The sequence below is a fragment of the Gossypium raimondii genome, chromosome 7, assembly GCF_025698545.1.
Source record: "Gossypium raimondii isolate GPD5lz chromosome 7, ASM2569854v1, whole genome shotgun sequence".
Classification (NCBI taxonomy): Eukaryota; Viridiplantae; Streptophyta; class Magnoliopsida; order Malvales; family Malvaceae; genus Gossypium; species Gossypium raimondii.
In genome coordinates, this window is record NC_068571.1 from 3,925,622 (window position 1) to 4,047,755 (window position 122,134).

The 122,134-nt window shown below is 33.0% G+C and overlaps 10 protein-coding genes, 1 non-coding gene and 1 pseudogene across 12 annotated transcripts; 5 read left to right on the forward strand and 7 right to left on the reverse strand.

The window, feature by feature from the left end:
- Window positions 1–14,345: 14,345 nt before the first annotated feature.
- On the reverse strand, window positions 14,346–15,407 carry LOC105771653 (zinc finger protein 6). The gene has a single exon (XM_012593072.2). It carries the CDS (start codon window positions 15,096–15,098, stop codon window positions 14,484–14,486), a length of 615 nt encoding a protein of 204 aa, XP_012448526.1. The 5' UTR covers window positions 15,099–15,407; the 3' UTR covers window positions 14,346–14,483.
- A 25,376-nt stretch (window positions 15,408–40,783) lies between these two features.
- Window positions 40,784–43,356, reverse strand: LOC105766486 (probable WRKY transcription factor 4). Its single transcript, XM_012585972.2, is given in 5 exon segments — window positions 40,784–41,195; window positions 41,198–41,334; window positions 41,780–41,935; window positions 42,024–42,652; window positions 42,723–43,356. Coding segments are annotated over 5 exon segments (1,467 nt in total). The 5' UTR covers window positions 43,119–43,356; the 3' UTR covers window positions 40,784–41,046.
- A 4,666-nt stretch (window positions 43,357–48,022) lies between these two features.
- Window positions 48,023–51,734, reverse strand: LOC105766481 (uncharacterized). 2 transcript variants are annotated; one of them, XM_052633266.1, is made up of 10 exons: window positions 51,355–51,734; window positions 50,890–51,174; window positions 50,366–50,449; window positions 49,842–50,285; window positions 49,644–49,779; window positions 49,407–49,569; window positions 49,198–49,326; window positions 48,924–49,118; window positions 48,389–48,511; window positions 48,023–48,303 (listed from the first exon to the last, which is right to left on the reverse strand). In XM_052633266.1, the coding sequence occupies exons 2-10, from the start codon at window positions 51,164–51,166 to the stop codon at window positions 48,193–48,195; spliced, it is 1,662 nt and encodes a 553-aa protein (XP_052489226.1). In that variant the 5' UTR covers window positions 51,167–51,174; window positions 51,355–51,734; the 3' UTR covers window positions 48,023–48,192. The 2 variants fall into 2 exon arrangements, with proteins under 2 accessions (XP_052489226.1, XP_012441413.1); XM_012585959.2 differs by lacking the exon at window positions 51,355–51,734 and having other exon boundaries at window positions 50,890–51,327.
- Window positions 51,735–55,508: 3,774 nt separating this feature from the next.
- Window positions 55,509–55,925, reverse strand: LOC105765015 (uncharacterized). The gene has a single exon (XM_012583889.1). It carries the CDS (start codon window positions 55,923–55,925, stop codon window positions 55,509–55,511), a length of 417 nt encoding a protein of 138 aa, XP_012439343.1.
- A 2,613-nt stretch (window positions 55,926–58,538) lies between these two features.
- On the forward strand, window positions 58,539–63,404 carry LOC105766471 (SNF1-related protein kinase catalytic subunit alpha KIN10). Its single transcript, XM_012585951.2, has 11 exons — window positions 58,539–58,792; window positions 58,887–59,083; window positions 59,903–60,087; window positions 60,168–60,350; window positions 60,491–60,622; window positions 61,153–61,338; window positions 61,858–61,947; window positions 62,020–62,103; window positions 62,327–62,458; window positions 62,703–62,945; window positions 63,032–63,404. Exons 1-11 carry the CDS (start codon window positions 58,554–58,556, stop codon window positions 63,143–63,145), a joined length of 1,785 nt encoding a protein of 594 aa, XP_012441405.1. The 5' UTR covers window positions 58,539–58,553; the 3' UTR covers window positions 63,146–63,404.
- A 1,426-nt stretch (window positions 63,405–64,830) lies between these two features.
- Window positions 64,831–67,711, forward strand: LOC105766463 (vesicle transport v-SNARE 13). Its single transcript, XM_012585941.2, has 6 exons — window positions 64,831–64,992; window positions 65,088–65,222; window positions 66,530–66,588; window positions 66,685–66,873; window positions 66,978–67,148; window positions 67,401–67,711. The coding sequence occupies exons 2-6, from the start codon at window positions 65,129–65,131 to the stop codon at window positions 67,551–67,553; spliced, it is 666 nt and encodes a 221-aa protein (XP_012441395.1). The 5' UTR covers window positions 64,831–64,992; window positions 65,088–65,128; the 3' UTR covers window positions 67,554–67,711.
- Window positions 67,712–67,820: 109 nt separating this feature from the next.
- Window positions 67,821–70,021, forward strand: LOC105766458 (pentatricopeptide repeat-containing protein At5g15340, mitochondrial). Its single transcript, XM_012585933.2, has one exon. It carries the CDS (start codon window positions 67,969–67,971, stop codon window positions 69,853–69,855), a length of 1,887 nt encoding a protein of 628 aa, XP_012441387.1. The 5' UTR covers window positions 67,821–67,968; the 3' UTR covers window positions 69,856–70,021.
- A 515-nt stretch (window positions 70,022–70,536) lies between these two features.
- Window positions 70,537–70,609, forward strand: TRNAA-UGC (transfer RNA alanine (anticodon UGC)). Its single transcript has one exon. It is a non-coding gene; the product is annotated as a tRNA-Ala (tRNA).
- LOC105766450 (uncharacterized) lies at window positions 70,606–73,105 on the reverse strand. The gene is made up of 5 exons (XM_012585924.2): window positions 72,856–73,105; window positions 72,670–72,756; window positions 71,305–71,454; window positions 71,014–71,211; window positions 70,606–70,909 (listed from the first exon to the last, which is right to left on the reverse strand). Exons 1-5 carry the CDS (start codon window positions 73,060–73,062, stop codon window positions 70,787–70,789), a joined length of 765 nt encoding a protein of 254 aa, XP_012441378.1. The 5' UTR covers window positions 73,063–73,105; the 3' UTR covers window positions 70,606–70,786.
- A 9,019-nt stretch (window positions 73,106–82,124) lies between these two features.
- Window positions 82,125–84,549, forward strand: LOC105766427 (hypothetical protein). The gene is made up of 2 exons (XM_012585899.2): window positions 82,125–83,263; window positions 84,183–84,549. The coding sequence occupies exons 1-2, from the start codon at window positions 82,205–82,207 to the stop codon at window positions 84,276–84,278; spliced, it is 1,155 nt and encodes a 384-aa protein (XP_012441353.1). The 5' UTR covers window positions 82,125–82,204; the 3' UTR covers window positions 84,279–84,549.
- A 3,931-nt stretch (window positions 84,550–88,480) lies between these two features.
- Window positions 88,481–90,867, reverse strand: LOC105766416 (SPX domain-containing protein 4). The gene is made up of 3 exons (XM_012585880.2): window positions 90,448–90,867; window positions 89,245–89,410; window positions 88,481–89,164 (listed from the first exon to the last, which is right to left on the reverse strand). Exons 1-3 carry the CDS (start codon window positions 90,754–90,756, stop codon window positions 88,677–88,679), a joined length of 963 nt encoding a protein of 320 aa, XP_012441334.1. The 5' UTR covers window positions 90,757–90,867; the 3' UTR covers window positions 88,481–88,676.
- Window positions 90,868–93,803: 2,936 nt separating this feature from the next.
- Window positions 93,804–98,120, reverse strand: LOC105766408 (cystathionine gamma-synthase 1, chloroplastic-like; annotated as a pseudogene).
- Between the last annotated feature and the right edge of the window lie 24,014 nt (window positions 98,121–122,134).

Genomic DNA, 122,134 nt, shown 5'->3' on the forward strand with positions numbered 1-122,134 from the left:
AAAAAAATTAGAGTCAAAATTTTAAAGAGTCAAAAAGTTCTTTCACAATTATTCATAGTGATTTAAAAATAAGAATTACAAAATTAGCAATTAATAAAAATAATGAAATAAATTTTAATTATAATGACATTAATGATTAAAAACGGATGATAAAAATTTTCTATTTGTGATGGTTAATAGCAAAAAGGAATTCTTTTTAAGGAAAAGAAAAAAGAAAGAAAAAGAAAAGCATTCAAACAATAGGTAAAAAGATCAACAAGAAAGTACAAATTGAACGAACTTCCGATTATTGACCTGATCATGGCTCGGGTTGTCTAGCTTGGGTCGAAGGTCCGCCCAAAAAATAGTAGGAATTGAATAAAAATATAAATTCGAAAAATGTGTTTGAATAAAAAATGAGGCCTATTTTCTAAACGGATCGAGCCTCGGGTAAAAGTTTTTGGCTAGGGCCCGACCCAAATAAATTAATTATTTTTTAATAAAAATTATCTTGTTGTTCCTAGTGTTTTGGTGTCATTATTTTTCTCATTGTTTTTGTTCTTATTTTTGCTATTGTTTTTTGTATCGCCAATTTACCAACAAAAGCTTAATTTTTATAAAATCAGCACGCCACGTCGGTACGTGACGTGACGCGATTTGTCTTGAAAATGGCCCATTCGGTAAATAATAAAATCCCGGGCCCATTTCGGTAAATTAAAAAAAAAAGGCTTTTATTGGTAAATTGGCCGAGATTTTTCTTATCTTTTCATTGTTTAATTGAGTTTATTTTATATCTATAAACTTATATTTTACATTGTTTTTGCATATATTAAAATATTTTATTAAATTCAGGTTCATTACAACGTCATTTTTAATTACATGACTACTAAATGAGTATTTTTTAATTTAAAATGTGATATCAACAAAATTGACAAAAAAATTTAACAATGTCAACAATTGGACTTGATTTTCAAATCGAAAAGTAGAGGACTAAATTCTTGAAAATAAAAGTATAAAGACTAAATTGCAAATTTGTGAAGAGTATATAGACTTATGGCATATTTTAACATTTATACTACAAAACATTTATTATTAATATATTTATAATTGTAATAAATATTTATTGTTAAAATAAAATTGAAATATTAAATAATTTATTAAAATAATAAATTATATTAGATGATTAAATATAAATAATTAAATATGTATGTTTAATGATATTGAAAAATATAATATTTTATATTAATATATTAATATTTTAAATATTTTTAAAAATAAAAATAAAATTTATTATCAATATAATAATATTAAGCTTAGTTTAAGTTAATTTTATATAAAAATTTTGAAAATTTTAAAAATAATTTAATATTTAACTTCGTTGTATAATAAAATATATGTTTATTACTTTATTATATAATGAAATTTTTTATTTGTATTATTATTATTTTTAATTTTCAGATAAAATAATTGTTCTATCAATTAAGTTAACAAAGTATTTGGATAGAATATGGTGGTGGTTCACTCTATGTATGGTATGGAAAGCAACTAAGGATGGAGGTTTAAGATGATGTTTCAGTAAATTGATGGGTACCGAAACTATCAATATGTGTTTTATTATGTTCAATGAGGTACCTGAACTACCAATACGTGTTTTATTATGGTACTTGGTGTTAACACCATTAGTGAATTGCTAAACCAGCCTATAAAAATTTAACATGTAAAATTTTTCCCGAATCATCAAATTCACAAGGATAATATAACATTATATGAAAACTAAACTAAAAATATGGTTAATAAAAAAAAGTAAATACTAAACTAACATGAAAGTACATAATAAAAATAGTATTTTAAATGGAAAACTCTTTGGAGAAGATGACATTTTTTGGTTATTTAAGTTTAATATTTACTTTTTTATTAATCATATGTTTATTTATTTATTTATTTATTTTGTTTTATTTAGTTTTTTACATAATGTTATATTATCCGTATGGACTTGATGATTTGGAAAAAAAATTACATGTTGAATTTTCATTGGCTAGTTTAACAAGTCACTAACAATGTAAAATATATATTGATAGTTCAGGTACCATATTGAACATTTTATGAAAGTAAAGATATCAATTATTAAAATTGTAATTCAGGAAGGACCAAATTGAATAAAAGAATGTTATCCAAATCCTTGGGCATTCAGACAGGTATGGTCTAATATTGGTAACCAATAAATTATACAAGAAAAAGTTGGTGTTTTTCAAGGGTTGAATACAGAAGCCACTTCAATTATAATATAATCACTAGGTGGAGCCCTAATTGTGCAAAGCTAAGCTGGCACTAATTTTGTAGTGCACCACTAACTTCCATACCTTTTCATCTTAACCACTTTATTATTACTTGCCCACTTTAAACATCATTTCATGGATTTTTACTTTTATCATATTTGCCAATTTAACTACTAATTTTTTCAGTGTTTGAGTCAGTTTGATTGGTATGATATTGTTGCCAGTACAAGATGACATGGGTTCGAGTGTACTGAAGTGCATTATCCTCCTATTTATGGGTTGAAGAGGAACGATTGGTAGTTCTAGACATTGTATCAAAATGAACATATATGATATAGTTCGGATTTTATAAAAAGATTCACTCACTTTTTGAAAAATATTTATTTATTCAATATTTTTAATTAAAAACAATAAATATCTAATTAATTTTCTAATATAAGCGCATGCTAAACATAATGTTAAATTAATATATGTAAGTTTAGTTTTAAAAATTGCCATGAATGATAATTAATTTTCTTTTTGTCCTTGCGGTTGAGTCTTAACTCGATTGGTATAGGTATTGTTGTCAATACAGGAGGGACATGGGTTCGAGTGTGTTGAAGCACATTATCCTCCTATTTATGAGTTGGGGAGGTACTATGGGTAGTTCTAGACGTTATGTCAAAAAGAATAATTATGATCAGAACCTAAAATGAGATTTTAAAAAAAAATCATTTTATCCTCTATTTCACTTTTTATTTTTTATTTATGTAAATTCATGTTAAACATTTTAAACTTAATTTTAATTCAATTATATATTTTAACTTTGACATGAATTCATTTTTCCCTATTTTTGTTGTTATATTTTAATTCATTTTCCATTAAAATCTTCAAAATTATGATAATTAATTTTAAATAAAATAATGAATTCATGGGAATGTTAATATATAATTGAATTAAATATAATTTTAAAATACTTAATTTTACTCAAAGTCATAGAATTTAATTTTATTGTACTTAAGTATTATTTTAAAGTAATTAATTTTTGTTATTTTGTAATAAAAAGTGAATGAAATAAATAGAAAATACAAAAATATATTATAACAAGGTTATAATGAATTTTTATTTATAAATTTTGTATATCAATTTAGTACCTAAAGTATTGATGAGTTATAATTTTTGGTCCAATTTCTAACCAATGGGTTCGATAACTTTGATGATTTGAGGTTACATTTCGTTTTGCGCATTTGAGGTGGGTTGTGTTCAATTGTTCGAGTTCAATCATTCAAGTATGTTTCGATTGTTTTCAAACTCGGATTTCAATTATTCTCTTTTGATTTTGTTCTGGTTTGAGAGAACCTAAAAAAAAAAGTCGTAGCAGCAAAGATGGAGTGAACATGAGAGGGTGAAAAAGAAATTTAACCAAAAAACTAATTAAGAAATATATTTTAAAATAATATAATTTTTTTTCATTTAAAAAAGATTTTAGTTTTTGAAAATATAAAAAAAAACCACGTGGCATTATTTGATTGGCTGTCATTTTTTTTAAACGCTTGTTGAAAACATATCAATACACTTTAAGTACCAAATTGAGACAAAAAAAGGGCTAAATCATGAATTAACCCATTTTTAAATTATAAGATAAATGTAATTGAGAAAGGTGGCTATTACCTTGATTTTTCTAATTAATGTTAGAAAAAAAACTCATGTAATTTAGTCCAAATTGGTGAAGAAAAAGTGGAAAAAGTTGGGGGCAAAGGCATTTATTTAAAATTGTCATAATGCTACAACTTCATTTTCCTAATTCCCTCCTTCTGCTTCTTCATTCCCTATTTAGATTCTAACTCGTTAATCATTATCCATTTACCTTTTTTTTTTTGACGCAAAACAACAAAGGGCCAGCTCACGTTTTCTCTATTTTTTTTTTCATAATAATTTATTGGCTTAAAGGTGTAAAAAGTCTTCAATTTAAAAAATAATAATAATTAAGTCTCTATCTTTTTTTTACTCAATTAGGTACTTGACCTGCCAAAATGCATTAAAAAGGCCCTTGAATTTTTTCAGAAACAGTAATTAAATCCCTGTTTCTTTTTTCACTTAATTGGGTACTTTAATAGTTGACCGTTAAAGATAATTGCCCCTAATTTTTTTAGTTAAAGCCACCATGTGTCACAATCACGGCGTGACATGTGGCACAAAATTATAAAAATAAAAATCAATAAAGTTATAAAAATTATTAAATTTTAATAAAAATATTTAAAATTAGAAAAAAAATAGAATTTCTTTTCATAAAAATCGTAAAAAATAAAATATATAGAAATATATAAAAAAATTATAAAATTTTATAAAGTTGTAAGAAAATTATAAAAAATATAAAGAAATATAAAATTTGTAAAAAAATTATAAAATTACCATACCAAAAGAATCATTTTATAATTTTTCTATAACTTTTATTGATTTTTATTTTTATTATTTTTCGCCATATGTCACGCTGTGTTGCGACACGTGATGACTTTAATTGAAAAAACCGGGGGTCGTTAACTTTAACCGTTGACAACTAAAGTTAATGGTTAAGGGTCTTTTTATGCATTTTATAATTTTTTATGATTTTTATAAAATTTTATATTTTTATGATTTTTATATTTTTATAGTTTTCAATAAAATTTTAATATTTTTATTAAAAATTAAAAATTTTTATAATTTTTATAACTTTTACTGATTTTTAATTTTTATATTTTTTTTTGCATGTCACACCGTGGTTGTGACATGAGGTGACTTTAACTGAAAATAATTAGAAGCAATTAACTTTAGTGGTCAATTGTGAAATTACCCAATTGAGTGCAAAAAAAAAGGACTTAATTGCTTTTTTTGAAAAACCTTGAGAGCCTTTTTGATGCATTTTGACAGTTTAAATACTCAATTGAGTGCAAAAAAAAAAACAGGACTTAATTGTTTTTTTTAAGTTTGAGAGCCTTTTTGATGCATTTTGAAAGTTCAAGTACCCAATTGAGTATAAAAAAGTAAGGACTTAATTACTTTTTTTTGAAGAAGTTTGAGGGCTTTTTACGCCCTTAAGCCTAATTTATTTTGTCCTTCAACTTTACAATAAAAAATATTTTAGTTATTCATTTAAATTTTCACCTCTTTTTTACCCTCGAACTTGTGTTCTTTATTAAATTACACCAAAATAGATAAAAAAAATTTGACAAGCGTTAACTTTATTGATGTGGCATCTAATTAATTTCTTTTTTTTCAATTAAAATCCAAAAATATGAAAATTATTTTATTTTATTTTATTGTAAAAATAAATATATTATAATTTTAAAAAATAAAAAATAAATTCAAATTATTGTTTTTATTTCATTTGGTAATTCAATGAAATTTTAAGGAAACTTGAAAGACGATTATGACGTAAGTAAAATAAATAAATATTATGTAAAAGTTTACATAAAAGATAATGAAGTTTTAGTTAAATTTGTATAGTTGAGGATTTTTACATTGGGTTTAAATTTTTATAGATTTTATATAAAATATTTAAAGAGGTAAAATAAACTCTTCTTATTTTTTAAAAATATTTAAAATATTTTTAAATTAAATTGATGCTAGATTATTTGGTAGAATAAATTTATATTAGTATTTAAAAGTATTTAAAATAATTTTCTAATCACAGTAAAAAAAGTGATAATATAAAGGTAAAATGAGAAATAAAAGGAAGGAAGAAAGGAAACAAGAATCTTTTTCATGTTTATTTTTTAATTTTATAGTATTAAAAATTAGACATAATGATAAATTTAACCCTCGACATTTATATTTTTTATCAATTTGGTCATTATATTTTTAGCTAAATTTGATCCTTAAGCTTTCAAATTTTTTTTTTAAAGAAAATGATGATTAAAATATTAATTTTTTATGTTGTTAGCGTGACGGCTCGCACGACAGTTTATACGCACACCATGTTAACTTAACATCATTTGTTTTATATGTCATATCAATAAATAATTAAAAATAAAAATTAAAAAATAAAAAAGTTCATAAAAATTCAAAAAAAATTAGCATGAAGTACAAGTGGATTGTTATGTAGGCTGTTGTATTTAAAAAATTGATACAATGCTTAGAACTATATATAACTTACCCCAACTCTTAAATAGGAAGATAAACACAATTGAGCATGCTTGAACTCACGTCCTTCGACACTTACAATAATATCAATACCAACCGAATTAAGACTCAATCAGTAATTTATTGATAAAGATATATGAATATGGAATGGAAAGAAAACAAAACATAGAATTGAGTTCCTCCGGAATTAATGAAGGGAAACCAAGTGAATATGATTGGTTTAAGCTAGCACAAAGAAGACCCTACTTATTTGGAATCTTAGACAACAACCCTATGTCCCCACCTTGCCTCCTCCCTCAACCAATCCTATATTATCATTAGCGCTGATTTCTCTGCTAAACTGGCGTCTTGTGTGTGGGGTTTGCAGCCAATCTCATAAAAATCTATCACCAGTACTTATTCCATCATATTATGTGCTGAAGGCTGGTTGCATCATGAATGAAGATAGCACCTAGCAAGCAAGGTAGACAATTTTTTTTAACATTTAATATTATTGTCGTTTACAATTGAACTATTAAATTGACTAAATTGCTTTTATAAATGGAGTAATTTGTTCTTTTAATCCTAAAAAATGCAATGATATTTTGGAAATTATCCAACTTTATGAGGGAGGTTTAGGTCAGCATTATATGTTGATAAATGGCAAGGTTATGAGTGACTAAAACATTGGAGAAAGATTGTTATTTGGGTTGTCCATAATGATTGGTACATTATTATGGGAAAAATAAGATTGGCACGTTAATAATAATGTGACCTATATGTATATATATATATGATAAACCAAGTAGATCAAAATGATTATTTAAGTGATAATATCATAATTAACTAGAAGTAAAAAGTTGATTGAATTTTAGTTCGATTAGCATGAGTATTGTTATTAATGTAGGAGGACGTGGGTTCGAGTGCGCTAAAGAGCATTATTCTTTTATTTATGGGTTGGGGAGAAACTTTGAGTAGTTCTAAATATTGTGTTAAAAAGAAAAGATATGGACTTCGAAATCTAGAGCACCTGGAAGAGAGGGAATTTCAATTTGGGTGTGCATGAAATGGTGATTTGGGCAACGGAGGCCCATAGCTATGGCAGTGTTCCTTTTTCAGCTTTCAAGAACTGCATTTTGAATAATATTTGATAATACTTTTTAGGTTTTTGTTTTTTATAAAAGTTTTATCATTACAAATAAAATACATGTATTGGATAAAACTCATATATGACATACTGAGACTAAAGATTCACACATTGTAATTGTGCATGGTAACCCTCGAATCTAGGTGCTTAAAGACAAAAGGGTAAAGTTTAGTCAACAAAATTTTGGCATCCACTCTATTCTACTTTACTTCATCAATTTTAAAGCTAGCTATTAAATAGTTGGATGCAATACATATTATCATCCATCTCAAAGTTAACAATAGTTGGAGAGTGGCCTTGTTAGCTTGTCTTGTTGTTATGGTAATGCTATAGAATGCAGAAAGGTCATCTTCCATCTGTTTAGCTTTTTGATGACTTGAAGTGAATCCCCTCCAACCAAGTGTTATCCTGTGTAGGCCCATATTTGCAGCAAAATCCTATGCATGTGCTGCTGCTCCCGCCCTGCAACACTATCTCCACCTTTTATCACACCACATCCCTCAACAAAATCCTCACGCCTCCTAACGACTAAACTTTTCAAAAAATGTCATCTTCTAATGGCTAATTAAAGTGGTAACTTGTTAGGTAAGATGATGGTATAGTTCCATCCAACGATTTTGTATCCCAATCTTATAGCAGAGTCTTGGTCCAAGTGCTAGTGATTCTCTTGTTATTTTCATTTCAATGAAACCATAATAAACATGACTGTGAAAGTTGTCAAGTTTAGGGGTGAGCATTCGATCGAATCGAATCGAATCGAATCGAATCGAAAATTTTCGAGTTAATCGAGTTTTCGAATCTCATTTTATCATCTTAACTTTATTTGAAGTTTTCTCGAATCAAGTCGAGTGAGATGAAATTCGAATCGAATCGAATCGAATCGAATATATTTGTTCGAGTTAAATTTTAAAAAATAATTTTGGGTCCTTGTAACCACTGTCACCCATCGTAATAAAATTTGTCCACCTTAATCAAATTTTTTATTTCCGTTACCTCATAATTTATTTATTAATTTTTTATATATTGGTTAGCTTCTGTGTTTGCTTAGTTGTTTCAATTATCTTGATTCTTGTCACTATGTATTTTGGAATTAAAAATATATTAAATGTAAAAATATGATTTTTTAATAAAAGTTATTTTAAAATAAAATGTGAAATTGATACCAATATAAAATTTTAACACGAATATTTTATGGCATAATTAATAATTCAATTTTAATATAAATATTCAATATGACTAAACAATTCAATAATATAAATAATATAAATAATATAAAATGTGAAATTTAATTTAATAATATAAATAGTAGATATAAATAAAATTATTACTATTTATGTTTAGTGAATTTTTTTTGGATAATTTTGATTTTTTATTTGAGGGTAAAGGGTGAGAAGTAAAAGTTTAGGGGGAAAATAAAAAGTTTTGAAGAATAAGAGCGTGTTTGGTTGGGTGTATTGGATTAGCCACTACACCCCTAATCCGTGGCCCCACCTGTTACCGTGTTTGGTTGGCAGTATTGCCCTAATACGGGCGAATCCCATTTCGCACGGATTCCCCATTTTCCCTTAGCAGCGCCGATTTGGGACTCCCTTCCAAAAGAAAGGATTACCTAATCGGTCCTCTTTTACCCTCCCAAGCCTCTCCCGATCTCCACCCACCCTCTCCCTCCTAGCATCGACATCGACAGAAGCTGCCAGCGAAAGCTCCAGCCCATCCCGACTTCCATCTTCACATATTTCTCTGCTAAACGGTCTCAGCCGGTCATCATTTCTCATCTTTCCTCGCATATTTCTCTGCTGAACGGTCTCAGACTTCCATCTTCGCATATTTCGCATATTTCTTCGCATCTTTCCTCTCTGCATGCATTAGTAGGTGTTGTTGCATTTTTTTTTTATAAATTCGATTGCGATTGTTTCATCAGTTTCTTGGTAAATCGGAATAGGGTTTCTTGCTGGTTATGATTTTTTTTTTCATTATTTGTTTGCCTGCATTATTTGCTAGTTATGGTTTCGTTTCAACTAACCGGTTTCCCTTTTCTCATTACAGGTTCTTTGTTCTTTGGTTTCTTCATCGCAGTCGTCCCGGTTTGCTCATTACAGGTTAGTTTTACATTTGTATTCATGGTTTTGGGATATGTTTTCCCCGATTGCAGGTTTGGATTGATGTAGCAGATTTTGTTGTTTCTGTTTTGTATGGTTCTGTTTTGGATGAACACTTTGTTAGAAGTGATAATATAATTATGAAACATGCCTCAGCAATTAGATGTCCCCTTTTGCTGCCATCTAAATCTCAAATAAATAAATGTTGTTGCAAGATCGATATTTCTATTTTCTCACTTAATCGCCACGGTCATCAATTACTCTCATCGAATATATTCTTGCCTGTACATTGAGTCATACATAGCTTGTAGGTATCCTTCAATGTACAACTGCAGAAATTGAAACCTTATCAGTGACCATTAAAGCAAAAGTAAAACAAATAGATTAATAACTTCAGAAGAAATCAGCATCTATTGAGCAGTGAGGCAAAGCAATAACAATTTGAATTCCTACAGACGTAATCACATAAAGACGCTGCTTAATAGCACATGTGTGTTTATCAGGTTCTCTGGACATGGTTCCGTATCTGACACTCGTTACTAGGTATCCATATCCTCACCATTATTAGTCAATACTGCTTTCATTACTGTAATAGGAGACTTGAACAGAACAGTATGATATAGAATTAAGGGTACAAAATTTGAGTATGACACTCGTTACTAGTTATCCTTAGTAATACTTATGCAAATATATGCAAAATGAGACATTGAAACCATCCCATTGAAACCACTTGCTTCTACCCCTTCAAAAGCAGTCGATATTTGAATAAAGAAAAAAAATAACATTAGAGCCTGCTGTTTTTAGCTGCAGAGTTGGCACAGATATACCAACAATTAGGTAAGTGCAAAGAAAGTAGAAAGAAAATCACATAATTGACTTAAATTTTTCTATCTCTTGATTGTTTCTTCATTTACATGTGGTTTCACTCTGATTTTCCTTATGTTTTGAGATGATATTGTCTATTGATTTTAAATTTCTCTGCTAAAATATTCGTATTGATAGTGAGCAATGGAAATTGTCTGCTGTTTTCAATTCAGACAGTTTTTTGATATTGTTGCAATGGCAATCGTCTGCAGTTTTCAATGAAACTGTATATATAAAATTAATAATATCTTTATACCATCCTATTTTATGTATATATAAATTGTAATAAATTATTTTTGTTCTACATACATATCTTCAAATCAGTAGGAGTATTGCCTCCGAGGTGGTAGTTCAGCAGAAGTCAGAAGAACATCAAAAGATGGAAGAGAAAGCTTCAAGTTTATATTCAGCCTTATGGTCAATTGAAGGTTTAACCGATGATCAGCGGTATGATGCTTTGAGTAAAATTCCCGATCATCCAACTCAAATGATCGTTTTCTTTAGTTTACCTTCATTGCTGATTGGAATGGGTCAAGATTTCTTTCTCACCATTAAATATCAATGTTCAAACTTTTTGATGTTGTAAAACTATATAACATATGGATTATGATGTACAATTTCATTTTCATCTAACATTTTCTTAATATAAGTTAATTATGTTTATGCGAATATAATTCTCAAGTTATATATTGATTTTAGTAAATTCATATAAGAACATTTTATTATTAAGAATTTTATGAAATTATATATCACTATTAAATTATATTTAATATTAATTATTTTAAATTGTATAAATTCATATAAGAAAATTTATTATCACAAATTTTATGAAATTATATATTATTATTAAATTATATGTAATAATTATTATTTTAAATTATACAAATTCATAAAATATAATTTATTAGTTATAATTATTTTAAATTTTATTAAATCATATATCTTAATTAAAATATATTTAATATTAATTATTTCAAATTTTCTTTTATAGTATCATATATTATGATTTGAGTAAATTCATATAAGAATATTAATTATTAAGAATTTTATTAAATTATATATTTTAATTATAATATATTTAATAATTATTATTTTAATTTATATTTTACAAGATCATATATTATGATTTGAGTAAATTCATATAAGAATATTAATTATTAATAATTTTATTAAATTATATATTTTAATTATAATATATTTAATAATAATTATTTTAAATATGATTAAATTATTTATTATTGATATTAATAATCTTATTAAAATTTAAATAACAATAACAATAATAATTTACCAAAACAAATTTCGCTAATTATTAAGAATTTTATTAAATTATATATTTTAATTAAAATATATTTAATAATAATTATGTTTAAATATGATTAAATTATTTATTATTGATAATAATAATCTTATTAAAATTTAAATAACAATAACAATAATCACTTACCAAAACAAATTTATGCTAAGGGTATTCTAGTTATTTTAGTTTTTTCTATTATGCTATTACACCTCTATTCCATTCAACCAAACACAAGATTACTATTACGCCTCTATTCCATTACATTCAACCAAACAGTTGATTTGCTATTACACCTCTATTCCATTACACCTCTAATCCAATACAGCGAACCAAACGTGGTGTAAATGTTTGAGGGAAAGTAAATAGGGGGAGTAAAATTTTGGAGGGAAAATATTAAAAAAAATTGGAGGGGGGAGGGTTTGGGGTAGATGGGAGGTAGGATGGGAAGGGAATAAAAGTTTTAGGGGAAAAGTGGGAGGGAGTAAAAATTTTGGAAGAAAATAAAATGTTTTGAGGGTTTTTGGGAGTAAAATTTTGAGAAAAAATAAATGGGAGAGTAAAATTTTGGTGGGAAATGGATTTTGGGTAGATTGAGGGGTTGGGAGGGGAGGGGAGTAAAAGTTTTGGGGGGAAAGTGAGAAGGAGTAAAAGTTTTGAGGGAAAAGTAAAAAGGTTTGGGAGTTTTGGGTAAAAATGTAAATATTATAGTTTGATATTCAAATTATTCGAATTATTCGAGTTATTCGAATTTGAAAACTCAACTCGACTCGAACTCAAAATTCGAAAAAAAAAATTCAAGTTGATTCGAATAACTTGATTAACTCGAATAACTCGATTCGTTTAACTCGAAATTCGAATTTTTTTTCAATTTTTTCGAATCGAATCGAGTTTTGTTCACCCCTAGTCAAGTTAATATCCAACCAATATATTTAGATTCGAATATGGGGGCTTGTTTGTAACCCCCCAACCTTATTTCCCAAAATCTTGAAAAGGTCCCATTTTAACACTAACAACTTTGCAAGAGCCTATTGGGCCAGACTGATATACTGGCTAATGTTTTATCTAGAATGGTTAATAGTGCAATTGAGCCTAGACATGTTAAGGGAATTAAAATTAGTGAAAACTGTCCTGTGTTGTCACACTTGTTTTTTTGCAAATGATTCACTCTTCTTTTTGCCTGCTGGCCCTAACAATGCTAGTGTTTTAAAGTCCATTCTTGACAGGTATTGTGGAGGTTCTGGACAGAGTGTGAATTTGGCTAAATCAAGTGTTATATTCAATGCAAATACTTCTGAATTGAATAGGAATGGGATGGTACAAGGAATTGTTGAAGCAAAGAATGCTGGGTCATACTTAGGGGTTCCAAGTTTTTGGGGGAAAGACTAAGGGTATGGCAATGAGCTTTATTAAGGAGAGAATTTTGAGCAAACTAAAACCATGGAAGAAGAACCTGTTGTCATAAGGAGGAAGGTATGTTTTGATTAGAGTTGTTGCTTGCGCATGCCTTAATTACTGATGCTGTGTTTTAAACTACCAAAGAAGCTTTGCAACGAAATTAATGCTGCAATTGCTAGTTTTTGGTAGAGGTAGAAACATGATGAGCGAAAATTTCATTGTGTGAGTTAGCTCTGTTTAACCAAGTTGAAAGGTGTAGGGGGCATGGGTTTTAGAGATTTGGATTGATGAATGTTGCTTTACTAGCTAAACAAAGTCGGAGGATTTTGATAAATCCAAAGGCCGTATGGGCTAGGTATTTTCCTAAAGGATCTAGCATGGATGCAAGGAAAGGGGGAAGGCCTTTTTGGGCATGGGCAAGTATTTTAGAGGGAAGGAATTTTATTAAAGATAAGGTGCAATGGCAAGTCATTGATGGTTCTAAAGTTAGATTATGGGATGATAATTGGGTTAATGGAGAGAGGTGTTATAGAAGGGGCAATGCCAAAAAGTAGATCTGTTCATGGGTCTGGTCATTCGAAAAGTGAAAAGGTTTAGATAAAAATATAGACTTGAAAAATGAGATTAGGTAAAAAGATAAGGTCTGTTTAGAAAACAGGCTAGACTTAGGAGTAAAGCTTTTTTTACCAGAGCTTGGCCCAACCTGAATTTGCTATTTTTTTAAATGTTTTATTATTATTTTCTTGTTGTTTTCTCACTGTTATGTTACTACTATTTTGTTGTTATTATTTGGATCTTGTATAAATCTTATTTTATTGTTAATTTTGTTACTATTTTAGAGGCATTTGTTTATTAAGTTGCACCACCTATTTTAGTATTATTTAAGTATATATAAATTTTAAAAATTTATTTTCAATTTGTTAGAAAACATTTATTTTAATGTTTTAGTATTTTGGATGTATTATATTTTTTCAAAAAATTATATATAAAAATTAATACTGAGTAGACCGAGTTCGGATTTTAGCATTTTATCCAGATCAAACTTGAACAAAATTTTAGACCTATTTTTAGCTCGATGTTTCTTAGGTATAGGATAAACATAATCTTAGGTGGAAGATTCAACCCTAATTAAGATTAGGAGAATTAAGGAAATTAACTGAGAATTGAAAAAAGTTTAATACTCCATACATACATACATACATACATAATTGCTTCACTCAAGAAATTAAAACGTTGAATATCAATAAAAATTAGAAAATTAAACAAAAAAAGAGAAAAGAACTTTACATTTTCAACCCAAGAACTTCAATTCTATAAATTTTAAGCTTGATCGAGTCCATACAATTTTATGGCACAGACGATCCTAGACGAAGATGTAAATCAAGACCTAATCCATTATCAATCTTAGGTCCACCATCATCTCCAGTGAACCGCCTCACTACCGAAAAAACTCCGGCATGATTCCCGATGTCACCTGACATGGCGGCTGCCATGCTCTCCCTTCCTTCTCCTGTATATAAACGCCGTCCATGCCCAGAACCAGTCCCACAATGGTGCGTGCTACCTTGCAACATATACGATGGGGCTGGTCCTCCTCCTCCTCCTCCATGTGACATGTAAAAAGCAGAATGATACAGTGGCGGCGGTGCAGCGGCTGGTAACACCGCCGCAGCAAGGAGGTGTGGCGGAGGTGTAAAAGGCGATATCATGGAATTCCGAGTAGCAGCAGCCTGCATTTGAGCACGCTTTAGTAACTGCCTTTCCTTCTTGTGAGCATTTTGGTGACCTCCTAGGGCTTGAGAGTTTGCGAACTCCCTGCAACAGTATTGACACTCGTATTTACGGTCAAGCTCCGGCGATCCTCCGGCTGCTGGTGCTTTGTTTGATCCTTTGCCAGCTCTTTCCCCGATATTGAACCCAAACAACTTCAAGGGTTTTGAGTGAAAATCAATATCAGCCATGGCAGATTGTAGAATAGCAAATCAAGAAATTGCTATCTGTGTTTCATGAGCTAATAATATTGTTATATAAGGTAATTTACTTGAGAGTGAGTGAAGACAGGCAAGAAAAAGGAGAGTTGGTTGTGAAATTGATCCTCAAGAAATAACAAATAAGCAAGTTTTGGCCATGGAAAATGCCCTGAGAGCAAGAAAACTATTCTTATAATTTTTTAACCCCCCCCCCCTCATGCAATCTCTTTAAAAAAGAGTATGTTTTAAGCTTCAAAAGTAGAGGATAGAAGGGAAGTTTTTGGGTTTTGAGTATTGAGATTCGAGATTTTTAAGTCATGTGCGGTGATCATATATCGGTTTTAGTTCAATTAATCAAGTTGATCAGTTTTAGTTTAGATTGTATTAGTTCATTTGTGTTGTAATAATCAGATTATCCGCTTATACTATAATAGTTTAACGAAGTATTGTTTTTTACACATATTTTAACCATTCACATGATGGGGTAAAGAAATAGAAATTTTTTACTTATTTAGAATTCATCATATTTTTTTTACTTAATTTTACTTATCCTTTCAATTTCAAGTTTAAATTGCACTAATTAATTTTAGTTTATATTTAATTATTTTAAAACATATAAATTTTCATTATATTATTAACACTTTCAAAACATTAAAAAAGCCCCATCTTAATACATCCATCAATAATTTCTTGAGAAAGAATTATATTATTATAATTATTATTTCCCACATGGAAAACTCCATGATGCACGTGTAATCACTATGTTCTTCGACCTTAATTTCTTAATCTAACATCACAATCAATATCATACATACTTTAAATGTGTTAGGTTAGAATTAATGATAATAGAAGAATAAATTAATAAAATCAGCTATTATTTTTAAAAGATAAATAAAAAAATCAGTGGTATTTAACATTTACTTTGTTATATAGAATATAGAACTCGATCGAATATCTGACCTCATATTTGACCTCTTGTCATCATTCTACTCGTCACATACTATTTTTAAAGGAAATAACGTGTCACCATACATGATATCTAATTATGACTTGTATATCACGGCAGTAAATCAGGTCTTATAAATATAAAAAGAGGCATCGGATGAGATAATGAAGATGAAGGCATGTAGAGTGAGGGGAGGGACATGGTGATAATTAAGAAGATGATAGCGTGATTGACGTAGAAATCCAAGGTTATTTTAATGAAGGCAAGATCTTTACGAATCTTACTAACCACCACAATTTGGGGGAAGTTTAAACTAAAACCTTCTTTCTCTTTCCAAATCCATCATCACCTTAATTTCCACCACTTTAAGTCATCAACGCCTTAAATTATTGGACTTGTCTCACCCTCACCATCGTAATTTCCATACTTACTTTTTGGTGTGTATAATTATTTTTATTTTATATTTGTCTCACCTTTATAAAACTTTTTTTTATTGTCACGTAAATAAATAAATTTATATTTAAATTATTAATAGTAGGTGTTCACCTCACAACTCATATCATCGGTTCAAATCGTAAGAATTATTTATGATTTGTGAGCTATACCGAGAAAATATATTAGTGCATAAATTTATGCACCAATGTTTTCTTTTTCTTTTCTTTTAAGAATATTTATAATGATTTTTTTAATCGTTTGGCACAATATAATTTATTGTCAATTTACAGATTTTATATCGACAGTGTCTCGAATACAAATGCATAATAAATACTAGTCTTTTGACAAACCCAATGTGTGGGTGAAAATAAAGCTAAAATAAAATTTTAATTGATAATTATGATTTATAAAATAATAATTCTTGATAATAAGGTAATAAAAATGTATATTGTCGTTCTTTTGAAATTATAACTATATCAACACTTCCAGTCAAAATCAATCATTATAAGCATTGAATTGAATAATTAACTTAACAATTAACTATAAATAACTAAACTCAAATTAATAAACTAACTATAAGAATAAATATGGAGAAAAACTCGTACATTTACATGTTACTTGAACTTGGGGTCTCGAAGTTTTTAAGGTCTCGGTTTTGATATTTTTGCTAATGTAATTATTTTATTTTAAGAAACCTTAAAAACTTTCTTTTTTCTCTCCAAATTGTTTGTTTATTCTCTTTTGTTTTGCCCAGCGGCTCCCACCAAGTCTCTCTTTCTTTATTCTTCTCATTCAATTCACGTGTCTTCTCTTTTTTTAGCATACAACTCTATTTTATGGGTATCTTTGTTGCCTTCACAAACTGTGATGGACAGATGATGGTGTCCATCATCGTTGAAACTCTACCGACCACCAACAATTTCTCTTGGAAAGTGGGTGGTTCTTCGTCGGCTTCTTAACATGTTCTTTTTATATGTTTTTTTTCAACTGTTTAATAAGTCTTCACTTTTGAAAGTTTTTGTCTCCTCTTGTATTATGTTTTTTAGTCTTGCTTTTGCAAGTGATTTTAGGAATGGCTTGTCGTCATCCTCTCCAGTTTGGTGGATACTCGATTCTTTTGCCCATTTTTGTTCGCCGTTTTAGACTATCTGAGGTTGATTTCTTTATCATTTCAATCACTCCATATATGTCGTGCTTGAGTTGTGATAGATAAATTTTGAGTCAACAATTTTTTCCCTTTTTGATAAAAAGTGAGTAGTTAATTATATTGATTTTTGGATAAAAAATAGTAATATGGAAAAAGTGGCTTATTTTTTTTTCGAAATTGATTTTATGTATTTTTCTTGACTAAGTTGGTGTCTAATTAACTCATGACACCAACGCAATCAAGAGTTTTATAATAATACTCGATTATGGCTCACCCATGATGTAGGTGAAAAAAATCATGTAATAAATATATTTATTAAAAGTTTATATGAAAAACTTCATAATCTCCACGTCCTGACATTGTTACCTCAGTGAGTTACGTCGTGACAGTTGCAAAAAACCCAATTTGAAAACAGTTTTCTTTCACAACGAAAACTTAAAATTTTGAAAATCGACCCGGTTATGATAATTATAGCAATAAACCTTAACCAAATTCGTACCTGTGTTTTAGGCTTAATGGACGTTCGTTGTTCCCAAATTTTAACCAAAAGATCTTCTCCGCTGTTCTCGTACCACGAACTGCTTTAAATGTGAGCTTGAACCAATTGAATCGAAACACAGAACTAGAAAAGTTCTCTCCTTTTGGGGTGAAAACAAAACTTTCTTCTTAATAGAAATCGGTAAAAGTGTTATTCCTAAAAAATATATGTAATAGTTGAGAATAAATTCTCTTTATTTTTTGACAAAATAAAAAACTCTTAAAGTTGCGTTAATAGCTCTACTGGTGTCATCTATTTATAGGAAGAAAATGTAGAACCCTTGTTGAGTTGTAGTGGTTTATTTCAAATAGAAAATCATCCTACTTAGAATAAGACTAGGGTGGACGGCAAACCCTAGTTGCCTACTAGGGTTGTCACCCCTTTCATGTCCATGAGGGGTTTTTGGGCCTCTCTTACATCGGATCCAATTACAAGTACTTATTGGGCCTTTTTGACCCAATACTATGTAACGTGATCCAACTCGATTCAATTTTTATATTTCCCAAAATAAACTTTAATATTTATATATAAAATAATTTTCTCATCCCTATTTTACCTCTAGCAAAATTTTAACGATTTTACCCATGGTAAAACTTTATCGATTTTGCCCCTGGTAAAATTTCGAGAAAATATGTTCAATATTTCACAACTCAACATGTTCACTATGACCAAATAGTTTATTTTCATTTTTGGGCTTTAAAACAGTCCAAAACATAAATTCATTCTTTCGATCATTTTTTAAGTAATCCATATAGGATAGGAAATGAATCATTTCCATTTTTATCTTCATTTCTATTTTCATTTTTGGAAACCTACATTCATTTCCAAATGATTTCATTTCTCCATTTCTAATAAAACTATAATCATTCCTAAATATTTCTCATTTCTCATTTCCTATTCATTCCGTTCATTTTTATACAAACACGCAATTCATTTCTGGTTTCAACGAGCTGGAGAAGAGACTGATTGGACGTATGTAGTCGAGACTCAAATAATTTATAATTAATTTTTGGCTTTTCACCTATTAATTATAAACTCATTTAGTCACAAAGTCATTCCACTATAGTATCGTGACTAAGCTCTCCCCAACGACATACCATTACAAAAGCAACTACTCAATGCTCGTCTATTGACCTTGTCATAAGTGTGTTACCCTCACAGGATATCCTTAATCTCTTTTGGATAATATTTATTCTCCCAATATGATCCTATTTTATCTCATGATAACTATTACATCTTTCTTCATGAAAAATCAATTATATCAAATAGTGATCAAGTCATCCATCACAAAGACGGATGACCCGTGGCCACGTTTACTTTTCATCAACCATGTAATGCTAATGAGATGATATCATTTGCCCATGTTTTGGGATACGAATTCCACTATTGTGACTGACGCTACATACTACAAAATTCGTACACCTAACGCACCAACTTTCGGTTCCTTATCTATTTGAACTCAGGCTTTTACTTACATCAAATTGTACAAGTCACGCATACATAGTCTGCCATCCACTTAGGATTTGGGTATGCCACACTATGAACGTCACAAGTGAATAAATCCATAAACGGATTCAGAATCTATTATGCTTGGGTCATGTCCAATGTACAGTTAGTCTAATCAGTCACATTTATGTCTCTATCTTCTAGGAGTCATCCACTCCAATGTCCAAGACAATAAATCTTCTCAATTGGACTTGATAAACGACATATTAGTCTTTTATTAAATTTTCTCATTTCCAATTAGACTAAGGACATGTAATCAATAAATTTGTTTTATTAACCAATCTGTTCGAAAAAATTACAAGTTTACAAACGAATATACTACACTCAGGGCACTAGATTTGACAACGACGTCACTCACTGTCGGACCATGTCTCGACGTCAGGGACTCAAGGTCGTAACATTGCCCTATTTTGGAAACTTTCAAATTGTTACCTATTTCAAGTCATCAACCAAACATATTTGAACTTTCATTTAAGCTTGTAACTTCAAATTCAAATAAATTAACCAATTCAAACAAAACACATCATTAACTAACTAGACCAAATCATCAACTACCACATTTTTCAATTCATGATTTACAAAACTTAAACACCTATTCAACTTCATCATTCCAAGTCCTAGTTCTATCATTACATGATCATATGCTTCATTTAACAACTTAATGTATTTAACTTTGAATAATCTAGGTCCATAAGTACAATTAGCATTCATCATAATCAAATCAAAGTTCAACTTAGCCAAATGACAAACTAGCAAATGCACACATAACATTACCAAAACTACATCCTTGATACATACATTATGTTAACAATTCAAATGGTATATTGACCTTATATGCATGCCAAAACATTGAAACAAAAATGAACTTAACTCTACCGATTTGATGATAGAATGTTTGAGAGTTCTACAATGTGACAATCTACAAGGGAAGAAAACAACTAGAGTAAGTATATAAAATGCTTAGTAAGTTCAATTGGAAAATACTATACTTACCTTGTTCTTATTTAAGCATAAAGGCAAACCTTAGTTTGACATAATTTTGGCTAGTACAAGGCATTTAAACATCAATAAGGTGAGCTTATAACAATGTCCAAGATCATCAAATGCTACATGTAACTTAAACATACCAAGATATATAAGTTTCTTTTAATTATCACTATGGCATATTTAACTAAAGAATCATATCTATATCATGTTGGAACAAACGTGTTTGTACAACGCAGCAGAAAATATGTTTAAGGAGAAATCAGAGTTTTAATTTTTTTTCAAAACAAGAACTTGGATGTGATATCTCAAGTAATAAGCACTTAATCAAAACTGTACCTTTTTGATTCGTCTAGAATGAATTCTTCGATCGAGTAGTCTTCTCCACTATCTTCAAGCTCACGTCTATCAAGTGTGGGCTCGTTTCAAATAAGAAAAATTTTCACAAAAATTACCAATAATTTTGTAATTTATCTAAAATTTTGGACCAAGTTGTAAATAAAAAAATATCTCTAGAAATCTTTTGAAATAATTTCTTCAGAGAATTTTCTCTCTACAACTTTCTCTTAAATTCAAGTATGTGAAAAATAATGACTCATGTCTCTCTTTATATAGGGGGAGTTTAGAGAATTTAACTATAAATTAATCACTTTAATATTAAATTTAATCTAACATTAATACTACAAAGATAAGCATTAAATTAAATTTATTAAAATAATATTAATTTTGGAATAGTTAATCTGAAATCAAATTATACAGTAGAGTCCCAAGAGGAGTATAATTCTTCCAGTACTCAACCACTAAAGAACCATTGTTGTCGACCATCCGCCGGCCACCGGAATGCCACCGGTACTGTTGTGTCTGATGGTGCTATCGCAAGTGCAACACCCTTACGACACCCCAACCAGGTTCGACAGTTGTCAGTTCGACCTGGGCCAATGACGACCCGACCAGTTCGGTCTTGCCACTGATTGCACTGTCGGTCTGGTTTCATATACCAGACCCGATTCAACCAATTTTTTGGTCTCAGTCTAGGTTTTGGGTTCTCGAGCCTAATTTTTTATCTCAGGTCCAATTTTCAAGTTTAATTACCCATTGGGCCAATTGTCTAACTTGAAAATTAATTTCTAAAAATATCATATTAATTTTAATTAATTTGATTAATTTAATTTTACTTGATCAAAATTAATTTTCCCAAAAATCATTAAGATTTTCCAAATTAATGTTTCAAGAAAATTCTTTAATCAAATTCTCTCGTTGAACAATTCTCACGATTGCCTAATTTAATTACACATCGAATAAATCAACTCAATAAAATTATTTTCAAAGTCGTAAAATTTTCTTCTGATTTAAATACAGTCCAATCAAGCTTTTGTTGAGCTAGCGGAGAGACCAATCAGACATATACAATTAGGCTCTAGTAATTACAATTATATCCAGAAGCATCATTCCTATAATTCACAATTTACTTAATCCTGGAGTCAATACACAAGAAGTACCATGATTGAAAACTCCTTATTGTATATTCTTTACGAAAGCATTTCATCCAATTTCTTTGTCCAATGACCTTGTCATGAGTCTGTTACCCTCATATGATATCATTGATTCCTTTGAGTTAAATTTGTTCACTCAATATAATACTATTTTATCTCATTGTCACTATTGTGTCTTCTTAATGATTAATATGACCACTATCAACAAATGACTATGATAAATTGCTTGTTCGAGAACAAGCAACTCATGGTCACGTTCCATATTTATCAATCCACACAATACCAATGAGAGGATATTGTTAACTCTTTAATCGAGCTATGAATTTTATTGTTGCTAGTAAAGTCATGTCATACACAAGTCATGTACCCAACATACAGGCTATGAGCTCGATACTCTTGAGAGTATAAGCCTCCACTTATATCAAAGCACATGAGTTACATACGCATGGTCAGTGACTAATTCAAGATTTAGGTAAATCACACCATGAACATCACAAGTGAATTAATTCAAAAACGGGTTCAGAATTAATTCATCTCGGGTCTAGTCCGATGTCTCATTCTTTCAATGAATACATTTATGTCTCTATCCGTGGAGTCAATTGCTCTGATATCCAAGACTAGTCATCTCCCTAATTGAAATTGTAGACGACATAATAATCCTTCTAAGTATTTGAATCAAACGCTCACTTTGATTCTTTTACGAGATTACGGACTAGTTTAAATTATCTACTGATGTAAGTTGTCTTTCTTGCAATGTGAACGTTCTTACAGTGCAACAATTTGAACTTAGACAATCAATCAGCTAATATTTTTTGTCACAATTTTGCTATGCATGCAAAACATGAAAGACAGAAACACAAAAGATATAATAGTGAAATGTAAAATTAACTTTATTTATTTATTCATCGTTCAAATGTATAGAAAACAATTACATGTTTACTACAATATAATCACATTTCCCAACATATCAAGCATACATGAATTAAAGCAATTACATTTCTCCACCATCAATTTCATCAATGCATCAATTACAACCAATTTCATTTAATGACAATTCATTTTTATTACCAAAAATCCATTTCACCCTCTTTTCAACTTTTCAAGTTTCCAAGTTCATTTATATGGTCTAGTCCAATAAACCCTATTAAAACGGACTCGGATATACGGGTAAACTACACCACACCAAGTTGCTCGTCCGAGATGAATATATACATATATTAGGTTACCCCGTCCGGGGTAAAACCTATATCACGACACATCAGGTTACTCGTCTGAGCTAAACCTGTGTCACATAATACTTGAGAATTCACAACAAATGTTGGATCCTGTTAAAATCTATGATAATCCCCGTTCAAGTGCACAGAATACCCTATTAGCATATCAAACGTATCGTAACATTTTACTAAGTCCACACAGGCATCAATTTCACATATTACAAATCATCCCTATAATTATTCATATTTCATATTGTACCCTATATATGATTGCATGTTCAATTACATGTCATGTACGCTTTCAGACTTTATCATTTGTACCCTGTACTATTTCATTATAATCAAATATCACATAACATTTCAATTCAATCCGTACTAGCCGTACATATCAAATTCACAAATGTTCTAATTTTTACTAACATATATAAATGAAATCAAGTACAAAATCACGCATAACATAAAATAAAATAGTAAATTTCATATGAACTTACTTGATCAAAATGTGAAAAGAGTGGACACTTCAAAGAGTAATCCAAATTTTGTGTTTCTTCCCTATTAGCTCCACTTTGGTCCAAACATTGATCTATACAATTATTTAATATGACCAATAAATGCAAACATTCTCATACAATGTTATGATGTGCACAAACCTATATGAACTTATTTTTCGATATCCCTAAGATTTTCTATTTTATTCAATTTAGTCTCTAAACTTGGGATAGTCATAACTTTAAATTCCTAGCTTCAGATTAAAATCCAATTTCATATATTCTCATTATGGATATTATACTTTCTATTTCTAATATAATTTCATGAAAAGTTTCACGTTTATTCAATTTGGTCTCTAATGTAACATAGTTAACTAACAAGCTAAATAACTTTACAATCTAATCTTCTTTATAATTTAAGCTCAAAATTTATCAATTTCAAGCCTAATTCCTTAAGAAATCAACAATGACAACTTTTTAAAATTTTAATAGTTTCACAAATTGGTACATAGGCTAACTAAATCAAGCTTCCATGACTCTAAATTTATGAAAAAAAAATTGGAAGAAAAAGACCTAATTTGATATGTTTGGAGGCATTAGATCATGCGAGCATGCTAAATGGAACTAAGTCTCCTAGCTAGACATCAAAACCCTTAATGAGGAGGTCCCTACCACAAAAGGAGGCTTTTCCAAACCCAAGAATCAAGACGCTTTTTGCTAACATTAAGGTACAATATTTAGGAACTAATGAGTTGTTTGGTAAGAGAGATATTTACTCACATTTTGGTGTAAGAACTTGCTTTTGTTGAAAAGTCACAACCATATATAACAAGCAACATCAAGTAACTCCACAAATTTCTCATTCATGCATCTCCTAAAATTGCACTCAATTATCACTTCAAATTTTCAAACCTCACCCCAGCTGTTATTGTCATTGCAAACATCACCCTCTTTTTTTTGTTTTTTAAATAAATGCAAAAAAATCAAAAAAAATGTGAAAATTTTAGAAAAATAAAGAAAAATATCAAAACAAATTTAAAAATAGGAAAAATTATATTAAAATAATTTTAGTTTTAAAAACAAAACAAATAGTGAAAAGAAAAGAAAAAGAAAAATCATTAAAATATAGAAAAAAAGAAACATGAAATGAAATGGATATATAAATAGTACTTTTTAATTACCATGAATGTTTTTCTATTTTTTTTCTAAAATTTTATTTTATTTTTCACAATAAAGTTAAAAAAATAGCAGAAAAATAAAAATTTTACAAACATTATAAAAATAGTTCCAGACTCTCTTTTTTAATACACAATATGTATATGGAATTGGTTCTTTCGAGGCTTGTCAAGACTCAAGAATTAAATTAAAATTGTACAAAATACTTTGGGCTTTACAAGTTGTTCAATCACTTTTAATTCCGAACTGGAGCTGCCATTGCCATAAATTTCGAAGCAAATGAGTTCGTAGTTGTCATAATTTTCTTCAATCATCCTTTTTTCCATTTGAGATTTGAGTTCATTTTGAGTTTAATTATTTTAAATTTAGATGCTTTTGAGTTTAAATAACTTAGATTTATTCTAAATTCAAAGAATTATGAGTTGGTTATAAACCAAAATTTTTAGAGTTATTTGAATGACATTTAGCCTTTATTTATTTAATATTTTAAAATTTTAATTGATTCAAAGGAATTTAAGGTAAATTGAAATTGATTTAGGTAAAATTTCAAGTTCAATTATGTCTAAGAATAGTTTACTATTATCCAATTTATAGAATTGGATAATAAATGACAAGTAATTGTTTTTTATGAGAAAATAAATTTTAAAAACTAAAAAGCAAAATTTCAAAAATAAAAACTTACAAGGTTAATAAAATTACTATATTATTCTTTGTTTTTTTTCTATCTTCTTAATGATTTTTATTTTTCTTTTTGAATTTTATATGTTTTTAAAATAAAAGTATATTTTTAAATTCGGGAAAGGTTTTATAATATTTTTCCTGATTTTTAAGCTTTTTTGAGATTTTTCTTATTATTTGTTATTTTTATGAATATTTCGCAGATTTGTATTTATTTAAAAAAAACATAAAATTAGGTGACGTGGCGCGCTCCCAGCGATCCATGTTATCTTTTTTGGTAATGGTTAGGGTAACGTGTTTGACGTTGTGATAATTGGGTGCAACTTTTGGGGGTAAATAGTACATTAACCCTACTAACAAATATGGTTATTTTTGTGTTTAGCAAGTTTTAATTATTTTTTTCTAAAAAATTTACACGGATTTACATGTGGAAACCATGCATTTAGATCATAGATGTGTTTTAACATAACATATAATAAATAATGAAACATAAGATGTTGGAAAATATAAGTTTAAGGAAAACCAGAGTTTTAAATTTTTTTTCCAAAATAAGAACTTGATTGTGTTATCTAAAGTAATAAACGCTTAATCAAAATGATATCTTTATGATTCGTCTAGAATGAATGCTTCGACGGAGTAGTCTTCTCCGCCATCCTCAAACTCACGTCTGTCGAGTGTGGACTTATTTTGAATCAGAAAATTTTTCACAAAATTACGAGTGAGGCAATTTCGTAATTTCTTTAAACTTTTGAGATCAAGTAATAAATAAAAAGAATATCTCTAAAAATTTTCTAAAATATTTTTTTTAAAAAATTCTCTCTACAACTTTTCTTAAATTCAAATGTTTGAGAATAATGACCTAAGTTCTCCTTATATAGAGAGAGTTTAGAGAGAATTTAACTAGGATTAGAATTAATTACATTAATATTAAATTAATAAAATATTATCAAGATAATTATTTAATTTAATTTAATCCCATATTAATATTAAATTAATAAAATATTATCTAGATAGAGGTGTGCATGGGCCGAGTTGGGCTCAACTAAAAATTCAGGCCCATTTACTCGGCCTGGCCCAGCCCGACCAAAATAAAAATGCTAAAACTCAGGCCCGACCCACCCATATTAATTTTTATATTTTTTTATATAATCTTAAAATATATATAATACATCAAAAGTACTAAAAAAATTAAAATAAATATTTCCCAACAAATTGAAAATAAATTTTAAAAAATATGTATACTTAAATAACACTAATATAGATACAACTTAACAAACAAATGCCTCTAATAATAATAAAATTAACAAATGTCTTTAAAATAATAGCAAAATTAACCATAAAATAAGTTTTCTACAATATTCAAACAATAACAACAAAATAGTAGCAGCATGATAGTAAAATGGTAGCAAAATAGGGAGAAAATAACAAGAAAATAATATTAAAAAAATAGATTTTTTTTGTCCTTTAGTGAATTCGGGCCCAGGCCAAAAATGACTTACCTGAGGCCCGACCCGTTTTTTAAACGGACCTTATTTTTTTGTCTAAGCCCATTTTTCGAGCCTATATTTTTGCTCAAACCCTCCCCCATTTCGAGCGGGCCTTTGGGCTGGGCCAAGTGGCCCGACCCATGAACAGGTCTATAACTAGATAAATATTAAATTAAATTAAATATTAAAACAATATTATCTTTAGAAAAGTTAATTTGAAATTGAATTACCTGGTAAAGTCTCACTAGGAGTATGATTTTTCCACTACGCTACCGCCAAGAACCGTCGCCGTCGATAATTCAATGGCCACCGGATCACTGCCGTCGCAGTCGCTGTGCTTGGCGATGCCATTGTTGGCACAACTCCCCATCGGCACCCTAAATCCTTGCTACTTTGCCCAAATAGGTCTGGCCGATTTGGTTTCGACAAGTGACAACCCAATCGGTCCGATTTAGCCACGAGTTGGACGGTCGACCCAATTTCATACACACGACCCATACACAAGTCATGTACCCAACAAGTTGATTATTGGCTCAATCATCTTTCAAGCATAAGCTTTCACTTATATCAAAGCACATGAATTATAAATGCATGGTCAGTGACTAACTCAGAATTTAGGTAAGTCACACCATGAACGTCATAAATGAATTAATTCACAAACGATTCAAAATTAATTTAACTTGGATTTAGTCCAATATATCATTTTTCCAATGAGTACATCTATGTTTCTATCTGTGGAGTTAACTGCTCCGAAAACTAAGACTAGTCATCTCCACAATTGAAATTGTAGGCGACATAATAATTCTTTTAAGTATTTGAATCAAATGTTGACTTTGGTTCTTTTACGAGATTACAAACTCGTTTAAATTATCTACTAAAGTAAGTTGTCTTTCTCGCAATGTAAACGTTCTTACAGTGCCACTTGTCATCAGTCAAAACTTGGACAATCAATGAGCTAATTTTTGTTTGTCACAATTTCGCTATGTATGCAAAATATGAAAGATAGAAGCACAAAAGATATATCAGTGAAATGTGAAATTAACTTTATTTATTCATCGTTTAAATACATAGAAAACAATTACATATTTACTATAATATGAACACATTTCCCAACATAATATTTGAAACTAATAATAATAACACATATGTAATATGTATGAAATTAAAATAAAAATAGTTCAACTTATTATTTATATACACAAATTTGGTGAGAGACAACATTTTATGTTAAAAGTTATAGTTCGCAAATAAACTATAATTAATATAATTGCAATATACTAAAAATTATACCAGTGTATTATTTATAAAATTTTATATATGAAATATAATGTTAATTGTTATATATGTTTATCAAAACAATAATTATCATATAAATTAGAAACTCTAATATGTTGGTATGCCTGTCAAAATCATGTATTTATAACATAGATTTATGTTTAAAAATAATATACAATAATAATAAAATATATTATTTGAAAATAACACATGAAATATGTACGATATTAAAATAAAAAATAGATTAAATTTGAAGTAAAATAAAGTTTAAACACATAAATGCATCGATTAAAATTACTATATGAATACAATTATTTATCATGATGTTGTCATTAATCTTAAGTTGGTATCAAGTTAATTTGTGACACCATCTCAATCAACAATATTATTAATACGAGAAATCATGTCACACGATATGCGCATGGAAACCATGAATTTAGAACACAAATATGTGTTTAAAATAACATACAATAAATAATGAAACGTATGGTTTGAAACTAATTCATCATAATTACTATAATAATTTGTGCATATAAAAAATATATAAAAAAACATTAAGTTAAAACTTTTGTTGAATGATTAATTTAAGGTTTTCCTACAATTGACATGAGTTCAAATCCCACCATATATATGATATTTTTCTTGATTTTGTTAAAATAAAAGACTAAAATACCCTACAACAATATGACTTATTTTAATTACGGAATGATATTTTTATAATTTCCTAAGGTTAACTTGTGACACCAACTTAATCAAAGATTTTATTAATAGTATATATATACAATTGATGGAGGTAATAAACTATGCATAATAAAATTAATATGTATAAATTTATTAAAATAAAACCTTAGTTGAGTGGTAAATTTAAAGTTTTGCTAACCCAATTGGCATTGATTCAAATTTCATCATATGCATATTATTATTATTTTTAGCTAAAAGATTAAAGCACCCTCAAATAATATAATTTATTTTAAACGAAGGAACATTAAAGTAATTTCTCTAACGAGTTAGAACTTGATTGATGGGTGGCACCAACTTAATAAATTGTTTTCTAAATAGTATAGATAATTAAAATTTGCAATTTTGAAAAGGTAATATAATTTATTTTTACTTTTTGTTAATGGAAATATAATAATTTAAATATAATATAATTTAACATAAAATTGAACTTATTTTATTTATTACTAGATTATGACGCATCCATTATGTAGATAAAAACAATGATATAATAAATTTATTAAAATTGATATAAAACTAAATATGACTTTGGTTGAAATGGTTAAGTTAGAGGTGAATGTTATAAAGTCTTTTTAGGTTCAAATCTTGTTATATATTTGGATTTTATATGAAAAGGACAATAATGTCCTAAAAGTAATAATTATTGCTTTGTTAAAATCATGACTTTTAGTAACTTAACAACCGAGTTGATACTCGATTAAAAGATGAAACCAATTCAATCGGACTTTTTATAATAATATAAATATAAATTCATTTAATAAAAGTCTACTCCCAAATATTTTATTAAAATTAAAATTCTTAAAATAGCAAATTCGGTAATATAATAAACAACAAAATTATACTAATCAATGCAAAAGTTTTCTCAAACTTATGCTTTAATATATATTATAGATATAGATTATATTTATTTCCATTTGAATTGATATCACGAGTCAAATTAAATGTGAAATGACTAAAAGACATGCCTTTTACAAGTAAGTTACATTATTATGAGAATGTTTATATAAAATTAATAAAAATTAAATATAGTAAGATTTAAACTTAAGATATCATATTTTTAAAACATTTAATTTAACCATTTCATTCAAAACTTCGTCTGATTTTTATATAAACTTTTAATAAATATTTTCCACTTACATTTTATATGTATTATAATCTAATATCATGTTAAGAGTTTCATCAAATTAATGTAATGAACAATTAAGTGTGGGTTTGGATGGGTGATGCAGTACGTTTAATTTAACTTTTTATCTTACACTACAGTATCGTTACAGTATCTAATCTCATTGTGCCGTTATTTTTACACTAACTGCAAGTAAACGCACCGTCCATCCAAACCTACCCTAACAAAATTATTATTTACTTAGAGTGATATTAACTTTTATTCAAGTTAAACTACTCTAGCGATAGGAGTTAAAAGAGGCTTAAACTCCATTTGTATGTATTTTCTGATTCATATATAAGATGTTAAATCACCAATCACTTAGGTTCCAATTGAACCAGATCGACTACCAATTCAGTCCAATTATTACATCAGTGCTCACCATTGCACTTACTCGCTGTGGAGTTGAACCCATTAAACCAAATATTAACTAGAGAGATTGACCAAACTAGCAAAAGCATTGATCTTGCTGATATGCATAAAAGTACTAGCATCATATAGTATGTATATATAGAGATATCTACATAGAGAGAGCGAGAACAATCTAATATTTAGATAAAGAGATGCACAAAATAGATAGTATAGACTAACCGACTTACACTACATTTTAGTTTGTACATCACCTGGACATACCTCAAGCATCTGTAAATTTGTAGTGATCATCAATGGTCGTGTAAACGAGGCCGTCAGATACAAGAAACTCTAAAGATTTCTTGTCCAACCCAAAGTACACTCTTTGCTTACTGCTTATGGTTACAATCAAATTAGTGTTTGCATTAACGAACCAAACTGTGAAAGAAACAGGCCTGATTTTATCATATGACACATTTAGTTCTCGAGCCACAACATCAGAGGGTACCCCAGTCTCTGATGCATTGAAAACATAACTGAAACTTAACAATGCTTTGTCTAACACACAAAAACCAAATATTTATAACACCATTTCAACGATTAAAGGGAAAGAAAAAGAGTGGAATTACTTTACCCTCAGAGTACTGATCAAAACAAATCACCCAAACTGCAAATAGTCAAATACAAGCCAATTTCTAAATGTGTAAAGACCTGAAATGCTGGACATATTTATCCCATAAGAGTCACTTGTTTTATCATTAGGACATGTCATCTAGATAAGTTATACTAGCTTATAAGATAATTTTGGGAACTTTTCCATTTTTAATGAAAAATAGGAGCCTGTTCAAATCTGCATGCTCATTAGAAGTTCAGTTTAATGCAATTCATTGAAAATTCAACCAAATCAAACAGGCTCACATAACACACTTGGTTTTAGAGGATATCATACGCAATTCACAGGCATGCGAGCCGACGCAAGTATTGTAAGACCTTTGAACTAACACCACGGATCTGTTCTTTGACAGTGTTATACTGGCCAGAAAACTGCAAAAAAAAAAAAGAAAAGGGTTAGATAAGGATCAAGTAAATGAAAGAACTTAGCAAAGTATTCTACCACTATTTAGTTCCTTCACCTGGTTTGTCAGGTTAGTTTGGTAGCCATAGCTCTTTGTTGGGTTACCAAAATTTGAATTTGCCACTTCAGGCTGAGTGGTCATGTCACCCTACATACAAAGTTCAGATAAAACAAATAATTCCTAACAATAAAAACATAAATATTTACATTCAAATAAGCTAAAAGTGTCATTTCGCAAACTAGAGCCTCAACTCTTACCCTCAAATTGGTGTTGTACAAATGAACATATATACCCTCAATGAAGTGGTTTGCAATCTCATTAAAATCAGTAACAGGCCTGAAAACAACACCAAAGTTCAAAGACTAGAAGTCTATGTACAACATCCAAAAATTTGACATGAACATAACAATGGCAAAAGCAGAATCAAATAACAACTCAGATAGGAAAATTCCCATTCCTTTGAAATACAAGACTAAAAACTAAATTTCAATATATATCATTCCATGATGTTCCTGATTTATTTGGTATAACTAGCACTATGGAGACTAACTGGAAGTATTGCCCTGTCTTATCCATGGGTTTAATACTAAAATAAATCTAATTTGTATTGATTTTCCAAAAGTAGTCCTAAAATTATTCTAAAAAACCATGAAATATCATGAAATCCATTAATGAAGTCTACTCCAAACACCAAAATTTAAACCTTGCCAAAGTGATTTTAAACTTTAGTCTTTAAAAAGTCTAACCACTGAACACACCCAATTGAGAGAAATAGAAGTGACAAAAGCATAGTCAGAGAATAGTAGACTTAGACAAAGAACTGAATTAGACCAGGACATTATGTGGTCTGATTAACTGTTAATGCTATTTAACTTTATATTGTTCCGATAAAAAAAAGTGAAAAGAAGAAACATAATGTAAGGATGCATAGACACACAGAGATATGAGTGTGTGTAGAATACTTGTTCATGAATCCTACACAACATATATATATATATATCAACTCTAAAAGTACAATCTGAGACAGCATTGTCTATCTTGGATACCATCCCCACTAGCACAATCTAAAAACAAAAAACCAAAATTTCAAATTTCATAAACCATTTAGAAAAGTATAGATTATTTATGGAAAAGAAAAAAGAGATCAAACCCTACATTGTTGACATCAACACCATCAATGGAAATACCAGATTCTCCAACTCTTGAGAGATCCTTCAACTGCTTCACTGTAAGTGGCATTGAGCACCGTGCATCACTCTGAATAATTCAAAATAATAATTATAAACCTTTTTGGCTCAAGAGAACTACAGTGAAACAAGAACCAAATTTCACGTTGATATTTCTAGCAAGGGGTGGGGGAATACTAGAATTACTTTGATTACTAGTTAACTACTAACTTTTGTTCTTTTCTTTAAAGTGCATTTTAATTGAAAAGTAATCATTTATATTTTAACCAGAATTCTAGTTACATTATCATCATATATGTTTTAATTTTAACAAATATTATGATTAACTTTTGATTATTTATCTTCTGAAACAAGTAACAAAAGCAGATAAAAAAAGACGAAATTAAATATGAAATAAATAACAAAATAAGAAATTGAAAGAAACCTCAACATAAACCAGAAAAATAATCCTATACTTACATTAGATTTAGTTTCATAAACAATTAATTGAAAAAGAAAAGAAAAGAAAAACTGGAGAGGATAGACAAAGAATAATGCCAAAAATATATGATAAAATATACTTTGTAGGAGGAGTGTTACGTTCTCACAATATAAGAAATAAAAATATCAATAGAACAGTAATTTTGGGACGAAAATGGACTGGTATTTGATGGAATTATAACGAATTACAAGGAAAATTTGCAGAAAAGAGATGAGAGAAGAAAGTTACAGACTTAGGGGATGAGAAAAGAACAGAAACATATTGCTGCAATGATGATATTTTTCTGGTATTTTTCCTCCTTAAAACCAGGATAGCTGCATGAGATGAGTGTGAACCGTTATTCCCTTCCACATGCAACTAGCTGAGGTGTCACTTGACAAAATCCTTCAGCCATTTGGAAGCCATTCTGGGCCGAGTGCTCCCTCTAGTAGCCTGTGTAGTGGCTATTCCAGTAGCCTTCTGCTGCCTTGGTGGGTCGTTCACAACATTACCCCCCACATCGAGACACACCTTGTCCTCAAGGTTGAGATCAGGAAATAACTTCAACATGTGAGCCTTATCTTCCCAAGTTGCTTCATCAATAGATGAACCGTCCCATTGTACCAGCCATTGCTCAATCAATGAATTAGCCCGCTGAATGGACCTCATCTCCAGTATAGCAGTTGGTTGCAATATAAGGGCAGACGTAGAATCAGCGAGGTGGAGAGGTGTTACCTGTTGATCTGGTTGTCCGAGGCATTTCTTGAGCAAGGAAACATGAAATACAGGATGGATATGCGCAGATTCCGGCAGCTCCAATTTGTAAGCAACCTCGCCAACACGGCCAATTACCTTATAAGGACCAAAATAACGTCTACTCAGCTTGTGGTGGCGTTGCAAACGAATAGAATGTTGGCGAAACGGTTGGAGCTTGACATAGACCCAATCTCCCTCGACAAAAGTCACTTCACGACGGCTCCTATCAGCTAGTAACTTCATCCGATTTTGTGCTCGCCGTAAATTCTCCTTTAGCACCCGAAGAACTTGATCACGTTCCACGAGCTGAGCTTCCACCAAAGCATTACCAGAAGTATCTCGCACATAACGAGCAACAGTAGGAGGAGGACGACCATATAAAACCTCGAAGGGTGTCATTTTGGCAGCCGTTTGATAAGCCGTATTATACCAAAATTCAGCCCATGGCAACATGTTTGTCCAAGTCGAGGGATGATCCGAAGTATAGCATCTAAGATACATTTCAACGCATTTATTCAATGCCTCAGTTTGGCCGTCGGATTGTGGATGGTAGGCAGTACTCATACTCAGAGTTGTACCCTGCAAACGATGGATTTCCTTCCAAAAGTCACTGAGAAATCGAGGATCGCGGTCCGAAACAATCTCCACTGGTACGCCATGCAAACGAATAATCTCCTGAACAAAAACAGCAGCCACTGAAATGCTAGTAAAATTAGTGGGCAATCCGATGAAATGGCCGTATTTGGATAATCTATCAATGACAACGAAGATAACGGTTTTGCCTGTGGAAGAAGGTAATGCCGTGATAAAATCCATAGAGATGCTCTCAAAAACCAAATTGGGAATCGGTAATGGCTGTAGCAAACCACTAGGACTCAAGGATGAGGCTTTTATTTGCTGACAAATTTGGCACTCTTTGACATATTGCTTAACATCCCGACGCATAGAAGTCCAAAAGAAATTTGAGGAAAGACGATGAAAGGTGCGTGTAATACCAGAATGGCCACCGATGGGAGATGCGTGAAACTCATGAATAAGCTGTAAACGGATAGGAGAATCAGCTGGAATCATTAGGCGACCCCGAAATAGTAACAGCCCCTCATGGAAACTAAAGTCGGGAAATTGTGCTAGGTCAGCGCACACTCGTTGCTGCATACTCAAAAGTTCAGGGTGTTGTAAGTTGGCTACACGAAGATCAGCAATAAGATCAAATTGCACAGTAGATAAAGCAAGCAATTGAGAGGAAGGGATGCGAGAAAGAGAGTCAGCAGCAGCATTCAGCTTCCCAGGGCGATAGATAATGTCAAAGTCATAACCAATAAGCTTTCTCAACCATTTCTGTTGCTCGGGGGTTTGTATAACTTGTTGCATGAGATTCTTAAGTGGCTGTTGATCAGTGATAATTGTAAATCTCCTCCCCAACAAATATTGCCGCCATTTCGAAACAGCTTGGGTGACCGCATACATTTCACGTTGGTACGTTGAGGATTGTTGCATGCGAAGACTCAGTTGCTGGCTGAAAAATGCTATTGGATGCTTGTCTTGGGACAAAATGGCTCCGATCCCAGTACCAGAAGCATCTGTTTCAACTGTAAATAATTTCGTGAAGTCCGGCAAAGCTAAGACAGGGGCTGAACTCAAAACTTCTTTCAACTTGATAAAAGCATTGGTAGCAGATTCAGTCCAAAGAAAGTTATCTTTGCGAAGAAGATTAGTAAGGGGTCCTGCAATTGAGGCAAAATGTTGAACAAAGCGCCGATAGTATCCCGCGAGACCAAGAAATCCGCGAGTCTCCTTAATTGAACGTGGCAATGGCCATTTTTGAATTGCAACAATTTTATCAGGATCGACGGATACACCTTGGCTAGAAATGATATGCCCCAAATATCCAATAGAAGTTTGGCCAAAAATACATTTGGATTGATTTGCCACTAATTGATGGTGTCGTAAAACCGAGAACACAAGACGAATGTGCTCCAAGTGAGTCTCCCAAGAAGGGCTGTAAATTAAGATATCGTCAAAGAAAACGAGTACAAAATTCCGCAAGTAAGGTCGAAAAATGTTGTTCATGAGACTTTGAAAGGAGGATGGCGCATTGGACAAGCCAAATGGCATTACGAGGAATTCGTAATGCCCCTCATGAGTTCGAAAGGCAGTTTTGTACTCATCGCCAATGCGAATTCGCAGTTGATGATAGCCGGCCAACAAATCCAATTTAGAAAAATACACCGCACCATATAACTCATCAAAAAGCTCATCAATGGATGGAATAGGAAATCGATCCTTAATGGTAATGGCATTTAGGGCGCGATAGTCAACGCAAAATCGCCACGTACCATCCTTCTTGCGCACAAGTAATACTGGAGAAGAGAAAGGGCTAGTGCTTGGTCGAATAATTCCATCCCGAAGCATTTCAGCAACTAGTTTTTCAATCTCATACTTCTGAAAATATGGATAACGGTAAGGTTTAACATTGATTGGCTCATGGTCAGGCAACAAATGTATCGCATGATCACAAGCGCGAATAGGAGGGAGACCTTGCGGTTTGAGGAACACATCAGCAAATGAAGCAAGTAGCTGTTCTAATTCCAAGGGAAGAGGCGTGGAATTAACAGGGTGAGAGGAAACCAATTCCAAACGAAAATATTCTGCAATAGCATTGATTTGATGAAGACGACGCAACCCATTAAATTGTACCGATTGAACCGAAGATGGGGCTTCTCCTGTCCATCGAATAGACTGACCGTGATGCTTGAACTCAAAAACAGATGACCCATAATCCATCATAACTGGTCCGAGGGTGGATAACCAAGTAACACCAAGGACCATGTCCCATCCCTTTAATGGCAAGACATAAAAATCAATGCATATTTCACAGCCTTGAATTACCAATGGTACTTGTTTGACAATGCCAGTGCAAATTAAATGCTCTCCACTGCCGACCAATACAGAAAAACTAGGAGAGGCAGTTATTGGAAGATTCAAATACTTGGCCACACGGGTTTGCACAAAGTTATGTGTGCTCCCACCATCGAGCAACACCTGGACTTATTTGCCATGAACTGTACCCTCAAATTGAAGAGTAGAAGAAGAGCAACCTCCAGCAAGGGCATTATAAGAAATCGAAGAATGAAGCTGTAAGGTGGTGTCAAGTGCGGTAGAATCAGGAATAGCAGGTGAAGATGGCGATAAAAGTTCAGGCGCAAGAGCATCAGGTGGCTCGGACTCTTCTTCCAAGAGTAACAGGTGGGATTTTGCTTTACATTTGTGACCCCACTCATACTTCTCATCACAATGATAACAGAGGCCTTGTGAACGGCGGTGAGCAACCTCAGTAGGAGTAAGGCGGCGAAATGGAACACGGTTACCTCCGGGCAAGGTTGCGGTTGCTGTTAGGATGGAAGAAGAAAATACTGAAGCGCCAGGAGATTGTTTGGGAGTTGGTAACAATGGTTTAGAACCACCCAAGCTGGGCTTAAGTACCCCATGTTCCAGCTGAATGCGTTGTTCATGGAGCTAGGCTAGATGCATGGCTTCGGACAAGGTGGCTGGTTTGTGAACCAAAACGGAGTGTTTAATGTCAGCGCGGAGCCCGAAAATAAAGCAATGAGTCAAGAACTGAGTCGGAAGGTGCACCGTGCGATTGGTAATGGCTTCAAACTCAGAGCGATAATGAGCCATGGTAGAGTTCTGCTGTAACTTTGCCAAAATTCCCTCGGGTTCCTCCAGGTCCTGAGAATGAAATCGCTGCAATACAGCAGCTGTGAACGCCGGCCAGCCCGTAAGTTGCCTGTTTCTATGAATCCAGTCATACCAATCTGAAGCAGCACCATCAAAATAAAACGAAGAAATTGTTACCCGATCGTCCAGTTTGATTTGATAAAAATCAAAGTAACGCTCTGCCTGCATTACCCAACGTTCAGGATGGTCGCCGGCAAATCGAGCCATCTGTACCGGAGCGGGTTTATGACGGCCCAAAGGAGTGAAACCAACAGAATCCGTCGAAGGAGAAGCGCCTGGAGAATCCACAATGGATGTCCCCTTGAGTTTAGCCAGAACCTCCTGAAGAAGACGCCTCTGATCTTCCACTGAAGAAACTAACAGGTCAAAATCACGACGCATCGTCACTTGAGAATCGGCAATCGCCTTGATATTATCATCCAAAACCTTAAGACGAGTTTGATGTTCACCCCTGGTTGGGGAGGCTCAATGAAAGCACCAATGTTACGTTCTCACAATATAAGAAATAAAAATATCAATAGAACAGTAATTTTGGGACGAAAATGGACTGGTATTTGATGGAATTATAATGAATTACAAGGAAAATTTGTAGAAAAGAGATGAGAGAAGAAAGTTACAGACTTAGGGGATGAGAAAAGAACAGAAACATATTGCTGCAATGATGATATTTTTCGGTATTTTCCTCCTTAAAACCGAGATAGTTGCATGAGATGAGTGTGAACCATTATTCCCTTCCACGTGCAACTAGCTGAGGTGTCACTTGACAAAATCCTTCAGCCATTTGGAAGCCATTCTGGGCCGAGTGCTCCCTCTAGTAGCCTGTGTAGTGGCTATTCCAGTAGCCTTCTGCTGCCTTGGTAGGTCGTTCACAACAAGGAGGAGGGACGATCGGGGACTGTCTGAGTGGCTTGAGAAGGCATGAATCCGCCGCCGGAAAAGACCGCGTTTCCATGATATTCGTTCGTCTGCATCATAGCTTCTTCCGCATGTGATTAGCATTGTTTGGAGTTTTTCTTCTTTTTTTTTCTTTTTTTCTTCCCGTGTCATTTTATTTCCCCCTCCACTTTTAGACAAATTATTCTGTGACCCTCCCTACCACATCAATTTCTTTTTAATAATTTTTCTATGTTATTAATACATAAATTTGGTAACTTTTTAACTTTAAACTTCGATTCCCAAATCTTGAATTTTAAACCTCAAATCTTCGGTTTAATGTTTAGATTCGGATTTGGGGTTTGAGTTCAGGGTTTAAGAAGCTTAAAAATTATCAAAATTATGTGTTAATTACATGAAAAAATTTGCTGGAATGTCATTAAATATTTAATTATGTGAAAAGGATCTATAAAATAATTTCTCCTACTTTTATATTAATTTTTCACTTTAATCCTTTTAATTTTTTTTTCAAATCAGGACTTACAGTGTGAAACGCTAAATGGTTTAATCCTTTTACGTTTAAATAAATCAACAGAAAATTTGGACCAATGAAATCATGCCTCGGTGCAATATTTTCCACCTCATTAGCCTATGTGGAATCACCATAGTATAGAAACATGACTGTGATCACGTTCTTTTTTCATAAACAAATTTAACTCAGGTTTTTAATACATCAAAATATACGAGTTATATACAAATACTCAATTACTTACTTAGGATTAGGTAAGTTACACTATGAAAGGCACAAGCGAATAAATTTATAAACGGATTCAAGATGAATTCAACTTGAGTATTGTCCAGATTGAACATAACATAACATTTATGTGATAATATAATCATATAGTATATCTTTTTATCTGTGATATCCGGATTGAACATAAGTCATGGAGCAATTACACTTGTATAGTCCAATCTTTGTTTCTTGGATCCCGAGTAGGCTAAGATTAAGAAATGAGTTTGATATCTGATATGAAATCATTTGAGCACCATCGTGCATTTCTACTCTTACCTAATTAAGGAGGATCGAGATATACTCCCATCACGTAGGAGGAACAAATCTTATCTTGATAATTCATATATCACTACATAGATTGTGGTATATATCCAATATTAGTCTTTATAGTATAATCATTTACGGAAGACATTTGACTGTATCAAAGCATACGAGTGATAATGTTGGAACTATGACAATCTCAAATCTAAGAATCATGCATATAATTCTCACTATAAGAAATGATGTGACTATTACATGATAATCTAAGAAGCATTCTCATGGTGGGTCAATCCAATATATAATTCTCTAACATATACTTATGTGTTGACTTGATATCACATATCGTAACATCTCATCACTAATCAAGCGGATATTAATTTCAATACATTATTATTGTCCAAACCATAATAATACTTGATTATTATTAAACAGTTTATTTAACATAGAAATAAAAAAATACTGAAAATAATAATGGCAATATATTTATTAATTACAATTATCTTATAATTGGTGTTTGAGCATATTTCAAGTCAAAGTCGGAAGTTTTTTTTATTGAAAAACTTGATAAGCTATGCCTATATATACGAAGCAGTGTAAAAGGTCCTTATGCTCAACAGTTCGTGAAACATAAGCCATCTATATACACAAGGTTAATGACTTGTGAAACTGCAAAGGAAGCATGCGATAAGAGAGAGGACCAATGAAGTTGCAAAACAAAGTAAATTGAAGTATTGAATTTTTAGAAAGAGTTCGAGGTTTTAGATTTGGGTGGAAAAGCACTTTTTCATTACAGTTTTAACGCCAAAAGTTAATTGTTGCTTCTGCGATGAGAAAGCACTTTTGACTTCCCAAACGCAACCAAGAACCAGCCTTACTAATATTGATCAATACAAACTGGTATCTGTAGATCATTGACAGATAAGAGGGGACCCTGGCTTTTGAATTGATTACTTGGCCTATACATCAGAATGTTTGAATCTAATGCATTATAAATCAACAGAAACAAGCTTGGTAACTTGAATAACACCTTACCTAAGAGTGTAAAACAAATATACAACATTACTTATACAAAATTGGACTGTCAATACGGCACTTCAGCTAGTCAAATTATGGCTCAGCAGCCAGTCGTTTCACCCTTTCTGCCATATGCATACTCGTTGTTAGTTGGCACATATCAGCAACCGGACCTCAGGGGAGTTGCACTCTTATTTTCACCCTTTCTGCCCTTTGCATTTGTTCCGAAATCCATCTCTCCAAGTAAAGGATGCTTCTCTGCCATCACCTTGTATGGTTTTGGCTGCGGCAAATTGTTGTTAGCTGCGTGTGGACACTGTTTCGGGAAGTTGGGACATCATGATTATGTTTTCCCTCGTATGTTGTTATGACAGCTCTCGGATCCATGGAAGCTCTTTCCACATGTTTCCGAACATTGCATCCTTCATTCGTGCATTTGTAGTAGCTCCTGTTGGAATAACTTAGATGTATCAGAAATGAAACCGAAACATTAAACTACTTGTGATTGAAATATAGAGCTCAAAAAGCAAAACAAATAGCACCAGATGGTGAAGTAGATCATCAACTGTGACCGAGACTCATGCCCCAAGTCCGATTAATGTAGGTCACAATCATTAGCAGTCCTATCGGTGTATGCCTAGTATTAAAATGCTCCATGAAAATAGATCATACTGCTTTGAAGATAAATTCTAAGATGTCAGTTTGCCATTGTAATGCACTCAAAGGTTCATACCAATGCTAAACACCATGTTTTCAACTGGTTCATATCCCCAGACCCATGTCTCAATATGTGCCAAACACAGGTGTCAAACAAGGGTACTTGAAGAATGACGAGTCAGAGCAGCCTAGAATAGAACCATAGATAAAGAAAATTATATGATAGTCCATTGTACCTTGGATGAGGGTTCCCTTTGACAACTTTCTGACCATATTTGCGCCACCGATAGCCATCATCTAAGAGTTCAACTTCACTTCTCGTTTGCACAACAATTTTCGGTTCCGTGACTGTCTTATGTGAGAAGGCTATCGCAGCTTCCGTAGCAGCATTCCTGCAGTCAAAAGCACACTGCAATAAGAACTATTGATGGTAAAGATACATAAATTTGCATGATCAATTACATTTGATTTGAAACTCACCTTCTTTTCGGATTCGGTTCATCATTATTATCTCTTTCGTCTCTACCCTCTTCGTCACAGTGTTCCTCATTCTCACTTGATCCAGGTAATTCTGCAGCTTCAGTTGATTCATGATTTTTCCCAGGTATCGAACACACTGGTACAACAGCATTTAACTTGTTCAAGTTTCCGGTTAAACCCAGAGAACCTAGTTCAGGAGCCTGTGAATTCGCATTTCCGTCGCTACTGCCCGTCCCTTGTTTGTTTGGTTGAGGCTTTTCATGATTGTGTGCACCTTTGTATAGAATCTCAGTTATTAGGCCATCTGTAGATCGCTCAACCTTCTTCTTGACAGGGCATTTCAAATGCGTACATTTATAGTAGCTTCTCGAATATTCACAGCCTTTAATTGGCTTCTGTCCATACTTACGCCAGTTGTAGCCATCTTCAGCAGGTTTATCCACGGCAACAGAAGGCTGATTTTTTCCGTCAAATTGAGAAGCTTCAGCGTACTCCATTGTAGAACTTTGAAGGCCAGAAGCTGAAGGAGCCATCTGAGATGAAGTTTCTTCATGATTTAAGGATTGTGCTATGGCAGCTTGAGCGGTAACCTGTGCCAATGCTTGCTGGTGGGATATTCCGAAAGGACTCTGCACAAATTATGGAACAAAAATTGAATCCTAAACCATAACTAAAAGAACATAATTGAACTCAATTTACCTGTGGAGAAAGGCAATAGAAGGCTGGAGAATTAAGCAAGCCAGAAGGGCTTAGCCTAGGAGGCACAGTGAACAAAGCAGAGTTAGGAACACCAAAGTTCAAAGGTTCAGATCTTTTTTCACCTCCATCTTTAAAACACACATCCATGAATGAACCATCCATTGAATTGTACGGTAATCTATATCCAGGTGAAGCCATAGCACCGGCTAATAGCTGAGAGAAAGGCCTATTCTCTGTTGAGTCCTGGTTGGAAAAAAAAGCTGAAACCAGTGTCATAGGTCCTGGGCTTAGCCCTGAACCATCTGAAAACAAACTGTCCATGGCTGGTGTTGGTGGCAAAGCTATTGTTGGACGTGTTGGAGCTGAAAGCTTTGAGCTTGTTCCTTGCTCTGCCATTTTTCCCACTATTTCCCTCTGTTTCTTTCCCTTGTTTTCTCACTTCATATATTGGAGAGAAAAGATTGTATTTTCGATTTTTTTGTTTCTCAGATTCTTAATTTTGTCGTTTTTGTCTGTGTAAATGCGTTAGTTTCTTCTGATAGTTTCGTGTTATCTTCAACTCCGAGCAGAAGGCTTAAACATTACAAATGAAGATGACCCTCTTTTTAGGGAAAAAATAAATGGAATTACTATCTAAACGCATGCACCGCACTCAATCGCTCATCCAAACCCTCCCTTAATTTATCTTTGTAATCATCAAAATTATAAAATATCACCTAATTAATGTATTTGTAGGGGAGAGTATTCGGTCTTTTGGTCATTTTCTTATTAAACCCACTTAACCCACTATCAAAAAAAAACGACCCAACTGAATTAAAGATAAAAAACAGACATAATTAGATTGATTTTAGGTAATTAAATTAACTGGCTTTAATTATTAGAATAAGTTATTTAATTTGAATAACATATATTTATTTTATAAATTATAAATTTATTTTAAATAATTAAAAATATATTAAATTAAGTCTGTCTTTTCAGTCGAGTCAATTTGAAAATTCTAAAACTAGTTACCAATAAAAAAAAATAACAAAATTGAACCCATAACTGAAAAAACTTCTCAAACTGGTTGGGTCGGTTTAGTCGAGTTTCTCGATTTTAACCAGAAATTACTCTCCCCTATGTGTTTGTATTTTTTTTTTTGGTCCAATTCTATTAACTACCGTGACAATTCTAAAATTGATATAATAATAAATTTAACAATTAATACATATTTTTCAATTTGATCATGATTATAAAAAAATTTTAACCCTCGATATTTACGCATTATCTCAATTTGACCTAATTCTAATAAAATTACAAGGAAAAATTTAAAAAGTCAAATGAAAATTACATAAAAATCTAAAATTTCAAAAATATATATCTAATTTCTAAAAATCCTAACTTTCCTAAATTTAAAAAATATACTTTTACACCATGTTTGGTTCACCTGAATGGCTAAGTCATTCCAGGTGTATTCATCCCACCACAGTGAAGCAGGTGTTTGGTTGGCTGAATAACCATTCAGTCCCGTAATCATCATTAGGCACGCCCACCTCTGAATAGGTTATTTGGCGATTCCCGGAATATATTTCTTTTTGTTTTACCCAATTTACCCATGCAGAAAATAATTTAAAACTCCAAAGTTAAACAAAGAAAATTGATAATAAAAAAATAGCAACACTTTAACCTGAACATTGCAGTAAGTAAACCATGGCAAAAAAAAATTTTATAACATTTATCTTTAAAAAAAAAAAGACTCAAATCATCTCAATCTCAAACACTCAAACAAAATACAAAGAAAAGAACAACAACCCATCTACAGGAACACCTAAAGGAACAGAATCTGCTTAAATTTTTTAAGTAGCTTACATGTTTCTTCATCTTTGTTACAGTTTGGTCTTTAAGGCAAAAAAGAAAGCCCTGGCTAGATGCTCTTTGGGAATCTTGGGATCCAAAATTTTTAAGCATAATAAGTAGATAAGAATGGAAGGATAAATATTTTATCATTTTAGATAAAATAAAAATGTTGGAATGTTGAAGGATTAAAACGAGGAATACATCAATGCCTGCAAGCCGAAGTTCCTGATTTTGCCAGAGACTGGCATATGTTTATTGCTTTGAACATATGTTTTCTGATTCAAGGGAGGGGAGTCTTGGGTGGATGTAGAATCTGGAAAGGGCATTTTTGCAAGAAATGAAAGGTTGAAGAAGGTTGAGAAGGGGACTATTTAGGTAACCGAAGGAAATTAATTACTGATTGTTGCTTTATAGGAGAGTTTACTGGTTGAAGCATCAGTGGCTTTGGTATTTGGTGGGATTTTATGGGTAAATTGCACTCAAGTAATTAAATTATTAGTAAGTTTATATTTTTATCATTTAATTTTTAAAAATTACAAAATGATCACTAAATTTAATTAAAGGATAATATTTTACAAAAATAAAAACATAATTCTGTGTCAACTATAATAGAGATAAATTGAGAAGCAGTGGATTTAAATAATAGTGTATTATGTTAAAATGTAATAAATAAAATATTTTAAATATTTTAATATAAAAATAATTATATTAAGAATGTTATTAAATTATATATTATAATAATCTTATTAAAATTTAATAATAAGAATCATTTACCTAAATTTTTTTTGCTAAGGGTATTCGGCCATTTTAGCTTTTTTCTTTATACTATTACAAATTTATTTTATTCAACCAAACACAATAATACTATTACAGTTATATTCCATTACATTCAACCAAACAATTGAATCACTGATTACAACTCTATTCCATTACAGTTTTATTTCATTACAATATTATTCCATTCCAGTGAAACTTTATTGTAGTTTAACTTGGTAGGTTTCAATCAAACCATGTTTTAGCTATTTTTGATGAAAAACAGAGTAGAAAACAAAGCTTTAAAAAGCAGGTGCTTTACAAATTACATGAACAAGCTATTAATATTCATACATGGCTGCATGCAAATCAAATACTAGTTTTTATTACCATACTCAACATCAAATATGAAATCATTGCTGTCCTATTTTCTTAATCCTTATTCATCTTAGATTAAATCTTTTCCTCACCTCGTAATTGTAAACCCAATCAATTTGCTTCTTGTTCAAACTGATATCTAATCTGATGTCCAGGCACGAGTCGAAACAATATAACGAAGAAAGGCAAAAAGTAAAGAGAGTAAAGTTTGAAAACGTACGTAATTCGGAAACAATCTTACTATGTGGAGTCTCACTCAGTGAATGATTTATTTAATAATTGATCCAGTAATTTATAGGTTAAAGCTTAATCTGTAACGACCTGATATTCAGTGGTATCGGAAAATGCGGTTTCGGAACCTTATTTCCGTAAATTGAATCCGTAAATATTACATATGAATATTTATGAAGCTTATATAAAAATATATTAAATATTGGTATAGTGATTTTGTTGAATTGACAGTTAATTATAGCTCAGGAACTAAATTGTAAAGTCCAATTGTTATAGATTTTAATTGATCAAATACTTGATGACTTAAATAGAAATTAACTAAAGGTCCAAAATGGTAATTAAACTATTTTTAATTATATAACAGTGGATGGTGATGAAGGATTCTACTAAGATTGATTAATGTTGTATTAAATTAATTAAACTATGTTAAAATTAATTAAATTAAATTAATTAGGTTTTAATCTAACTATAAATATATTAAATTAGTGGAAAGATGTCATCTTCATCTTTCACCGTTCTCCATTATCGTAACTCAAAAACTAAGGAAAATGTTGAAACATTAGGCCATTGATTAGTAGGTAATTTCAAGTTTTTTTTCTTTATAACTTTTATACATTTGAGGTCATGAGAGCTTGATTTAGTTAGCTCATGTACTAATTTGTAAAACTGCTAAAGTTTTAGAAAGTTTTCATAGTTGATTTCTTGAAGAATTAGGTTGATAGATTTTAAGCTAAGAATATGAAAAGGATTTCCAATTCTTGTAATAGCAATGTTGAGTTTTCGGTTCATACAATTAAGTTCTTTTTACACATTCATCTGTAGTTCTTCGAGTTTTCGTGGCTTATCTTCAATTAATAATTTAGGAAATCTCATATAGATTATCACCTGAATTAGATTCCAGTCTTTTTTGAATCTCTATACGTGCAATTTCCTCGACACCAGAAGATAGTCCCATATTTTTTTGTACATAATTCTTGATACAGTCTCTTTTTTTTTTTACCTTCTTGTAGACACTTAGAATATTTTTTCGGTTGTGCAAACCAAAGAGAATAGATTGTAAGTTATTTTAACTTATTTGTCAACTTTGTTACATTAGGGACCAAATTGAATAAATATAAAATTAATACTTTTGGGCTTTTAACTCAATACTTTATAATTTGATCCAACCTAATATTTGTTTTTCTATTTCCCAAAATAAACTTCTCAATATATTTTCAATTAAATTAAAATCATGACAACTTTACCGTAAAAAATTCCATGGAAAAATATATTTAATGTATCCACATTCAACTATTCACTATGATGAAATGATATATTTTCATTTTCAATTTCATTTAATTCGAAAAATTCATTTCCATGTCTTTAATATGGGTAGTATATCCTAGTAGGACATGGTCTTTAATAATTAAAGATATTTTTTAGTTTAAATTTTATTATAAAATATATACTACTAACTTTTGCACTTTAACATTTAATTAATGGTAAATTTAAACTTGCAAGCCAATGAAAAACAAACATGCACAAAAGGGAAAAAATGGTAAAGAATGGATAAAAGTATAGTCAAATCTCCTCTACTATACTTTGGATTGCATTTTAGTTCTTCTATTGAACAAATGGCCAAATTAACACTGTATATTAGATAGGTGAGCAAAATAGCCCATCCATTAAAATTTGGTGCATATATATAATGTATAATAACAAATTTAGCCCTTAACATTTACACAATTATTTAATTTGACCTCTACTCTTTTATTGGAAACAAATTAGAAATTTTTAAACTAACAAAGTTAAAGGGTCAAAATGGCCTTAGTAACAAATTAAAAAAACAATTAAACCCTTTTAAAATTAAAAAATTATTAAAAATCATAAAATTTATAAAGAAAATTTATTAAAAAAGTAATAAAAATTTAAAATTATAATTTTTTTATTAAAAAATAACAATATCGACCCGTTAGAAAATTTGTTAGCCTTATCAGTCTCAAACTTTTCTAGTTTACTTCCAATAAAGGGGTCAAATTGAATAAATGTGTAAAAGTTAAGTGCTAATTTTAACGGAGGGACTATTTTACTCACTCATCTAACGTAAGAAACTAACCAGTCCATTTTTCAATAGAAGAACTAAAATGCAATGTATAGTAATATAGGGGATTTTGTGTTACAATGTTATTTCAACCCAAATAAAACGTTTAATCAGTACATTTACAGTAAAAAGATGTTTCTTCTCTTTGTTCTGTTAAAATATGTTGCAGTGGCTAAGCTTTTTAAAATATGTTTATTCATCCATTGTCATAAGTGTGGGGATTTGACCATTATCCGAGAAGTCCATCTTGTTCAACCTCAAACAACACAACACTTGCTCTGGCAATTCTTCCTGTTTTTGTGCCTGCTAATCATCATATGTCAAACAATCATTAGATCACAATGGATTTAGACTACAAAACACGATCAGATTATTATTGTTTTGTTACCTGGATGGTTAAACCGAGATCAAGTATTCCATTTTTCAAACGATCTCGAAACGATTCAAGTCCCTTCCTCGATATGAAACTGAAGCGATGTATGTCTAAATCAATCTCGAAGTAATTCGAACCCTACAATCATAATCATAGACACAATCAACAACCTTCTACCTCATTTATGGTGCCACGATTCAGATGCAAGTATCGAATATACCGATATATATATATTTAATACATGTAGGGATGTCGCGACGTCTCTTAGTTCTATGTTGCGACTTCACTTAGTGTTTCAGCACGAAATCCCTAATCACTTCTGAAGATTCATGAAAGTGTTCATGGACACCAATTGAACCAGCATATATCCAAATAATGTACTCTAAATATCAATTTTGTGCTTATTCTAGATTTTAGATGGTTTGGTGATTTTGGTGTGAAATAGTCTAAATTGCTTCAAGTGTGGGGTGTCATATTTAGTGGCATCCTTTCATGCCAAGTATGATTGTGACGAAGAGTAAGAACGTGGTACCGTCAAATTGAGAAATACCTTAAAAAAATTGTGTTGAGGGCGTGAGAGAACAGGTTTTTCATTATAAGCATTGACCAGTTTCTTTTCCGTAGAATTCAAATTGAGATCATCAGGATTAACCAACCCGGCCATGATCTTCAACCTTTCTCTGAAAAGAACGTTGGAATCTTTCGTAAACCCTTTCACTTTCTCCACTTCATCATCAACAAATTTCTGAACCAAATTCAAAAACTTCTTAGAAGATCATGCCCTCGTGTCTTAATCAATATTACATAAATTTGATAAAGTTTACCTTGATGGTTTCCAAACATTGAGGAGAGATGTTATTGTCGAAATCCTCGGAAACTTTGAAATAAAGAACAAGGCTCATTCCTTCACCGTCGCCATCGCCGAGGAACATTGCAGCAGGATAAGTCGGCAACTGCGAAAGCATACATAATGAGTACGATATTGATATAAGAAAGCAGGATAACATCGAGTCAAACCCATTCCAAAACATACTTGAATGTTTACAATTAGAAGAGGAGGGATTTTCCCATTTGGTTTGAAATAAGGAAGCTCTACATGTTGAGCAATGTGATTTATCTTTCTTGGGCATATGAATAAATCAACACCTATGGGAGTATATGGGGAGAAATCGGATGCAGGACACTTCCTTTTATCTCTGTATGCCAAATAAATCATAAGCATGTCAGAAAAAATGAAGAACCCAAGCAACATAAATAAGAGTCATCGTACTTAAAATAGGTCTCGCCACGAAGTTGAAATTTTGAAGATGGAATCTGAGACCAACAGTCTCTATTTGCTTTCTCATCCTTGCTGCATGGAATTGCATATCCTGCTCTTGGACGATATAAAAATTGTTTCGATGAATCTGCACATGCAGATGTGAGTGTTAGATATAGATGAGTATGTTGAAACATGAAAAGAACTTACATTCTTCTGCATCACATGAAGTCCTCTTAACAGATAGCCGATAAACGGCAGATTTTCGTCTTTGAGATTGGGAAGCCATATTAGTTGCCAAAATCTTCTCATTGAAATTGATAGAAGGAAGCATTTTACAAAAGCCAGACCGCCTTTCATCTTTCACACTTTTAAAGCTTCCATGAGAACAATCCAATAGCTTCTTCTTCTTCCAGTCATCGGCCTCCTTTCCAAAGCGCGAAAGCTCATGACCATGGCTACTCATGGTTGAAAACCGAGCGTTGGATTCTCTCGTTTCTTCTTTGCTCAATCTACCACCGTCAATTTTCAAGTAACTTTCATGGTATTGTTCGTATTTGCACTTGCCTTCCACGAAGCATGATGAAGCTCCGTATTGAAGTACTTGAGCGCTTGATATATTCCCAATTGCAGTGCCCATTGTTGGAAAACCATCTAAAAATAAAAAGGTTACCTCATAATCATATATTCCCTATGCTACTCAAACATATAGAGAGGTGAAATCTGCTTGTTACCTCCAAAAACACTGATGAACTCCTCATCTGATTCCGATTCCATAATACTAACTGAATCAAACCAAGTATCCTCATGGCAAGATACTGCAAAGTACCATACTCCTTTTCAATACAATGTTTGAATCAAATTTCATTTTTATCAACTTAGGAGTTTCATTTTTGTTCGTGTATTAAGCTAAATAAATCAACCGAACACTAACAAAGCTTCTTCAGTTTGTTTATGTTCGTGAACAAACTCATTTAATAAACCATTTAGCATATATATAATTTTAAACCTTGATGACCACAAACCAGACACAAATAAACTTAAAAATAAATAAATGAACATTTACAACCCTAATCATAGTGCTCAAATTGGCTCGATTAAACTTAAAAATTTGCAATAGTAATTCAAGCATCGTAGTAAGTGAATTCAACTTGCCTGTTAGCTTGAGTCCTTTCAATAATAATTGGCCGAACGATTTTTTTAAATCAAACTCGAATAGCATGCATATAAACTCTTAACATAAATAGAGGTTGGGTACCTTTGGCATCCATTTGGCTAAGATGCCATTGCAATTGGGTTAAATGGAATGTAGAGTTGGAAACCTCAGATCTTCTACAAGTAGTGGTTGCACCCTTCTCGAAATCCATACGAACATATTCGCTAACAGCTATATCTGTTACACAACCATTGCTTTTCCTTTTCTTGCTTCCATCGGAGACCGAACCGGAAAGCTTCCCACGACATTTCTTTGACCATGGGCGGTTTCTTTTTTGTGTCGTAATTCTTTTATCCGATGTTGATACGCAACTCCCCATTAAAACAGCTTTATTGCAAAACACCGTTAACACCAAATTATTGTCTTAATTTTTGAAAAAAATAATTAAAACAATGTGAAATGGATAATATAAGAAAAAACGGAAAACATAACAAAGAAAAAAAAACAGAGAAAAACCCAGAAAAGTAGACAAAAATGGATCAAAATGAAATAAAAAAAAGAGGATACCTTTAGAACAAATAAACCCCTAGAAAAGACCCCAGCCTTTTTCTAGCAATGGGGTCTATTTCTAAGAGTTTGTAAAAGAGAAGGAAACAAAAGATAAAAGCAAGAATATGTCAAAGCATCAAGATTGGGTCATATCGGAGTACATTCGTAAATCATAAGCAGTAAAGCTGCAATTCTTTTTAAAAAAAAAAACTTTGGTGGGGGAGTGGGCGTTTCAGAGAAGTAAAAGTGAGAGGAGGGAATTTAAAGGCTAAAACCAATTAACGGATTTTTTTCCTCCTAGAATTTAGCTTTCTTCTCGCAAAATTTGTTTTTTGGGTGGGTGGTTTTACTATTTTTGGAACAAAGATTTAGAGCTTTCTGTCTTGTCTGAAAGTGCCACATCATTCTTTTCGGTGGAGCGTTTGTTGTTCGGTTGAATACTCCGATTTCGTTGGATCATGATTAGGTAATAATAATTTATAATTATTTGATTTCTTAATTTTTAAGGAGTAAACGTAAAAGTCGGATTTTTTTCTAAAATAATATAAAATTAAAAAAAATAAAATGACATATTTCAAAAGTTATGAATTAAAATGATACATTTAAAGTGGTAGAGAGTGATATATAGGCGGCACCACCTTATTTCTAACATGAAAAATTAAAAAAAAATATTGATGAAAAAAAAAGTGATGATGGGACGAGACAGCACCGGTTGCTGCACGATGGAACATGTCATGCATGAAGGCCCGTGACTTGTTTGGTGACCATTATAAGGTCCCCCAATGGCCATTTTTAGCCAGCCGAAAGAGAGAAAGAAGAAGAAAAGAAGGAGAAGGAGAGGGCGAGAAGGGAATGGAAGGGAAAAAAAATAAATAGAAAAGGAAAGGAAATTTCGTTGTTTAAGGAAAGTTAGGTGTTTAAAAAAATATATTTTTTTGTTATAAATTAATAATAATTTAATTTGTTTTTGTTGTTATTATTGTTGATTAATTGGATTTAATTTTTAATTTTATTTTTAATGTATTATTTGGTTAAAAAGTGCTATTAAGGTTTATTTGTATTTATTTTATATTTTCATTCATTCATAATTTATTTTTGATATTTATTGAAGTAAAAAACCTATTTATATTATGTACAAAGAATGTTTTATTTTTATGTAATTTATTTGTTATGTGTGTTTTAGGTTGATTAGATTTATTTTTATGTAATTTATTTGGCATGTTATTTTAATTATTTTAATATAATTTTTTATTTTTATATAGGTAAAAGATGAGACCATTGATATGGAATTTGTGATTGGGACCATTGAGTTGGAATTTATGAGATAAATTAGGAATTAGTTTATATGTTCTAATTTTTAAGATTTTATAATTGAGAATAAGAGTTTATGTTTTTAAATTTTATTTTATGTTTTTTATAAATATTATAAATGAAATTTCTTTTGAATCCTTCTATGCAAAAAAATATATTTTTGACAATAATTAAGTTGGCATCTTATTATATAAATTATATTTTAAACTAATACATTTTAGTTATTATCATTTTAAAATAACAATAAAAATATTTGTATTTATTATGTTGAGATAGTTTACGTTATGTTTTTGTTTTTTATTGGCATGTTATTTTTATTATTTTAATATTTTTCTTTTATTTTTATGTAGGTAAAAGATTAAATCATTGAGATATAATTTGTGAATGGGACCATTGAGTTGGAGTTTGAGTTCGAATTTATAAGATATATTTATTTTGTTAATGTTGTATAGCAAAAAATATGATGTGGACAAAAGCTGTTTGGTATTTTTTGTAATTAAAAGCAATATATAAAATTTAGGTATTTTGATAAATATTTAAAATGCATCAAACTTTGAAATTAATAACCGAAATTTGTTTTGGAAATTGCAAGTATCGCAATGGGTTCATTGATTAAGAACGATGGTCACAGATCAAACACAGTTAATAATATGGTAATATATTATTATTTATTAATGATGAGTTCCCTTAAAAAAGTTCTACGTCATTTACAGAAATAAATTATGTTATTATAACTATTTTCTATAATTTAATAGTGTTAGGAGCCATACCGCGCATTAAGGGGTTGGGTGAATGGTATAGGATATTCTCCGGATGAAAGACTGATGTCGTACTAGGAGTTAGCTGGATTCGGGTCAACAGCATTCATCCGGACATTTGATTTGCGATACGATTTAATATATGCATTAGTCGAGCGTTGGCACCCTAAGACCCACACTTTTCATTTGCCGTGTGGGAAATGCACTGTCACTCTAGAGGATGTTGCATTGCAATTGAGGCTCCCAATCGACGGGAGTGCCATAATGGGCGTAAGTACGATAGTTGAGCCAGCCGCCCTTTGTTATAGTTTACTAGAAGTCTCGCCCAACGATGCTGAGTCTAATTTTATGGGTTTGAAATTTTCATGACTAGAAGCCAATTTTGAACATTTATCAATTAATGCCACTGAGCATGAGGTGATATGCGCAGCTTGAGCGTACATTATGCATATTATAGAGGGTGTACTGATGTCGGATGGGAATAACAACAGAGTTCCTTTGATGTATTTACCCCGATTAGCTTATTTGCAGAATGTTCACTCGTATAGTTGGGGTATCATGAGCTTTGTCAGACGAGAAAGCCTGATGCCGTAGACATAGGCAGATGCCTTATATTGCTGCAGTCATGGGCTCTTTATCGGATGTCATTCTTGGCAACGGTTAGGCACCAAGCATACGTATTTCCACTAATAAACAGGTGATAAAATTTAACTTGTTATAGCAATTAATTGACATTTTTTCTCTAATGATACTATTCTAACTTTACTATTCTAACATGTAATGTTTTTCATAAATGGAGTTTTTATCCAGGTATCAAGAGGTCATACACTGTCCCGATATATTGTCTGATGATTGAACAACATGCCAGGGAATGGGTAAGTTATTCAAATATTCGTGACATGTAATTACTTTGTATATCTTACTCGAATCATGTTAAATTTTAACCATTTTATTAATCGTACAGTTTATCTAGATGCCGTATCGGAGACCAAAAATTACGGCTGTTATACCCCCGTATGCCTACATTCATTCTTACATGTGGTGCATTAACGCACCAATTATCAATTTCTAGACAGTCGAGTGGTACCACGGGGATCGAGTACTCTGGCAGTTTTGTTACATCTAGTATATCCTAGCTTCACCAATGCAATTGAGGAAGATTCACAGGATTAACAAGAAAGAAAAACATGGAAATAATTGGGGGTTGTGCACCAAAAATATATTGCAATGTGGGATAATCAGATGGTGCGGAGACCTAAGATGGATATTTCTTCTGATTTACAACCATCGTTAGAGTACATACAATGATACTCTAGTAATGGAAAATAATATTTACTTGGTGGGCAGTCGACTGTAGTCCCCTCACACATGCATCGACTTGGGGCATACGAGCCAGTGCCCGATATATAGGCTGAGCCCGAGCGGTCACATACACATTCCGCTGATAGTTCTTATCATTCGGTGTTGCGGGTCAATGACTATTTCCCGGGCTCATCATAAAATATATATCATTTCGGGTTTGATATCTTTAGTTTAGTACCACTGCAATACAGCACTCCTCTCGGCCCGTATCTACCGCATTACTCCACTCCTCCTGGGTCGTATCTACCACAATACAACACTCCTCCCAACTCAAGTTCATTGATGACGTTTAGGGCATATGATTTTTCTTTCATGTTTCGCACACCTTTACCTACAACTGAAGAGGATGTTAATCGTCGCGATCACCCACAACGTGAACGTCGACCCCCATAGAAATATACCCCTAGGACCACACCATCAAACCATCAATTTTAGGGGTTTTTTGCAATATAAATATTACGAAGTTTGTATTTTTTTTATTCTAATAAAATATAAATAAAGAAAAAGACAATCTTTCTATTTATTTAATTAGACTAATTGCAACATTAAACTTGGAAAAAATTTTATGGTCATAAATTAGATTAATTGCAACATTATAACATTACAACATTAAAACTTGGAACAAACTTTATAATATAAATTTTGTAATATAAATTAATATGGTAGTTTCGCTGTGGGCATTTACTCCGATTATGACCAGCTAATCTGCATAATCCACAACGCTTACCGTCAAATTTATCTCTAATCCATTTCATTATGGATTCCAGATGATTGCAGATGACCTTTCGAATTCCTACGTAACCCTTTGTCTAGAACAAACTCGAAAGTCATCGGATGTACCTCCCACATAGACAGGTTAGGCAAGACGGGGAACTCATTCTCCCAAACACGCAACGTGCGCTCGAGGGTGTACACATCATTGATAAATTGTTCAACATTGAGCGAGACTTTAGCACACACTGCTACGACATGTGTACATGGATAATGAAGTGTTTGGAACCTCCTGCAATCGCACCGTTTGTTTCGGGGATCAAATCCATAGGATATAGGTGGTATACCGGGTCGACGACCGATGGTCTCCGTAACTTTAAACGTTTCAAGACGTCGTGAATATACTTCTACATTTATCGACCTCGCCATCCAACGGTTTGCAACCATTGCATCCCTACCATCTTCAACAAACACGTGTCCCTCCTCGATCTAGTTGACTTGTTGCTGACCCATTCTTGGCATCGAGGTAACCAACCTATAAATGTGGCTGAGAAGATAGATGAAATTGAAAGATGTTATATTTTCAATAACACAGCGTTGATCCCCTCCACCAAGTTTGTGGTCATTTGACTATAACGAAATCCCTCGTCAAAACTTTGAGCCCATTGTCACGGCTCCATGGTTCTCAACCACTATCGGAAAGATGTGTTTGTTTGCACCTAGCATAATCTGAAGAGGTTGTGATGTGGGTGTCGTAGGTTGAGTCGTTGGGCCCAGTGATTGTGTAGGCGCTGTTGATAGGCTAGTGTCGTCATCCATTCTTCTTGGATTTAAAGGGCCCCATCGTTCTCTTTTGACATGAATTTGTCGACGCATCTTCTCTTTCGACAGTAAATATAGCTTGCTATGAATCCTAAATCATGGCATGTAATCCGGCGCGCTCACTAACTCTGAAACGATGAACGGTTCTCGAATAGATATATGATCATACCGATTTTCTTATATTTCGATATATTCTAACCAGAATACTGGCCAATTCGTATTCGATTGCTGTAAGTCGATTTTGTGCTCATCATCGAGCACCTCAGGTGCCACGAGAATCGATTGTCGAAATCTAAATTGTCGCAACACTTTATCCGTCTGGTGCATCTCCACGGTAGGATAATTGACCAATGAAATCTTCACATGCCAAATATTCAGATTTTGAAAGAATTCATCCAGAATTACTGCCCGAATTTTCGGATCCTCGTATGGTGTCCATTGAAACTATATGAACATGATAAAAATATCAGTTATATATAATACTAAATACTAAATATGAAACGACTATTTTATATATATTATTTTAAAACTTACTTACGCTTTCGACCGTTGGTCTAATAGAAGCCGTATATCTTCAAGAGCAGTAGGTATTCTAACATAACTCGCTGAATGGTTCCACCTAATTAAATAAATTTTTACCATACAATTATATTTTAAATTTATGTAATAATTGTAAAATCTAATATAAAATTTACCTCGATATAAGTGGAAATGTATATGGATGGTCCACTCGATGATGTAAAAATAGAAAGCGAAACCGAGCTTATGATTGTAGTAGTGATAGACAACCTCTGACTTTGGCTTTAGTTGGTGGCATCGCCTCACATATCTCCCGGTACAATGTTGCCAACACGGCAGACCCCCAACTAAATTCGTCAACTGCTCTAAAATCAACGAGTTTTAGCAGCCACCTCAGATGTACGAGGTTTTGTGACAAGTCTGGCATCAGATAACCTCCAATCATCTCAAGAATGTATGTCCGAGCATATCATATTCTTTCTACTTCAGTCGAATCATTCCCCAGCTCCAGGAATGTGTCTTATAACTAGCCTATCTCAATTCGACCTCTGTAAATATTATCGAAAATCGCACCCAAAAGATTGTAACATACGGCTCCCCAATCAGCAGATTGAACGGACCCGGTGAGTACGGACCCATCCACTGGCAATCCCAATTGTAACTGCACGTCCTCCAAAGTGATGGTACACTCTCCGCATAGAAGATGGAATGTGTGAGTCTTGGGTCTCCACCTCTCTATCAACGCGCTGATGAGTTTCGGGTCCAATTTGCAACCTCGACCTATAGTGACCACGTGCCAAAAACCCACTTCCCGTATGTAATTCTCTATCAACGGTGATGGAGGACCAGACATATTACGAATATAGCATTGTAACACTCGATCTACAGACTGTTATAAAAAATTATAAAATAAAAATTAATTAAAATTACATAAATGAAAAAGTATTAAATAATATTGAAAAATTAAAATTAACCCTTACCATTTTCATTTGTTCGACGGAGATATATTTATAATCGAGACGAATTAATTCTCTTGCCATTGCTAACACGATCAAATATTTTTGAAATTATCAAAAATAGTAATTCAGAAAAAAATTAAATAGAGCTTTTTTGTCAAAAGTAAAGAGAGCTTTGAGAAATTTAGAGAGAAATTTGAGATAAATTTGAGAGAAAATTAAAGAAATAATGTGTGAAAAAATAGGACGGGATTTTGTAGGATTTTTTTTTTACCATTGGACCCCTCAATGGTCAAAAAATCAAATAGCCGTTGAGTAAAGAAACACGGGCTAAAACGCGTCCTTGGGGGAGCGATTTTTCCATGTCAGCAAAGCGCGTCCCCATGGGCGCGTTTTGTGCTGACATGGCAAAATCGCTCCCATGGACGCGTTTTGTTGAAATTTCCCCAAAAAAATGCTCTTACGTGAACGCGTTTTGCTAAAATCGACTATTTTCGGTAAATAATAAAAAAAATTGGCCTATTTCCACAAATAAAGTTAGAAATGAGCATTTAATGGTAAAATGGTCTGATTTGAAGGTAAGTTTAAAAATTAAAAAAATGGAAAATTAAAATAAATTAAAATAATCTTTTTAAAATTAGAGGGTTAAAATGCAAATAGAATATAATAGGGTATTAGATTTGATTGATATCAATCCAAAGTTCCGATCCGAATATTTTAATGCCTGAAAATTGCCCCTCGAAAACATCCCCTGAAAGTACAGAAAAGGACAAAGAAAATGGGACACATCACGGTCATTCTGTCAATTCCAAAGGGCAAATTTGGCAAACCATCTCCCCCACGAATCAATAAAACTTCCCTCCCCCGAAAAAAAAAAGAAAAAAAGGAAGAGCTTATAATTTTAACTGCTAAGAGTAACCAATTAGAAATCCCTCTCTTATTCGTTCTCTTTCGCTCTTCACCGTTCGGATTCTACAATAAAAGAAACCCTAGCCTAGGCGTTTCCGATCAAATCAGGTAATCTTTTACTACTTACTTTTCACGATGTTTTATCTGCTCTGATTTAATTGATTTTGATTTTCTTTCTCTTTTTTTTTTTTCCTGGTTTAAGGGGAGTAATGGATGGATCGGGTGGAAGAGGAGGAAGTGGAGTGGATAATGTATTACCTAATTACAAGCTTGGAAAAACGCTTGGAATTGGTTCTTTTGGAAAGGTCAAAATTGCTGAGCACATTTTGACTGGTCACAAAGTTGCCATTAAGATTCTTAACCGAAGGAAGATTAAGAATATGGAGATGGAGGAAAAAGGTTTGATTGAAATTAGTTTTTTGGTTTTTAATGATTGAAATCTTTTGGGTTTTGTTTTGTTTTTGAAGTAGAAAAGATAGGAATATTGTTAATTTGAATAAAGATTCCTTTTTCTTATTTCTAGTTTATCGTTTCTTAATTTATTGCTCACTTGGTTTTTTTTGTTCTGAATGATTTTTATGCTTTTCATATTGAAGAATCGAATTTCTTAGGTTCAGTGTGCTTATTGTTTTTGCTACTTGTGACTTTGTTTTCCGAAGAAAAAGATCATTTTTTTAAAAGATCAAATTTCATTATTATTTATTGCTGTTAGGTTGGAAACAATTACTTGAGTAAAATAAAGAGGGAACCTTTAGCATGTTATGTTCCTGAATTTGGGATTGAGTCTTCGGATGATTTTACACAAAAATCAGATTCAAAGCAAGGGCCCTTGCCCATAAGTCGATTCCTGTTTTTGCCTATGGTGCGCTCCTCTTAGAACAGTAAGGGAGTGCCTACCTTTAATTTGAAACTTCAACACTCACAAATAATTTCCTCTTAAATGAAGGTTTACAAATTAGGAAATAAGATGTAAAATCCTAATTTCATGTTCTAGTAAGGAAAACAAAATATTACAGCAAAGTATCCTAATTTATTTAGAAATTTTTAGTTATATTAATAAGGAAATTCTAGGAAACAATCAGAACTAAATCCAAAAAATCAAAATTAAATAATCCTCTAACAAGTAGCTTTCTCGACTTGTCTTACGCGTGACTTCTTGAATATGGTAGTCAAATTCTATGGTGTTATTTATTGAAAGAGGCTTATATTTTGGTGCAGTTAGAAGAGAGATTAAAATTTTGAGGTTGTTTATGCATCCTCACATCATTCGACTCTATGAGGTGATAGAGACAGCAACTGACATTTTTGTGGTTATGGAGTATGTGAAGTCTGGAGAACTCTTTGATTATATTGTAGAGAAAGGAAGGTTGCAGGAGGAGGAGGCTCGCAACTTTTTCCAGCAGGTTTGTGTTCTTGTGTATTAGTATTTATTTATTTTCTTTTCCTAGGAAACTATTAGTATGAAATCTGTGTTTGGATGCAGATCATTTCTGGGGTGGAGTACTGCCACAGAAACATGGTGGTTCATCGAGACCTTAAGCCTGAAAATTTACTTCTGGATTCCAAATGCAATGTGAAGATTGCTGATTTTGGCTTGAGCAACATAATGAGAGATGGTCATTTTCTGAAGACAAGTTGTGGAAGCCCAAACTATGCTGCCCCAGAGGTAGGAGTTTGTGAATCAATGATGAATATCTTACATTTATGATTTTGAAAAGGTGGAATGTTGTCTTCTTTTACTTAATAGAAAATTTTATCATGTTAAGATGATATTACCCAAGAGTAAATGGATCTCCATTGTTATAGGTTATCTCTGGGAAACTGTATGCTGGACCTGAAGTGGATGTATGGAGCTGTGGTGTTATATTGTATGCCCTTCTTTGTGGCACTCTTCCTTTTGATGATGAAAACATTCCCAACCTCTTTAAGAAAATAAAGGTATGTAGCATAAAATTTTCATGTTTTTTGTCTGAGATGTCTCTTGGATCACTATGATGGATAGCTCTTTATTTTTTGCTTATGGTATCTGATCTTCACGACATTGTTTCTCTACCCTGTCAATTATTTCTAAATAACATATTTGATACAGGAGCTTTTTTTTATTACTATTATGTTATTTTATTATTTGTCTTATTTATTTATTAGTAGTCATATAGATAGGTGTCTAGGATTCTAAGTCAGATTTAGGACTAAAACTTTATTTATAACCCTAGTATAACTAAGCTGTAAAATAGCTTTACAGGCAACATTACCATTTTTCTTTAAATTAACAGTCTTCAGAAATTAGAGGTTTTTTTATAACCTTATGGCTTTCTAATGTTCCAACTTCTGTCGTTCTTGTATTTTCAACATTAATTCTCTAGATTTGTTGCTGTTTTCTCCCTAAACTACAGAATATGCTTTCAACCCTGTTTCTTGCTTGAATCCTGAAAGTGCTGATTGCTTGGAATTTGTATTATGTCCTTCAGGGTGGCATATATACTCTTCCAAGCCATTTATCTCCTGGTGCTAGAGATTTAATCCCACGGATGCTTGTAGTTGATCCAATGAAGAGAATGACCATTCCTGAGATTCGCCAGCACCCATGGTTTCAAGCGCATCTTCCAAGATATTTAGCTGTCCCCCCACCAGATTCAATGCAACAAGCGAAAAAGGTTGTTGATATTTTTTTCCTAATTCAACTTAGTTGTAAATTTGCCTATGTACTGCTATATTAAACCCTGAAAAGGATTGGCATGATGTGAAAGTTGACCATTATGGTTGAATAAATATAGCTCGGACTGTATGCCCTAAAATTATGAACTCTTTCTGGCTTTTGAATGTGGTTTTGCTACATTTTGGTTCCAGAGGTTTGTATCCTGGGGAAAACCTTTTGAGCACTTATGCTGTTATGTTAAAATGGGATAATTTTGAATTATCAAGCTCTCCTTGCTTGTTATTTGACTCTGGGAAATAGCTTTGCTCGGATAAGTTGTTTCCTTACTATTATCTATTTCCTAATATCCAATTTTCGGTTACTGCCTCAAGCCTCATCGAAATGCTTTCTGGATCATATAAATAAGTTTTAGCTAGCCATTTGGTGGTGCCCCAGAATTTTTGAATTCTGCCATATTAGATATTTTCATACTTTTTATTATGTCATGCTCTACTTTCTGATTGAAATTTAATGACAGATTGATGAGGAGATCCTTCAGGAAGTGATTAGGATGGGATTCGACCGGAACCATTTGGTCGAATCTCTTCGGAACAGAATTCAAAATGAGGTTTGAACTTTTCCAACTCCTTGTTTTCATGTTTGTTTAGACTGTTTCTTATTGCATCTGATTATCTTCCAGGGAACTGTTGCTTACTACTTACTATTGGACAATCTGTTCCGGGTCTCCAGTGGCTATCTTGGAGCTGAGTTTCAAGAAACTATGGTGCGTATTTATTTTTACTTTTTCAATTTATTTCTAATATTTCTTTTCTAAGTCTGCCTCTTTGATTGAATTTTAAAAAACTCATCAATCATTATTTAATACAGTCCACCATTGAGACCAATTTCTGTTAATTTAGTTGATTCACATAATCTTTTATTTGTTTTATTTTGCTGACTTCCATATTGGGTGGAATTCCAATTTTTTTTTAAAAAATAATTGTTAGGAATCTGGCTTCAATCACATCCATCCAAATGAACCTACAGTTCCAGCTGTTGGACACCGCCTTACAGGATATGCTGATTATCAGACAATGGGTTTAAGGGGCCTTGAAAGAAAGTGGGCTCTTGGACTTCAGGTTGAGTTTGTGCTTTTCAAGCGGTTTTCCCAGTGTCTTTTCTGTTTTATTTATAGTTAAATATGTGTAGGCATTCTGAGGTCTATGCTTTTATTTCAAAAATGATTGGCAGTGTGAATGATTTATAATCAGTAAGATAAAATGGTTGATACCTTTACTAGTTGAAAAGATTGGACAATTGGACTATACATTTAGTATGTAGCAGGTGCAGAGTAGTAACATTGTGTTGTTTTTGTTTTTCTAGTCTCGTGCCCACCCTCGTGAAATCATGACAGAAGTTCTCAAAGCCTTTCAAGAACTCAATGTGTATTGGAAGAAAATTGGTCATTACAACATGAAGTGTAGGTGGCTTGCTAGCATTCCTGGCCTTAATGAAGGCTTGGTTAACAATCCCGTGCACAACAATCACTACTTTGGAGATGAATTGACCATTATAGAAAATGATGGTGTTTCCAGGGCCCCAAATGTTGTCAAGTTTGAAGTGCAGGTAATGTTGCAATGCTTAGTTGTAGATTATAGAATGCCTTAAATAATAGTGCTAACTTGTGTTTTGGCTGCCATGGATGTTGATAGCTTTATAAAACTCGCGAGGAAAAGTATTTGCTGGATCTTCAGAGGGTTGAGGGGCCACAGTTTCTCTTCTTGGACCTGTGTGCTGCTTTCCTCGCTCAGCTCCGTGTCCTCTAGCATGAGAAGGTTATATTTCCATTGACTTGTCAATGAATCTCCTATGATGCGTGTGAATAAGAATGAGAATATTCTATGTAAATAACTATTTTTTGGTAGTTTTGACTAAAACCGTTTTTGTTTTATAACCCTAAATTGTAGATGGGTAATTGTGGAGGCTGAAGGCAATGCCTTGATATAATTAGAATTTCCACAATGTTGTATGTAACCAAAGGAGAGTTTTTATGAATTATGATATGATAGAAGTAACCTTTGGCCATTTGTATTCTTTTTTCCCCGAAAATTATGCTATTAGTGTTTTGATGGTTCTTTTTTACTCCCCCCCCCCTCCCCTACTGTAAATGCAGCAATTCTTTGATTTCAGGAGTTATTTTAAAGTTCTAAATTGGAGAAACTATATGAATGATAAGCGAATTAAAGTTAATTGTGGGGAACTTACCCAACCAAAATAAATTATTATATCTATCTTTTGATTAATGGTTTAGAAATGAGAAGATTGATAGTCCCTATTTTTGGTACAAAATACTAGAAATATGAGATGCACGTTTCATTGTTCAAATATCACATGAGCTGGTATAAAATAAAGCTTGTTAACGTCTTTTGGGTTAAAAATAAAGTTTGCATGACTAGGTGTCAAAACAGGTTTCTGAAAGCTTGGGAGTAGAGTAACTACAATTCTAGTGGACATACCTCCGAAGTCCTTTGGTATTCTAGCTTTTTATTCATTTTTCCTTCTTAGGACTTGTTACTCGGTTTGGACTTTGGGTTTTGCGGACTTACCATATTCTCTTGCTCCTACATATTTTTTTATGTTGGTAGAATAGTATTGAGCAATATAATAGAGAAGTAAAGATTGTAAATATTGGTATCGGCCTTCAAGTGGGCGACGGTATTGCTCATATTCATGGTCTTGATGAAGTAATAGCAGGTGAATTAGTAGAATTTGAAGAGAGTACTATAGATATTGCCTTAAATTTGGAATCAAATAATGTTGGTGTTATATTAATGGGTGATGGTTTGATGATACAAGAGGGAAATCCTGTAAAAACAAAGGGAAAAATTGCTCAATACCAGTGAGTGAGGCTTATGTTCCACCTTTATGAGCCAAATTCAAATAGAATCATTTGTTACCAAATTTTTTATATTATTATTGTTAATTTTAAATCTTAATTTTAAATCTAAAATATATTTTTAAGACGTGGAATGAATATGGACAAATTATTATTTAATTTCAAAGAATTTTTCTATATTATTATTTTAAAATTAAAAATATAAAATCTAAAGAGATCCACAATGATGAAAATTACTATCCCCCCGAATTTATGAGTTTGTTTATGTAGTATTAAAGTATGATTGTATTTTGCCCATGGTGAATTAATTTTTATATATTAAATTAAAGAGTGATTAATAGAATAACTAAAAAGTGACACGTGGGGCACTACGTGTATCATGTACGGATTTACAAATTCTAGTTTTTAACAATAAAAATCGATGAAATTTTCAACCTACGAAACACTTTACGCTTTTATAGAGGTTAGTTTTCTATTATTATTATTTATAAAAGGGTAAAATGCAATTCAATCCCAGTAAAGGGGGCCTCTTTGTTATATTTACCCAATTCAATCCCACATGCTTTATCTACGTGTCAGCCACAGGCTTTGAAATTCCCAAAACTAATCACACTATCTACGTGTCTTTATCATTACCCCCCCTACACGGAAAAGTAAAACGAAAACCATAAGTCATAAGAGGCCAAAACCGCTGTCGTTTTATCGTCTTTTATGTAAAATGAAAGGAGAAATTTGGAAAAGCAACCACTGAGGATCGATCGATCATCTTCCTTTCAGGTTTTCTCATACTCTCTCTAATTTCTTTTTTTTTTTCCTTAAAATTTTCGATTATTCTTTTTGCTGATGTTTAATTTTATTTTACTGATTTTCAGTTGAATTTAAGGAGAATTTTTTTTGGAAAAAAAATTAAAAGATGAGTGAAGTTTTCGAAGGATATGAACGGCAGTATTGCGAGCTATCGGCGAATCTTTCCAAGAAGTGTACGGCTGCTGGTGCTCTTGCTGGAGGTTACAATTCAAATCTTTATACGCATAAACCTTTTTTTTTGAATTATTTTTGTTAATTTCTTTATTTTTTTGCTCCTAATTGCGGATATGTGGTTGCATAATTCGTTATGTTCTTTCTAATTTAGCGTGAGGATTCTACTGATTTTTTTTTTCCTTTTTTCAGATTTGTGCTCTGATTACAAATTGTATTTGATTTTTTTTTCTCTTTAAAAAGAAAACTTAGAATGCTTAATTGGGAGATGTGAGAATGAAGAAAAGAAGATCCGATCTTTTTCTCTACTTTGAGTTTTATATATATTAATTGTTTAATTAGTTAATAATTAATTAATCAAGATTTTCTCAGTTTGTAAGAATTCTTTTGAGGTATTAATGTAGATAAGGGGAAAGGTCTTGATTTTGGAACTTTAAGTTAAATAAATTTAAGCAAAGAGTTTAAATGGTCTGAATTTTTGGCAATAAACCGAGAATTTAGAATGTTATCCTGATTTATAATGTTGGATTTATGCTGAATTAGGTTGCAGTTGGTGAACATATTGATGTGCTTTGACATTAGCTTTAAGAGGACTTTGATTTTGTACTAAGAATCTTTGAATGGATGTAATAGTTGCATTTTTCATTTGAATTTCTGAATTATCCAAGAATAATGATCCACAAGAGTTCGATAAGAGTTTAGTATAAATGCATCTAAAAAGAATACCCAGAAAGAAAATGGAAAAGGTAGAATTAAATTCAGCTGTCAATTGATAAAGGTTTGGCCTTGTAAACAATTATCATAGAGCTTATACGGCTTAGAGCTATGTTGATCGGCTTTCATTTTTCTTTAGGTACCCTTGTCTGGCACATATAATTTTCCCCCTAAATATATGGAAAAATTTACATAAAATTGAACATACTCATGTCGGATATATATATCCATATTGGACACTTACACTTGAGTCTGAGTAACTTGGGGTCTTAGGCTAAGAGTACCCGATTCAAGGGAAACAAAAAGATTAAAGGCATCTCTACTTGGGAACAGAACTTTTAATCTTTTACTCCATTTTAAGGAAAAAGATTGTGTCTGGTCACCTTTGCATCTTTCTGTGAATTGGTGAATTTGTAAGGTGATACTGAAGATTTTGGTTGACAGACAATGCAGATACATGAGTCTGAATAAATCTGCATCTGTTTTTGTTGAATGATGCAGTACGTTAATTTGTTAATTCATCAGAGGTGTTCAATAAGAAACTTCTCAGTTTGTTAGAGTATCAACCTCCATAATGAGCCAATTCTTGCTCAAATTTCTTATTTGTTTTTCTTATGTTCAGAGCAGAAGAAACAAAAACTTTCTGATGTAAGAGCTGGAGTGGAAGATGCCGAAGCTCTGGTATGGTACCTGGTTAATTGTATGTTTCAAATAATCTTTTTTAGTTTATCCTATATTTTGGGTGTTGAACTTGATGTTGCTATTTACATTTTTCAGATTCGAAAGATGGACCTTGAGGCAAGAAGTTTGCAGCCAAATGTTAAGGCTGTACTTCTTGCTAAGTTAAGGGAATATAAATCAGATCTAAACAATCTGAAAAGTGAAGTTAAAAGAATCGCGTCTGGTAATTTGAATGCGGCTGCTCGAGATGAGTTGTTAGAGTCTGGCATGGCTGATACTCTCACGGTATCTTTTGGTTTGCCTACCTTCAGTTTAACTTGCTGTGGTTTTTTCACTGGTCTTTTCTAATTAGGCTTTTGATTTACTTATAATTGATGACTATGCAACAGGCATCAGCTGATCAAAGATCAAGATTAATGATGACTACAGAGCGGTTGAATCAGAGCGGTGACAGAATTAAGGACAGCAGGAGAACCATGTTAGAAACAGAAGAGCTTGGGGTTTCAATTCTTCAGGATTTGCATTCACAGCGACAGGCTCTCTTACATGCCAATAACACGGTACCTCCAATTCTCTATCATTAGCTTTACATTCTCGTATTTCAGTTGTAATGCCATTCAAGTTCACTATATCAAAGGCTTATACAATAGTTAGACCTTAAATCGTCTCATCTTATGATGTAATGGTTGATTGCAAACCTTTACATTCCAAGAACTTGCTATGTCAAGGGCTTATATGGTAGTTAGACTTCAAAATTTTGTATATTAAGCCTCAGCTATCTATTTGAAGTTGTGTTTCCCTTTCTATTGCAGCTCCATGGAGTAGATGACAACATCGGCAAGAGCAAGAAAATTTTGACAGCTATTTCTAGGAGGATGAGCAGGAACAAGTGGATCATTGGCACCATTATCGCCGTCCTTATCATTGCGATTGCTCTTGTTTTGTACTTCAAACTTGCTAAATAGTCAATTATTTGTATCTTCGCCCTGTTGATTCTGCTTGGTTTGTCTTTGTTTGTCCTTGCGAGCTTGTCCATGTTGAGTGCCAATATAAATGTATGCTTTGTTAATCCTAAGGACTGAATTTTTCGTCACTTCAATTTTATGTGTTGACTTCCAAGAAATGGTTTTACGTACTCTCGCACCTCACCTTTGAAATATTCAGTTTTCTTAACATAGATTCAGTATTCACTGTATTTAGGTTGTGATCGTATTAATATTTTTGGTCCATAACATTTTTATGTTTTTCCATGTGTCACATCGGGTTTCAGATCTTTTTTTTTAAAATTAATGGGCCGAGTTCTGTGATTCGCAGCTCAATCAACCAAGAATAATTATATACCATTTCGGTGTTCATTGTTGCTAAAGAAAATAAAGACAGATGAAATGGCCAATCCTCCGAGCCTTCCCCTCCTTTTCCCCTCGCTACCTTCGTCCCTTCATTCGCATATGTGCTCAACGATCTGCTCTCGCCACTGGCAAAAAACTCCATGCCATGGTCCTCGCTACGGGCCTTTCTACAACTGAAAATTCCTTTCTTCTCAACACCCTCCTCCACCTCTATGCATCTTGTGGTGATATATCCTCTGCCCAGAAATTGTTCGATGAAATTCCCCACTCGAGCAAGGATGCTGCTGACTGGACTTCCCTCATGTCTTCCTTTTCTCGCCAAAATAGGCCTCATGATTCTTTACTTTTGTTTGCTCAAATGCTTGAAAAAGGTGCTGAAATTGATGATGTGGCGATGGTTTGCTTGTTTAGTGCGTGTGCATGGTTGCGGGATGTTGGGGTGGGGAGTCAGGCTCATGGACGTGTGGTGAAGATGGGTTTCGAAAGGAGGGTGAAAGTGTGTAATGCGCTGATGGATATGTATGGCAAGTCTGGGATGGTGGAAGAGATGAGAAGGGTTTTCAGTGAGATGAAGGAGAAGAATGTTGTATCATGGACCGTGGTTTTGGATGGGGTGTTGAAGTGGGAGGGTGTAAGTAATGGAAGGCAGGTGTTCGATGATATGCCACACTGCAACGAAGTTGCATGGACAATAATGATTGTTGGTTATGTAGGGAATGGATTTAGCAAGGAAGGCTTTTTGCTTTTGAGCCAGATAGTGTTTCATTTGGGTATTAAATTGAATTATATAACACTTTGTTCTTTATTGTCAGCTTGTGCACAGTCTGGAGATGTGGCGATGGGTAGATGGGTTCATGTTTATGGCTTGAAGATGATGGGGATGGAGATGGACATCATGGGGGAAACTGCCTTGTTGGATATGTATGCCAAATGTGGCAGGATAGATACTGCAATCAAAGTTTTCGAGTGCATGCCCCGAAGGAATGTGGTGTCATGGAATGCTCTTCTTAGTGGGTTAGCTATGCACGGAAGAGGTCAACTTGTGATCAATATGTTCCCAAGGATGATCAAGGAAGTTATGCCAGATGATTTAACCTTTATCGCTGTTCTAAGTGCTTGCAGCCATTCCGGTATGATAGATCAAGGATCATATTATTTTGATAGTCTCCAATCTGTGTATGGTATAACACCTAAGATCGATCACTATGCTTGTATGGTGGATCTACTTGGAAGGGCCGGTCGTTTGGAGGAAGCTGAGACATTGATAAACAAAATGCCAATACCTCCAAATGAGGTTGTTTTGGGATCTCTCCTGGGTTCCTGCAATTCACATGGAAAGCTACAATTAGCCGAACGCCTTCTTCAAAAGCTCATTCTGATGAATCCTCGTAACACGGAATATCATATCCTGCTTTCAAATATGTATGCATTGGCAGGTAAGCCAGACAAAGCGAGTGCCCTTCGGAAAGTTCTTAAAACTAAAGGAATTAGTAAGGTTCCTGGAATGAGTTCTATCCATGTAGACGGCCAACTTCATCAGTTCAGTGCAGGTGATAAATCACACCCGAAAACCCGGGAAATTTATATCATGTTAGAAGATATGATTCAAAGGTTACAATCAGCCGGTTATGTTCCGAATCTGTCTGCACAAGTGTTTCCTGGGGACGATGCTGGGGTCGAGTTGGAGAAGGAGCAGGCATTGTTTTCGCACAGCGAGAAGCTGGCAGTCTGTTTCGGACTTCTAAGCACAGAACCTGGTAAGCCTCTGTATATTTTCAAGAACATACGCATATGCCGTGACTGTCACGCTGCCATTAAGATTGTTTCCAAGATATACGATCGGGAAATCATAGTCCGAGATCGGAACCGGTTTCATCGTTTTAAGCAGGGATCATGTTCTTGTTCTGATTTCTGGTGACCATTGCATTGAGTGAAACTAACTTCTAAATTAGGCTTAAACATTTAGTCCTTGGACCTGTACCATGCCAAAAATATTTCTCTCTGTCCCCCCCAATACAAAGATGTATATATTCCCATTGTTTTAGCATTTGATTTGCAATAGAATTTTATATTTGATGTCTACATTTCCCGGCGGTTACAATCACATCCACATCGACTCCCATAATAATCTTATTGTATTGAAAGGCATAATGATAAATTTTGTTTTCAACATTTATATATATATATATTTTGTCAATTTAGTTTTTATATTTATTTTCAATAAATTTAGTCATTAATCTTTTAAAAAGTCAAATCAATTTTTCAGCTTAAATAGTGACTACAAAATTATATTTTAATGATGTTGCGTGATAATTTGCAAGATCATTCACGTGTATTTCATCTTGATAAAATTTTAACATAAGTCGAATTTACATTTAAAAGAAGGAACAATTTGAATTTTTTTTAAGGGTTAACAGTCAAATTCAACTCTTTTTAAAAGATTGAGAGGCAAATATTAAAAAATAAAAAATAACAGAAAAGATGAACATTAAGGGCTTTGATATTATTATACCTTTGCGGTTGGTTGTTTCATTGTTGAATACGAAAATCAAACCAATAAAATGAGCCATTTAAAATATCTGACAAACGATTACCGAAAGGGGATGTAGCTCAAATGGTAGAGCGCTCGCTTTGCATGCGAGAGGCACGGGGTTCGATCCCCCGCATCTCCAATTTTTATTCATTCTTTTCAATTATATTTATCAATTATCAATAATATCCCTACAAGTCAGATATTCCAAATAAATAATAATAAATCAGTATCCCCAAACAACAATGGTGTTAGACTTCCTCTAACTTTATAGGTTCTTATTTTTCTCACACCTTAAAATGGCAATGCAACAGTATTTTTACTGTGTCTCTTTCCAGTTTGCTGAAGATTTGGCGGATCTCTCCCTCTTGAATTTGCTATAATCCGCGAGCAAGCTACCGTCTACTTTCTGCTTCATGCTCTCAACCAGCTTTGTCATTACCTGTCAACAATACGACTTCCTGAGATTCGTCACTAAAATCATGCACAACATATTGAATTCAAAGAATTGTATATGGTATGAAGGTTTTTTTTTTATGTTCTGACCCCTTTTCCGAGACCGTCACGAATATTTTCAGGAACCAGAGCGAGTGCAGGAGGAAGGATGAATTTTACGTGCATCTCTAAATGACCCTTAAGCCGGCTTCTATGTCTTCTTCTATCAGGGTATAATGTTCCTTTCACAACAAGTGTGAAATGAGATGGATCAACAACGTTATCAAGCCCTTGAAGCTCCCATCTTGTCTGCAAAACACGAGCTTTGTATCGTATAAGAGGAATGGATGATTCACATAAAAATTAAAGAACTTTAAGTGCAATGTGCAAAGCTTTGTTTACAATGTCGAGCTCGAGAACTTTTGTGATATCGTGAGGGACTTCCGGTGGGTAATCTCTACCTCCTGATTTGCATCTCAACCTTAAGTCCACTACCGGCCATACATTTAGAACCAATAACTGCAGAGGCAACATCCGAATTCTCCATTCATCCTGCACGAGTTTAACAACCACAACTACACGTCAGCATGAGGTTCATAATTGGTACTTACATGTCAGCATGAGGTACACATGGCACGTCACAAGTTATGAACCTCCAAAACCCCGAGCTTGTATCGAGGAATAATGTCTTTCGGATCATGCCATCTAAGAAAATGGAACAACTAGAAAATCTATTAACTCAAGGCTTAGCTTATCTAGCATTTATGGTCAAATTTTCTTAGAAATAATGCACTTCTTTCCATTACATTGTTGCAGTTCTTTAAGTCCTCGGCAAGTGACAATGTGTTAAAGTCAACTAAAGCTATGTGAACAAGACAGACAATATTAAATCAGCCAAGTACTTTCAAGCCTTTGCCTAGTTCAAACAGCATACAAGAACATATGAATTTTACTGTTGAACAATACGCCAATTACTACTAAAAGATTGCTGCTTGAATGACTCAAGTTAACTGCGATTTCTTCATTTCTCTTTCACTCCTCATTAGGAAATAATATTAGTTCTTCAGACTCCAGCTACCATGGAAACAAAGACCACAAAACAGGAAAGCAGAATAAATACTCATTCCCTATGTTACTCGGACCTAGGTATAAGTGTCAGATAAGGTATGTGTTCCACAAAAGTATGTTCAACTTTATAAGTTTTTTCACGTATTTAGAGAGTACTTCTCTTAAAAGAGAGAGTGAAATATGTGTTGGACATAGGTTCTTCAAGGAGAAAAAGAGAAGTGGGAGGAAGAAATAAAGCTCATTCCACTATGTGGAAACCCAATAAGCACAAACAAAATGCCCATTTTAAAAGGAAACAACAATCTTTGTTGTGTCAAAGCATAGAAAAATAGCTACCAGTTCATCAAAATATTGTATTCAATAACATACTCCCGTTTTTTCGGGATTATTAATTCTTTTACTAAATTTGTAGTTTTGGCTACAATAATACATTTTGCAGGCTTCTTACTCTAGTGAAAATAAAACCAATTCTGGATTTCTTTTTTGGGTAGGGAATGGGGTAATACAAATCGAGTCTGTGTCAAACAAGTATATGCTAAAAGATATAACACCATTTCTGAATTATTGTTGCAGCTGTTTGCAAATGAATAATGTATATAATATATCATGATATACCCACACTTACCCAAATGGACTAATATAAGCTCAATACAACAACCATGACTAAAGAAGAAGGCCAAAAGAAAAGGAAAGGACAACCTGATTAAGCTGTTGGCTCCTATCTTGGTCAGGAAACATTGCCTTAAAAATTCTGGGTTTATCCTCCAAATATTCATCAAACAAAGCCTGTTCAAGAAATCAACCCCACCCACCCACATTCACCAACAACATTTATTAATCAATACCCATTTCATATATAAGCAAGAAATGAGTTAATGGGGTTACCCCAGGAATCTCATAAAGAGGGATATCAGTGGAAATTCTTGCAGAATATGTAGCTGCTAACTCATTTCTGATCAAGTATTTGTGTGCTTTGGACTTGATATTTGCGTGGCATTGGAATTCGGGTTTCTTCAGCTTCACTTGCCCTTTTCCATTGCTGAAATTTTCAGCTCTAAAAGCATGAAATGAAGAAACAATAACTTCACTCATTATCTGGAATTTCCTTTTCGAAATTCTAAGTTTGGAAAATAAAGACTAATTTTTTATTTTTTATTTTTGGGGTCCATTGATTGATTACGAGAGTGAAAGATAAGCATATCTGATGTGTCACTATTTTTGCTTACATGGCATTGGCATGTTGTTTGGAGATTACATGCGTTCCAACTCTAAAATAGTGGGCCACTATGAAATAATTGATATATTTAATTTTTTTTATTTTTAAGAATTTAAATTATTTTTTTGGAGTTTAAAATTTTAAATACAATTAGAATTTTTATGTTAAATTTATTAGTGTTACATTTTAAATTTTAAAAAAATTATTCGATATTCATGTAATAAAAAATAATATTGTAATGAACTTAAATTTAATAAAAAATTTATAGTGTTAATTCTTAAAATTCTACGTCAAGATTTTAATTAAAAATATTTAGATTAACTAATGACCTTATAAAATTGAGGTACCAAATTATATCAAAATTTAATATATAGATATTAAATCTCAAAATTAAGCGTAGTATAAAGGCCAAAACCGAAATTTAAGTATTGCGAATAGAAACAATATGAAAAAGGGATATTTATCAATAGAAACAATAGGATAAACTACACCCAAGATCACTAAATTATTAGTAAGTTTACGTTCTGATCACTCAACTTTAAAAAGTTACAAAATGATAATTAAACTATTAAAATCACTCTTGTATGGTTTTTTCCGTTCGCACTGCTTATATCAATTGAAAGCTTTTCTTCCCCTTCTCTTCTATAGTCTAGTTCTTTTCATGAAATAGTTTTGAACATAATGAATCTATGGATCAAAATCCAAACAACTTTTTCTTCAATATCTGACACTAACTATCAGATCATTTTTGTATCTTATACGAGCTTACGAAAGTTCTTTTGCTAGCTCAAGGTCGAATTAGGACCAAATTGTAAAGTTTGTAAAATATCGGGTTAACGTCGCAACTTCAGGGGTTCCTTGTCGCGATGCAACTCACTGATTTAACCTCGTCGCAATGTTAAGAGGCCAACGTCGCTACATGACCATCTGTTTCCAAAAGATCCAATTAGATTATTCAATTTACCCAAACATACAAGCTAATTCTTCCATTCATTCAAGGAAGTAAAAACACCATAATCATATGCTCATTTCTATGCATTTAACGCCACTTTATGTATACATTACATCAAACACCATTTCTAATTGTTGTCAATGACATTTTCCACATACCAACTATTTGACCATTTAGTACCAATAAATTACATCCAACCTAAACATCACACATGCATAACAATTTCATTTCAACTTCAACAATCTCAGTACACAACATAAACAATACTGATAAGCTATAAAAGTAACATATTTTAATCTCATTCTTAATGCGTTTTTGGATAATTAATTATGTAAATTAGTGAATTTGATGCTCCTAATTCTTTAAATTCATGTTTCTATACTTAGGAGAGCACTTGGGAGTGAAAGGAGTGAAAAAACGAGCCAAAATCGGATAAATAGAGCTGTTTCCAGGATCTACACGGCCCGGGCATTCCCAAATGAGCTAGCCACACGCCCGTGTGAGCCACACGGGATAGCCACATGCCCATGTGCTAGCCTGTGTCGAAAACGCACCATGCTTCCCAAATACGCGAAAAAATCCAATTTTTAGGTTTTTTGAGCATTCTAAAGTCTAAAAATAACAATTAGAAGAAGACTTATGGGGACACGCAAGGAAGATTGAAGAAAAGACTCGAGGAATGCCCTCAGAATCAACTCGGAAACAAATCTCCTTCAAGATTGAATATCTCCATTTAATTTCCTTTGAATTTTTATTGAGTTTCTTTATGTCTTCTTGTTATCTTAACTTTGAGATGTTTCTATTTAGGATTATGAACTAAATTCCCTAGATACTTAGGGAAGATGAAACCTATGATGAATCTTATTATTTGATTTTTGATTTACATGATAAATACTTGATTCTTGTTCTCAATTATGTATGTTTATTTCATGTTTTAATATTTTCAGGATATTAATTCATGGTTAATGTGCTTATTTCAGTGGAGCAAGCGCACCTATCGAATAATAGTATAGGACCACTAGGTGAACTATCCTAAATATCAAGTTAACCATTACTATCCTAAATATCAAAACAAAAGGGACTATACAAACATTATTAGGTCGAGGATCACTAGGTGGATGCTAAATCATGTCTCGGGGCTTCAAGATTTACCTAAACATGCGCACGGAATAAATAAATAGTACGTTGAACGATAAAGCTGAGTGGTACTTCCATGATTCAAGTCAATATAACATAAGTGCTAATCAAATGAATATAATCAACCAAGTTCAATTTTTAGCCATATCACATTTACATACATGCTAAAAGCTTCAAATATCATAGGAAATATGCATATAACCATCTTTATACATCAATTCATTTGATATTAACATTTAAACTTGTCATATCATGCCATTCAACGTTACAATAAAATTGACCAAATCATATCATTTGTTAAGTGCTAATCTTTATCAAACATGTATACCTTTGACATTAAACTATTCAATTTTCATGTTCAATTAATACCATTTAACCAGTTAACTTACCATTTGAATCTCTTTCTGGAGTCTATTGACTCATTCGTATTTAATTTGGTTCCTAGGGTTCGATTCTAAATGGATCGCATAATCTTTTATATACTTCTTTATCGCGAATTATATAATGCACTCATATAGTTTCATATTATCACATCATTCCATATACTATTATCAATTCACAATTTCATACCATTTCAATTCAAATCATACATTATAGTAGTTTACCAAAATTCATTTAATTTTATTTTCCGATTTCAAGTTTTGATTTCAATGTTTTGCCCAATGGAACCTTAGTAAAATGGACTCGGATACACAAGTAAATTACACCACACCAAGATAGCTCATATGAACAAAACTACAGCACAACAAAGCACCAAAGTGCCAAGCCTGTAGGCATCAAATGCATATTCATATGCAAATACATCCCTCCACCACACCAAAGTTTCCGTAGAGACAAATAATATCGATGATCCGCAAGAGATTCTAGATCTCGATATAACCTGTCATAATCTCCATATAATCAAATATCCTGTACAAACGTGCATAAGACCTTATTGGCATGTTAATCATATCCTAACCTTTTACTAAATTCACACGGGCATCAAATATTCATATTTGCATTATCATACCCTGCAATCATTTGCATTTACCTGTCATAGCCTGTAATCGAACACATTTTTATTTTCATACCTTGTAATCATTTGCATTTACCTGTCATAGCCTGTAATTGGTCACATTTTTATTTTCATACCCTGTACACTGTACTATCACATAACATTCATGAATCTCATTTAATTTCAATTCAATCCAATTAATATATAATTTCACATTCAATTTCAAAATCACATTTCAATTTATCATCTACACACAATATCTCATATCATATAGCATGTTTCAATCCATTCTTATATTACAAATCATGTCTCACTAAATCATACAACTTTCTATTTTATTTAATTCAGTCCACTATCTCGATAATCAATATCAGTCACAGCAAATCAATCCATATGATCATTATTAACTCACATTGATACTCAATCATGCAATATAACATGAATATGCAAAGAAATAAATTGATCTCAAGTCATAAACGTACAAACCAAAATTTCGTGTCTCTTGTCGATGGCTCTTGCTTTTCCGTTCCCTCTCGACAGCCGACGGTGTCTTTTGCTATGATTGATAATTCAATAAATAAAATAGTATCGGATTTCATTCAATCCACATCTAAATACAAAGTCTCACATATATTGCATTTTATTCAATTTAGTCTCTGAACTCGGGATAAGCATTAAAATTCGATTCATATTCTTTTATTACGGACCGTATACTTTATATTTCTAGCAAAATTTCATAACAAATTTTATATTTATTCAATTTAGTCCCTAGTATTACAAAATTAACAATTAAGCTTATTTAACTTTTCAATTTAGTCACACCCTCAATGTTTGGAAATGAAATACCAACGAAGGGAAACTAATTGGCTATAGATGATTGTAAACATCGTCTAATGGGAGCATAATGGATATACAGCGACTGGTTTTCTAAACATAACTTGTGATAAACAACAAGAAAGTTGGAGTTGTGGTGATGGATCAACTTGTGGAGAATTGTTTCCATCTTTTCCAATTTCTCTAATCTACTTATTTTAGTCATTAAGTAGTTTTAAATGCATGCTGTGGAAGGTGTTAGGATCGTCCCGATTAAGCAACAAACAAGTAAAAATAGCAGAAGAAATTGAGAAGATGAACACACAAATTTAACGTGGAAAAACCCCTCTAAAGAGGATAAAAAACCACGGGCAAAGATAATTTTACTATAATGGCAAAAGAATGAAGAGTACAAAAGATGGAGATAAAAACTAAACCCGAAAAACAAAGAACCCGAAAACGTAAACACAAAATTCTCTGAATGTGTTATGAGTTCTAATCTAATGGGTGTGTCTCTTTTCTAAGATTGTAAAAGAGCCTATTTATAGGCTAAATTAGTAAGTCAAATAAACTATACTAATAAATGCTAAATATATTATACTAATAAATACTAAATCTTCTAGAAAGAAAATATATTTTTGTTTAACTTGACTTGCAAGCAATCTCTTAGAATTTGGGTCACACAATTCTAACAATCTCCACCTTGACACGAATTCTTTCAATGCCATCTTTGCCAAAACCATACCACGGGCCTATCTTGAACTATGCAGGAATTAATCGAGTCGAATCTATGCTTAGAAGCTGGAAGACTTCTAGCCTTCGACTTGTGCACTGCCAAATCAAAACTAACCCGGGTCTGATTTTCACGAATACAGTGCCCTAACTTTTCAAAACCTGCATCCAAAAGAGAACCTCTCTTCAACGAAACGGTCATACCTTTTTCCCTCCTATGACCAAGTTGCCTCCGCTTCAAATGAGTTGACTTTGACTTCGCAACGGACGAGGGACGTCCGATTTCACCTGTCACTGTAGAACCTTCCAGAATATAAAGACTGCCAGTTCTTTTACCTTTTAACAAAACGAGAGCTCCACGAGATACTTTAATGTCGCTCGACTCGATGTTGATTCTGTATCCTTTCAAGTCTAAAATACTCAAGGAGATGAGATTCTTTCAAATCGGTACATACGACATCCGAGAGTGTCCTAATCGTTCCATCGTGTATCCTAATTTTAACAGTACCAATACCGATTATTTTACTAGATGAATCGTTTCCCATGTGCACAACTCCACCTTCAACTGAACTATATGTGGAGAACCATTCTCTATTGGGACACATGTGGAAAGAACATCCTGAATCTAGGATCCACTTAGACGTAAGCTTGGAGTTATCACTCGTTGACACTAACAAGAAATCATCACCGCCTTCATCGACCAAATTAGCACCAGCTACATCTTCCTCGTTACTCTCAGCAGCTCTTTTATTTCGCAGTTTATAACAATCTGCTTTGACGTGACCTAACTTTTTGCAATAGCGACACCTTTTGTCTCATTTCTTTGATGCTACCAAAACGGAAGCTTGCCTATCTGCTTTGCTATTCAAACCAAACTCATTGTCGAGTTTGTCTCTACTCAATAAATGACCCTTCACATCTTCGAACGAGAGTTTGTCTCCGCCATAAATCAGGGTTTCCCTGAAAGACTTGTATGAAGAGGGTAAAGAGCACAATAACAGCATAGCTTGATCTTCATCGTCAATATGAACCTCAACGTTCTTTAAATTATTTAAAAGAGTAACAAATTGACTGATGTGATCTCTAAGAAGCTCACCTTCGTTCATGCGAAACGTAAATAGACGTTGTTTCAACACTAAACGGTTAGCCAGAGACTTAGTCGTATAAAGAGTTTCTAACCTTTTCCACAAGGCGAATGAGGTCTTCTCCATCAATACCTCCTGCAATATTGTATTCGCGAGGCACAACTGGATTGCAGACAAGGCCTTTTCATAAAGCTCTTCCCATTTTGTTTGATTTAGATTCTTAGGCTTTTTCCCTGTAACAACCTTTTTCAAGCCGTTTTGAACTAGAATTGCCATCATCCGAACTTACCACAGATTGAAATTTGTCTCACCATCGAACTTCTCAATTTCAAACCTTGTTGCTGCCATCTCTGAACGGGCTGATCTATGAAAATTAAACTAGCTCTGATACCACTTGTTAGGATTGTCCCGATTAAGCAACAAACAAGTAAAAATAGCAGAAGAAATTGAGAAGATGAACACATAAATTTAACGTGGAAAAACCCCTCTAAAGAGGATAAAAAACCACGGGCAAAGATAATTTTACTATAATGGCAAAAGAATGAAGAGTACAAAAGATGGAGATAAAAACTAAACCTAAAAACCCGAAAAATAAAGAACCCGAAAACGTAAACACAAAATTCTCTGAATGTGTTATGTGTTCTAATCTAATGTGTGTGTCTCTTTTCTAAGATTGTAAAAGAGCCTATTTATAGGCTAAATTAGTAAGTCAAATAAACTATACTAATAAATGCTAAATATATTATACTAATAAATACTAAATCTTCAAAAAAGAAAATATATTTTGTTTAACTTGACTTGCAAGCAATCTCTTAGAATTTGGGTCACACAATTCTAATGAAGGATATAATGTTTATAACATTATTAGTAAACTTTATATAAGAATATAAAAATAGTGTGAAATAAATATATAATTACATAAAATTTTAAAAGATATGTTTATATTATATCTCATTTAATATGCAAAAAAAAATTGAAAGCACTCGATCAAGCAAATGGCAAACAATGCCAAACCAAATAAATTTATAGTACTTCATCTATTGGGAGAACATTTTGAATGTCTTGTACACTAAAAAAAAAGGGGTTAACTGATATTGTGTTGTTTGGCCTTAAAACCTTGGGTTGCAATCTTTAATAACTCCACCTTTATTTAAATCATCAAAAAGAAAATTAAATATATATTTATTCGATTAATAAGTATTGAAATACTAGCTTATTAAGTTTTAGTTCGATTGGCATCGGTATTGTTGCCGGTGTAAGAGGATGTGAGTAAGAGTGCGTTGAACTCCATTATCTTCCTATTTAAGGGTTGGGAAAGAACTATTAATAATTTTAAGTATTGTATAACAAAAAGTATTGAAATACTAACATGCTATTGTTTCAATTGATAAATATGATAAAAGAGAAGTTCTTAGTTTCTTATAAGGACCACATTGAAACCAACAACAAAATAATTCAACTACCTCATTAAATATTTGCATTAAAAAATTCTTAAATCCAAAATAGTACCTAAACCATCCCTTTTCTTAAGTTGATAACTGAGGATTTTTTTCTATTATAAATAATACTTAAATTATATTATGTTACCTAAAGTGGTACTTAAACTATTTTTTTCTCTAGTTGGCATCTAAATTATACTCTATTACTCAACTATACTCAATTACCCAAATTACCTAGGCCGTCAAAAAAACTCTTAGCTAACCATTCTGTGACACATGGAAATTTTAACTAAAAATATAAAAAAAAATTTATAAACATATTCATCTCTTTTATTCTTTACTTAAAAGCTCAGATGATGAAAAATTTAAGAACCCATCAAAAAATTCATCCAAACCCTGTTTTTGGCAACCTAGCCTAAATTTCAACAAATTTTTTTCAATTTTTAAACTTTGATTCGATTCTTTTCTCACCTCGATTTAAAATTTATGTATTAGTTTTTCTTAAAATAATTTTCTCCGTTATTTTTTATATACTTTGTATAAAATAATTAATATTGGGTGAACTTGTATTATAAAAAACTCTAATAAAGCATGAAACTCAAATATTGGGAAGAAATTGAGTAGAAAAAATGGTAAAAGAGTTGAATAAAAAAATCTAACAGTTGAAATAAAGTGCATTGTGGGTGATGAATAGAGTGTAAAAAGATTGAAAAGTTTTAATTTAATTTAATTTAATTTGTTTTTAATTTAGAAGTGTCATGTTTGGATAAGAAGAATTTTTAACGGTTCGGGTAATTTAGGCAATAGAGTATAGTTTAAATACTACTTTAGATAATGGGGTATAGTTTAGGTATCACTTGTGATAGAAAATGTTTAGGTACCAAATTGAGAAAAATAGTATATTTTAAGTACCATTTTAAGGAACGGAGTATAACAAAAAAATAAATTCCAACTTAGAAAAAGTGAATAATTAAAATACCATTTGTGATTTAAGCCAAATAAATGAGACAAAATCATTTTGAAATGAATATAGATGTCAAAAATAAATCCAATTTTATTTCATTAAGCTTAAATTAAAAAAATGTTAGAATATCGTTAAATTATATTGTCCCAACTTCGCTCAACCCTATTCATATAGTAAATGGTTAATATGTAGTTTACCTTTTGAATTTGTCTAAAATATTTAGTTGATATTTAAATATTTTAAGTTAACAATGTTAAATATTTAGTTGGTATGTCGCATTACATTGCCCCAATTGGTTAAGAATGTTAATTTTTTAAAGTTTAATACTATCCAAAAAATACTAATTGGTACTTGAATTTGCCCAAAAAGTCACACTTTTTAAAATTAATTTATATATTTTTTTAACATATGTCCGATATGTGTTATACTGAGATGCTTCCACGTGTTATTATAAGATTAACTATCAGTGTCACGCCAACACAAAGTAACGATGTTAGTGTGAAGGGTACAATCTAAGTAGCATAATATAAGTTTAAGTATTAACTAGGTAGAAAAAGAATTTCAGATATTAGAAAAATTAGTATGATTTTTCAATTTCAGCTGATAATTCAGACCAAACCCAAATATGAACATGACATCATCGTCTTGTCGGCAATGGTAATTTAATAATAATATTTATTAAATTAAGATAAAAATCAATCAATTCTCTGTTTCCCCTCAAAACGCTGCCGTATTCATTCAATTCCTAAATCCCTGCCGCGGACGTCGCTGTCTAATCTTATGATCCTATATTAAAGCTCTCCTGTATTTATCTATTTAAACAGCTTACCATCAGTGCAGACTTCTCACCATTTTGCCCATTTTCAGCAGCAACTTTTTCCTTTTGGCAGTTAAGTGAAACGATGCCATACTACTCGAGGGGTGGCGAAGATGACGTTGACGAGTTCGACGAATTCGATCCGACGCCTTACGGTGGTGGATACAATCTCGAACTAACTTATGGTCGTCCTTTGGAACCCTCCGATGAGACTTGCTACCCTTCCGCTACACCCTCCGATGGCGACTTTGATTACGCACGTCCCGATTTCTCTTCCGGTTACGCGCACTTAGCTTATGCCGACGAAGCTCTCGAAACTGAATACAGTAGCTATCTTAAACCCAAGCCCCGACCTGGACGATTCGAACCTGCACCTGCTTTTGGTGACTATGGAAGGAAACCTGAATATGAGCAATTCGAATCTGGTCATGGACGCAAACCGGAGTTCGGACGACCCGGCTCCGAATTTGAATCTGATTTTGGCCGAAGACCTGAATTCGAGCAGCCTCCTGAGGAGTTTGGATCTGGGCATGGCCGGAGGCCGGCATATGAGCATTCACATCAACCGGATTTCGGATCCGGCCGTAGATCAGAATTTGAGCAGCCTCCGCCGCCTGAGTTTGGAACTGGGTATCGACGGAGACCCGAATTTGAGCAGCCTCCGCCTCCTGAATTTGAATCTGGGCATGGCCGGAGACCCGAATATGGCGAACAAGAGTCCGAGTTCGGATCTGAGTATGGCAGGAAACCAGAGCACGGAGAATATGGATCCGAATATGGGAGGAGACCCAACTATGGGGAACCCGAATCTGAATACGGATCTGGGTTTGGCCGAAAGGCAGAGTATGAAGGAGGCGGATCCGAATATGGAACCGGATACGGACGGAGGACTGAGGGCGAGTATGGATCGGGTTATGGAGGTAGGACAGAGACTGAATACGGGTCCGGGTATGAGAGGAAACCAAGTTATGGTAGATCCGAGGAAGAGGAAGAAGGATATAGGAAGCCAAGTTATGGTAGATCCGAGGAAGAGGAAGAAGGGTATAGGAAGCCAAGTTATGGTAGATCCGAGGAAGAGGCAGAAGGATATAGGAAGCCAAGTTATGGTAGATCCGAGGAAGAAGGATATGGCCGCAAGAAACATGTGAGTAGCCTTAATTCGATTTAATTTAATGGAGAAAAACCCAAGTTGATTTAGTGTTTCTTTGATGACTTTGCTAATTGTATGATGTTAGATTTCCTTGTTCTTGCTATTTTAGACTCTATAGTCTTTGCTTGTTGAGATTTGTGCCTCTTAACTATAAAGCTGAGATAGATCAGGGTGATCGATTCTGCTGTAATGGTTTAGTATTACGTAGGATGTGGTTGAAAATGTGTGATTTGTTTGATTATTATCAGCCATTGAATTAGAGTTGAAATTGAGTAGAATATTTTTCTTCTGTGTTGATTTTAGCATGTACCAGTAACATGAAAATCCATTAGTCGTTGTTTGTGATATAGGCGTAGTTTCGTGGTACAAAAACTTGATAGAAGCTGCTCTGAGTCTACCAACTATTCCAGTCTGTAGTATTAGCAGAACTAGCTGCTATGTTCGTCACTTGGAAAGTCTCTATCCATCGGTATCCTTGATCCAATGTAGCTCTATCCATCGGTATCCTTGATGCAATGTAGCACTTCCATTCTTGTAGCTTGGTGTTGGTGTTGGTTGAATTGTCTGTTGTTCGGCTCTCTTCCGTATCATATTTATGAATCTATCCCAGCCAACCTGCACCTGTGTATTGGCAACTGAGAATCTGCTGCCAGGCAAAGACCAAATAGCTGCTTCGTCAATTGCATTAGTTTTCTCTGATTCATCTGTTGCATTATATTCTTCTGGTGCCTTGATAGATTCAATTCTTTTCTATCATCTTCATCATCTCGGTGATTTGGAAGTTATCTAAGTTTAGAAGATTTATACCATCGTATAATGGAAATTTGGAATTGTGTGGTGAACTATGTTGTCATAGTCCGTTCATGTTTATGATTGCTTGCTTTTTCTAAAATCTCATTTGTTAACATTGCAGGGCGATGACGACAGTGATGATGATGATGAAGAGAAGCGTCACCACCACCGCTATAAGGCCCACCACCATAAGCGCCATGATGACTATGACGACTAGTCAGACTGGCCGTTCCCTCTACAAATGGAAATCTGCAGTAATAGCTATTAAATAAATGATCGAGGCATGCCACCTTTGATCGTTTCTTCTACCATTTCCGTGTGTTTTTTGTGTGTGTGTCAGTGTTTGATCGTCAATAAAATGCCCGAACATTAGGGTTAGCGCAATTGTGCTTGTTGATTATCAATCTGATGATGATAATATAATGCCATGATCTACTTGCATATTAACTACAATAAAATGCTTACGCATTTGATGTTCTTGCTTATAACGATTTACGATATGATATAATGCTTAGAAGTTTTTATTTACAAAGTATTCTGGCCATTTATCACACTGAAACCCTGCAAGAAGATCCACCTTTTTACAATAGGGTAACATATATGATTCCATTCATATTATGAATGGTGTAATAAATATATGTAATGGGGTAATATATTTTAGGGTAAATTACAAATATAGTTACTAAATTTATGTTTTGGTCATTGATGCTTACTTTATTATGATTTTAATCACTGAAACAGTACCTTAGAAGTGTTACGGAAAGTCTAATATGGTACAAATTATGCCAACGGGGGCTTTCACATAATTTCTATTTAACACAAAAAATATATATTAATGTAATAGGTTTCTTTTTTTATGCATATGGGCCAAACCCAAAATCCATTAATTGTGCCGGTTGTCATCACCAGTGACCAGTGGAGCTCAAACTTCACCTTCTAAACTAGTTTTCTCATGCTCTTTTTGAGTATGTCTTCCATTTCATCAAAATCATCATGGATTTTCCTAGATTTTAAATAAACGTAGTTGCATAGCCTCCTGTCATCATGTCGTTGCCGGTCGTTAGGTTATCTTGTTTTCATAGTATGTTGCTCATTTTGTCCGGCTTGTCCTTTTCACGATTCGGGTTGGAAGATAAATGCTCGGAGTGCCACGCATGGTAGATTCAAGATAAGTCTCCTCTTTTCTTTTCTTTTTTTGTCTTACTTTATTTTGCTTCCTTTTTTCTTTTCTAATCCTTTCATTGATTTGCATGTCATTGTTTGAACAATCCTTTACTTTTTTTAAAAAAAGAATTGATTGCTTTTATTGATTTTACGGGTAATTGGTTTTGAGGTTGGTAATGGAGATTGGTTGAAGTGGGGCTTGGTGATGGTCTGTTAGGTGTGATGGGTGAGCTAAAATGGTGAAGATGGTGGCGAGAGAGCTTAGATTTAGGGTCTAACTGGTGTTTTTTTTTTTGAGGGGTGATTGTAAGTGGGGGAATGTTTCTAACAGTTGAGAGTAGCTTAGGTTGATGATGGTTGTCAAGGGTCCAAGAGAGAGTTAAGAAAAATGTGATGGTGGGAGAAGTGAATGGTGGTGAACCATGGTGAGATGGTTTGGGGTGGTAATGGTGGTGGCCGGAGAGCTTTAAAGAGAAATAAAGTAACATATAAAAGTGACCAAAATGTAAATTTAACCAAATATAAATGATTATTTTTACAATTTGGCGTATTTGCTAATGGCACCAGCCACGCGTAAACAGTTGAGTGGTAGTTTCTAAGATTTTTATAATTTGAGTTGGACGAACATTTCAATTTCATCCCTCTCGTTTTCATCTTATAAAGAAAAAAAATCTATCAAACAAATGTTTTTGAATGATTGGTACACGTGTTTAAGGGAAGGATGATAGGAGGCATTCATTTCAATTTCAAAATATATTTTTATATAATAGTCTATTTATATTGCAATACTCCAACTCAAATTACAAAAATCTTAGACCATCACCATGCCCCATTTTAATAATTATAATTGTATTGTAGGGACAAACAATTGTTGTTTACAAAAATTTAGGGTATTGATTTTCATAAGTTAAAAAGAAGCTTATAATGATATTGAAAATAAATAATTTAAAAATATGTAACACACATATTATATATTAAAATTAAATAATTTATAATTCATAATTATTTCATTTTATTTTATAATGAGATTAAAAACGAAGAAATTTTAATTACTTAAATCCCCTTTCCATATTCCTTACAAATATTTAATTTTTTATTATTTTTAATCAAATTAGATGGTTCTATTTCTCAATCTTTCTGACTTACTCCTATGAAACCAAGGTCGAAAAAAGTAGAACATGTTTTTAGACAAATCAGTAGAAAATTTTTTCTACATGACACGTTTTCTTGTCACCTCAGCTGAAAACACGTTCAACAAGATGCATTTTCTGTTTCTCCCCTTAAAATTGATCTACTTCCTTAAATATCAAAAAATGGTAATTTTTTTTTAAATTGACATTCTTATCAAATTTACCCCAATTTGCTCAGGTCCCTGTACCCTGCCTGTAATAACCAAACTCAAAGTAGGTGGAACATTCTAAAAAAATACGCATAACACCAAAGTTCAAATCAGCAACCAGTGTCCAATGATCTGCAACTCGATTGAATTTCCGCCAAGCAACCAGTGTCCAATGATCTGCAACTCGATTGAATTTCCGCCAAGTGTGCATTAACCGCACTCCATGGCCGCCGGCACAATTGTTGGAGTTGTCGCATCTCCAACTAGGCGTCCCCAACACATTATCACTTTCCAACTCAACCTATCGGAACCTCCTATCCCAAGGAAAACGAAGGCCTTCATATACGGCTCCAGCCTCCACCGGGATCACCGACTCCCCCCCTCCCAGCCAGTCCCTTGCGGGATCTGGAGTGACTCCACCCACTAAAGCTACAGAACCATCAGTCGAGAAAATGAAAACCCTTGATAGAAATAAAACACATACTCCAAATCTTTCCTGGAAGAACCCTGCTTTGCTTCACATTGACATATAAGTCGATTTGACTGAGAATAGGCCATTGAAGGAGGCTCATCTTTTTAAGTTGATACGCCATATCTTTTTAAGTTGTTGCATAGAGTAGGAATGTGATAAAAATGTGATATAATTGGTTCATAAATCAAATCCTTGAGCCCAACTATCATAATCCATGCCAACTTATAAGCAGCTATACCATTATGGCAGGATTCAAAGTTCTACGGTAAAACAAATGTTTGGTTCATTGAAAGCTCAAAATGTTGAATGACGAATTTTCGATTCATTCCGAAAATTTTTTGAATGAATATTCAAGGGAGGAGGTGCCGAATTGGCTATTCCAGCCTCTCCATTGAATGACCCTTCTTTTTCTCTCTGAAAACACCCTTCCTTAAACTGAAATTTCTAAACGATTTCACTTTTTTTTTTCTTTCAATATCAACAATCTCAGGCTCAAATCAACTTAAAAAAAAAAAAGGTAAATCAACTTGAAATGATTCAATTGATTAAAAAAAGCCATTTTAATATGCAAAATATTCAAGAGACAAAGAGAGAGCACATGGGCTTTAAGTTTTTGCTGTTACAAGAGGAATTGATGCTTGAAACTTGGTGGAAGCAATGAAAAGATGGAGGAGAGAAAACATGCTTAGAAATCAACACGTGAATAGCGGCAGAAGAAGGGTTTTCAGAACATCCTAGATTGGTGGTTTCTGGCTTAATTTGAGAACATCTTAGATTGGCGACTGGCGGTGGATGATGGCCGAAGGTGGTGGAGGCGGGTTGGATTCTGGGTTAGAAACTGTGTTGAATAATTAAAGATGGGGTTAGAGAAGAGAGAGAAGCGTGAGAACAAAGTGAATATATATGTATTTTTCAAAAAGTAAAGATAAAAAAATAAAATGTTTCTTTTTAACATAAATCATAGTAAATATAAACTTTTATTGCCACTAATTAATTAAATTTACTAATCATATCAATAAAATACCATTTATTTCATGATAATATCATTTTATATTGTAATTATAAAATAAAAATTCTATTAATTTTCAACAAATAATTTATCATAATAATTTTTTATTTTATTAATAAATATAATATATTTAAAAGTACAACCTATTAAAAGATAATGATAATTTTTTTTTAATTTAGGAATAAAATTGTCATTTTTACCTTATTCCATAACTCAATTCAATCCAACCAAATAACATTTATACTTATTCAATTTAATTTCCATTCTCACGGAATAGCATTCCATTACAGCTCTATTTCATCCGATCCTAGCATCCTAAAACCAGCTCAGGTCCTAAATGTCGCAATCTACACCAGCTTATAAGGCAGTAGGACCATAACAGATGACACCAAAGTCCAAAGCTGACATCAAAGAATTATACCATTGGGAAGGGTATAGGCTCAAAGTTAGTAATTATACCAGGAAAAAGGGTAAAACATTCAAAATCAATAGATACCGGTGAAGTTACAATCTCAAACCCAGCTAACATACTACGAAACAGATTGCAAAACACAGCTTCAAACACATTATTAATTTGTCAGTTGTTCAAAGAAGAAGTCAAAGATAAAAAGTATCCGGGAAAATCGAAAACCTATCGTTGTTGCGCAGATTGTGCATCCTCTTTATCAGACTCCTTACCTTTTTGCAAAGTGGGTGAAGAATTTGAAGCAGAGTTTTCAGCTGTTACAGCACCACTGTCATCATCCTGGTTCTTAAGGAAAGCCGAGAACGATAATGGATTACAGGTGGAACTTGCCTTTTGAAGACCGCGTATTGCTTTCATTGCAGCCAGTGTGCTACGGTAAATATCCAATGTTTCCTCTCCCAGATTCGACGATGAAGCTTCCTGTGAGCGCTTTGCAGTGTTATTTGATGATGGGTTTGGTTCTCCTTGTGGAGTAGATTCAATTACTTCAGCTTCCAGTGGAAAGAGAAGCTCGAGATTTGCCTCACACTCATGAACTAGCCTTGTAAGAGATTCTGTTGTGAAGAAAGGTTGGTGAAGAACAAGCTGAGTGAATTGCAGTCGCAACAATCCCCCGGTTCGTTTATCATACTTCTTTAAAATTTTAACAATTCCTATTGAAGCAGAAGCATGTAGACGCTTTAGAAACTTGCAGGCTACAGATATAAAAACGTAGATGTTGTGATTTCCATACCTGCAAAATTGAGGGCACTGTAATTTTTTAGAAGCACCATCTCCCCATGAATGGTGACAAGATCCTTGCGGATATCCATCATTTCTTCACTAAACTCACTCTCTGATGCAAAAACTCCACCCTTCCCACTACTCTCCTTAATTTGTTCAATTCTTTCCTTCAGCTCCTGTTATAAAGTTACGATCACATAAAAAAATATTAGAAATACAACATCAATGACTTGCAGATAACTTTAATGAAGATTATTGGACTAAGAATCTTAAAAGAACACTCTCAAGCTATGTTACTCTGACATTTCATTTTTCTTCAAGTACCCACACAGACTCTCAAGCAGAAGCATGTGCTCAAATCAAATTATGATTTACGGAAAGTTAAAATAGATCAAAAAGATTAGTTGGCCACTTAATCTTTGGGAATAAGAAAGCCATGGCGAGAACGAGAACCAGATTAAAACCAGCTCAATAAGCAAGTAGCATTGCCGAAAGTAACAAAAGATGAACTTGAGGTCAAGGCATATTATGCACAATTGACCAATTTAGATTCTTTAAACAACTCCACTAGATTCAAAGGACTAAAACAAATTTAGCACTATTGAGAGAAATGAACCCACACAAGCTACTCATCTAAAATACATTATACCAATTCCAGAGAATATTGATAAATGGATTTTCATGGAGGTTTTGTTTCAACTTACCAACTTAACAAAAGGAGCACTCAAAATATGTGGAAACTAAGATGCGAACAACATTGTATGGTTATAATCTCCCAGAGATATCTTATTAGCACCATGGAGTACATCAGTTCGAAAAATTTTAAAGCTTCAATCATCCATGACCGATTCATAAGACAATGAACTTTCCAAAAATTGCAAGCAATATAGGAATTTTGAGCACAATATAAGAATCAAGGGCATTGAAAACACTGTCATTTTATCTATGCCAAGAATCAAAGTTTCTAAATTCTCATTAACATATGAGCTTTGCTGGAGACAAATAACTGTTCTTAGTCCAAAAATTTGTCAATAACCCAACAATCTATAAGCTAAAAACAAAACATTTACTTTAAATGAAAAATTAAGAAAATCCCAATAACCCATTAATTCATTTGTAACACAAAATCATGTACTTAACCCCTCCCCCCAAAAGAAAATAATAAAAGCAAAAGAAGTGAAGAGAAAAGAGTGGGTAAAAAGGGGGTGGACACCTGAAAGCGAATAACGAACTCTTCTTCTTTATCAACATAAAAATCATTGAATTTTTCAAGCTCTTCATTCAGAATTCTAACAAACCAATCTTGCAAATCAAGCGGAGGGTGTTGATGATCATGACCGACGGGAGTAACAGCAGTGTTGGTGGCGTCAGGAAATACAGGCCGTTGATGATGGGGATCAAGCGATGGGGTTGAAGGGATGTTTTTGAGGAGTTTCTTGAGGGGTTTGTAACATAGGAATTTGTCCCTCCACTCAGGTAAAGTCTCCTCTAGATGGGTCTTGAACTCTTTACCAAATTTCATTGAAAACTTATATTTCTATGACAATATCAATGGAGATTTTTTCTGGGGTTTATTTTCTCTAAGTGTTAGTCGATTAAGGAAGAAAATAGAACAATTATTCCAAAAAAATATAGACGTAAGCAGGAATTTGGAATCTAATGGAAAATGGAAAACGAAAGAAACAAAAATAATATAAAAATTATTTTAAAGTAATTATTTTTTAAAATTAAATTATTGTCATAAGATAATGAAAATAGAACATAACAAAAGAGACAAAAGTAAAAAAACAAAATAAAAACAAACAAAGAGACAAACCAACCCCAGCTCTTCGTCTAAATAATTTGTTAATTTTTTAATGATAAATTTATTAATTTATTCACTGAATCAAATCATATAATTTAAGGAGAAAAAAATAACATACTAGTCGTAAATGGTGAATGATAAGTTCCATCAACACAGTAAAAGTTTTAACCTTAGTATCAATAGAACAACATGATACGTTGACAATTGACTTTGTCATAACCCAAGCACGATATATATTGAGTGATTGCAAACACTTAATACGATAAGAAAATCAGTCTCGGATGATCTAAAGCAACTAGCAAAAATCGACAAAAAAGTCGACCATTCATCAAACTAGAGAGAACTACACCAAAATCATCTTTAAAATCACTTGTAAAACTAAGGTTACACGCATAAGCAAGACTAAAAAAATGTGCTTCAAAAGCAAATAAAAACTTATAAAATTGAAATTTTATTAAACAATGGAAAAATAAACAAATATATATATATATATATATATAACTTATTAAATAATTTTTAAAATTTTAATTTAGATGTTTTTCAAGTTTTAAAATTTTAGTCCTTACCATAATGATAACGGTTACATTCATTGAATTAAGTTTTGTTATTTTTAAAATATGATGCAACAAACATATTATCATATGTGTAATAACATATCACATTATTACTTTTACATATTACTCAATAAAAATTAGTGTATTAATGACTGTCATTTGTGTCAATATTGAAATTTCAAAATTGAAAAGTATAAAACCTTAGATTGATCTAATTAGAAGATGTGGATCAAATCTACAATCATTAGCATAAAACAAGACTAGTAATTAAATTTAATTAAACAAATTTAATTGCTACAGTTTTAAGATTAGGATTAAAATGTCAAAACTCAAAAAATAAAAGAACTAGAATTGGCCAATTCAAAAAGTATAGGACTAGAACTGATTAAATTAAAGTGCAAATACAACTTTTGCAAAATAATTGCAGAATTTAACCTAGGTCACTTTAGTAAGTCTGCGTTTTGGTTTATTTAAAAAATTATATTTTAGTCTCTCAATTTTAAAAATTATAAAATGGTCACTAAACTATTCAAAAGTTTTCATTTAAGTTATTAATTTATTCAAAAGTTTTTATTTAAGTAATTGGTTTGTTAAGTGTTTTTTTTTTTTAAAAAAAAAGAGAAAAATCTAACTAGTGAGCTCCAAGTGATAATTCGACGGTCAATACCCATTGATAAGTAGAAAAACATACCTTAGATCCAAGCCAATCTAATAGTCAGTATCAGAGATCAAAGAAGAAAAGTGTTTGAATTTTGATTCGCAGATTTGTGGTGTTTAAAACTATTTTATAAATGCATCCGCTGGTAGTGTAGTGAGAGATCAGCTTGGAGATTGGCTTGTCGGATTCAATCATAATTTAGGTGTTTGTTTAGTCTTTGATGCTGAACTCTGGAGTATCTGGGATGGTTTGCTTTTGTTACAACAAAAGGGGTATGTTAAAGCTTTAATTCAAACAGATTGGAGGCACTCAATGCTATTCAAGATGGCTATTTGAGGGTATCAAATTCAATCTTGGTTCAACAAATTAAGCTGATGTTACAGTACAAGGAGCATTGGATAGTTAGACATGTCCCTAGAGAGTGAAATCAAGTTGTCGATCATTTAGCTAAAATGTCTTCTGTTTGGATTGATGGTATGTAGAGAATAACAGGCGCGCCTGGGGAGTTGATTGATCTCCTTGAACAAGGCAAAGCTACTAGTGCTTATGTTCATTTAGTTTGATCTTGTTATATCTTTTTATTTAAAAAAAAAACACTAAATTATAGAAGAGAAAGGAAAGAAAAGATCTCGATTGATGTAAGCGGTGCAAACAGAGAAGACCATAGAACAACAATTTTAACAGCTCAATGACTTAATAAAAAAACTTTTCAGTGACGTCCAATATATATGAACTGATTAGGGACATGTCTTTCCTCTATTGATTTTGAGTTTTCGAGCACCGACATGGACTTTCCCTGGAGCTCATAGACCGAATCCCAGATCTAAAGAGAATTTACATACCCTGCTTGCTAACCATGGCATCCGTCGTGAATGGATCTGCATCACAACTCTCTCCTAATTTAGAATCATGATATTTGCAGATCAGACTTTCAAATCTGTTTTATAAGAAGAATCCAAAACATTTCCAGTTGGTGGAGCCTAATTCATATACTTGTGTTGGCAAAATTAAGACTTTTATGTTCTAGGTCTCATTATAGTTTTAGAGAGTGATTTAAATGGTTTTGGTTTAATTATATCTTTTAATTAAATTAGAACTCAATTAACCCATGAGATCAACTTAATCACAGATTTAAATATAACATAAATAACATAGTAAATACATAATTGGTTTGTTAATAGTATTTGTGCCAGAACTAGTAGTGAAGCCTCTGCTGATGTTTCTATAGGCTCACAAAGTATATGACACAACTAACCTAAAACTACACATGAGAACACCAGTCAAAACCCGTGAAAGCCGAAAAAATCCACAACCACCACCATCGAGTGAAAAATGATGATCCCACCAACAACCGAAAGTATAAGTCGAACACACTGCCGACTACCAGGAGATGGACCACGGTTTGTTACTATGGCAGAAAAAGCCGAAACAGCAAGAATGAAGAGAACCGAGCGGGTCTAAAAGAGAGACAACAACCACACGTCAATCTCGATCCAAGGGAATCAGAAAATACATATACTCCCGCATAAACGGCAACCAGCCGCAGCATCGGCAAAAAGTAAATTATATTTTGTCATAATCATATTCATAATAGCTTTATATTCATTCAACTTTTATTATTTAATATCCAACGCCCTTCAAAGCCCCCAACTCAAATTCCTCATCAGGCTTCTTTCTAATTTTGTTTGTTTAATCCCCTGATAAACATTCATTAAAAAATTGAAAATCAATCCCCCCATTGATGGGATTACAAAGAAAGTTCCAAATTATTACTGGGGGATCAATAATCCACCTAAAACAAAACACGACACAGAACTTAAAACAGCTCAAATACCAATTGAAACACCAAAATAACTAGGTTGGTCATTTAAACCTAAAACCAAACGACGGGGATTAGCGCCATTATATGGTCTCCAGTGCCTGCAGTACATCGGCCTTCAAATCTTCGAAGTCTTCCACTCCGAAGCTGAAACGAACCAAGTTATCCTCAATCCCATACTTGCGCCTCTCAGCTTGGCTAAGATCCCTGTTTTGTAGAGGAAAAAAATTATTGATCTCTATCTACACTATGTCAATACTGATCTCTATCTATGTCCACAGCCAAGTCACTACTAAATACTTAACAAACCTATGCAGTAACATAAGATGACAATTCGTACTAAGCTTATATTGCATATTTGGGTCTATTACAGTCTCATTCCGTTTTATGCATATATTCAGTTGTTGCCTAATTCGAAGTTTCATATAAAGTCGAGTCAGTTGCCTAGATGGATAAACACAACCAATACGGATCAACACATAAACAGAAATAATGTCATACCAATAGGACATTATAGCAGGCTGATCCACTATGCTCTCACAGCCACCAAATGATGGAGCAATGTATGGTATCTTTAATGCATCAACAAACTTGATGGTGGTCATCAAATCTCCATCCACCTGAATGATTTAGAATAGATTAATGTCAAATAATTTTTGCATCAATAATACCAAATGAAGTAGTAGATACTAAAGGTGAATTTCCAGGTGCAAGGTTAAAGTAGTTGAAGAAAACAAACCTCAAAACTGACCACACCACCAAAGCCAGTCATTTGCTGCTTGGCAATTTCATGTTCAGGATGACTTGGCAAGCCTGGATAATAGACGCGTCTCACCTTCCATTGATATTTGATTAGCCAAGAGATTAGGAAAGAAATCCAAATTAGAAAAATAAGAAATCATAAATCAGACAAATACAAAGTTACAAATTATGACAACCCCAACTGGCATACACATCACACAGATGCAATGGCACTATCACGCAGAAGTAAACCAAATCCTCTCCGGGAAGTTCAAAGTTGCATAAAGAAATCATAAAATGTTCACAGCAACCACATAAAGCGACTTAGTTAAATTGAGTTGCTTAAATGGAATATACAGAAACAAGTATGTAAAAAAGGCAACGTCACTGCAATTCATACCCTAGGATGTGCCTCTAAAACTTCGGCCATCCTTAATGCTGTTGAATTCTGTTGCTGTACACGAAGATGCAGTGTCTTCATGCCTCTGATGATTAGGTAAGCTGCATTCTGTTTATATATCGAAATAAAACATGTTACTTTGTGACCCTTGCAACTTATAACAAGAACTAAAATCGCACAAATCTTTGAAGAATAAGGTAGAAGTCATTATTAAAGCATCATTCCTGAAATAACACATTCTTCTTAGACTAGAAGTCCAACAACCACCTTTACAATCTAGTCTCATCTTAAACGAGTATAATTACCAAACAAATCAACTTAGGGATGACAAATATAATACTTAGTTTGACAAAAATATGAAGGACACCATGAAAACTATAACTAAGATTAAGGTCAGGACAACTCACCGGGTTGAGAGTACCACCCAAAATATGATGCAAAGTACGAATTTCAGTAATCAACTTCTCTGGACCACTTATGCAACCAGCAAGAACCTGTGACATGAAGAATTAAACTAGTTTATTCCTAGAATTGAAAATAACGAACAGCAAGAATGGATTTCAGACTGGCTAAATTAACAAGAGCAAGTGCGTACATCATTGTGCCCCCCAATGAATTTTGTTGCAGAGTGCAAAACAAGATCAGCACCAAGGGCCAGGGCCTTCTGGTTAAGAGGTGTAGCGAAGGTACCATCAATGCAGACAAGTGCTCCTTTGCTGTGACACAGCTTTGAAACTCTTTCTATGTCAACACATCTCAGGAAAGGATTTGTTGGAGACGGTAAAGAAAAGAGAAACCTGAATGGAATCAGAATTCACTCTAAAGGATGAATTGTCATTTCCAAAGTAAAAATAAAAAGACAAATCTAGAAAAACAAGGGAACCACTTTCTATGCCACTGACTTTGTTTTTGTTGAGTGCAGCCTCCAGGCCATCCACATCTGCAGGGTCAATAACAGTAACCTGCATATTGAATGATAGCCAGAACTCAATTAGAAATACGTCAATATATTAGTCCAAATAAATACAGCCATTTCAGCAAGTGGCTATTAAAATTGCCAGTTTGCCGCATACAACATTATGTTCTTACTGCAATTGCACTTCTTATATATAACAACAAACCCGATAAAGGAATGGTTGCAGGTACAAACTTTTACTCTATACATTACTTTGGTGTATCAATATCTTAATAGTAGCTATTTCAACATTGCTGCGCCCCGTGGAACAAGAATGCGCAAAAACCCTGGGCATTACAGTCACCAAGATTCTTAGAAAACAATAGAATGACACAGAAGAGTAACAAGAACAAATCTGGAAGCCATACCGAGATTCCCATTTTAGGCAGAAAGTTCTCAATGAACATCCTAGTTTTCCGGTAGCAATCTGTTGTTGACACCATATGTCCCCCAGCAGGAACTAATGTCATCAGCATGACTATGCTAGCACACATACCAGATGCCATGATTAGGGTCGATTCAGCCCCCTCAAGTGCGCTGAACCAAAGAAAGAGCACCTCATGAATGTTTCTAAACCATTTAAACAACCAAACAGGACAACTAATAGATGATCAAAAGAGGCAGCCAAACCTTATCTTCTCCTCTGCAACGACTGTGGTTGGATTTCCATAACGCCCATATTTAAAACTTTGACGGCGTTTCTCCTGCAGCAAGATCACATGGAACATTACTCCACTGGAATTTATGGGTCAAACGACAAATGCTTTTAAGAACTCATCCTTTCGATACTCGATTACTAATTGAGCAAATAAGCAAAAGAGGTCTTTTTGCATTGTATTTTGGAAAATTTTAATCCATGGTACTCGACCATGAAAACAGCTACTTTACATACAGTGCACCAAGACATTTATTAAAATAGACACCTTAACAAGTACATTAATATACCAATGCAAACATTAACCACCGTGACAACAGATTTATTAATGCTATAGTTACTACTTACTATACCTTGAAGTCAATAAGCTCCTGAGTGTTCTTAAAGAAGTATGTAGCAGTATTAACCACTGGGGTGGTTATTGCATCAGTAACAATACCGCGACCTAATCTTTCACCTGCAAAAAAAGAAAAGCAAAATATTTTTTAGAGACTTATTTTCCACGAATATGTAAGAATCTAATCAGAGTAAATAATAGGAAACTATAAAAAAAATAATTATTACTTATAAAGATTTTATTAACATACACAAATTGTTGTAATTATTAAATTACTAATTATCTCAAATAAATGAATTTAATTTAGACCACAAATATCGCTTTCTTTTCTTTTTGCTTTCAAATAAAGAACTTTTTAAAAAGAAAACATAAAAAGATATATACATTTCAATGAAATTAAAAATGATATAAATTGATTTACCAGCATGAACAGTGATGCTCCCATCGGAGCTCAAAAACGTTGTCGTCGAATTATCTGAACCTCCAATCTGTACACTACCGTTGTCAATACAACCTTCTAAAGCCGCCCCGTCATTAGTGGCGGTGGCGTTGACGGCGGCTGCCGCTGCCTGAGCAGAAGCAGCAGCCGCCAAGAAGGGGGAATCTGGAGCAGGACCATTCGACCGCGAAGCAGCGACGATTTGCGCAACACCGATATTGCTACAGTTGCGGCGAGCCTTGATGCTGAGCTGGCGCACGAAATTCGGCGGGAAACAAAAGATCAGAGAAGACAAACCTCGGCTACTGATACCTCCGGCGTAAAGCGACGAAGCCGTCACCCTTCGGCTGGAGGCAAGACGAGGCTTGTCCCCGATCGGCGCAGTGGAGAAATCGGGATCCGGACGACACTCAAATGAAGAATAAGGATTAAAAATCCTAGGGCTAAGAGTAAATGAACATGATAAAACCGCCATTTGTTTTCTATCACCAAAAACGAAATCGTTTCAGCTCTCTCTCTCCGAAATGCAAGGAGGCTCCCGTCTATCTTTTCCTTCAAATCAAACTGGTTAATATACTCGAATTCGGTTGTCGTTTTGTTTATTGTTTTTATTTTTATTTTTAAATTTGGCGGGGAACATTGAATACTTTATTCTATAACCACCAGTTTTAAATTTGTTTCATATATGAAGTGAGATCGAACTCTCAAACTATTAGTTAAGAGAGGGGACCTAACTCATGTAGTTATGGGATGTATTTTTTTATTTTTCTTTTTATTTATGGTGGTGACTAGAGGTGCTCATGGGCCGGGTCGGGTTTGGGTTGGGCCCATAAAAAATTTTGGCCCGGGCCCGCCCCGGCCTGAAATATGGGCCTAAGATTTTGCCCAGGCCCGTCCCGGGAAAAAATCATAAGCCCGGGCCCGGCCCGGCCCATTTTTATTTTAAAAATTTTAAAAAATTAAAAAAAGTATTTTTAAAATATTTTTAAAATATTTTAAAATTAAAAAAATTAAAAAAAGTATTTTAAAAATATTTTAAAATTTAAAAAAAATTAAAAAGTATGTAAAAAATATTTTAAAATTAAAAAAATAAATATATTTATTATATCGGGCCGGGCCGGGCCCAGGCCGAAAAAGTGGTGCCCGAGGCCCGGCCCATTTTCTAAACGGGCCTCATTTTTTTGCTCAAGCCCATATTTCGGGCCTATATTTTTACCCAAACCCTCCCATATTTTAGACGGGCCGTCGGGCCGGGTCGGGCAGCCCGGCCCATGAGCACCTCTAGTGGGGACTGGTTTTCTTTTTAATCAGGGTTAGGTTTACGTTTTGTGGAGTTTAATTATTTTGCTTACGTGGTGGATACAGACTGGTTGGCCATTAGATATTTTATTTTATGACCACGAGTTTTAAAGCTGTTTCATGTTTAAAGTGAGGGGAGACTCTTTATCATATTACTTAACTCCCGTAGTTTTCGGACATATTTTTTATTTTGGTATGTAAATTTTTGGGTCTAAATTTTTTTATCTAAAGTAGATTTATTTTTCAATTTGACACTTAAAATATGTCTCATAATATTTTTTAATCTAATTTTTAAGCAATCAAACAGAGTTATCTGACATCTTTCTGGAAAAGGTATATTCTTTTATCAAATTTATATAAATATAAAAAATATATATTATGTAGAAAAATTATATAAAAATAAAATTTTAAAAAAATAACAAAAGATATAAATTTTATTAAAAAAATTAAAATTCTCAAAGATTTAAGAAAATTTTAAAAAAATTAAAAAAATTGAAAAACAGAAAACACGTGTTCAAAGGTGGAATTGATTTTGAGTTTGAGTATGAATGGTATTTACAATAATTATTGCAAGCTACCTAACCTGTAGCTATCGAAAAGTGGTTGTTTTTAATAAACGGTTTGATTTTATTAAAACAACAAGTTTGGTCCACGAAATTCAGAAAAAATAGTTTCGGGAGTCGGTTACGCACGAGGAAGGATTAGCACCCTCGATACGCCCAAAATTGGTACCTAGTTGATTACTTAATGTCTTAATGTCGAAAATTGAGAACTTTAAAGAATTTTAAAAATACGATCCTTGTATTAAAACGTTAAAAATTTTCAGGAAAATGAACATATTTTACGTTATTCGAGAAAGAGAATCATATCTAGTAAGTTAGGACACAATGTCTCGAATTCCCGATACGCGAATGAAAAATGCTTATTTAAAAGATATTTAACTATCTTGGATTAAAAAAGGGATCACGACCAGTAAGTTAGGACACGATCCTTTTTTAATTCTCGATATCGTTTAAAACTTGAGTTTGAAAATATTCACGTGTTTAGATTTATTGTGAAAATCGAAACCCAGTAAGTTAGGGCACGACTTTCTCAAATCTAAACACGAAATTTTGTTTATTCAAAAGTCATAATTCATTTATTGAATGAAATAATTTAACACGAAATAGTAGAAATAAGATACGATGTTAATATGCGTAACTAAATAAATATGAATACGATGATGTGAATCGTAAATAATAGGAACAACCACAACAAAATGGTAAATAAATAAAAGATGAAATAATAAATAACTAGGGCTAAAACATTTCATAGAAATAATGATGGGAATAAATCAAATAAGACAATTATAACTCCAATGAAAATAAATAAAATTGTAAAATGAGAATAAAAATAAAGACAAAACAAATAAAAACATCTATGTATAATAAAGTTCGGAAATATAAAATGTAAATAAGCAAGTAATAATATAAATATATAACAAAACAAGTGAGTATATGTATATATATATATATATATCCTAAAACGACATGCATGTAAACATACAAAAATCAAAAGGTATATGGGGATGCGTATACATATGGAAAATCAAATATGAAACTATGCAACTACGTATATAGATTAAAGTAGATAAAAATATAGGTAGATGTATGCATATGTATGAGTTGTAAGATATATAGATTTATATACATGAATAATGAAATAAAATACATATGTGGAAAAAGTATATCTTAAAATCTAAGATACACAAATGTATATATGTATATACAAATTATAAAATATAAGAATAATAAAATACATATAAAATTTACAAAAGTTATATTTTACAAAAAGTATGCGTACATATGTGTATAATCTCTTGAAGTCATTAAATATGTAAAAGAAATATATATAAAATATATATTCATAAAAGTATGTATGTATGCACACATATATATAAAAAAATTAAAATATGTTCATGTAAACAAAATAATAAATACATAAAAAGGCACGTATAAATATACAAAAAATAAATAAATGAAAATTGTATTGAATTGAAGTTAAAATAAAATTGAGAGCCTAAATTTAAATAAAACGCGAAAGGGACTAAACTGAGAGAAAAATAAAATTTAAGAGCCAAATTTAAAAAGAAAAGCAAATCAGGGCCCAAATGCAACACGCGTAAAAATGGAGGGACCAAAATGGGAAATATTCCCGCTCTCCAAAACACTGCGCTTCAAGTTGGACCAAATTGTAAATCAGAATAGATTGCAGGGCGAATTTTTAAAAACAAAAAAGAACCCGATTGTAAGATTATTTAAAAGCGGAAGGGCTAAAGTGGCAATTATCCCTTCCAACAGAAACACGTGGACCCTAGCCTTGGAGTGGGTCGGATCGCGAGTCAGATCTCGGTTTAGACGCAAAACGGCGTCGTTTTGAGGCCGAATGAAACTGGCCAAAACGGCGCCGTTTCATTAGGGTATTTAAACTAAATTTTTGTTAAAAAATTCATTCAGCCCCCACCCATTTTTAAAAAAATTTCCAAAACTATTTTTTTCTCTCAAGCATTCCTCCTCCGGTCTAGGGCTCCGATTGTGAGCTGCCGTAGTGGACGTCGGTCGTCGGCGCCGACGCCGCCGTAGGCGGCGGTCGGAGGCTCAAAATCGGGCCTTTTTCCCGCCAGAGGCTCAAAATTGGGCCTTTTTCGATCCCTTTTGAAGCCAACCACCTCTAAAGCACAGATCCAACGTCGAGTCCCGCAAAAGGTGCACCCAGACCCCCCAAAAAAAGAGAAACCTTTCGTCTCCTCCTCTTCCCGGCGAGACAAAGGTAAGTTTTCTATTTATTTTTGTTGTTTTTTCTAGTCATTTTTTATGCAAAAAATAAAATAAAAAATAAAAAAAACAGAAAAGATCAGTAAATGGACACAAGTAATGAATCTAAAAGAAAGAACCATTACCTAAAAGAAGTCTTTTTTGTTTTATTTCTCAAAAAGTTCGTAAAAACAAAAGCCCCCCTTTTTTTATATCCCCTCCTTTTTTACAATAAAATGTTATCTACTACTTATTTGCTACTGCTTGGTCTCTGCTTTGCGTGTTCTTTCATCTTGCAGGTTGACGTTGACGAGACGGCGCGGCGGTGGCGGCTGTGGCAGGGCAAGTGGACGTGCGGCGCTAGGCTAGGGTTTCAGAAAACTGAAACCCTAGTTTGACTATTGGGGAATTTGGGTATTGGGCCTGGTTGGGTTGTTTAGGTTTTGTTTATGATTGGGCTTGGGTTAGGTTTAATTTGGGTTTGTAATTGGGTCTTAAACCTGGGCTAAAATTGGCCTGTACATGGATAATAAAAACAAAAATAAATATATTAAATATCCAAAATGTCCATATTACAGTGACCCAAAACCGTTTACAATAACCCACTAAAACCCAAGCCCAAACCCGAATACATACGGCCCAACACCAAAGCGAAAAAGAAACCCTAGGCATTCAGCCCTAGCTCGAGCGCCGCAATGGCTTCCAGCGCCGTTCTTCCCACGCCTCCACGCGCTACGCCGTGCCACGTCATCGTATGGCCATTCCTGCAACAAACGAAATACGAACAACGCAGCACCAAACAAAAAAAAGGACAGATAACAGTTGTAAAAAAAAAATCAGATTTTGATTATTTCTTTTGGATTTTTTGGTACTATAAAGGCCGATTTAAAAAAATCTGTAAAGACCCACGGAGATTGTAGCAAAAATATTTTGAAAGAAAAGCAATAGAAAAAAAGGGGTTTCAAAAGGTGATCTTTTCTTTTTTATTCAGTTTTCTCTACCGTTTTCTTTTTATTTTTTTAATCGTGTGTAAACAAAAGAGAAAGGAGAAGGTTACCTCGAAAAGCCTTCGGATCCGCGCGAGGAGGAGCTAAAAAGCCCCTAGGGGTGCAGCTCCGACCACCGTTGACGGTGTAATCGCGGCGGAGAGGTGGCAGACTGGCGGCGAAGGGTGAGAGAGGTTTAGTTTTTTTTCTTTTCTTTTTTTTCTCTGATAGTCTAATAGAGCTTTGAAATATTCTGGTTTTAGGGTTTTGAAGGGCATTTATACTAGGCATAAAACGACACTGTTTAGGCCCATGCCAATGGCTCTAAAACGGTGTCGTATTGGCGTTCACCCGATGGCCTGACCCAAATGCGGCTAGATCCGCGTGTTCTGGCATGGGGAGGGATATTTGCGCGCTTAGTCCCTCGCTTTTAAAGCGCATCCAAATCAATCTTTTATTTTTTAAATTCTACGACATGTCCTTTGTTGCTTCATTTTAGTCCATATCAGAGTTTGTGTTTTGGGAGGATGGGAATATTTCCCAATTAGTCCCCATTGTTATTCGCAAGACTGCATTTTGTCCTTCAATTTTATTTTATTTTCGCTTTTTCTTTACGATTTTGTTTTAAAACCAATTTAATCCTTATTAGCTTTTTTAATTTATTTAAGTATTTATATTTCATTATTTTTGATATATTTAATTTTAAATCTAACCTTATTTTTATATTTGTGCTTAATATTATTTTAAATCCTTTATGAATGTTGTTTAAATTTATCACATATTATTATTTTAAATTTATCATATAATTATTTTAAGTTTTCATGTATCATTCTTCAAATTTACTATGTATTATTCTATATATTTTATGTAAATTTAATATTATTTATATACCATTTATGATATATTATTAATCCCATATTATTCTATTTTTACTTATTCTCATATATATAATTTATTACTTTTAAAAACCTACTTTATTATATTTCACCCATTTCAACTTTTTACATGTATTATCATATATGTATTATTTATTTAGATTAACGTGTATATAGATATTATTATTTTATATATTACTTATTTGGATTTTCCTCATTTGTAATATTTACTTTTAGATATTTCTGTTTCACATAATATATAAATATATATATATTTTTAACTCCATTTTTATCTATTTTAAATTTTCTTGCATATTATTTATTTTAAAATTTTATACCTACACTTTATTGGTTTACAATTTCCTTTCTTTCATGTTTTTGGTTATTTCAAAACTTGTACATTGGGTTGGTGTTTGTGTTAATTTGCTTGTTTCTTAGTTATTTTTATTAGTATTAGGTTTTAAATACTAATGTTGATATTTACATGTGATGTGAGATTATTGTCTTTATGTGTATGGTATTTGTTTATTGGTATTTATGGATTATTTGTGTTCATTAACATATAGGTTTACGAATTATCGCCTCGCGTTGTACGTTATTATTCCATTGATTTTATTTGTTTAAAAAAAATTACGTTTAATATCATTCAAGTATCAAGAGCATTTTTACTCAAAAAGTTTTTCAAAGATAACACAAAGTTCGGTATTTGGAATCCTCGAAAGAATTGAGCCCTAACATATTGGGTTCCAATTTTTCTCGTCGAATCTAAATAACCGAGATTATTCTTTAATCAAAGTGTAGAAGCCCAAATTTGCCCAGGGCCCATACCAGCAAAACCCAAAACAAAATAGCAGACCCAAAATTAAAACAAACTTAATCCAAACCCTCAGCCCAATTACAAAAAAACTAAACCCTAGCCCAACTAAAACTAAAAATGATCAGCCAAAGAAAACCCTAGCATTTACTACCCATGTGCGCCGCTCAGCCTCTCTGCCACCCTAGGTCGCCGTTCGTCACGTCCCATCGCCACACCTACACCTGCAAAAAGACAGAAACAAGCAAATACACAGAGGACAATGGCAAAGATTGGATTTTATCTTATTTTTCTTTCGGGTATAAAACTAATTTGAAAAGCAGTTGTGGGGTTTTTTCATCACGAATCGGAGGTTTTTCTTTTTCTTCTTTTTTGTAACATTTCCACAACAAATTAATAAGAAAAAAGGCAGATCAAAGTTTAAAAAAAAAAACTAAAAGGTTGACTCCAGTTCTGTTCTTGTGTTCTTATTTATTTTACTTTATTTTTTTATTTTTATTTGTTGTTTATTTACTGTAATCTTTCAACAAAACGAAACTAAAAGAAAGGAGAAAGTACTGACCGCTTGAAGGGTCGGCGTCGAACCACCTTCGCCGTCATCGGAGTCGAGCAGGGAGGGACGTTTCTTCCTTTTTCCTCTTGGTCCCGCGGTTGAGAAGGCCTAGCCTTCAGGGATGCCGCAAAAGGGAGGCCGAGAGGCCCTTCTCGCGCAACTCTGGCCACTGGCCATGGAGGCGGCGACGGTGGCCTGAACTTAAGGGCCAAAAGTGAGGAAGAAAGGAGAAGGGGAGAGAACTGAGCTCTCTGTTTCTTTTTTTTTTTAAATAGAATGAAAGTATTTTATTTTTTTTCCTTTTTTTCTCTTTATTTTCTGCTATTTATACAGGCCACCATACGGCGCCGTTTTGGGCCTGAGTATTATGACCAAAACGACGCCGTTTCGCCTAATAACCTAAAACCCGACCCAATTGAAGCCAAGATCCGCGTGTTCTGGCTTGGAAGGGCTATTTGCACATTCAGCCCCTCCGTTTATGAAATAGGGCGCAATCTGATCCCTTTCAGATTTTTAAATTTGGCCATTTGTTTTATAGTTGTTTCATTTTAGTCCCGCCTAAAGTGTTGCGTTGGGAAGGATGGGATATTTCCTTTTTTGGTCCCCCTCCTTTCACGCGTATCCCAAATTAATCTTTTGCTTTTTTTTATTTCTCCCCTGGGATTTTGTTTTGTTTTCAATCTAATCCTGTTATTGTTATTATTATTATTAAGCTTATTATTATTATTATTCTTGTTATTGCATTTATTATTACTTTCCTCATTATTATTTATCCACTTATACCATTTTAGATTCTTATATGTATTCATACTAGCATGTATATATATAGACATTTTAATTTTTTATATATGTACGTACTTATATATTTATATACTTTAATATATATATATGTATACTTATATATTATTTGTATTAATTTTATACTTTATATATGTATACCCACATATTTTAAATATACATACTTTTTAAGCCTTATAATTTATATATATACATAGATATACAAATATATATTTTTTATATATGTACATACATTCATATATTTTATAATTTATAATTTAAGCACATAGATATACGTATACATATTCTTAAATATTTTCTATATTTTCATAATTCTAAAATATATATACATGTATTTATATATTTTATTTCTTTTGTGGTTTCGTTATTTACATGGTGTTTACTTTCTTTTATTTATTTATGCTCACTTTTATTCAATAGTTTATTTGCTTATTCTTTTGCATGTTTAATTCGTTTTTTATTTATTTATCTTTTATTTGTTGTTAATCGTATTATTCATGCTTACATTATCGAATTTATTATTGTTTTATTACGAGCATTAACATCGTGTTTTATTTCTACTATTACGCGTTAAATTATTTTTCATTCAATGTATAAATTATGACTTTTGAATAAGCAAAATTTCATGTTTAGACTCGAGAAGGTCGTACCCTAACTTCTGGGTTTCGATTTTCACGATAAATCTAAATCTGTGAGTTTTTTTAACCAAAGTTTTAAATGATCTCGAAAATTAAAAAGGATCGTGTCCTAACTTCTCGGTCGTGATCCCTTTTTAATCTAAGATAATTAAACATCTTTTAAATAAGTAAATTTTGACATTCATTCGCGTATCGGGAATTCGAGACATTGTGTCCTAACTTCTTGGATATGATGCTTTCTTTCTCGATTAACGTGGAACGTGTCCCTTTTTCCAAAATTTTAACATTTTAATACAAGGATCGTATTTTAAATTTCCTTAAAGTTTTCAGTTTTTCGACACTAAGACATTAAGTAATCAATTAGGTACCAATTTTGGGCGTGTCGAGGTGCTAATCCTTCCTCGTGCGTAATCGACTCCGAACCGTTTTCTAAATTTTGTGGGCCAAAACCGTTGTTTTAATAAAATCAAATTATTTATTAAAAACAACATTTTTCAAGGTGACCCAATCACACCTCAAAAAGGATTGGTGGCGACTCCTGTTTTCGTTTTCATTTTTCAAAACCCAAGTCGACCCCTTTTTCATCCAAAAAATGGTGTCAACAGCTTGGCGACTCCACTGGGGACAAAAAATAAGAGAGTCAAGCCATGTGTTGATTACTTTGTCTTTTTGTCAAATATAGAAAACTTGACACGATCCTTGTGTTGCATTTCATTCGTCTTTATTTCAGTCTTTATCATCTTGTTTGTAATTACTGCGTTTAGATGTATCTTTCTGCACATTGCATTGCATGACCGTTAGTCACACCCTCTTAGGTGGGAGTGAGAAGCTACGCCTTCGTGAGGTTTTCACCTCCGTATGGGATAGTGAATCACTTCCGGGATATATCCGTACCTATGTCTTCGTGAGATTTTCATCTCCGCATGGCCATAGGGAAATGTATCCCCCTGAACTGAACTCGGTCTATATGAGCTTATAATGGGTGAGGATCGAGGAATCTGCTGGTTCGGGTACCCTTCCTTTAGAACCAAACCTCATATAGTGGACTTAGGAACTTAACCTAGGTAGAGCCACTCCAAACCCCTAGTGGTTACCCGACTAGGTACTTTTTTTTCCTTGTTTGCTTCTGTTTTGTACTAACTCATCTTGTTTTGTTTTGATTATGATTGCATTGCATTTGCATCTTAGGAAAGAGATATTGATTCAAATCCAATTACTAAATTAGAAAGCTTTCATGGAATACGGATTCCTTGATAAAGTGGAAAACAATACGACTTCCCAAATATATTCTGAGAGACACAAGAAGGGCGATGGAAGAGTTCGTGATCTTTCCTTCGTGGCCTAAGGGTTCGAGACGATTGTCCAAAAGCCTTCGACAAGTTGATGAGCCTTATGAAGATGGGCAGATGATGGATCGCGACCAAGATCAAGAAAATGAGCTAGCAATGGCATCTATTGGCGAGATTACCTCAAACATGCGGATGAAGAAAAGACCAATGTTATTTCTTGAAATATGAGGGTGAGGCCGTACATGTATCCGTTTTATGTAAGGGAATTTACTTTCTAGAAAAGTTTCCTAAATGTAATTGAATTAAAATCAATGTCTCTTTAGGCATGCATTTCATACATCTACATCTTATGCATTTAAATCCATCGAAAGAGTCTAAACGAGTAAATTTATTTCAGCTAATCTGAAAAAAACCAACCAACCAAACACCCCTACGGTACCTGTCGCAAAACAAAAGTCATGGATCAAAGATTCGAAAGACTCGAACAACTCCAAAAGGAGATGCAAGAACAAATGCAAGAGCGGTTAGAAAAGATTCAACAAGATATGAGGAACGAAATGATAGAGTCTCAAAAAAGCATGATAGTTGAATTGAAGCAGTTGTTCAAAGGGGGAAGCGACAAAGGAAAAGACCCCGTGGTTAATACAGAAGAAGAAAATAATGATAGCCCTCTCTATCCCCCAGGTTTCACTCCTCCTCATGTGCAAACCCAAGCTGAGGTGCAACCACGTAGATCATCTGTTACTATCAGGCCTCAGCAGTTTCAAACTGGTGCCTCAATGCCAGTAAACTTCCAAACTGGAATAGGTTCTCATCTCTGAGAAGCCCCTACTAATCCCATAGTACCCGATTTTGACGAAATGATGGGAAAAGAGAAAATAAAGGAAGAACTGCCGAGCCGATTGGAGGAAAGATGTAAATGGCTCGAAGAGAAATTTAAAGCCATGAAAAGTAGCGAGAATTATCATGGGATGGACGCTAAAGATCTAAGCTTGGTACCAGATTTGGTCTTCCCTCCCAAATTTAAGATGCCGGAGTTTGAAAAATATGACGGGACAAGTTGTCCCGAAGCTCATATTACTATGTTTTACCGAAGGATGACCGGGTACATCAACAATGAGCAACTGTTGGTTCACTATTTTCAGGACAGTTTGATCGGGTCAGCGGCTAGATGGTACAATCAATTGAGTCGAACCGAAATCCACTCCTGGAAAGATTTGGCGCAGGCCTTTATAAAGCAGTACAGACATGTGATGGATATAACACCCGATCGAATTGTATTGCAAAACATGGAAAAGAAAACTAATGAGAGCTTTAGGCAGTATGCACAAAGGTGGAGGGAGGTTGCAGTCCAGGTTCAGCCACCCCTCTTGGAGAAAGAGACGACAATGCTCTTCATCAATACGCTGAAGGCCCCGTTCATTACGCATATGTTGGGAAGCGCAACAACAAGCTTTTCTGACATAGTTATGAATGGTGAAATGATTGAGAATGCTATAAGAGCTGGAAAAATTGAGGCAGAAGAGGGTGATAAGAGGTCAACCCCAAGGAAAAGAGAAAATGAGGTGAACAACACAGGTTACTCAAGGTCAGTAAGTCATCCAGGTAAAGAGGTCGCTAGTCAACAAGGTGCATCAAGACAAGAACCTTATGTGAAACAAGGCACTAAGAACCTCCAATTCACGTCAATTCTGATGTCATATAAGGAGCTGTATCAAAGCTTATTCAACGCGCGCGTTGTTGCCCCTCGCTACACGAAACCTCCACAGCCTCCGTACCCTAAATGGCACGATGCGAATGCACAATGCGAATATCATGCGGGAAATACGGGGCATTCCATAGAAAATTGCATTGCCTTTAAAAAACTGATTGAAAGGCTTATCAGTATGGGTATCGTTAAATTTGATGATTCATCCAGTGCGGAAAATCCATTACCCAATCATAATTGATAAGTGGAGTGAATGCAATGCAGAAGCAACTGAAGAAGGGACCTTGCTAGATATCCGCCCTTATAAACTTGGAAGTGTTCTAAGCATTTCGATTGCGGAAGAAATCCCTATAGTTTTTAGAGCTTTTTTAGAGTAATGTTGAGAACATTTTTGTGGTTTTAGCCTAGAAATGATAGAAATTCCTTTGTGAAATAGGCTTATGTCCGAACGTTGTTATTTTAATGAAGTACATCTTTGCAATTATTTCTGAGCCAGTGTTTTCATTCTTTACAAACCATTCCAGATTCTTTCATTCATCCATTCATAATCATATAGTGCAAATAATTATTCATGAATTTATACATTCTTTTGTATATTCTTTGGTATGGGTCCTCAGATATCAATGACGTGAATGACTATGCTACAGACCCAAATCTGCCTTTTGAGCAAGGTATGTGTTTAGACGGATCTCCTGACTTTGGAAATGACGTAGATCGTAGCTTACCTCCGGAATTATTGAGGAGGGTTGAGCAGGAGGGCCGACAGATCCTATCTCATACGGAATCATTAGGAATTGTGGGCTTGGAAAATATTAGAATTAACCTGACCGCAAAGACGAAGCAACACCTTATTGAGTGACCTCTAGGGTTCAAAGATGTCTTCGTATGATTATACCAGGATATGCCCCGGGTTAAACGCCGATAATGAAATCTGCACAACAACACGATGTCAAAAATTTGCAGTATGAACGATGTAATTCTTTGCTGGGGCAATGCCTTTCTCGTGGAGTCAGTATAGCTTTGCCCATTTGAAGTCGAATTTCCATCTCTTCAAGTTGTTGTTGGGTCCATCCTGATTAAAGAGGAAGATCCAAAGTTTACTGTCGAAGTTGCGGCCCAAAAGGCTCAGATCAAAAAGGGAAGAAAAAGAAAAATCAAAATCAAAGTCAAAATGAAAATGCAAAAAAATCAAAATAAAAAAAACAAAAATAAAAAAATAAAAAAAAAACAAAAAGAAAAAAAATCAAAATCAAGATCAAAATGAAAATGAGAAAAAAGAATGAAGAATGAAAAAAGAGAAATCTAGATGAAAAATCATGATGAAAAAGAAAAAGAAAAAGAAAAGGAGAGGCCAAAGCGAAAACCTGCAAAGGGCGCTTTGTGACCAAATGAGGTTTTGAGTTGAAAACCTGAGAAGGGCGACTCAAATTTCGAGCACAATGGGGCATGAACATCACCATTATCGAAGACTTCTAATGGGCATTGCTTCATTATTGAGATCATTAATTACTTCATCAAATGGATAAAGGCTACTGCATGCGTCAATGTCATCATATGCTGATATAGAATTCCAGAGAGGATGGTATTGAAAATTGCATTGAACATGAATGTCAGGACGATAGCTGAGGGTTGTAATCAGTTCAAAATCAGACACCACAGTTTGTCACAGTATTGCAAGACAATGAAGTTCAAAAGAAAAAAGATGATGAAAAATGAAAATAAAAAATGAAAGAATGAGAAATGGAGAGGCTAAGGGGAAAACCCACAAAGGGCACCTTAGGCCAAAGGGGATTTGAGTTGAAAACCCGAAAAGAGCGGCTCAAATATTGATTAAATTGGGGGCATGAGGTAATAAAAGCAACTCAAATCTTGACCAAATTAGGCATGTGGTGATCTTGCTATGCCTGAATCAACAGGAAAGGATAGGCAACATCTTAGGGCATCGACAGGGCACTGTAGATCTCCTAAACACATGTCCAACTCAAAATGGTCTTTAGAAAGTTTGTACAGAGAAGTTCAAGCTGCGATATCTGGGGCACCTAATTCTCATATTATTTGTTGTTTTTAGAATACTTTTTTTGCTTTCCAAGATATACATTCCCAATTAATTTTTTTGTCATCCTTCTTTACTATTTCCGATAATTTGTTCTTTCGAGCTATGCTCAGAACCAACTTTATTCTTATCCATTGTTATGACCTTTTTGCAAACATATTGCATTGGAATAATGATTAATGGACTAATAAAACTTTCACAAAGGAAGTTTTGCATATTACTCTGAAAAGTTTCTAAATAATATAGGAGCCTGAAACAGGACTATTGTTTAGAGCACACCAAATTTAAAGGTTGGAAATTTAAGAAGGAATAGTCTAAATTTAGACTTTCTCTTTAGATTTTTGTTGTCAAATGCGTTGATTGACAAGACGCCATGTTGGCGACAAAGCTTACATAAATAAGCAAGCAATGATCATCAGGCAATAGGAAGAGGTTACCTCAGAGAAGAGAGCCTTCATTTGCGCATGAGTCTTTGGTACGACACCTTGGGAATGGTGTAAGAAATTAGAACGACACAGATCCTGTATCATTGAATTGTGATAAGGAAGGATTGAAGAAAGGCCACATATCTCTTCGATTGGATTACAGTGGGAGAATGATTGTACAAATTTTGTGTCCTAGTGGATTTCACAGTGGGGGCAATCTGACTAAAGTGATTCTTTGAAGAAGTCGGTCGAGTGAGAAGACGTTGTAGCACGTCAGTCACAAAGCCTTAATAAACTTCGAGTAATGACAACCTCGGCGGGATCGTTCTCGGAAAAATAAAATTCTGCATTCATGCAAACACCATTCATACATGTCTAGTTAGGAGCATTTGAATCATTTTGATCATTCCATCCTAATCTTTAGGCATAATTAGGTCATGTTTCCCAAAAAATAGATCAGTGAAGATCGAAAACAAAGCCTTGCCTCCATCGGTTGTAGTGGAGCTGGTTAAAGATAACAGATCTTGCCTTCTTGCATTAACAACGAAGCATATCGAAAACAAAGCCTTGCCTCTCTCGGTTATGATGGAGCTGGTTGAAGACAAAAGATCTTGCCTTCCTGCATTAACAGCGAAGCAGGTCGAAGACACAAACCTTGCCTCTCTCGGTTGTGATGGAGCTGGTTGAAGACAAAAGATCTTGCCTTCCTGCATTGACAGCGAAGTAGGTCGAAGACACAAACCTTGCCTCTCTCGGTTGTGATGGAGCTAGTTGAAAACAAAAGATCTTGCCTTCCTGCATTGACAGCAAAGCAGGTCGAAGACACAAACCTTGCCTCTCTCGGTTGTGATGGAGCTGGTTGAAAACAAAAGATCTTGCCTTCCTGTATTGACAGCGAAGCAGGTCGAAGACACAAACCTTGCCTCTCTCGGTTGTGATGGAGCTGGTTGAAAACAAAAGATCTTGCCTTCCTGTATTGACAGCGAAGCAGGTCGAAGACACAAACCTTGCCTCTCTCGGTTGTGATGGAGCTGGTTGAAGACAAGATCTTGCCTTCCTGCATTGACAGCGAAGCAGGTCAAAGACACAAACCTTGCCTCTCTCAATTGTAGCGGAGCTGGTTGAAAACAAAAGATCTTGCCTTCCTGCATTGACAGCGAAGTAGGTCAAAGACACAAACCTTGCCTCTCTCAGTTGTAGTGGAGCTGGTTGAAGACAACATATCTTACCTTCCTGTATTGACAGTGAAGCAGGTCGAAGACACAAACCTTGCCTCTCTCGGTTGTGATAGAGCTGGTTGAAGACAAAAGATCTTGCCTTCCTGCATTGACAGCGAAGCAGGTCAAAGACACAAACCTTACCTCTCTCGGTTGTAGTGGAGCTGGTCAAAGATAGCAGATCTTGCCTTCTTACATTGACAACGAAGCAGTATGCCTTGCCTCCCTAAGCGGTAGGAGAGCAGATCGAGTAATGACAGATTTTTACCTCCCTGTGATTACAGTGGAGTACATTGAAGCTAGTAATTCCATCTCCCTGGTTGGCAGTGGAATAGATTGAAGAGTTACAAATCCTATCTCCCTGAGGTTGCAATAGAGAGGATTAAAACGATGAATCCTATGCCTCTGAAGTTGCAGTAGGTCGGATTAAATTTACCATGACAAGTCTTATCTCCCTAACGTTGTAGTGGTGCAGACTAAAACTACAAATCTCGTCCCCCTAAAGTTGCAGCAGAGTGAATTGAAGCTACAAGACGCATCTCTCTGAAGTGCAGTGGAATGAACCGACGCAACAAGACGCAGTGGATTGGAATGAAGCTAAGTGAAAAGAGAAGCACTCAAAGAAGTCAAGACTCGGCAAGACCGGGCAAATTTGGTCTTTCTTAGTCTTTGCTCTGTTCTCGTTATACGACAACGAGCAAAGAGGGGCAGCTGTAGAAGCCCAAATTTGCCCAGGGCCCATACCAGCAAAACCCAAAACAAAATAGCAGACCCAAAATTAAAACAAACTTAACCTAAACCTCATTTAATTACAAAAAACTAAACCCTAGCCCAACTAAAACTAAAAATTATCAGCCAAAGAAAACCCTAGCCTCTACTGCCCATGTGCGCCGCTCAGCCTCTCTGCCACCCTAGGCCGCCGTTCGTCACGTCCCATCGCCACACCTACACCTGCAAAAAGACAGAAACAAGCAAATACACAGAGGACAATGGCAAAGATTGGATTTTATCTTATTTTTCTTTCGGTATAAAACTAATTTGAAAAGCAGTTGTGGGGTTTTTTCATCACCGAATCGGAGGTTTTTTTTTTTCTTATTTTTGTAACATTTCCACAACAGATTAATAAGAAAAAAGGCAGATCAAAGTTTAAAAAAAAAACTAAAAGGTTGACTCCAGTTCTGTTCTTGTGTTCTTATTTATTTTACTTTATTTTTTTATTTTTATTTGTTGTTTATTTACTGTAATCTTTCAACAAAAACGAAACTAAAAAGAAAGGAGAAAGTACCTGACTGCTTCGAAGGGCCGGCGTCGGAACCCCGCCTTCGCCGTCATCGGAGTCGAGCAGGGAGGGGCGTTTCTTCCTTTTTCCTCTTGGTCCCGCGGTTGAGAAGGCCTAGCCTTCAGGGACGCCGCAAAAGGGAGGCCGAGAGGCCCTTCTCGCGCAACTCTGGCCACTGGCCATAGAGGCGGCGACGGTGGCCTGAACTTAAGGGCCGAAAGTGAGGAAGAAAGGAGAAGGGGAGAGAACTGAGCTCTCTGTTTCTTTTTTTAAAAAATAGAATGAAAGTATTTTATTTTTTTCCTTTTTTTTCTCTTTATTTTCTGCTATTTATACAGGCCACCATACGGCGCCGTTTTGGGCCTGAGTATTATGACCAAAACGACGCTGTTTACTTAATAACCTAAAACCCGACCCAATTGAAGCCAAGATCCGTGTTACGGCTTGGAAGGGCTATTGCACATTCAGCCCCTCCGTTTATGAAATAGGGCGCAATCTGATCCCTTTCAGATTTTTAAATTTGGCCATTTGTTTTATAGTTGTTTCATTTTAGTCCCGCCTAAAGTGTTGCGTTGGGAAGGATGGGATATTTCCTTTTTTGGTCCCCCTCCTTTCACGCGTATCCCAAATTAATCTTTTGCTTTTTTTATTTCTCCCACAGGATTTTGTTTTGTTTTCAATCTAATCCTGTTATTGTTATTATTATTATTAAGCTTATTATTATTATTATTCTTGTTATTGCATTTATTATTACTTTCCTCATTATTATTTATCCACTTATACCATTTTTAGATTCTGTTATATGTATTCATACTAGCATGTATATATATATACATTTTAATTTTTTATATATGTACGTACTTATATATTTATATACTTTAATATATATATATATATATATATATATATACTTATATATTATTTGTATTAATTTTATACTTTATATATGTATACCCACATATTTTAAATATACATACTTTTTAAGCCTTATAATTTATATATATACATAGATATACAAATATATATTTTTATATATATGTACATACATTCATATATTTTATAATTTATAATTTAAGCACATAGATATACGTATACATATTCTTAAATATTTTCTATATTTTCATAATTCTAAAATATATATACATGTATTTATATATTTTATTTCTTTTGTGGTTTCGTTATTTCGCATGGTGTTTACTTTCTTTTATTTATTTATGCTCACTTTCATTCAATAGTTTATTTGCTTATTCTTTTGCATGTTTAATTCGTTTTTTTATTTATTTATCTTTTATTTGTTGTTAATCGTATTATTCATGCTTACATTATCGAATTTATTATTGTTTTGTTACGAGCATTAACATCGTGTTTTATTTCTACTATTACGCGTTAAATTATTTTTCATTCAATGTATAAATTATGACTTTTGAATAAGCAAAATTTCATGTTTAGACTCGAGAAGGTCGTACCCTAACTTACTGGGTTTCGATTTTCACGATAAATCTAAATACGCGAGTTTTTTTTTAACCAAAGTTTTAAATGATCTCGAAAATTAAAAAAGGATCGTGTCCTAACTTACTGGTCGTGATCCCTTTTTTAATCTAAGATAATTAAACATCTTTTAAATAAGTAAATTTTGACATTCATTCGCGTATCGGGAATTCGAGACATTGTGTCCTAACTTACTGGATATGATGCTTTCTTTCTCGATTAACGTGGAACGTGTCCCTTTTTTCCAAAATTTTTAACATTTTAATACAAGGATCGTATTTTTAAATTTCCTTAAAGTTTTCAGTTTTTCGACACTAAGACATTAAGTAATCAATTAGGTACCAATTTTGGGCGTATCGAGGGTGCTAATCCTTCCTCGTGCGTAACCGACTCCCGAACCCGTTTTCTAAATTTCGTGGGCCAAAACCGTTGTTTTAATAAAATCAAATTATTTATTAAAAACAACATTTTTCAAGGTGACCCAATCACACCTCAAAAAGGATTGGTGGCGACTCCTGTTTTCGTTTTCATTTTTCAAAACCCAAGTCGACCCCTTTTTCATCCAAAAAATGGTGTCAACACAAAGCATACGAATAAAAAACTCATTCTCGGGAATTCGATACGTTGTGTCCTAACGCATTGGATATGACATGTTGTTTTCTCGAGATGAGGATTTTTTCCAAAAAATAAAAATAAAGGCAATATTCGATATTTAGGAATTTTGTGAAATCGAACCCTAACTTACTGGGTTTTCATTTTCTCATTTGACCCAAATAATCAGATATCCTTCTCAAAATGCATAGGTTTTAAAAGTCAAAAGATAAACTTAATTCTGAGGATTTGAAATGTTGCACTCTAACTTACTGAGTGTGACAATTTATTTCTTTGAAATCAGCAAACCTTATCATCCAATTCATTTTATTCAAGATAAAAGGATCGTATTTTAAAATCTTTTCAAAATTTCGACATTAAGACATTAAACAATCAATTCGGTACCAATTTTGGGCGTCACGGGGGTGCTAACCCTTCCCCGTGCGTAACCGACTCCGGAACCTGTTTTCTCAAAATTCGCAGACCTAAAATTATTTTCAAGGTGGTCCGATCACACCTCAATAAAAGATCGGTGGCGACTTCAATTTTCATTTTAAAGTCGATCCCTGTTTTTCAAATTAAAAAATGGTTTTGACAATCATATCTTAACATTTTTTTAATGTTTACATTATACTACATACTACTATAGATTTAATTTTTTATGTATTATAAATTATATAATATATATAAAAAATATAATGTAAAACATGACAACGTAAAAAAACGGGCGGAGCATGACTCAGGCCTTAAATGTTCAAGCCTGAGCTCAATTCATATTATAAATGAGCCAAAATTTTTTTGCCCAAGTCTATTTTTTGAGCCTTATATATTTGTCCAAATCCTTTCAAATTCCAGACAAGCCCTTGTGCTTGGATGGATAGCTCGACCCATAACAAGTCTAGTTGTGTATATTAAATTTATGATGTTTTTATAACATTAGTTTTTGTTTAAAATTTTTAATGAATTTCTTACAAAATAATTAATAAATTAAAAACTAATGTAATTTGAAAATATTTTAAAATATTTAACTAATTCAAAATTAGTCACATTAATATTGTTTAATTTTAAAATAATTAATAATAAAATCATCATGATTTGAATATTAATACTAATATATTATAATTTAAATATTATTTATTATATATTTCTTCAATGTTAAATTAATTTTTATCGTATTAAAATTATTAATATTCAATTTTTGTAAATTTATATTTACGTTTGTTCTAGTTTAATCAATAAATGAAATTAACTATAATTTTATTTGAAAATATAAATTTAATTTGATAAATGTTATTAATATATCTATTTTTAAATTATATATTAAGCTTAACAATTTAATATTTATTAATTTTAATTGAATGGAGTGGTGATTAAAATTATTGTTAAACACTGTTTAACACATGTTCAAACCGTGTTACTTTCTAATATTATAAAATCTTAAGATAATGATATAATTTATATCTAAAATAAACTTTATATTTAACATGAAAATTATAAAGAAAAAATATTAAACAAAAGGTATGTGTCAAAAAAACTATAATGTGAACATGACTATTTGTTTCCTTTTTGTAATCTCACATTGCTATAACATATATATATATATATATATATATATATATATATATATATATAGGAATGATATTTGATACATTATCAGTGGAGTTTAGTAAGAACAATGGGTTGACAAGTGTCCTATAGAGGTATGGTAAAATATTTTAAAAAGAGACACATGACAATTTTATAAAACTACTTATAAAAAAATACACTGCTAGTGTACCAAATACTAACACACATATATATTATTAGGTTCATATTGTTCAAAGCATAATAAATATGAGGCTTAATATATTACCGTTATAATGATAAATTTAGCCCCTAACGTTTACTCATTTTGTCATCCTGCCCCTTATTCTTTTTTTTTTGGGTTATTTTGACCCTTAACTTTTAAATTTTAGTTAAATTGTTTGCTTTTGAATGGAAAAATTGAGTGAACTATTAAAATTTTAACAACATTGATGTGGCCACTGGCGTGGCAGTCCATGTATAATTCATAAAAAAATAAAAATAAAAATAAAAATAAAAATAATTAAAAAAATAAACAAATTTTAAAAAAAATTCATAAAAACTTAATCCATGGTAACAGTGAATTATATGTAAAATGCCACATGAGCTGCCACGTTAATGTGATTAAAATTTTAGTAGTTCTATCAATTTTTTCGTAAAAAACAAGCAATTTAACTAAGTTGAGGGCCAAATGACCTAAAAAAGAGAATAATGGGCAAAATGATAAAATGAATAAACGTTAGGGGCTAAATTTATCTTAATGCTTATATTATTTGGAACTTAAGTTTGACTTTTCTTTGACATTGTATGTTTATTTTTTATTGGTCCAATGTGGCACATGTATTTGACAACAGTTATACATTTCGTATCTAAAGGTAATGATATTAAATTTTTAGCATTTAATTCGGATTTTAGGATTGATTTGATGAAAATCATTGTTAATATTATTATTTTTGAATTTTAATGTTTCTATTAATTGAATAAATTTAACATTAATTGTGAATTTGTTTAATTTGTAAAATAAGTCTTATGGTTGTGTTTTTTCGGCGATTTAAGGTTAATGTTAATTATGAATTTTGATCGACCCAATCCTAAAATCAGAATTTAAACACTAAAAAGTGAACACTATTCTCTTCAGTACTAAAATATATAATTTTGTCAAATATATGTACTACATAGGACTTTAAAAAATATAGGTATTGAATTAGCAAAAGATGTCAAACTAAGATACCAAATAATGGATTAAGCCTAAATATGATACAAAATTGAATCTACCAAGATTTGTCATGTTAGATAATTAAAATAATAAATCAAGTGTCAAGTATAACTAAGGGTGTGTTTATTAGGGTAAGCAAAATTTGATTCGATTCGAAAAATTTGATAAAAATTTAAATTTTGAATTAAATAGTTTGAGTTATTCGGATCAACTCAAATAAAAAATAAAATTTTTATTTAACTCGTATATAAATTACCAATTCAAGTTATCCGAAAATCTAAATAAGAAAATGTAAAACTACATCGTTTTGATAAATGTTTACCCATTAAGTGAAAAGGCAAAACAATTATATTGTTTATGTAGTTAAATAATCTTGTACTTCGTCTACTAGTTAAATAATCAGTCCATGTAAATGCAACATTGAGTATAAATAATATGATTTGTTAACTCGACTTAATTTGACTCAAGAATTTTTTACTCGATTCAATTCAAAAAAATTTCAAATTGAGTTCGATTGCTAAAATAAGATTCGTCAACTCAACTAACTTGAAATTTTTTTACTCGGTTCAACTCGACTCGATCGAATGTTCACCTCTAGTGTTTAACCCTAGTGTTTAACATTGAGGTTGAAAATCACTTTTCAACTTAAATCATGATTTCAAACCAAAAAATTTGGTAAACAAGCTTTTTTTTTAACCAAACCTTAATGTTAAACTAACATTTTAACCCAAACCAAAAGGCTAAAATTACTTCTTCTTCTTCTTTTTATCTCCTAATTAAATCTTATACTTCACAACATAATGTCTAAAATAGACATTTTGTCTTCTCAAAACACTTATGAACCGTAATGATAAATATTATCAAATTTTTTAAAAGCACTTTTGTAAAATACTTTTCAAATTGAAAATATAATAATGTTTTTTTATATAATACTTAGAACTATCCATAATCTCTCTCAACCCTTAAATAAGAAGATGAATACGTTTCAGCGCACTTAAACCCATATTTTCCTACACTGACAATAATATTAATACCAATTAAACTAAAACTTAATTAAGCTAGAATTCAATTGAAGAAAATACGACAATTACCAAAAAAAAAAGAGAGCATACATGCTAGAAAATGAAAACCAATCAATTCGCTTGCATTGGCTAAAACATCCATCATCCAATTTGCCTCACATGGAAATAAAACGAAGTAGTCATCACTAAACATTTCAACATTGAATCACTACACCAAAACAGGCTTTTAGAGGCATTTTTAGCGGCGTTTGGATAAAAAACACCGCTAAAGATCGAGCATTAGCGGCGCTTTTTGGAAAATGCCGTTAAAGATCTAGCATTAGCGGCGCATTATGAAAAACGCCACTAAAAATAAGCATTAGAGGCGTTTTCCAAAAAGCGCCGCAAAAAACCTATGCTTTTGGGGATTTAGCGGCGTTTTTAATAAAGCGTCGCTAATGCTCAGGGCTACAGCGGCGTTTCTGTGAAGGCTCCGCTAATGCTCGGGGATTTAGAGGCGTTTTTGAGGAGGCGCCGCTAATGCTCGGGCTTTAGCGGCGTTTTTGAGGAAGCGCCGCTAATGCTTGGGGCTTTAGCGACGTTTTTGAGGAAGCGCCGCTAATGCTCGTGGCTTTAGTGGTATTTTTGAGGAAGCGCCGCTAATGCTCTATTTTTAGCGGCGTTTTCTAAAAAGCGCCACTAATGCTCAGGGATTTAAAATAACTTAAAATATTTGTTAAAAATGGAAAAATTAAAATACTATTATTTAAAATAATTTTAAAGTTTTTTTGCATACATTACTGATTTTTTAATTTATATATTAAATAATTTCTTATATAATCGTAAAAGAGATAGTATTAATTTTAAAATATTGAATTAATTATCACTTTGTAGTTTAGGGTTTTGGTTTAGGGTATATGATTTAGAGTTTAAGGTTTAGGTGATACCATTTTAAGGTTTATGGATTATGGGTTTAGGGGTTATGGTTTATTAGTTTGATATTTTGAAATTTAAAAAAAAACTTCATTCGGTAGACATGTAACAAAGAAATTTACAAAAAAAATTGTAATAGAAGAATTAAATTCATTGAAATAAAAATAAGGGTAAACTACACCCAATGTCACTATACAATTAGTGGATTTACATTTTGATCACTCAACTGCAAAAAGTTACAATATAGCCACTTAACTATTTGAAAGTTTTCATGCAAATCACTAGAGTATTAAATTTTTTCCTTTATAAAGTCCGGCTAGTGAGTTCCAAGTAATGATTTGATAATTAGTATGGTGGATCAATACCCATTGTCAAGTAGAAGAATATACCTTAGATCCAAGTTGATCTGACAGTTGGTGTCAGAGATCAAAGAAAAAGTTGGTTGGATATTGGTTTGCAGGTTCGTAATGTTCAAAGCTATTTCATGAAAAAATTGAATTGTAGAAAAGGAGAAGAAGATTGGTACAGGTGGCGCGAACAAAGAAGGCTATACAATAATGATTTTCAATCCCAGTGTTCTTTTTATAACTTCATTGCTTGTCTTATAGCAATAGATAGTAATTCAGGATCAATTAAAGCTTCAATGAAGATATTGAGCTACAATGTTTGGTTTAGGGAAGATTTAGAGGTTCACAAGAGGATGAAAGCTATTGGTGACCTTATTCAACTTCATTCCCCTGATTCATTTGTTTTCAAGAGGTTACTCTGATGGTTTAGTGATTATGGTTTATGATTTATGGTTTAAAGGTTAGGGTTTAAGGGTTAAGGGTTAGGGGTTAGGGGTTAGGGGTTAGGGGTTAGGGATTTATGTTTTATAATTTAGGGTTTAAGGAATAAGGGTTTAGGGTTTAGGTTTTAGATTAATTAGTGTTTTTTAATTTATATATTAAATAATTTATTATATAATTGCAAAAGAGATAATATTAATTTTAATATATTAACATTATGATTATAGTTTAA

What these genes read in the sequence shown, in the direction of transcription:
- LOC105766481 (XM_052633266.1), bottom strand. Translation starts at nt 51,166, where the DNA reads ATGGGGAGTTGCGTATCAACATCGGATAAAAGAATTACGACACAAAAA. An exon ending in TAGCCAAATGGATGCCAAAG is followed by an intron (nt 50,450 to 50,889) that starts GTACCCAACCTC and finishes GGTACTTTGCAG; the next exon opens with TATCTTGCCATGAGGATACT. An exon ending in GTTCATCAGTGTTTTTGGAG is followed by an intron (nt 50,286 to 50,365) that starts GTAACAAGCAGA and finishes TTTTATTTTTAG; the next exon opens with ATGGTTTTCCAACAATGGGC.
- LOC105771653 (XM_012593072.2), bottom strand. Translation starts at nt 15,098, where the DNA reads ATGGCTGATATTGATTTTCACTCAAAACCCTTGAAGTTGTTTGGGTTC.
- LOC105766463 (XM_012585941.2), top strand. Translation starts at nt 65,129, where the DNA reads ATGAGTGAAGTTTTCGAAGGATATGAACGGCAGTATTGCGAGCTATCG. An exon ending in TGCTGGTGCTCTTGCTGGAG is followed by an intron (nt 65,223 to 66,529) that starts GTTACAATTCAA and finishes TCTTATGTTCAG; the next exon opens with AGCAGAAGAAACAAAAACTT. An exon ending in TCTTACATGCCAATAACACG is followed by an intron (nt 67,149 to 67,400) that starts GTACCTCCAATT and finishes TTTCTATTGCAG; the next exon opens with CTCCATGGAGTAGATGACAA.
- LOC105766471 (XM_012585951.2), top strand. Translation starts at nt 58,554, where the DNA reads ATGGGACACATCACGGTCATTCTGTCAATTCCAAAGGGCAAATTTGGC. An exon ending in CAATGCAACAAGCGAAAAAG is followed by an intron (nt 61,339 to 61,857) that starts GTTGTTGATATT and finishes ATTTAATGACAG; the next exon opens with ATTGATGAGGAGATCCTTCA. An exon ending in AGTGGGCTCTTGGACTTCAG is followed by an intron (nt 62,459 to 62,702) that starts GTTGAGTTTGTG and finishes TTGTTTTTCTAG; the next exon opens with TCTCGTGCCCACCCTCGTGA.
- LOC105765015 (XM_012583889.1), bottom strand. Translation starts at nt 55,925, where the DNA reads ATGGTTGCAAACCGTTGGATGGCGAGGTCGATAAATGTAGAAGTATAT.
- LOC105766416 (XM_012585880.2), bottom strand. Translation starts at nt 90,756, where the DNA reads ATGAAATTTGGTAAAGAGTTCAAGACCCATCTAGAGGAGACTTTACCT. An exon ending in AGTTCGTTATTCGCTTTCAG is followed by an intron (nt 89,411 to 90,447) that starts GTGTCCACCCCC and finishes ACTTTATAACAG; the next exon opens with GAGCTGAAGGAAAGAATTGA. An exon ending in CAGTGCCCTCAATTTTGCAG is followed by an intron (nt 89,165 to 89,244) that starts GTATGGAAATCA and finishes CTGCTTCAATAG; the next exon opens with GAATTGTTAAAATTTTAAAG.
- LOC105766450 (XM_012585924.2), bottom strand. Translation starts at nt 73,062, where the DNA reads ATGAGTGAAGTTATTGTTTCTTCATTTCATGCTTTTAGAGCTGAAAAT. An exon ending in CTCTTTATGAGATTCCTGGG is followed by an intron (nt 72,757 to 72,855) that starts GTAACCCCATTA and finishes TTTCTTGAACAG; the next exon opens with GCTTTGTTTGATGAATATTT. An exon ending in GTGACGGTCTCGGAAAAGGG is followed by an intron (nt 70,910 to 71,013) that starts GTCAGAACATAA and finishes TATTGTTGACAG; the next exon opens with GTAATGACAAAGCTGGTTGA.
- LOC105766458 (XM_012585933.2), top strand. Translation starts at nt 67,969, where the DNA reads ATGAAATGGCCAATCCTCCGAGCCTTCCCCTCCTTTTCCCCTCGCTAC.
- LOC105766427 (XM_012585899.2), top strand. Translation starts at nt 82,205, where the DNA reads ATGCCATACTACTCGAGGGGTGGCGAAGATGACGTTGACGAGTTCGAC. An exon ending in GATATGGCCGCAAGAAACAT is followed by an intron (nt 83,264 to 84,182) that starts GTGAGTAGCCTT and finishes TTAACATTGCAG; the next exon opens with GGCGATGACGACAGTGATGA.